The sequence below is a fragment of the Notechis scutatus genome, chromosome 3, assembly GCF_049901735.1.
Source record: "Notechis scutatus isolate UNSWTSFEM ecotype Mainland chromosome 3, rNotScu1.2, whole genome shotgun sequence".
In the NCBI taxonomy this organism is placed as follows: domain Eukaryota; kingdom Metazoa; phylum Chordata; class Lepidosauria; order Squamata; family Elapidae; genus Notechis; species Notechis scutatus.
In genome coordinates this window covers 120,480,751-120,624,929 of record NC_142011.1, presented here as the reverse complement: position 1 = coordinate 120,624,929, position 144,179 = coordinate 120,480,751, and the positions used below count along the sequence as shown (strand labels likewise).

Sequence of the window (144,179 nt, the reverse complement as noted above, 5' to 3'; positions counted from 1 at the left end):
AAAAGAGGAGATGGAGTTGCACTGTATGTAAAGGACCACTATATTGCTACAGAAATGCATGAAACCAAAGATGAAAACCAATGCAACTAGAATGCATATGGGTCAATATAAAAGAAAAAAAGAATGACATGGCCATAGGCGTATATTATAGGCCACCCAATCAAGCAGAAAAAATAGATGTCCTTTTTGCCAGCCAACTAACAAACATATGCAGGAAACACACAACAATAGTAATGGGAGACTTCAATTATCCTGATATCAATTGGAAAACTAATTCTGTACCAAGTGAGAAATCAAATAAGTTCCTAACCAACCTAGCTGACAACTTTGTTGTCCAAAAGGTAGAGGGTGAAACTAGAGGGACAGCCATACTGGACTTAATTCTTACAAACAGAAAAGAAGTGATAGAGGGAATTGAAACTGCAGGAATCTTGGGTGAGAGTGACCATGTCATACTAGAATTCAACATAACACAAACACAAGCAACAGAACATAATGACACCAGAGTCTTGGATTTTAAAAGAGCTGATTTCAATAAACTCAGAGAGAGCTTGGGAAAGATTCCATGGATGAAAATCCTAAAGGGGAAAACAACTCAAGAATCTTGGGAAACTCTAAAAAGTATGATCACAGAAGCCCAGACCAGCACAATATCACTGAGGAAGAAAAACAAGAAATCCAAGAAGAAACCAGCATGGCTACACAAAGATCTCTCTGGCAAATTGAAAGAAGAAAAGGACAAGAACAAAAAATGGAAAGAAGGACATACAACTAAGGCAGAATATCAGCAGATAGCCAGAATCTGCAAAGATGAAGTCAGGATAGCAAAGGCTCAGAACGAACAAAGACTTGCAACAAAAGTCAAAGATAATTTTAAAAAGTTTCTTCCAACATATAAATAACAAGAAAAAAATCAAGGAAACAGTCGGTCCACTAAAGAGAGAAGATGGCAAGGAAGTAACAGGCAACAGAGAGAAAGCAGAACTGCTTAACTCATTCTTTGCATCTGTCTTCACACAAAAATAAACTATAGCTCAACCCACCAAAAACATAACTGTAAAAGACAGACCAGAAATAAAAGTTAAAATAAGCAAAAAAAATAGTAAGAGAACACCTGTCTGATCTTGATGAAAACAAATCACCGGGGCCTGATAGATTACATCCCAGAGTTTTAAAGGAGCTGGCAGAGGTCATCTCAGAACCACTGCACCATATCTTTCAAAAATCCTGGAGCACCGGGGAACTACCAGAGGACTGGAAAAGAGCAGATGTGATTCCCATCTTCAAAAAAGGAAAAAAAATAGACCCAGGAAACTATAGACCAATCAGCCTAACCGGGAAGATACTGGAAAAGATAATAAAAAAACAGATCTGCCAACATCTAGAAACAAGTAAAGTAATAACTAGCAGTCAGCATGGGTTTGTTAAAAACAGATCATGGCAAACCAATCTTATTTCATTCTTCAACACAGTGACTAAATTAGTAGACCAGCAAAATACTGTGGACATAATATATTTAGATTTCAGCAAGGCATTCGATAAAGTAGACCACAACCTACTTCTTAGTAAGCTAGAAAAAAGTGGGATAGCACCACCACAAGATGGATTCGCAACTGGCTGGCAAACCGTACTCAACGAGTAGTCCTTAATGGGTCTAAGTCTACATGGAGGGAAGTAAGCAGTGGGGTGCCACAAGGTTCCGTCTTAGGCCCATTACTCTTCAATATCTTCATTAACGACTTAGATGAGGGAATAGAAGGGGAACTTACCAAATTTGCAGATGATACTAAGTTGGCAGGAATAGCTAACACCCAAGAAGATAGGCTCAAGATCCAAAAGGATCTTGACAGACTAAAACATTGGGCCATATCTAACAAAATGAAATTCAATATAGAGAAAAGTAAAGTCCTACACTTAGGCAAGAAAAACCAAAAGTACACATATAGACTGGGTGAAACCAGGCTCAATAGCAGTAACTGTGAGAGGGATCTTGGAGTCTTAGTGGACAACCAGCTAAATATGAGCCAGCAGTGTGCACCAGCCGCCAAAAAAGCTAATGCAATCCTAAATTGTATTAACAGAGGGATAAAATCAAGATCAAGGGAAGTACTAATACCACACTATAAAGCCTTAGTAAGACCACACCTAGAGTACTGCATCCAGTTTTGTTCACCACATTATAAAAAAGATGTTGAGACTCTAGAAATAGTACAGAGAAGAGCAACCAGGATGATTAGGGGACTGGAGGCTAAAACATACAACGAACAGTTGCAGGAATTGGGCTTGGCTAGTCTAGTAAAGAGAAGGACCAAGGGAAACATGATAACAATCTTCCAATATCTGAGGGGCTGCCACAGGGAGGAGGGGGTCAAGCTATTTTCTAAAACTCCTATAGGCCAGACAAGGAATAATGGATGGAAACTGAACAAGGAGAGATTTAACCTGGAAACAAGGAGAAACTTTCTGACAGTGAGAACAATCAACCAATGGAACAGCTTGCCCTCAGAAATTGTGGGAGCGCCATCAGTTGAGACTTTCAAGAAGAGATTGGACTGCCACTTGTCAGAAATGGTGTAGGGTCTCCCGCTTGGGCAGGGGGTTGGACTAGATGACCTACAAGGTCCCTTCCAACTCTGATTATCTGTAAATCTATGTGTAAGTGTGATTGAACACACAAGGAATTTGTCTTTGGGGCAAATACTCTCTGTATACATAAAAGAAAAGATACGTTCATCAAGAGTAAAGAACCATAAGGTACAACACTTAATGATAGTCATAGGGTACAATAAGCAATCAAATCATACTAGGGAACAGCCAATATAAATCGTAAGGATACAAGCAACAAAGTCACAGTCACAAGTGGGAGGGGATGGGTGATAAGGAGTGATGAGAAGATTAACAGTAATAGTAGTGCAGTCTTCTTTTATAATAAGTCTTCTTTTACAGCACCATAAATTATCACTGAACTAGGCAGTCATTAACTGAGGACTACCTGTAGTAGTAATTTCCAGTGTAGCTTTCGGCTTGAATAATCCCAGTCAACCCTTGTATGCAGTTTGCTTCCATTCCATAACTCATATAGGGTTTTAACTTCACTTTTTGTTGATAAACAGCATTGCAGATAAGTGGCTATGTTAAATTCTTCTCCCCAAAAATATTCTGAGGACTTTGAATCAAGCAGAAGATACCTATACAGATACCACGACTTCTTCATGACTGGTTTTCATTGTTGTCTTCTGAGACGAGGCTTCAAATAACTAGATTCTGTAACAGCTTTGTTCCATTTATCGCGATCTTGTTAACTCTCAAGACTCTTTTTTTCTGCTATGCATTCAAAATAGATTGTGTTAATATACATTTTAGTGTCATTATTATATAACTTGGCATTTTGGTGTTGCTGCTGTTATTATATTATCACTGTTATCCTTGGGATGATCCAGTGGATGATGTTCCTTCTTTCAAGGGCAGGGCATTGGGATTTCATTTTAATGTGTGCCTTTGCATATACAAGTAAATTATAGTAAAGGTTATCTTATCTACCTCTGATTTTTTTTCAACCCTTTTTTATCATAGTTCTAACAATAGTTTACACATTTATGACATTATTGATCAGATATTTTTCAAATTACCAATTGCATTATTCTCACCTGTTATCTGATCTTAATTTCATTTCTTCAACACTTGTTATCTACATAAGTAGGGTACACATTTAATTTCTTAAAATAATTTGCTCTTAATGGTTACAAGATAAGGAGAAATTTATTTGAGTAACAGTCTATAAATGTTAGAAAATAGTCTTTCCTGCCTTTCATTTGGATTGTCATGGGATCACAAAGTCTGAAAAAATAAATATCAACTGGTGATTGGTTTGCTGGATTCAGTCCCAGGAAACTTATTTCCTTTTGCTTTCCAACAACAATCACATTTTTATTCCCTTTCTTTCTTGCAAGAGGAAATAGTCAATTCAATTCATCCTTTATTTTCTTAATAACAACATCATCTCTGTGACCAAATGTTTCATGCCATTTTGTAGGATTATAATCATGCATGCATCCTGCTACTCTGTTTGCTTCAGGATGAAAAAAGCTCCAACAAATTAGCTGCATTGTGTTTTCCTTTCAATATTACATAATAGTCTCCCGTAGCAATGCAAACTTCATTTTAAGCACAGTCGTACAACCATATCACATAAGACAGAATAAACATATGTAATTTGCTTCCAATTCAGGCAAATAACACATTTTTTTAAACACTCCTGGCTGGTATTCCAGTTTAATCCTATCCTTTCCACATATTTTTATCTCCATTCCATTAGCTAAATTATATTTGTCCTTGGTAAGAGTCATCAGGGCTTATGAATGCATTTTTATTGCAGATATAATTTGCTTTGATTCACCATCATCCAAACAAAGATGTTTCTCTGTCCAAAATCAAATTCATGTCCAATTTCAAATATGCATTTCTTTGCTAAGATAAACATTGTTTGTATGCATTTTGTTACATGTGCAGTCCTATGGAGTCTTGATTTCTGTTTAAAATATATGATCTCTTTAGTTCTCTGTGTTAGATGGGTCTTGGCATCGTAAATTCTCTTTTAATGCATCCCCTTCTGTTACAATAATGACAGAGTATATTTTTCCCTTTTATCTTATTTAGAGAATTCCTTTAGCTGCATCATTCAAATCATGCTGGCATAACTCCAGTCTGGCAATTACATTCTCACATAAACTCTTCAATTTGATTAACTCTGATATATTTATAGTTTTGTGGTAGCAAACTTAATGACAATTCCTTGATTAAATCATCAAAAAGGTTCACACCAGGTTGGTTTAGTGTCTTTTGAATAGAAAGATATTCTGATACATATTCCACTAAACTTCCATTCCCTTATAATTTCAGAGTCATGAATTTAATTCTTTCCCATCTTCGAGTATTCCCATTCCAAAAACAGTACACTTTCTCTAAAATTTTATACAGGCACTATAGACATGAAAATAACTGCTCCTCAATTAGGATGTTTTAAGTCCTAATGGGTAACCACAATGTGCAGACTGAGTTCAGCTGCATGCTTGACCAAGCACGTGGAAATAAATTGAATGTTTTTAACTAGGTGAACTGTATTTAGTTCTGACTCCCTGCTGAGCCTATGACACTTTTCTTGAAAAATTGCTGTTTAGTTTGCACCCAGCAAACTCCCAAGTCTCTAGATCCAAGTCACACATGCTACTCAACACAACATGCTAGTTATTGATATTTATTTATTAAACATCAGAAAATATCAAAAATGTTAACTAATCAAGAAGGATAAAAAGCAGGCAAAAGCAGGGAGAGAAACATGAACAAAAGGCAAAAGTTTGATAACAATAATTATATTTTCTATATTAATATCAGCAGCAGAATAGAAATAGAAAACAGGACACCAAGTGATCCTTCCTCTATTCTATTTTATTTATTTATTTTATTTATTTGGTTTGTCAATTGCTTACAAGATAATAGGTATAAGTAAAAAACATAGTTATGAATACATGGATACATATAAGAAAAATAAAAGAAATAAAAGAAACAAGAGGACAGGGATGGTAGGCACATTGATGTGCTTATGCACGCCCCCTACAGACCTCTTAGGAAGGGATGAGGTCAATAGGAGACAGTCTAAGGTTAAAGTTTTTGGGGTTTGGGGAAGAAACCACAGAGTCAGGTAGAGTATTCCAGACATTGACCACTCTGTTGCTGAAGTTGTATTTCCTGCAATCAAGTTTGATGCGATTAACCTTGAGTTTGTATCTATTGTTTGCTCTTGTATTGTTATGGTTAAAGCTGAAGTATTCATTGACAGGTAGGACATTGCAATGTATGATTTTATATACTATACTTAGATCAGACTGAAGGCGGCGTAGTTCTAGGTTTTCTAGGTCTAGAATTTCAAGTCTGGTGGCATAAAATATTCTGCAACAAGTAGTGGAGAACTCTTCTTGTGAAATATTTCTGGACTTTCTCAACTGTGTTAATATCAGATACGTAATGTGGGTTCCAGACTGATGAGCTGTATTCAAGTATTGGTCTAGCAAATGTTTTGTATGCTATAGTTAGTAGTGTAATATTACCAGAGAAAAAGCTACATAAGATTAGGTTAACAACTCTTAACGCCTTTTTGGCTATGTAATTACAGTGGACTCTACCACTTAGATCATTAGAGATGAGTACTCCACGATCCTTGACAGAGTTTGGATCATCAACAAGGTCTTGACTATTCAGCCTGTATTTTATTTTCTGATTTATTTATTTTTTGTCAATATGTAGGACAGAGCATTTATTTGTTGAGATTTGAAGTTGCCATTTGTTTGACCATTCTGATACATAGTCAAGGTCTTTTTGAAGGATAGCAGTATTGTCTGTGGTGTTGAATAGCTTTACATCATCAGTGAAGAGAACGCAGTTGCTCTTAATATGATCACAGAGGTCATTTATGTAGAGTATGAAAAGAGTTGGTCCTAGAACACTGCCTTGGGGGACACCACTGTTGACAGGTACAGAATTTGATAGGATGCTCCCAATTTTGACCATTTGTTGTCTGTTTGACAGGAATGCTTCTATCCAGTTATGCAGGTGTCCAGAGATACCATAAGATTTTAGTTTTAGGAGTAGTTTGTCGTGTAACACTGAATCAAAGGCTTTACAAAAGTCTACGTAGATTGCGTCTATTGCTTTGCCCTGATCGAGTTGTGTAGTCCATATGTTTTTGCAGTGTAAGAGTTGCAGATTACAGGATAGTTTTTTTCTGAAACCAAATTGTTTATTAGAGAGTAGGTTGTTTGTCTCTAAGTGGAGGATGATGGATTGGTTAATAATTGATTCCATGACTTTACAGGTGACGCAGCATAAAGAGATTGGTCTGTAATTTTCAACTAGGCTGCGGTCTCCCTTTTTGAAGATGGGGATGACCATGGCTTGTGACCATAGTTTTGGCAAGGAGCTGGTCCTGAAAGATTTTTCAAAGATTATGCTTAGAGGTTCGGCTATGGCAGTGGATAGCTTTTTTAAGAAGTAGGCACATATTCCATCCAGTCCAATAGATAGAGATGGTTTTAGATTGCATAGTGCTTTTTCAACATTGTCTTCTGTAAAATTGATATGTATTAGATCATTGTAGTTGTCTGTGGTTCGACTAGAAAATACTGGGCATGATCCATTGCTGTTTACAAATACTGAGCCAAAGAATGTATTAAAGAGGTTGGCTTTAATGGTGTCATCGTTGCAGTCTTCACCATTAGGTCCTATCAGGGGTGGGATGGACCTTGAGTCTTTTAGTTTGTTGTTTACAAAATTGTAGAAAGCGTGGGTGGAATTGGTGCATAGAAGGTTTTTTTCTTGTTTAATGTGATAATTGGTGCATTCAGTTTTTATCTGGTGGCATAAATTTTTGTATCAGCTTTTGAAGTTGGCAACATGACCAGATTTGTTTTTCCGCCTAAGTGATTTCTTTTTGGATTGAAGCTTCCTTATTGTTATGGGTAATTTGTTTTTTCTGGTTTTGGGAGTTGTTATTGGTACATATAGTTTGATGACTCTTTTGACTTCAAGTAAAAATAAGTTGTACTGGTCTTCTACAGTATTGCATCCAGTGAATAGAAATTGCCAATCAAGGGATGAGAGATCGTTGTCTATAAGATCATAGTTGCCTTTTTTGAAGTTATAATTGGGGATTCTGTCGTTGTGATTATTTTTGTGTGGACGTATGTTAAGACAAAAACATGTTAAGACATGTTGTGGTCACTGTTGGAAAAGGGTTCTTTAATTTGTATTCTGTAAATTGAATTCAAACTATTGCAGAAGATGAGATCGAGGCAGTTGTTAAGGCTAGTGTTGTTGGTTACTAGTTGTTCTAGTCCCAGATTTTTTTACTGCATTGTAGAAGGTTGCATGCGTGGGTTTAGTTGTACATTCGTTAAGGGTCCAGTTAATATGAGGTAGATTGAAGTCACCAAGAAAGATAAAAGTGTGTGGGCAGGATGCTGCCCATGTTAGTAGTGTATTTAGCTTGTTTGCATGTTCAATGTCGTAATCAGGGGCTCTGTAACATAGTAAGAACTGAAATGTGATATTTAAGGACAGTTCACAGATGATGGTCTCAGGAATAGCAAGCTCCTAGGTAACTTGGATGTTTTTTAGATGTAGGGACTTTTTATATAAGATAGCAACACCATCTCCTCTGCGGATTTCACGATCTGATTGATAAACATGATAGTCCATTACTGTGGTAATAGAGTCAGGGAGAGATGCGTTGAGCCATGTTTCACAGACAAATATAATGTCGAATTTAGCCATATTTAGTAAAAGGAGAAATTCAGGTATTTTATTTACAAGGCTTCTTGCATTGAGTAGCTTGCATTTAAGGCCAGTTGTGGTGGAATAGAGGTAGTTAGGGGCGTGTGTGCCTAGTTTTGAGTGATGTTGGATTGGATGGGGTAGGGTTGGATGCGGAGTTGTGGGTTGTGTGACTTTCTTTTTGCACTCTAAGGAAAACAATTTGGTAGATGGAGTGATTTATCCAACAAAACAGAGGCAATTAATTAGGCAGAGTTGCAGCATTCTGTCGGTACTGATGTGTATGTTGAATAGAAAAGTCTGGTATATATTTTATTATTAAACTATTGCATTTACGATTTTCTGTGCATATCTGTTTTAGTTTCAACAGACTAAAGAACTTCAAAAAGAATACTAATAAAAGCTATCAGATCTGAAATTGGTCAAGAACACTTGATTGGTCTGATGGCAACTGAAAGGGGCAGATTAGATTATTATTATTATTATTAGTATTAGTATTAGTAGTATTAGTATTAGTATTATTATTAAAAATGACAGTATACACAGCAGACGAGATAACCCTGCTGGGTTTCATATCACAAATCACTAGACAAACACTTCCCAAGTGTTTAAGACTGCGTGATGTATCAGCAGATTATGCGAGCAGATCCCAGTAAGGTGGCCTTCTGCAGCTGACCAATCGTGATCTTGTCAGCACCAATTGTTTTTAAGTGCTTGCCTAGGTCTTTAAGCACAGCACCCAGTGTGCCGAGTACCACTGGAACCACCTGCACTGGTTTATGCCAGAGTCTCTGCAGTTCGATGCTCAAGTCCTGATATCTGGTGACTTTTTCAAGTTGTTTCTCGTCGATTCTGCTGTCACCAGGTATGGCAATGTCAACGATCCACACTTTTTTCTTCTCCACAATCATGATATCCGGGGCATTGTATTCCAGAACTTTGTCAGTCTGTATTATTATTATTATTATTATTATTATTATTATTATTATTATTATTATTATTATTATTATTATTATTATTATTATTATTATTATTATTATTATTATTATTATTATTTTCATTAAACATGAAACTCAGTCAACTGAACATTTAAAAATGTATCACAAATACCAGTGACTGGTGCTAATGGTTGATACGGGTTGCTGCCAGTATCCTAAGTATCAACAAGTATGTTCTTAAAATGTACGATGTTCCAAGTAGCACAGTTTTTTGCAGTTCCGCTGGTGTTATTGCAGGAAGCTGCAATTTTTTGATGTGTTTTGTAAAATTCTTGGACATGGTACCAAGTGACCCAATGACAATGGGTATCACTGTTACATGTTTCATCCATAACAGTGTAGTTTCGATGGCCAGGTCGCAATATTTCATGATTTTTTTCTAGTTCTTTTTCTTCGACTCTGGCATCTCCTGGTACAGCAATATCAATAAATTGTATGCTTCGGCCCTCAATAACCATAATATCTGCCGTGTTGTGTTCCAAATGGTGATCCATCTGTATTCAAAAGTCTCACAAGATCTTCACCATCTCATTTTTGACAAATTTTTCCACTTTATGTTCCCATGATTTTCGGATACAGCTAGGGTGCATTTTTTACATAATGACCAGTAGATTAATTTAGCAACTCAATCATTTCTGGCTTTGTAGTCCGTTTGCATGATTTTGCTGCACGCACATATTAAGTGTGAAACAGTTTCAACTTTTGCAAAGTTGCAAAGACTCATTGCAAAGTCGGCAGTTTGGATTGTCAGTGGATTTTTGTATCTCCGCTTACACGGCATTAGTTTGTAGTGCTTGTTCTTGAGCAGCAAGTATTAAACCTTCCATTTCTTTCTTGATTATTCCTCTCTTAAGCCATGCCCATGTGAAGTTGTTATCACATTTTCTTTCAATGTTTTTCAAGTGCTGTCCATGCAAAGCTTTGGTTTTCCATCTATTTAATCTGTCATCTAGCTGTTTTGTCCTTATAGTCTGCCTTTGTTTCTGTTGTTTTTATAATCTTCTCCATTTTCACAGCCTGCACCATTTTTCTGTACTTTGGTTCACATAATCTGTACTTTGATTCACATAATCATTCAAACTTCATTTTTCTTCTTCTAGTTTGATGGATTTGCAATAGCCCTCTGCCCCCTATTCTTCTTGGCAGGTATAACCTGTCAATGTCACTTCATGGATGCAAAGCGGTACATATTCAAAATATGTGGTACATATTCAAACGTGTGTGTGTTTTCTGGTCCAGAAAAAATATTAGTATTAGTATTATTAGTATTTACCAAGAATAAAAAGAAGTGTGAGATACAACAGTAAGTAAAAAGCTAAGTAGAATCCTGATAGGCAATGCTTGTCATAAAGTAGTGCCACTATAGAGCTACTCCTTCTTACCAGGACAGATGGGAGATTGTGAGTTCAAGTCCCCCTTAGCTTTGGACCAGTCAGTCTCTCTCAGCCCGACTCACCTCACAGGGTTGTTATTGTGGGGAAATAGGAAGAGAAAGTTGTATTGGATACGTTAGTTGCCTCGAGTTATTTGTAGAAGTAATAAATGCCAAAAACAGATAGATAGATAGATAGATAGATAGATAGATAGATAGATAGATAGATAGATAGAGACAGCAATAGCAATGGCACTTAGACTTATATACCACTTTACAGCCCTCTCTAAGTGGTTTACAGAGTCAGCATATTGCCCCCAACAATCTGGGTCCTCACATTACCCACCCATCACCAAAGGATGGAAGGCTGAGTCAACCCTGAGCCTGTTGGAATTTGAACTGCCAAATTGTAGACAGCAAATTGTAGATAGTCAGCAGAAGTGGCCTACAATACAGCACTCTAACCACTGTGCCACTTATTATAGATAATGATAGATAGATGATAGATAGAAAGATAAACAAATACTGAATGTTGTTTTTCCAATATGGGGAAGGGGGGGGATTGTGGTTATTTCTATTGTTTACATTTCTGCCCTAACCTGCTCTGCAACATACCTGGACACTTGCTAGATAGCATACGTGAGGGGGAAAGAGTGACAAGAGAACTGAGGAGAAACAGGACTTTTAAATAATTAAACAGAAGAGAAATATCTCGATCAGGTTTCTCATCTTTGGCAACTTTAAGATATATGGACCCAGAATTATGGGAGTTGATGTCTGCTCTTCTTAAAGTTGCCAGGGTTGAGGCAAATGTATCTAGATTAATAGATGCCAACCTACCATATCCTTAAGCAAAACAATCTCCTGCTCACTTCTTATCAACCAATTAAAATAAACACAAGTCTTTCTCCCCAGTTCAAACTAGCCCTTTTATCTGGGTCTTTTCCAATTTATAGTAGTGTAGTCAATAAACTGGATGTATTATTTCCAGATGATTTTGATTCCTCAGCGGCTATAATTCATTTTAATGAATAACCCAATCTAAAGCCAAAGAGAGTGTATGCATAATAAGTCAGCAAAATAATTTGCTTATGCATTCCCATTATTTTATAAAGGATTATTAAAATTTAGTTAATGCTGCTATTTGATGTATGGTTAGAAGCAAAGCACATGTAAGACTTCAAAATGGCAGTAAACCTCCCAAGAGTAATATTTATGGATGTAGCTCTTTTGAACTGTAGGATTATTAACTGAATAGATGTTATAGCTAAATTACAAAAAATCAATGACACCTTTGTCATCTAAGGTTCCATCAGATAAGAATGTTTCTTCAGTACACTCAGCACTTTTTTAATATTGCAGCTGTGAAAGTCACTGAAGATGTTTCATTATTAGTTTAGTTCAGGGGTGTCAAACTCACGTTGTCACAACGGTGCCACGTGACGTGTTGCAACTTTTTTCTCCTTTGCTAAACCAGGCATGGGCGTGGCCAGTGCATGATGTGTCCAGCCCTGTGGGCCATGACTTTGACAGCCTTGGTTTAGTTTGTTCTAATTCCTTTTGCATGTCTTCAATTGTATTTTTTTTTTTACTCTATTGTCTTTACAGACCAAGAAATTAGGTATGGTCCTTCTGAAATGCTTGCCGTGCCCACGTTACTTTTGTAAGTTAAACTGCCTCAATTACCCAATCATTCCCACGGTTGTGGGTTTTTCCCTTGCCTCCCAAAATCATTGCCACATATGTAACACGTCTAGGAACAGGAGAGCGCTGGATAATACTTTGGAGGAAACTATAAAAAACAGGGGAAATGTTGCCTAGATTCTATCATCTCTTGATTGGCACATTCTGTTCTCTAGCTGTAATATTACAGAAGACCATTATAATGCATTCTTGTATGAACTTGAAAGAATCATTAAACTACATGTACCATTAGTAACCCCCCCACCAAAAAAAAAATTACCAATAACAATAAGGAAAGTTCAATCAAAAAAAAGATTGCTGTGGCATAAAAACAAAACTAGCTACGTAGCAAACTTTAAAAACCAATACAACACCTTATCCTGACAGATAAAGGTAGAATGCACAAATTACTACTGCAAGCAAGAGGAAAACCTCCTATGTACAAAATCCACCAGTGCCTTCTACAATTTTGTAAACACCAAACTTAAAGACTCAAGAACTATCCCACCCCTAAAAGGACCAAATGGGAAAGACTGCAATGATGAATCAATTAAGGCCAATCTCTTCAACACATTCTTCAGTTCAGTCTTTGTAAACAGCAATGGTTCATGCCCCACATTTCCTAGTCATACCACAACTAACTATAATGACCTACTATATATTGACTTTACAGAAGATAATGTAGAAAAGGCACTATGTAACCTAAAGCCATCCCTATCTATTGGCCCCGATGGATTATGTGCATACTTCTTAAAAAGCTCTCCTCTGCCATAGTGGAACCTCTAAGCATTTTATATAAGATATCATTCAGAACCAACTCCTTACCAAACCTATGGTCCTTTGCTACAGTCATCCCTATCTTCAAAAAAGGTGACCCCAGCCTGGTTGAAAACTACAGACCAATCTCACTGTGTTGTGTCATGTGCAAAGTCATGGAATCAATCATTAACCAATTCATCACCCTCCACTTACAGTCAAACAACCTACTCTCCAAAAAAACAATTTGGTCTCAGGAAAAAATTGTCCTGCAATCTTCAACTCCTACACTGCAAAAACATATGGACTACTCTACTTGACCAGGGTAAAGCTATAGATGCAATTTACATAGACTTCTGCAAAGCCTTTGATTCAGTGGTACATGATAAACTACTGTTAAAACTAAATGTTTACGGCATTTCCAGATCCCTTCATAAGTGGATTACTGAGTTCCTGTCAAACAGGCAACAAATAGTAAAAATAGGGAGAGCTATATCAAATCCTGCTCCAGTTAACAGCAGTGTCCCCCAAGGCAGTGTTCTAGGACCCACACTCTTTATACACTATATAAATGACCTTTGTGATCACCTTATAAGCAACTGCGTCCTCTTTGCAGATGACGTAAAACTATTCAACACCACCAACAATGCTACTGTCCTTCAAAGTGACCTTGATTATGTGTCTGAATGGTCAACCATTGGCAACTCCAAATCTCAACAAATAAATGCTCTGTCTTACATATTGACAAAACATAATCAGAAAATAAAATACAAGCTGAATAGTCAAGACCTTGTTGATGATCCAAACTCTGTCAAGGACCTTGGAGTTCTCATATCAAATGACCTAAGCGCCAGAGCTCACTGCAACAGCATTGCCAAAAAGGCTCTAAGAGTTGTAAATCTAATCTTACAAAGTTTCTCCTCCAGAAATATCAAATTGCTAACTAGAGCATATAAAACTTTTGCTGGACCAATATTGGAATACAACTCATCAGTCTTGAATCCACACTGTATATCGGACATTAATACAATTGAGCGAGTCCAGAAGTATTTCATGAGAAGAGTACTACACTCCTCTGCTCGCAACAGAATACCCTATCACCAGGCTTGAGATTTTGGGCTTGGACAACCTGGAACCATGCCAGACTTAGACTTAAGCATAGACTTAGACTTAAGCATAGATTAGACTTAAGCGTAGCACACAAAATTATTGCTACAATGTCCTACCAGTCAATGACTACTTCAGCTTCAACCACAACAATACAAGAGCACACAACAGATACAAACTCAACATAAACCACTTCAAACTCGATTGCAGAAAGTACGACTTCAGCAACAGAGTGGTCAATGCCTGGAATGCACTACCTGACACTGTTGTTACATCCTCTAACCCCCATTCTTTTAACCTCAAACTATACACTATTGACCTCACCACATTCCTAAGAAGTCTGTAAGGGGTATGCATAAGTGCACCATCGTGCCTACTGTCCCTGTCCTATTGTCCCCATTTATTCGTACCTATTTCCTGTATTCTTACTCATGTTTACACTTATACCTATTATCTTGTAAGCGGTTGACAAATTAAATAAATAAATAAATAAATAAAATTTTTAGTAACTAACATAAGAGTAAATAGTATAGTGCATAAGTATTTAGCTTTTCTCATTTGGATGATCTACTGGAACATTTGTTGGACCCTTGCAAGTGCTGGATTTTCAGAATGGTACCACTTCTGGCTGGAAGATTACAACTTTAATACAACTAAGAATGTTTGAGGCAAATACAGTGGTACCCAGTGGTGGGAATCAAATTTTTTTACTACCGGTTCTGTGGGCGTGGTTTAGTGAGCATGACAGGGGAAAGATGCTGTAAAATCTCCAGTCAGAGGTGTTATTTGCCGGTTCTCAAAACTACTCAAAATTTCCGCTGCCGGTTCTCCAGAACTGGTCAGAACCTGCTGAATACCCCCTCTGGTGCTACCTTGGTATTCAACTGCTTTGAAACTCATCAGATTTGGTATTCGGTGCATTTTGACACAAAAATTTTGTCCAAAATTTATTTGGTAGTCAACACACAAGCTAGAACTAGTCAATATCAACTGCCTTGTGACTCACTACATGATTTCTTATGGTTTGGTACTCCTTGTTTTGGTACTCATTGGGTCTCCTGGAACCAATTAATGATGAGTACAGAAGTACCACTGTAATATGAAAACATAAATGAAACTTTTGCAATCTGAATACCTCCAGACCATCTCAGTTATATGTTAAAACATCTGGAAGGACCCAGGCTGGACAAGTGGATTTTGCAGGCTTATAGGGAAAGCATCATTCTAAATAAATCCATCTGTCACTTAGCAACCAGTTTGGTTATGTGTATGCAGTTATAAATGTTTCTTCTTGTTGTATTTTATGACAGCAATTGTGCACACTAGATATTTCCCAGTGCATTATCAAAACAAAACACTTCCTACACATTTCAGTGTTTTAAATGAAATACTATAATTCTTTACCTATTTTAATACAAAGTAGTGGTTAAAAGGCTGAGCTGTGAGTTCTTAGGTCAGTCCCGTCTTTAATAATGAATTTGGTGGGCAGCTTAAGACAAAACACTGACTTGCTTCACTTTGTCTCCTGTTACAATGCGACATTAATACAATTCTGTTAAGTCACCACAACAGTGTGAACTCTGCTGAATATTCTAAAGCATTTTATACATGCTCTGCATTACGAATGATTTCACAACACACTTCTTGCCCGCCGTTTTGGCTGTGGTTGCTGCTTTTGATTACTTGTGGATTCAAGAAAATTTGGAATACAACCATTGCCAACTGTAGAATAGTTAAAGCATCTGTCATTTATACTATAATGAGAAGGCCAACTCTTGAATTTTCATTTAGACAAAGACTTAATTAGATTATCTTAATTTGTTGCATAAATTTTCTTTGGTACTGTGCTTTGAAATTGAAAACACAATATGTATCTGCATAATACAAAGTACAGCTTCCTGGCTTTTCCTTCTTATAAATTAAACTGGGAAGCACTTTTTTTAAAATGCTTCAAAATTAAAATTTTCCACTGGAAGGATATAACCCTATACACTGAATAATGAGAAGATAAACTTTACATTTTACTATAATGCTTCATTTCAATTCAGAAGGTTCTGCTTATACAAACAAAATAAAGCTTTGACTTTGAAATGAAAAATACAGTAGTAATTTAACAGTATTTGTTAAATCTTGAGTTTTTGTAAATTTGAACTTATTATTTTCTATCCTGGAAACTTGTCTTAAACACAAATAAAAGTGGCAGTCAATTGGTTTTAAAAAAGGACTTTGGGTACCTACCAAATATGAACTTGATAATTTCTCTCAGGACAATAAAGAAAATAATTTTCTTACCTTTATTTCATCCTTACTCAGAGTGCTGACTTTCAGGTGCCTCAATCTTAAACTTTTGTCTATGCTGCCTAGAAATAATGGGAATCAAGTCCAAAATATCTGATTTGAGAGAATCTGCTCCAAGCATTTTTATGGAAGCTCACCCAGCCTAAGAGCATACAAGGTAATGAAAACATATTTAAAAAAAATATTTATAAACTTCCAAGTGTTTATAGTATACACTTCTAAGTCTAATTGAAGCATTTACCTTACAGTGATTCCATTTCATTTTTAAACTGAAAAATATATTTTCATAGGCTAAGGGTATATGGACAATTCAGTAACTGGAGAAATTATTTCGCCAGTAAATTCCATTTGAATCTATAGTATGAGATTTATTTCTAAGTAAATATATTTATGCAACATGAGTATGTTGAAGGCTGAATTTCTATTAGCCATTTCATTATGAATAATAAAGATCATTATTTCACTTTGAAAGTATTCATGCTGTGGCCAAGTATTCATGGAGTCAAATGAACAAGTGTGATCCTGCCTGTGATATACATAATCTACCAGGAAGAACATTGCCACAAACCACATTGAAGTGAATCAAAGTTCACTTATTAGTCATACATTAGAGCAGAAGAGCAAACTTGCACTCTTCTTTGTGTTTATAGGGCTAGTATGGAAAACATCTGGGATGTTCTTTCTCATAATAGTCAGAGTGGTGTGAATTTTAGACCTAAACAGATTTCCTCAAGAGAAATATAATTAAATTTAATTATAATAAGTAATGCAATTAACACATTTTTGTCACTTACCGGTAGTTGTAGATTTCCTCAAAGAGTTTAACGTTTAACTTTAATTACAAACCTGTCTTTAGCCTTCTGAAGAATGATGATAAATAAATATCAAACAGATCAGGTTGATTATTTTCAACTAAACCTGAAGATCATTTTTAAATTTTTTCCTGCTGTCTTGTTTTTTCCAGAACATTATTTTTTCTGATATAATTTTCTACAATTGAACAGAATATTTAGTTATCCAAATAGTCTCCCCATTTGTTATTATCAGCAATATCTCCACACTGTACCTCCAATCATATATTACAATAAGCTAAAAGCAAACAACATTATTGTAATTTAGTCTGTTTTGGGGGAAAAATACTCTTTTCCAGAAATAGGCATCAAAGTTGCAAGGCAGTTTCAAATATGATTTCAAATATTTTTTTTTAAATAATTTTTATTGCTTTTAAAGTAATAACAAAGAAACAGAAAAAAAAACCCATAAAAATAAAAATTCTGATGGAATTTTTGTCCTACTACATCAGTTGATACTCCAATACTTTAAGGGAAAGTCCAAAAATGACAGGAAATCTGGGAAATGTGCATGTAGACAACCAAAAACAGTCACCTTATTGACTGCATGGGAAAAGAAAACGTAGGTGCTACCCAAAAGCAATTATTGTGAAATGTTTTTTTTCTTTCACTGAGAACAGCTCTGTGGAGAAGGATGACAAGTTTTTCCAGTATTCAGTTAGATATGTCTCCAGTAAACTATGCAAATGCTGAACATTTTGCAGAGGCCATTGAAAAATGTCTCCCTGATTAAGGAAGAAAATTGTACAGCATAGTCTATTTACTCAGCCAAGGCCCTTGTATGACTGACAAGTACAAATGGGGTGCTGAAACTTTTACAGAAGAAAGGAAACCACAAGCAAATGTATTGTGTCTGCTATATATGACTTTGGGCATGTCTATCAGGAAAATATACCATAAAGTTTCTGTCTCTTGACTCGTGCGATTATTTTGGTGGAGCCTGTTGAAAAAAAGCACCAAAATAAAAGAAGGTTCTCAAGGTTCTTTTGATCTTATTATGAAACAATTAGAAAGATCCTCAAACATGTTGGAGTTTTGATGGCTCAACATGACTATTTTTATATATGAAATTATCTTTCTTAAATATTTGGAGTTCCTGTGTATCAAAGTTGCTATGTGGATTAAGTAAAATTAAATAATTTTTAGTAGGAAGTATATACATTTTTTCATTCAGTATCCCACTCTGTAAAGCTTTCTTCAGTCAAATTTTAAGCAAATTAAAATCTTATCGTTTAAGCTGAAATCGCCCCACAGAATTCAACAGGTATATATTTCAGCCAAAGCACATACAAAATATACTGATATTAGAAACAATCTCTGGGTGACCATGACATCCAAAATCAAGAAATAACCAATGATCACCAGCAATTGATTTAATCTAAAGTAAAACCTGTAGCATACAGAAACTCTCAAGCAAAAAAAGCAAGTTAGGAAGGTTGCACTGGTCAGTGACAAGTTCTGTTTTGGCCCCAGGTAATTCTCCTTTTTATCTGATTGGATTTAAAGGACTGGATTTAAGGCAAACTGCTTTCACAGTCCAAACACAGCTTTAGGGCCAATTACTAATGCTTTGTTCTGTTGAAGCTATTCTTTTATGATAGCAAAACACATGGGGTAGGTGTAAGGAGATAAAAGGATGCAAAAATATTTCACGTACTGTGCTATGCACAGCATGTTACAGTAGATTTATTTATTTGTTTTTTTGTTTGTTTATTTTTAGATCATTTGTCATTTAATATCTGGGTTGCAAACAAAATAGCAAACTCTAACAAATTATGTAAAAAACTGTAAAATCTATTAAAACAGATTTAAGAAATAATTTTGGCAAGGAGGTTTTAAAAAGTTAATTAGCAATTAAATATTGTGAATCATTGGAAAGAAGTGTTTTTTAAAAGCACTTGAAGTCAGTGTGGATGGCTGTCCATACATTGTGCCCCATAGACGAACAAGGCCCACTCCAGAAGATAACCAGGGGGCCTTCCAAGCTGATCTTTGATGTGTGGTGTGTGGTGGAAATTTTGCAGAAGTTGATATTTCAGCTTTCCTGGGTATAATTTTTTTAGGATTTTAAAAATAATAACTAACTCTATGTCCCTATTCTTTGTTACTATTCTGTGTTCCTATTCTGTTGAAGTGTTTAAGCATTGTAATTGTATTTCAACCCACTCTGAGAATTTCATTGTAAAAAGTGGAGATATAAACCTGAATCCCAAGCATTTCTCTATCACTTTCTCTTTCAGAATACTAAGAAATTGTTGGTTAATTGCATCTAAATATGTAAATTTTATGTAACCTGATAATCACTGAGAGCCTTAACATCCAGAATGTATGTAATAACTTTTTAACTCAATTTCAATCAGTTGTTCCTTCTTGCAGCAGAAAAGTCCATATTAATCACACCTTATAAATAATTTTGTCAGCTCTAAATCTATCATTTGCCTTTTATTTTTAGAGTATTGGCCAATATTATATTTCTCTGATTCTTATAATTTTAAAAAATAAAAGCAGTATTGCTACATACATAGACTCTCCAATTCCTGCACATAATCTTTGCATCAACCTCAGTTAAATTCTGTATTTGAATTTTAGAACAATCCATAATAAAATATTTCCCACTATTACTACATATAAAACACACATTAAAATGTGGATCCACAAAACATAAATTTCACTGTGGATACCTGAAAATGGTTTAAATAGAAAAAAGCCGAAACCACTTGGTGTGAGGAACTGCAGCCTGAACCTTGGCCCAGCATCTGCTGTTGCCACGACAACAGCATCCAGAAGTTGCTGACATGGCATAAAAACTCATATGTGGGGTATATAGAAGGTCTCCAATACTTTCATAAAGAAGCGTTCTGGTTGGTTCAAAATTAGAGCATATAACCAGCAGCTTGTGCCACACCACTTGCAGATCAGGAAGGCTAGGCTACAAGATTTTTTTTTACTCTGACATTTATTTTTTTAATACACAAGATTAAAAAGAGACAGAAATAATTGTGTTTTTCTGTTAGTCTTCATAAATGAAATGAGGTAATATAAAAAGAATAATGAATCTGATGGTGAGGAAGAAGGGCGGGGAACCCACCAAATTAGAATGATATGTAATATTAAGAGCTATAAACTCAGACATACAAGATTCACATTTTGCTTCTGCTACAGAGACAATAATGCAGCATCATGCAATCTCTAATTCTCCATCTGTAATTTGGTGATAAATACCAATCTACCATTCAGAGATGTATTACAGAGATATGTTATTAAGCACTCAAACACTCAATATGAGTGTTTCAAGAGTTAGGTGTGATTATGACTGTGCTGGTAGTAGCAAAAATGAGTAGAAAGATTTGAACCTAAAAACAGCCCTAGGACAGAAACAATCCAGTATTCTGTTTCAAGAGAAGAAAAGCAGAAACTTAGAAGTAAGACATGAACATTCACATTTTCCAATTATAAGAACTGAAAGACATTACAGATAGTCCTCAATTTATGACAGTGGAGACCAGTGCTAAGCAAGGTCATTGTTAAATACATTGTACCCAATGTTATGATCAGATAACAGATAACAGATAATCAGAATTGGAAGGGACCTTATAGGTCATCTAGGCCAAACCCCACTCCCCCAAGCGGGAGACCCTACATCATTTCTGACAAATGGCAGTCCAATCTCTTCTTGAAAGTCTCAAATGATGGCGCTCCCACAACTTCTGAGGGCAAGCTGTTCCATTGGTTGATTGTTCTCACTATCAGAAAGTTTCTCCTTATTTCCAGGTTAAATCTCTCCTTGTCCAGTTTCCATCCACTATTCCTTGTCTGGCCTTCAGGTGCTTTAGAAAATAGCTTGAATCCTTCCTTTCTGTGGCAGCCTCTCAAATATTGGAAGACCGCTATCATGTCTCCCCTGGTCCTTCTCTTCACCAGACTAGCCAAGCCCAGTTCCTGCAACCGTTCTTCATTTGCCTTAGTCTCCAGTCCCCTAATCATCCTGGTTGCTCTTCTCTGCACTTTTTCTCAACAACTTTTTATAATGTGGTGACCAAAACTGGATGCAGTACTCTAGGTGTGGTCTTACTAAGGCTTTATAGAGTGGTATTAGTACCTCACGTGATCTTGATTGTATCCCTCTGTTAATTCAACTTAGGATTGCATTGGCTTTTTGGGCTGCTGCTGCACTATTTTGATCTATTATGCCACAGTTGTTAACCAAATCACTGCTGTTGTTAAGTGAATCAGGCAGTTGCTAAGTGAATCTGGCTCTCTCCTATTAACTTTACTCACCAGAAGATAGTTGGAAGATCATAAATGGCAATCATGTGACTTCAGGATGCTGCAGCTGTCATAAATACAAGCCGGTTGCCAAGTACCCAAATTTTGATCATGTGAATGTAGGATGTTGCAATGGTTGTAAGAGTGAAGACCAACTGTAAGTCACTTTTTTCAGTGCCATCATAAGTTCAAACAGACTAAATAAATGATTGTAAGTCAAGGACTACCCATATATTTTTGATAGTCACTGAATCCTTACCAACCATAGAATTGATGGTTTTTGCTGCCTTGTTTTTTTGTGCCTTCAAGTCAGTCTTGACTCCTGAAAACTGCCTGGACTAATCCTTGGCAAGGTTTTTTAGCAGCGTTTTGCCATTGCCTCCTAGGGTTGAAAGAGTGACTTTGTGCTTAAAGTGGGACTAGAACCCACAATCTCATGGTTTTCGGCCTGATGCCTTAACCCCTGGACCAAATTGCTATCACTAGAGTTGTTTAATCATCCTTTAAAATAATCAAACCTGGCAGCTATCATTTCAACTTATAGCATAATTAATGTGTATGAAAACTTTCTCCTGTTTGTATTAGCACTTCATTACATAACTTCTACTACAAACAGGGAGAAATGACATCTTCTTGTCCATTTATTCCACTTCATGCATCTTATATACCCCTACACGTAAGACACATCCATGTGTCCATCTCTTCCTAAGTTACAAAGCTCCATATATATACTGTATATATACTGTAAATACAGTATATATAGTGTGTGTGTGTGTGTGTGTGTGTGTGTGTGTGTGTATATATATATATATATATATATATATATATATATATATATATATATATATATATATATATATATATATTCTTAAGTTTTCATGGTACTTACATGTATGGTATTCGGCTTGGTTCGGTATTTTCCCACGCATTGTAGTTGTTCTTTTAAAGTTGTAGCAACGTTTCAGCAGAATCTCATCTGCCATCATCAGGCTTCTGTATTGTGTCCGTCTGTGGGTCAGACTTTTACAGTGGTTTCAGATTTAAATTTGGGGCAGCCTATTGCTGTGCCAGAATGTTTTTTCTTCATCCTGATTGGTTGGGAGTCTTGGTCTGTGTTTATTGGTCTCGGAGTTTGCTGTGTTCTGCTTGATTGGTGTCTCTAATATCTTCTGTCTGTTTTTTGGCTCTTTTTGTACCTTGATTGGCTGGCAGCATTGTGTTACTTTATTGGAGGCCTTTAGTGCAGCTTGGCTTCGGGTAAATGGACGGCTATCATTAGTTAGGAAGCTGGGTTTCATCTGGGTGCCTGGTTGGGGTGTGTTTGAGCTGGAGGTATCAGGGGATCTGTTTGTGCCCAGGTGTTTGCCTGGCTTGTGGTGTGGAGATTTTTTTGTTTGTGAGTGCAGGCTTCCAAATGATTGACAGCCTGGTGGAATCATCTCTTCTATTCATGCTTTCTAGGTGGAATCATCTCTTCTATTCATGCTTTCTGGTCTTTTTCAATCTCTATGGCTTCTGATGACTCTGTGGCTAGGGTTTTCCATAGTGGCCAGGGTTTTGGTGCCATTGAACACATATACTGTGTGTACACACACACACACGTTGGTGTACAAAATTATGAAGACTTATAGGTATGAAGTGGATAATATATCTTTGTGTACCATGACTGATAGTTGGTGTCATCCAATTTGCAAACCAACCAACCCATTATTGAAAACAACTATTGGAATATCTAGAAACAATCAAAATACTGCACAAAGACAAAGTTTGGGAATAGGCATTTAATGTCATATATGTTCAGTTGAACGAAGGGGGTATAAATGGATGATACCAAAAGACTCCCGGAAATAGCTTCGGCAAAGAGAAAGAAGATACAACAACCACAAGGAAAAGTCCTTGGGGAAAAAATAGAGAAAGATGGACGTTGCCATGGGAACTAGAAAGGATGTGTTCCAAGAGGGGAAAAAACTGTAGGCAAATATGAAATGGTAGGCTCTAACAAGGAATGAGAAATGAAAAGTAGAGCGAAGTATGTAACAGCAGCTTTGACTAAATGGCATCAAGTATTGTTTGTTCTTTTCTGAACTTAAATTGTAGAAGGCACTGGTCCCATTTTCCTGCAGTGGCTTCCTTTTCCTTTCATCTAGAGAATACATTCAGAAAGTATTTCTCCCATGCCCTGTGGAACCTATTGCTATTGCCTCCTTTGATTCCTGCTGCCGTTTGATTGATATGAACAAGAGGTTTTTGTCATTTCTCTTGACTCTGTAGGTCATAAGCTTCTCTAGTTCAAATGTGGTTCCAATTGCCTTAGCATAGTCATATAAATATACTATCAATGCACATGACCTTGAGAGGACAGTAGAAGCAAAACTCATATCCGTGTCCTAGGGAAGATGCATTCAAGATGTAAGAAGAGGAAAAATAGGATGGGAGAATCAGAAAAAAGGTGAAAGTCAACTGCAGTCATTCCAACTTAATGCTTTCCAGTTGTAGCCATTATTTCCAGCCAGGAATTGTTAAATGAAATGGTCAGAAAAAAAGCAAGCAAAAACCTGAACTACAGAAAATTAAAAGGTGGGCAGAATCATGCCACATATGGGAAGCTAGAAGATTGTCCAAGGAAGGATCTTCTTAGCAGCATTGAAAAACCCTGCTTTCAAGATAGAAGTAGAATTCTTTATTGGCCAAGTGTGATTGGACACACAAGGAATGTGTCTTGGTGCAAGTACTCTCTGCATACATAAAAGAAAAGATACATTCATCAAGAGTCAAGAATCATGAGGTACAACACTTAATGACAGTCATAGGGCACAATAAGCAATTAAATCATACTAGGAAACAGTCAATATAAATCGTAAGGCTACAAGCGACAAAGTTACAGTCATACAGTCACAAGTGGGAGGGGATGGATGATAAGGAGTGATAAGAAGATTAACAGTAATAGTAGTGCAGACTTTGTAAATAGTTGAACAGTGTTGAGAAAATTATTTGTTTAGCAGATTGATGGCTTTCAGGAAAAACTGTTTTTGTGATCTAATTGTTCTGGTGTGCAGTGCTCTATAGCGTCATTTTGAGGGAAGGAGTTGAAACAGTTTATGTCCGGGATGTGAGGGGTCTGTAAATATTTTCACAGCCCTCTTTTTGACTCATGCAGTATACACGTCCTCCATTGAAGGTAGGTTGGTAGTAATTGTTTTTTCTGCAGTCCTAATTTCTCTCTGAAGTCTGTGTCTGTCCTGTTGGGTTGCAGAACCAAACCAGACAGTTATAGAGGTGCAGATGATAAACTCAATAATTCCTCTGTAGATCTGTATGAGCAGCTCCTTGGGCAGTTTGAGCTTTCTGAGTTGAGGCAGAAAGAACATTCTTTGTTGTGTTTTGATGACGTTTTTGATGTTAGGTGTCCATTTTAGGTCATGTGATATAGTAGAACCTAGACATTTTAAGGTCTCTACTGTTGATACTGTGTTGTTTAGTATTGTAAGAGGTGGTAGTATGGGAGGGTTTCTTCTAAAGTCTACACCATTTCTACAGTTTTGAGTGTGTTCAGTTCCAGATTGTTCCAGTTACACCACAAGGCAAGTTGTACAACCTCCTGTCTGTATGTGGATTCATCGTCTCGAAAGAGATGATGTGATAGAACATTGTATGAGACAGTCTGGTACAGATGGTATAATGCTCAAGGTACTAGGCCAGAAAGCGGGAGACTGTGAGTTCTAGTCCTACTTTACCTATGAAAGTGAACTAAATGGCCTTGAGCCAATCACTCTCTTTAACCCCGATCCACCTCACAGCATTGTTGGGAAAATTGGAGGAGGAGGGTATGTTGGATGTTGTTCACTGCCCTGACTTATTTGTAAAATAAAGGCAGGATACAAATAAATATGTGAAGCATTTATAAGACCTTGTAAGACACACTCGGACTACTGCATCCAGTTTTGGTCACCACAATATAAAAAAGATGTTGAGACTCTGGAAAGAATACAGAGAAGAGCAACAAAGATGATTAGGGGACTAGAGGCTAAAATATATGAAGAATGGTTTCCGGCATTGGGTATATTTAGTCTAGTGAAAAGAAGGCTAAGGATGACATGATAACAGTGATCCAATATCTCAGGGGCTGCCTCAAAGAAGGGGAAAGGGGTCAACCTATTTGCCAAAGCACCAGAAGGTAAGAAGCAATGGTTGGAAACTAACCAAGGACAGAAACAACCTAGAACTAAGGAGAAATTTCCTGACAGTGAGAACAATAAACCAGTGGAATGGCTTGCCTTCAGAAGTAGTAGGTGCTCCATCACTGGAGCTTTTAAAAAGAGATTGGACAACCATTTGTCTGAAATGGTATAGGGTCTCTGCTTGAGTAAGGGTTTGGACTAGAAGACTTCCAATGTCTCTTCCAACTCTGTTATCCTGTTATCCTGTATATTTGATTGAATGAGTAGTTCCTTTTATAAATAAAGACCATGCAGGCATCATACTTCTTTTGAAATTGTTGTGATGTGCTTTCTTCTGACTTTTTCTGACATTAGGAAATCTGATTCCCGGATTGTAATAACTTTCAAGTGACTCAAGTTAAGCTGAAGTGATAGGAAAGTAATTATAAGACATAGCTTATGTGCAACCCATCTCAAATAGCAGAATGAAAAAAAAATTAAAAATGCTTTTTAAAAAAGTGAAGTATTAATTAAAATTATTTTGCAATATAAAAAAGAGGGGAATTATTGACTTCAGAAGCAAACACCGCAAATGAAACATAACATTACATATTATACAGAATTTAATAAATCAGGGACTATTAAGACAAAATTATTTCATATCCCATATGATTGTGATATGCAGAACTCATATTACATGATATAATTCCATTCCACTCCACTCCAGTGCTGTTCTCTATTCTATTCTATTCCATTCCATTCTATAGAATTTATATGATTCATACATTGTTATTGAAGATGCATGTACTGTAAGATAAGTCAGGAAGAATTTGCAACTGAATATTTATCATTCCAAAGAACGCAAAAGGCATCTATCAGCATTGGACTTTCCTAGAAGAGGGAAAACAAAACTTCCACTGCTTGTAGTTTACTCAAGCAGGAGAAAACTAAAACCTCTAGCACTAGAATTATCTTCATCCCTGCCTACCACTAACTGAAATTAATCCACATGAAAAGAAAAGCAAGCTTAATTTTTCAGGCAGGCAAATGATTCTTGAAACCCAGTTGGAAAAATATTGGGGTCTTGCTTCGGTATGCAAGAGGGTCAACAACGGAGTTTTTCCCCTTGACCCCAGAAAATGGAATAGTGGCTCCATCTAATCATCAGCTGAGTGCAAAACTTTTGAAGTGTTCTTGATTAGTACTACTGTTTAGATACAGAGAGAAGACTAAATAAAGTTTAATTTTTAATTAGATCCAAATTTGGCAGAAAGTGGAATAGTGGCTCCATCTAATCATCAGCTGAATGCAAAACTTTGAAGTGTTCTTGATTAGTACTACTGTTTAGATACAAAGACAAATTTGGCAATACAAGACAGGTGGATTAGAAAATATCTAATTATAAACCAGTGTGTTTTAATTGTGTATTTGGAAAGCTTGCTTAATAAGTGGATGACAATATGAAAAATGTGATTTAAGTCTATCATTAAAGTGATTGTTTATATATACCAGTATTTGTACCTTAGGACAGAAACATCTGCCACTATCTAGGATTGAATTTTCAACCTTCCTAGTGGGGAGGCTAGCATTTTCACCACTAGGCCACCATACCACCCTCTTCAAAAATATGTATTTTAGAGAATATTGTAGATAAATGAACTCAAGTCTTTAAATTGTTATGGGACCTAAGGGGCTATTATTCAAACATATAATCATACACACTAAATATAAGGGATTCCATCACGTTAGACAGCCTGCCAACTATATAGGTACCAGATCTCTTCCTCATCCACCACAGCTGTTTCTCACACATGGATTTCTTTGGGGAAAGAAAAAAAATATTTAAAGAAAACTGTACATTTCTATTATCTTGGCATCCCAGACGCTCCCTTTTTTGTTCCCTTTCTTGTTTACCAATAAATATAACCAACCCTCGTTTGAAAGCATGGCCACAGTAGTTAAGTTAGTGTAATTTTTAGAAGCCCCAAAAGGCCGACAGCCTGCCATTTGCTGGTGATTGTGGAAGGGGGTGAAGAAAGTGGGCCGGGGGTGGGGGGAATCGACGCTTTGAGGCAAAGAGAAAAGAATCACGCATCGCTCCCGCATCCGTCGCTCACAACATAACCCCCACTCGCTCCCACTTCACTCCAGCCAGGGAGAGCCCGGCCTGCTCCCACGTGAGCTTTTTTGCCTAGGCCGTCCTCTTCGTGAGCATACAGAGTAGCGGGGTGGAGTTTAGCCCGGTTTTTCTCCTCCCCGACGCCAGTAATGTCAGATCCGCTGCAGAAGCGCGGCACACTCTGCAAGGGAGGAGGAGGACCCGTCGCGCGACTGACTCGGGTTCCCCCCACTTCTCTTGTCGAAGGGGTGAGCTAAAGGGCAGAACGCCAGGCTCGTTCAAGAGGGTCGCCCTCTTTTGCGCCAAGAAGAAGGCAACTTTCCAACCCTTCCCACAGCTCCAAAAACGGTCCCGGCTGCCGGCTTCCAAGCGGGAGAAGCCCGAAGGTGAACAAAGGAGAGGAAAACAAACCCCAGTGCCGCTTGCCACAAGCGCGGTTGAAGAAGGAGCGCCGCTTGACAGCGAGGACATTTTCCAGCAGACCGACATTGTCGACCGGCGGAGCGGGGCGGAAGGCGGGGGAAACTGCCTTGGGATCCCTCCTCCTCTCCCCTCGCTGTGCTCTGCGCCGGTGGGTGGGTGGTTTTTCATTCGCGCAAAAAGAAAGGGGAGGGTGTGCGTGTGGATATGCGTGGATGATTCTTGGATAGGATCCCGTTTTTATTTTCGGTCAATAAGACCCGAAGGTTATTGTGAAAGCGAGGGGCCTCCTGCGGTACGAGCGGCGTGCCTGCGCGAGTGGGCGGAGGTAAAGGGGGCTGCTGGGGGGTGCTTTCCCCTCCTTTTCAACGGGGGAATTCAATGGCCACGGCCGCGGAGCGTTGGTGATTTCGGGAGAGGCGCTTCGAATGCTGCAATGCTGCCGGCGGCGCTGCTGAAAGGAGGGATCTGAGCGGCGAGGAAAGAGGCTGGAGGAGCAACCCGGCCAGAAGTACCATCCAGACCGCATCCCCCCCCCCCTTCCTTTCTCCGTCCTTCCGACTTCCTCTGCTTCGATCGGCTTTGGGACTCCGGGGGATTCGGGGTCGCCGGTTTAATTAGCTCGGACAGGTGGCCGATCTGAGGTCCGTCTTCCCCCTGCTGTTTTGCCTAGCCCCGCTTCGCCCTGCCGCTTCGGCGACCCCCGCAAGGCCGTTGGAGAATGGCTACCCTCCTCCGGAAAATCGGGCTGATTCGCCTTCACAATAGGGACACGGAGGACCCCAAGCACCACCATCACCGGCGCGGCAGCCTCCAGCAGGGCTCCTCGTTGCGAGGCAAAAGCAACCATAAGAATAAGCAGCAGCTGCAAGCCACGCCGGCTAGCGGCTGCGGCAGCCCCAGCAGAGAGAGCTGCAGCAGCCCAGGCGGTAGCCCCGCTCGCAACAAGCCCAAGAAGGTCCTGGAGCTGGCGAAGCAGCAGCCGGCGGCCCACAACGGCGGGAAAGAAAAAGCGCAGCAACCCGGAGGCGGCAAGGAGGCGGGCTCCGGGAAGGAGCAACCTTCAGGAGGAGGCAGCGGCGTTAACCGCTCCGGCTCGGCCTTGGTTTCCACGGCTTTGGTGCCGGCCAGCCGGCAGGCGCACTGCACACAAGTGCGCACCCGACGGCTAATGAAGGAGCTGCAGGACATCGCCCGCCTGAGCGACCGCTTCATCTCGGTGGAGCTTGTGGACGAGAGCCTCTTCGACTGGAACGTGAAGCTGCACCAGGTGGACAAGGACTCGGTGCTGTGGCAGGACATGAAGGAGACCAACACTGAATACATCCTTCTCAACCTCACCTTCCCAGACAACTTCCCCTTCGCGCCGCCTTTCATGCGGGTGCTCAGCCCGCGCTTGGAGAACGGCTATGTCCTCGATGGCGGAGCCATCTGCATGGAGCTGCTCACTCCCCGAGGATGGTCAAGCGCCTACACCGTCGAGGCTGTCATGCGCCAGTTTGCCGCTAGCCTTGTGAAAGGCCAGGTATTTATTTATTTATTTTTATTTGTCAATTGCTTACAAGATAATAGGTATAAGTAAAAACATAGTTTTGAATACATAAGAAAAATAAAATAAAATATATATATAAAAAGTTTCTCCTCGCAGCTGAGGAAGGACTCTAGGTAGGAGAGAGAGAGAGAGAGAGAGAGGCAGCCCTGATGGAATTGGAATCTGGTTGGGGGCCTTTTCTGATGGTCCCTAACAGTAACGCAAACATATTCTGGCAACTTGATTCTGTCTGCGCACAGTAGTAAGGGAGATTTGCTCACAAATGACCTGGATTGGGAATGGCTTGATGATGAGTTTTAGCTAAGTGCTTGGGTTGGATTATCTAAGATGCTGGAGCTACCATCTCCAGATGTGGCTCAGCTTGCTTTACTGCAGCATTGTAGAGGATTCTGACCACTTCATTAGTAGATATATTAATATTGCTGGACTACAGATAAGCCTGCTGGTGACCTTATATAAGACATTGAATTAGGGGCTGACTTCATAGAGTGCGCTAAACCATCATGTAACTGGTTTGGCTTTGACTTTGGCTTAGTGTTTTGTGTAAGCCCGACCCTTCAATTTTTATACCAGAGTTTATGAAGTAGTAAATAGCATGTACCCAACAGGTGGAGTCCATAGTCCATAAACTATGCTTGAGGTTGGTCAGGTCAAAAATCGGGCACTATGAGGAGGACAGAAATGGTACTTCATTGTTATAGAATATGAGAAAAGATTCTTGAAAGCCTAATAAAGTTTCCCTTCTGTCTCCTGTTATACCGAGCAGAATCCAGGCAGAGTTGTTCTAAGTTTCTTTCTCATGTTGTCTACTTCCCCAAGACTAAATTGTCATTGAGCCTCTCTTAATGGTTCCCTATCTTCTTCAAGATTATTTTCATACACCTCTACATTCTGGCTTACTTCATGCTTGCTAGCCTTTGGAATTATGGAAGAGGGAAGAAATGTCTGTTGAGATCCACCACTTTTTGTGAAAGGGCAGGTGGATGACCTGTGTTATTTATTTTCTTTTATACAATGCTTCGAGGATTTTTCCTTTGGTTTAATAAAAGGTAATTTGTGGCATACAGAAAGAACAAAAATATTACAGATATAATTAATCTGACACGCGTGAATAAAAACTAGGTGTATACTTACCTCCTTTTACTTTCACTGTGTCTCAAAGCACAAGGATTTAGCAAATAAAGTCATGATTGATGGACTATAGATGTAGAAAAATAATTTATACAAATTCTTTACCACAAGGTCACTACTACTGTGGTGGCTAAAAATGGGGGGGGAGAACCACATTCATGTGTACACTTGTGGACATAAGAACCAGAATCTTGAAATAAGGTGGACTAATAAGTGATTATTTTCATGAAGTAAAGTAGGCATTTAATTGGTTTCTTTTTGAAGGATAGAGCCACAACACCTTTGCTTTAAATTTGGAATCTGCAAATGTTTTCCCTAAAGAGCTAGATCTTCTCCCTCTTCCACTCTGTGGACATGGTTAGCTGGCCAAGGGGCACAGAAGCCACTGAACAGTGCTAGCTCACCAGCAAGGAAGGCAAGGATAGGCCTCTGCCTAGAATGCCCCAGCCTTCAACCTGGGAGCTTGGTTGAGGCTCAGATCTGTAGAACTGCCTCTTTATCCATTGAAGTACTACATTAAAAAAAAACAAAAAACAGTGGGCTAGATTTGGCCTGTGGACTATAGTTTTCTGATTGCTAGCCTAAATAAGCCAAGTGATTCCATTTTAACAAAATTCTAACGAGGAGTTTTCCACATGGTAGTGCTAAAGTATGTAGAATTAGGTTGTTATGATGCCAGCTATTTATATAATCTGTAAGAGTTCAAACTCTTGCTGAGATAAATGAGTGGGAAGCCATAAGAAACTTTCACCAGATTACCTTTTCCCCATGTTTAAATTATCTTCCTGTTTCAAATTCAACCTGATACAAAATCCAAGTGCAAAGTCCATGCACTGCTTAACTGTAAAATCCTATCCAGAGAATTGCATCATGATCTTTAATAAAGTTTATGCTCATTTCTTTCTAGAAATGTATCTCTGATTACACAGCAAAGCAAATTTTTAAATTCAGCTTGGCACATACTAACCATTGCAGCCCCTATTTTCAAGTGGTTGCTTTAAACATTGATATACACACACCGGCAACTTGAAGATTTTTCTTAATATTTCTCTGCTTTTCTATGGCAGTATAAAGCAGTGGGCGATAATTAATATAACATAAATAAGTTTGTGAATATAGGGATTTTAATGTAATATACGTTCAGTTAAACCAAGGGAGTTCAATGGGCAATGAATGATATCAGAAGAATCCTAGTATAATGAATACTTCAGCTTTAATTCCATTGAAATGGAGAAAATGTTAATGTCTTGGTACAGTCTTCTGATTTTTTTTCTGTTAGCTTGTGCCCTTTGTTTTTTAGATATTGATTTATTAGATTTATATACCTCTTCAATTCAAGAGTTTACAGTATTTGAATACATAGTGCTTCTTCCTATTCTCTAGAACAATCACCCTGTAGGTTGGGCTGAGAGGGACTGACTCAGATTCCCCCAATGAATTTCTAAGGCTGAGAGTGGACCACAAATTCAATTTTCCCCTGTGCCAGTCCAATATCTCAATGCTAGACATTTAGCATAAGGCTTGGAAAGATTACTGCTTAGTTTTAACCTCTAAAAACTTTCATCAGCTTATAAAATGAATATAAACAGGTGACTAGTTTTAAATCATTTTTTAAAATTCTAATATGTTAAATTAGAGACTTGTATTTTATTACATCTACTGTGAACTGACCAGACCAGAGTCCGAGTGGATTGAGGCAATGTATGAATTTTATAAATTAAAATAAAATACAATTAATATTTAAATTTAAATACACTAAAAATTAAACTGCATTAATGCACATTAACCCTGTAAATCCCTTAAGACTAAATCAGTGATGACTCTTTATTAATCTATTAAATGAAAGGATAGAATCTTAAAATTGCATTGAAATGCAGCTCTGGCTGCTATGGATGCAGTCTTGTATTATACTCTATACCACCTTGCAAGGGAGGAGGTCATTCTTTTTGTCTTCACTACGGCAATGTATCCGAAAAGTCCACAAATTCTCTGAAACATCTTTGGAAGCTTTTGTGAGAAGGCTGATTTTTTTTGGTCAGCAATGTCTGTTCTGATGGCAGACAGAGTCACACTACTAATACTAGCGGCCCAATATATAATATAAAAACATATGTTTATCTCATTAATGTCTGCCCTCTGCCAAAGTTACCCTTTTTAATACACTGGAGTTAAGGTTTTCATGTTAACTGGTAAGAACAGGATACCAAATACTTTTTCCCATTCAGTTATTCCTGGTTATTTACAGATATTCATTAGCATCAATCAATTAAACAGTTTCCTCCCCCCACACTATGACACCTAATACTTTTTCCACTTGCCCCTCACGTCCCCACATAATAAAATAAAGCATGCTGTGATTTGCTGAAAGCATCTCAGGATAATGCTGATGCCTTGTTCATGGTCATTGCTTATATTTGATGCGTTTGATCATATTTTATATTTATTGCAAATTGATGTTTTACACTGAGCAGGATGTTTTACATAATAGTAAATAGTAATAGTCAATAGTAATAATAGTAAATATTTAGCTAAAAAATGCCTGAAACTATCTACAGTATATAAGTCCCAGAGTGGACTTAGTCAAGGTTGACTCAGCCTTCCATCCTTCTGAGGTGGGTAAAATGAGGGCCCAAATTGTTGGGGGTAATATGCTGACTCTGTAAACCTCATAGAGAGGGCTGTAAAGCACTGTAAAGCGGTATATAAGTCTAAGTGCTATTGCTATCTGTGATTTTTTTTCCTTTTTATCTACCTTGAATGACCTCTTTCATTTATGTTAATTTCCAAATGGAGAATTTAGATGGTTGTTAAACATCTACATAGTATTTAACACTTTAAGTTCTGTATTCTTATGTCTCCAACCAGCCAATTGGCCAAGAACTTGGCAATTAATATGTTGGGAGTTCTGAAGATAGTACCAAATAGTACTGTCATGGATTCCTATATGTAGCCAAAAATCGTGCCAGATAATTAAATTTGTACAATAACTCTCAAATTCTTTGTAATATAATTGTTGTAGTCCACATAAAGGAAAAACCCACTGTATCTTATTACAGGCAGTCCTTGGGTTATAATGGCAACTGAAACTGGAATTTCCATTGTTAATCAGTACAGTCATAAAGCATGATATCATGTGATTGTATTGCTCAGTAATAGCATTTTCAGCAGTCCTGGTTGCCATTTTTAAGTGAGAGCCGCAAAGATCATTAAAGGTGGATCACATGTGATCACGACTTCCAACTTCCTGCCAACTTTCCACTGACTTTGCTTGTGAGAAGCTGGTAGGGAACATTGGAAATTGTAATCCTATGACTGCGAGAATACTGCAACAGATGGAACCCCAAGGACTGGTCATAAGTATCATTCATTTAAGACCATCATAACTTTGAACAGTTGCTGAACAAATGGTTGTAACCTGAGGATTACCTGTGTATCAAAATATCTCCAAGTTGGACAGCATTACAATGTAAGCTCACTTATGCCAGTCCCTTTTATGGCACAGAGAAAGGCAGCAAATTCCCTGTGGTTGTTGAGAACTATAAAGATCAGGTCAGTCCTCCACTTGTAATAATGTTCTTCCATTGAGGGACAATGTCCAAGGGTTATTGGTTGCCTTCAGCTCTTTAGTAGGAGAGTTATTTAGAATTAAATCCAACTAGAATTAGTCTGTTAAAAGTAAAATATTTTAGAAAATAACCTAAACATTGAAAGTAACTAAGCTACCAGGTGAACCATACTGCATGATAAATTACTAAGTTAACACCCTGAATATGTTGTTACTGCACCAATAAACAACAATCCATTAAATAGTTGACTATGCACTATTTTCTAAAATGAGTAAAAGTATCAATTCAATCACCAAGATAATTTGTGTATTGATTTAAATCAAGTTTCTATTAAATTATAACTCTTCTGAAACAACTATATGTATTGCTTTAATTGAAATTGTACCTCTTCCATCCTTAAAAGTATGAATACATTTATCTAGTTTTTTCTGCCAAAACACAATGAAATTATATTCCATTAGTGAGAAAATGCTTTTTTTTGCCTGGTGAGCAATAAACAATATGAGTTTCTCATATTTCAGAGTGATTGATACTTCATTTATCAAGGACAAAAATGAACCAGTGTGGGGTTTTTTGCCTCCCTTTATGAGAAAACCCTTAGAGTCATAGATTTCCAAGTTTTAGAAAATATTCTACATTTGGTTTATAATATTCCATTCCAGCAATCCTTGATCCTCATCCAAGATTATGATAGAAGAGTTTTGTTGATGCAAGCAATCCAGGCTCATTTTTACATGAACAGTATGACATTGAATACAACCCTATTCCTCCATTTCCCAAATTCTTCAGTAAAGAACTGTGGATTTTGTTTCCCTGATGTAAATATTGTAAATATTTATTCATTTCGGGGAGAAATGTTTGTATATTTAATTAAACAAATGTATTGTGTCATATTTCATTACTTACTTGACTAAATTCATATCCTTTATACGTAATGTAAATTGGTTGTGCTTTGAGTTTTTTATAGCCTGGCAAATAGGGTAGAAAATAGGTTTCTACTTAATTGCTTTTTGTGACTCAACCATTACTCTTCCAAAAACAGATAATGACTCTTGTGATACCTTAAAGATAAATTAACTTTATCTCTTTAATCTTAGCTTCACTTCATGACTTTTATGCTTCTTATTTTAATGAGGTTATGCTTTGCTCTGTATTGCCCAAAGAGATCAGATTCCATTGAATCCCTGAGATCAAATAACTAGCTATCATTGAAAAAAGAGAATTCACAATTCATTAACAATGTAGTGGCTTACTCTTTTGTTCTAGCTTTACTCTATCTTTTAATGGAAGGTTATCTTTCACAAATACATAAATAAAAAAATGAGCATTTTAAAATTAGAAATTGAACTGGATGATGACTTAAATATGCATTTTTAAAATAAGCTTTCAATACTTCTTTAATCACGTGGGAGAAGGGAATCAGAAATACTGTAAAGTTTATATGTTGTAACTGAAAAATACTTTCTTTAGATTAAAAATATTACAAACTAAAAACTCCTTCAAGTTGATCTCAACTGCTGACTGTTTTCATGGCAACAGTAGATAATTGGTTGGCCCTTGCCTTCCTGAGATAGTTTTTTAAGCATTCCTGTGTAGACTACAGCTCTGGCCTTTTTTAAGGTCTCCTAAATAGCACAAACTGCTTAGATTTTCAAGATGAGGCAAAGTCTAATCAGTAGAAGGCTTTTAAAGTTTATATGCTAAAGACATTTACTAATAAGAAAGACTGCTTTAAATAACAGCTCTTCCTTCCGAACAGACCAGAATGGCACATTCAGCTTCTGTTAGTGTTATTCACCCTGCAATATTTCATTAGAGTTCAATCACTGGTTTTTATTTCCTATATTTTTAATAGAAAAAATGAGTACCTGTTTTTATACAGTATTATTAAACAGCGAAGGAAGACAAATGAAATACATTACTGCAAACAGGTACAAAATATTTTATTCTTACTAAAAATGGCATTAGTATTAAAAGTACAGAGTGGTCAATGATTTCATGATAATCTGAATAACTGCTGCCACTCTGCGTTATATAACGGAGATCATTCTGTTGCTAGGACAGGCTGTATGTACCGAAGGTCTGATCGGTGTGAGAAACACTGATTCTGTTAAAACTCTCTTTTCTCATCTGCCAGGAAACGTTGAAATGTAGAGTATTGTAGTCATGTTTGTGTTATCTTTGTAAGTTGGCATCTTGTATCCCTTTATAATATCTTTAGAATGATTTGGCATCTTAATTAGGTAATGCTGATAGGGTATTTTTTAATACATAAGACAAAAGGATCATTTATCCCAACTAGATACCTTTCTGAGTTTTGTGTTTCATCTCTTAAAGACTTCCCAGCCAGCACCATCATGTTGGCTGAGAATTCTGGGTGGGAACTGACATCCAGGTCATCTAGATCAGGGGTCCCCAACCACCGGTACCGGTCCGCGGAACAAGTCCTACCGGGCCGCTGGTTGCTGGGCGCCACCATCTTTTTGATGAAAAAGTGCTTCCGGTGAGCTTTTCCGGTAGAAAGCTCACCGGAAACACTTTTCATCAAAAAGATGGCGGCATAGCAAGCTTCGTGAGCTTTTCCAGGTAGAAAGCCATTTCTACCAGGAAAAGCTCACCAGAGCTGGCGCCGCCATCTTTTGATGAAAAAGTGCTTCCGGTGAGGTCACCGGAAGCACTTTTCATAAAAAAGATGGCGGCGCCCAGTTGATGCCGGTGACCGGCCGCGGCGCCCAGCTGATGCCGGTACCGGCGCGCGCATAAAAAGGTTGGGGATCACTGATCTAGATTATAGATTGGGGAGCTCAACATGCCCATCCAAAAAGTGCCAGTTGAAACTGAACAAGCTTATTACTAAGGCTCAAAACAACCTACTGATCTGCAGAAGTTCCCATCAGCTCTAGTCATCATGTCCAATGGAAGGAGATTACCATAGAAGGATAGTAATCCAGAACATTTGCAGAATATTATATAATGTATGATTGTCTGTTCCATGGAGTGTTCTCTTTGTTTAACACTCAGTGCTATATTGTCTTGGAATATTAAAGTGTCATTTAGTTATCGTGATTAAACTTGGCCATGATCAACAAGCTAATTCCCATGGAATTATCTTGACAGCAGAAGGGTACAATGCATGTATATTCAGAATTTCTGTTTAAGTCTATGCTATTTCTGAACAAATGTTTTAAATAAGGAGTAAAATTTGGCAAGAAGTTCTCTGGTGCAGGCAGCACTAAAATGAATGGAAATTACGTAAAATTTGGTATCTGGTGTAATACTCCAGAGACCTCCCATAATACTTGCCAAGTTTCAGACTCCATTAGATTTTGCTTTAGATTTTCTAAAAGAAAAATATAATGGGAAGTTATAACACATGCCAAGGCAAAGTGCCAACTTCAAGAATAATCTTTATTTCCAGAATGCTTTTGGGTACTACAAATATCCTGATGCCTTTCTTTAAGAAATAAAAAAGATATAAGCCTGCTGCCCATTCTTTCACAAGGTATTATTTCAAATCTAACTTTAGGATCAAGTCATGATTCGGTAAAAATGAGATATGGGTATGTGGTTCATGTAGTGTCTCAAAGACCAAGTTTGTAATAGAAATAGCACTTAGCCTTATATACCACTTCATACTGCACTCTCTGAGCAGTTTATAAAAGTCATGATATTGCCCCCCAACAATCTGGATCCTGATTTTACCAACCTCAGAAGGATGGAAGGCTGAGTCAACCCTGAGCCTGTCAGGATCAAACTCCAAGCTGTGGGGTGAGCAAAGTTAGCCCGCAATACTGCATTCTAACCATTGCACCACCAGGGCTCCTGTAGTGTTATTTTCTGCCTAAAAGGACTGTGTCATACTTATTTTATAAAACAGAATACAGAATCGAGGGGAGTAGAATCATTCTTCCTCTACACAGAACAAGAAAAGGAATGTAGATAATGGTGTTTCAAGAAAGAACTTCATGGCTCAAGGGAGGGAGCTATTTTGTTTCTGTTTTTTTCTGAATAAAGCTCCAAAAAGAAGTAAAAATTCTGTAGTAAGAAGGGTTGCAATGAACATAGAAAATTCATAAATTCAGGAACATTTGGATATTGAAACTATCATTATTACTCTTGGTTGATAATAGCAGGATTTGTACACAACTGATAATAGACAGGATTTATTGGAATGATAGGTACTTGAGCTCCTGAAAGAACATTGTGTGTGTGTGTGTGTTTGAATATACATGCACATACACAAACATATACATATACACAAACACCAATAAATTCTTTTTACTTTCCTCATACAACACCATCTTCTAGTAAATAATGAATGTAAGCAAACGTTCTTTAATAATTCACATTTTAGTATTCTCATCTTTTGTTGTTTAGCTATGATGTAAAGTGAGTTTCAGAACAAGATAATTTGGAGGGGGTGGGATTTGGAACTACTTGCAGAATCAATCAAACCAGCCAATATATTTTTAGGCAAATTGTTGAAAGCTCATTGGATATGTGTATTGCTGAATCTAGCAAAGTTTCAGCAGTTTAAAAAAAATGTAAACAGTTTTGTAATCCAGCAAATGCCACACGAACAGAATTTGGGAGTTGTCTGATCTCAAGCTTTTAGCTTCGGAAGGTGGGTTTCTGAATAACATGAGTGTGATCCAAGAGTCTTTCCTGCATAGAGTTTCTGGTCAGGGGAATGTTGTATCTTTCCTGTTGTACTTTAGATCAGGGGTCTCCAACCCACTGGGGCTGGGGCCCACTACTGGGCTGCGGACTATTTGCAACAGGGCCGCACACGTAGCAGGAGAGCACCCATGCATAGCTCCATTCACATGAGCAGAGGGAAGGAAACACACGTGCATGTAACTCCACTTGTGCACAAGGGGATGAGCACTTGTATTTGCGCATGAATCTCCGTGCATGAGTTGTGGGCACTTGCGCTCATGTGCAAGTCCCACTCCTGCGAGTAGCAGGCACTTGCAGGTGAATGGTGATTTGTGCAGGCACGGGCACCTGCCACTCGCACAAATGAAGCTGTGCGCATGTGTGCACGTACCTACAACTTGCATAAAGTAATCCCCTTTCCCCCCCCCGCCCTGCGCTGGGCCACCAGGTCAGAAAAGTTGGAGACTGCCGCTTTAGATTTACCCTTTGCTTTTCATGTTTTTGTTAAATACCTACTTTTCTAACCCTGGTTTCTGAATGGATAGCTCAGATTGTTGCAAACAATGGTTTCAATCTCATTTTATCTGTTATCATTTTTTTAGTGATACTCTGTCGGCCCTTGTTTATATATGCCTTACCCTATTTTGAACATGTTCAGGTAATGGGGGTGGGGTGGGGAAATCAAGTCAATGCTGAAATCAAGTCAGAAATCACCATAGAATGTAAGATTCCCAATTTACTTTAAATATCAGGGGACTCAAAGTCTGACAGGACTAAATAAGCAATTCTGGTTTTATGGAACTCTCCTTTTCAGGTAACTTTTAAATAATTAACATACTGGAAGTTTTAATGTTTATTCTTTTTTAATTTAATTATGCATTCAACAGTACTTAAATGTGAATATTTAGCTGTTGTCACCTATCCCGGAAAATTGCAGGTGGTTTGCTTAATGCATGGGCCTTGATACAATAACACTGGGAGTTACTACAACTCACAACATCCTAGGAATAACCTCCTGAGGGAAGGGAAGTGAGGGGAGAGCAAAGACAAGAACACTTCCACCTTATTATTGCAAATTGGATGCAATGGGACCATTTCTGCAGGAACTGCCTTGCTATGTGAGTTCTAGGAATAGATTCATAAGGGAGAAGCACTTGTGAGAGTGAACCAGAGAAATTGCTCCCAGTGAACGCTATAGAAGATATCCTATGGCCTGGAATTTGAGTTCATGAGCAGAATTGCCAAGAGAGTTGCATATTCAAACTAATGAAATTACAGAAATTAAAAACCAAGATAATAAATGAAGCCAGCTTTCTGGTTCCAGTATATATCTAAGTGTATATGTGTGAGCTGCTCAAGATGTATCAAGAAGGGACTTTTTCTGAGCAATATGGTCCTTTATTTTCAAGGATTAAATACTGAAGCCCAGGTCTTTTCTTATCCACATTGTGTTTTGTTATCAAAATCTTACTGCTTCATTATGCCTAAACAGAAATCTAAAAAAAAAAAAAATTCTTCAGCAGAGAGCAGGGAATTTATAAGTTATAAGGTAAAGTTTTCCCCGTCCAGTTGTGCCCAACTCTAGGGGGCAGTGTTCGTCTCTGTTTCTTAGCCAAGGGAGCCAGCATTGTCCAAAGATCCTTTCCGTAGTCATGTGGCCAGCATGATAAGGAACAGTGCACAGAATGCTGTTACTTTCCCATATTTATCTATTCGCAGTTGCATGCTTTCGAACTGCTTGATGGGCAGGATATAAAGCCATACAGAAAAGCCAACACTTGTCTTTTGTGAAACAAGCACTTTTCATGAAGAACTTTATGATACTAAGGCCATATAAGCAGTAAAGTCAGTATATTTAAAATTCTCCTGAGCACTGGTGAACTCTTCCTCCAATCAGCATGCTTTTCATTGCAGATTAACTCGCAGTTTGGTGAGAAAGATACTTTCACAAAGCCAGAATATTTCCAGCCAATCAAATAGCTCATAAGAACACAGATCAGTTACTCCAGCCACTGCTTTGAAAAACAAAGCCAACTGCAGGTGCCATGAACAAGCAATTATAATAAAGTGATTATTTTCCCCCCACTGAGTATAAATGGCAATTTCAAGAAGGATGACAAGTTCTTTGAAGCATTTGTCACTTTTGATGAGGTTTGTTTGATTTTGGCCTAGTATGAAGTTGGAATTGGATCATTGAGTATTGCTGGTAAAACACAGTGTTTTTAGTCTAGGATTATGTATGGCCTGGCATGGTTAAAGCAAGTCATTTCTGTATGGTAAACAATTTTAGGAAGTTCGTAGCATTTGTTTATGGGGCAGCCAATTTCTCTCTGAAGGTCCCCAAAGATAAGAGAATGTGAAAGCAGTTTTCCATAGTACCATTCCTTTTCTCTCAGATCCCTTCTATATCTAATCAATTCAGTCCAATTCTACATCCAAGCCATTGTTTGCTTCCTTATTGAGTCTCTCTCTTTTCACCTAGGAGAGGAGATAGGTAGAAGAGGTGTTAACATTCAAACACCAGTCCTCATTCATTTCATTGCACATTCTGAGTCACTCTTGGGCCGTGTCCCCACTTCCATCTACCCACAACACAGACGCTCCTTGACAACAGGAATTTTCACCCACATTTCCATGATGTCATCTCCAGCCCTTTAGGGAAACAGCCTTAGTTTATCATAAAATGAACTGTGACTAAACTAGTATTTTCCCCCTTATTCCAAACCTGTCCCAACCCCTTAAGCACAACCTTAACTGTATATCTATGAGGCTTCATTTCCCGATGAAGGTGGCAGTGCTGGGGGAATGTGACTGGGAAGAAACGATACAGATTCACAATGAGGAACAGCAATGTCATGCCTTCTGCCAATTGAAGTATGTGTGGATAATAATTTAATAGTTGGAAAAGATCCATAGAGATCCTAGGATACAGAGAAGCAAACAGAAACAAAGTGGTTTCATAAGTTCAGACTTTCTACAGGCTTCTGTTAAACTAAAACTACAGTGCTGGGGAAGGTCAATTTTGAGTTTGATGGGATTGAGCAGAGGTGAACTGGGTTTGACCCTGGTCATAGCCCAAAAGATGGAGCTGAGAGGAGCAGTCTCCATTTCGTTTGTTCGATTTATTTTCTCCACTATACTTCCTGTAGGTTCTTGCCTCATACAGATAGTACTTTAGTGTGCATGTGTATGTGACATTTCCAATTTGCTGGTTGAATAAACTGGCTGTCAACTTTGTCGTACACTCTTTATTTCTTTGTTTGTTTACTTGTCCCTTCTCTTTGCCTCCTAATTCTGTCCTTTCTGAAATTCATGTCCCTGAACATCTCTCCTTTGTAATAGATATACTAGCCATGACTGCACCTTAGACCTAAGGATAATATTTTCTAGGGGAATTCTGGATACTGTAGTCCTCTGATGCCAGAGGTCATTATAAAATCCTTGCATTCTAGCAAACAGCAGTTTGAGGTTTCTTTTGAAGTGGCATAAAACCAAAGTAGCATACATATATTAAATAAAGTTTGCTTTATATAAGGCTTGACTCCTTGACTTCATGGACATGCCCAAGAAGCACTTTTCCATTGCCTTTGTCCAGGATGATTGTTTAACTTCTCAGTCTACAACTTTTATATTCTCTGGAAATCTTCCACCCAAATATTAAAAAGGCCCTACTGCTGTTTCAGAACCCAAACAAGGTTAGCCAGGTGCTGTTTCCTGCTATGACCTATTTAAAATTGTATAGAAAAACAAAATAAGACTTTACAACGGTATAGTTATCATACTATAATCAATGTTGTTGGGATTTGCTGAGTTCAGTCTAGTGTTTTTAAGATACTCCTCTCTACAGAAAAAAAAGGTGTGTATTCTGCATCTCATATTTGGGTGTTCTTAATCTTTATATTCAAGTGTCTTAATGTTTCGGTTGATGAACCAAATGGTGGCATCTGTCTGACTTTAGCTGATCAAAAATGTTAAACAGGTTGGCTTTCATTAGTAGTAGAATAAACCCCATCTGGAAGGTCCAAGAACATTTTAAAAATCCTGAAAAAAGGAGGTTGCAAGCCATTGCCATATCATATGAAGAAAACATAAATAAAGTTGACCAAGCTTCAGTAAAATAGATTTCTTCCTTCACACTGCAAAAAATGATTCTTTGCACTGCCCACTTTATTTATTTAAAGGAAGAACATTCCAAACTCACAGAAGAGCTCTGCTTCTACTTCCTAAGTTACACACACACACCCCACCCCCCAAAAAAAGTTTTTTAGCCTAGCTTAGAAATTTAGCTATGGCTTACAAAGCTATCAAGGGATGAAGAAAGTGCAAAGAATAAAGATTGTCTTTTTGACGGTGTTATCATTTCAACTGTGGGTCTTTTGCATAGAAATCTTCCATTTCCAAGATAAAACTGTCTGACACTGACCTTTAAAAATGGCCAACATTTTAAGAAGCCAACATTACAGTTTAAGAAATCTTCACACACGTTGCCAGCATTTGCACACAGAATTAGAAGATAGTGTATTTTAAAGACCTGTTCCTTTTCCAAATACAATTTTGAAGGAGAAAGAAGGGGATAATGCTTTTATTACCCCCTGTTCTTGCTTTTCAAGGGAGGAATAATGTTGAGTGGGTTACTAGCAGATGTAACATGGGTGTTAGGTGGGCAGAAAATAGTGACATTGAAGCAAAGGCCTGGAGATGACTGTTGTGGGTGTGACATCTTCTTTTCTCTAAAGTCTTTCAGGACAGATGGTAGAGCTATGAATTAATGCCTTTTTTAGAAATATGGGTGAAATGCTTTTTAAAGTTCCAAATTACTGTGTTGTTTGCTTCGGATTCTTTCCACATAGTATTTGACAATTGTGCAGTAACAACACAAAGCAGTCTACAAAAGGATAGGCAACAGAGTGCATTTCCACTCAATTTCATGTATTTGGATTTCAAAATATGCAAATAAGAAACTGGCATAATACAAAGTAAAATAACAGCCTCTAGCATTCTTTTCTATTTATAATAATAGCTTTCTGGAACACTTAGAAAGTAAACGTGTTAAATAGTTGTACTCCTATGCATTTTCTGACAGTTTCTCCAGGAACGAAAAAAAGCAGAAGTGAGCCAGAATCATAGAAAATAAGGGGTGGAACAGCTAGAGGAATTTGTGGCAAAAATAATACATAAATGCAATTTCTGGTAAAGAGAAGTTTTGTAAATGAAAAGCCCCAATAACTAATACATTGTGAAATTATTGCCAATATCTCTGGAATACCAGATTCCTAATTTTCTTCTCTTGGTTATTTTCTTTCATTCAGGGACGCATCTGCAGAAAAGCTGGAAAATCTAAAAAGTCCTTTAGTCGTAAGGAAGCTGAAGCAACTTTTAAGAGCTTGGTGAAGACCCATGAAAAATATGGATGGGTCACTCCTCCCGTGTCTGACGGCTGATACAACTTGCAACCCACTCATCAGACGCTAAACAACACAACTCAACCACAAAAACGAAGTACTTTTTGACATTTTCTCGATGCTGTATACCACATCCATCCTTTTCTACTTCAGCTTCTGTTAAGTATCATGAATGTCATGGAGACATCCAAATTATTTATGAGCAGATCTGTTTACAAAGGAAAGGAAGGGAAATGTTGTAGAAGATTATATTTTGAAACTGGTGAATGATCGATGGATCATCTTACGTCACTTTAGTGCAGATGCTGAGATCACTTGCCCCTGTCAACCATGTTCCCCTTCTTCCATCTGAGCCACATTGTCACCTGCTTTTTCCCATGGCACAGCAGCAACAACTGGTGGTAGTGGAAATTCCATCCATTGATGCTTAATTCATTTAAATGTGAAATGAAGCCGTTAATATTTAATTAGGGAAACAGTGCATTGAAGATCCATGTTTGCTGTGCTGTTTTTAATCTCTTTTTTCAAGCAGGTCAACTTACCTTGAAGATGTGTTTTCTGTGGAGCTGTGGTCTGCTGTGGCTGAATTTTAGACCTCATTTGTGCTCTGTAACATGACCTTATGTTCATTTTTAAGAAAAGTCAGGATCCTAGCAAAGACACACAGACTAGTATTTAAAACAAAAAGCACTCCGTTGGTCAAAGTGTGCTAGCTATGTGATATGTGGAGTGCAATTGTTCACCAGTTAAAATCGGTCTGATTTCATGAAGGTCAGGTAGAAATTAGAGGAGCCCATAAGTGGGAGATTGCAAGGAACTGGTGGCCAAACAATTCTCATCTTCCCAGTAGGGTGAGCATATTTTCCTGTTCACTTCTGCAATGGCCAAAAGTAGATTGCGGAAGGCTTAACCTTAAATGCATGGTATTCAGCTTGAAATGATAGACCTGTTACAAAAGCTAAGTCAGATTTTTTTTTTAATGAGGCATCTTTAGGATTATTTGCATGCCTGAATTTCCTTTTGACAAAATAAAAATCAAGTACATTTGAGTCCCGTGTCAGAAACGTATATAAATGTCCAGCAGGTACTAAGGATTCACATTCCTTCTTATATTAAACTGATTTTTAAAACTTCCTATAGTGTTCTGAGGAATACAAAGGGTGAATCTGAAATGTGGAACCCAAATGGAAAATTGCATTGGACCCATTCTAAATAAAATCAGTTGAACCATTTGATTGTCTTGATATTTAAATCATTCTACTTTAAATCATTACACTACGGTGTAACATTGGAAATGTTACAGCTATAATATTCCTTAATGAATAAATTTCAGGCTGAGGCTTTGGTCTGGAAAAAAAACTGTTCATGTTACACAGATTTTAGTAATAGTATGTAAAAAAAAGAAAACTTATGGCTTAACAAGTATGGTGTGGCTTATGGTATGGCTTAATACCATGCTGCTGTTGATGATACTAACATGAATATTATTTTTTTCTGCTTGAACACCTGATATATTTTTTTACTGGGAAGAGGCCTATAGCAAAGAAATTTAATTTTTTTTCACTACTGTAAAAGATACGGAAAGTAATTTGCTGCCTGAAGGGGAATTGTATCCTCTTGGCTGGTAGCCAGAAATCAAGACTTAACAAATAAAGCGGGGCAGGGAAACATCTGAAGAAATACTACCTCTCATCGAGCATGGAAATAAACAGCATTGTGTGGTTGTGGAAGCTGGGTGGCATACATACAAAAACCACTGCACATTACGGCATTTAAATTATACACTTTGGTGTGAGCAACTTCAAAAGAAAAGAACAGAGTCTGTACATTATTGCACTACTTTATATATCAGGATGGGCAACCTATAGCCTTCTCACAATGGTCCTCTCCAAATCCCTTAAGATTACTCTACCAATATTTGACTTTAATTTGAGGGGGGTATGTTTTTTTATCTGTTTGTGGGATGGCATTATGTTTTGGGATAGGAATCAGATCATGAAACATCTGTGAAATATAACACTCTTAATCTCTACTCTTAAATTCTCGCCGTATCTCCAGACAAAGCAAACAATTACTCTGGAAATGTTCAGCCTCACTTCTTCAAATGATATTCCTGTATTGCATCACCAGAAAATTGTTTCCAGTGATACAATGCATCCCCTGAAAATCCTTAGGTTGCCACCAGACGAAAATCTATTTTGTGGCCTCCAACCCAGAATAATCTGCCACCTCCAAACGTGAATATCTAAAATAGGCAAAATCTTTTCTATTTATTATATATAGAAAATTAGGTATACAAAAACACACAGTATCAACTGTATTCCTCCACCGCACATTAGCCTTTTCATCAGCACCACATTGAAGACTGGGTTTGGATTAAATTCTATGGTTTTGGCTTGGTTCCAGCCTTGGATTTTGAGCTGTGAGGAAGCCTTTCAAGTTCTTCTGAATACATTCCTGACTTAGGAAGAGAGAAGAAGAGGAAAATGTATTGCTTCCTCCCCAGCTGATCCACTTCAGCTGCCCACAACCTCCTCTTGGTGCAGAAGATGAGGAAGGAAGGGAACAGCCTGGTAAGCAGCAGAGTTGCACTGCTAGGATGTGCTTGTTTAACAGGCAGCGCCGCCATCAGTAAGAAGAGCTATGCCAGATATTTGTCCATTAACTCAGGGGTCCCCAACCACCGGGCCCCAGACCGGTACTGGTCCGTGGAACATTTTCTACCGGGCCGCCGGTTTGCTGGGTGCCGCCATCTTGTTTTGATGAGAAAGTGCTTCTGGTGAGCTTTTCCGGTTGGAAAGCGGCGTTTGGGTCCTGAAGGAATCCTCGCGCCTTAGTTTCATCGAAGGGGGGGGCGGCTTCAAACCAAACTAAGGCGCAAGGATTCTTTCAGCACCCAAGGCAAGGCGAGCCGAGCGACCGTCCCAAGCCCATCGACAAAGGTACAAAGGAGGAGTTGAAGGTGGCGGGAGAAGCGGGGACGGCTGGCTGGCTGGTCGCTCGGCTCGCCTTGCCATGCGTGCTGATGCCGGTACTGGGCCGCGGATCATTTTGTGATGCCGGTACCGGGCCGTGGCACAAAAAAGGTTGGGGGCCACTGCATTAACTCATCTATCTCAGGCCAGCTGCTGCCAGGCAGAGTTACAAAGCAGAAGCCGAATGTCGAAAAACCAGCATTTGCCTAACTATATATGAAAAGACCGGGGTGGGGGGCATCAGCATAACCAGTCTACAGGTGGAAGGTGGAAGAGCCACAGTGGGTTGAACCATGTATGGGGCAAGAGAACTATGTGCATAGATAGAGGTCAATATAGATTGTATAAAGTTGGACTGGGGTAAGGTTTACGGATATTGATTGATTGATTAAAGCAGTACCATTCCATCTAGTGTCTCTGGACAGGTTTGTAAAGATGCATTTGCATACAGTGAATAAATAATAAACACTGGAATAAACTTAAGCACACATGGACAAGATCAGGATGGCAAGCTTCTGTATAAAATTTATAAAATTTACAGAAAAGGGGCTATTATGAACACAGCCTCTGGCTGTATATGATTGAACTTTTTAATTGTGAGCTTCCTGGAGTCAGGCAGCCTTGAAATGTGATAAATAAATTTGCGTTTCATTCAGTTATATTAGAAATCCCACCATGTATAGATATAGAATAAATGCAAAACATAAATATAGGCAAGGTATGTAACTAAGAACTAATATGTGAAGCTTTGTGTCCTACAAAAAAAAATGTACAGAAAGCAGGGTTTTTTCCCATCCATCCATCCATTCTTCAGTTATGTGCTTGTCTTCATTAGGCAACTTGTACAGCAAGACATAGGAACAACACCCCTCCTGAAGAGGTCTACATCAATTCAGTGGGCAGAGATGTGGCAAGCTAGTAGGTCCTTGCACGTTTCACTTCACTGTGTGACCAGACGGATTCACAGAACTAGTGTAACTCATTTGTCATATGCTCCAGTTGGCTCTCTATTCCACTGCATTAGCAATAGCTTGAATTGTTAAAGGCACTGGCACTCACCATGATTTTAGTTCTTTATCCTAAGTTACTTGAAGTCAAATCCTACTATAAAAAGCAGTGACTAATCTTGCTTCTGACCCACGGGCATAGAAGTTTGTAAACAACAAACTTAAAGATTCAAGAGCCATCCCACCCCTAAAAGGACGTAATGATGAAACCATAAAAGCCAACCTCTTTAACACATTCTTTGGTTCAATCTTTAAACAGCAATGGTTCATGCCCAATATTTCATAGTCGAACCGCAGGCAATTACAACGATCTAATACCTATCAATTTTACAGAAGATAATGTCAAAAAAGCACTACACAATCTAAAACCATCTCTATCTATTGGACCCCATGGACTATGTGCCTACTTCTTTAAAAAGCTTTCCACTGCCATAGTAGAACCTCTAAGCATAATCTTCAAAAAAATATTTCAGGACAAGCTCCTTGCCTAACCTATGGTCACTAGCTACGGTCATCCCCAACTTCAAAAAGGGAGACCCCAGCCTAGTTGAAAATTACAGACCAATCTCTTTATGTTGTGTTACCTGCAAAGTCATGGAATTAATTATTAACCAATCCATTATTCTCCACTTAGAAACAAATAACCTACTCTCTAACAAACAATTTGGTTTCAGAAAAAAAGTATCCTGTAATCTGCAACTCCTACATTAAAAAAACATGGACCACACAATTCGATGAGGGCAAAGCAATAGACGCAATTTACATAAACGTCTGTAAAGCCTTTGATTCAGTTGTACATGACAAACTACTTCTAAAACTAAAATCTTATGGCATTTCTGGACCCCTGCATAATTGGATCCTGTCAAATAGGCAACAAGTGGTCAAATCCTTACATGTTAACTGCGAAGTCCCCCAAGGCAGCGTTTTAGGACCAACATTCTTTATACTTTACATAAATGACCTTTGTGATCATATTAAAAGCAACTGCATTCTCTTCGCTGATGATGTAAAACTATTCAACACCACCGACAACACTGCTACACTTCAAAAAGACCTTGACTATGTGTCAGAATGGTCAAACAATTGGCAACTTCAAATCTCAACAAACAAATGCTCTGTCTTACATATTGGCAAAAAAACCAGAAAATAAAATACAAACTAAATGGACATGACCTTATAGAAGACCCCCACTCTGTCAAGGACCCTGGAGTACTCATCTCTAATGATCTAAGTGCTAGAGCCCATTGTAACAACACAGCTAAAAAGGCATTAAGAGTTGTAAACCTAGTCCTGCGTAACATTTTCTCTGGTAATATTGTACTATTAACTAGAGCATCCAAACATTTGCTAGACCAATTCTCGAATACAGCTCATCTGTCTGAAATCTGCATTGCATATCGGACATTAATACAATCGAGAGAGTCCAGAGATATTGCACGAGAAGAGTTCTCCACTCCGCTATTCGCAACAGAATACCTTATGCCACCAGAGTTGAAATTTTAAGCTTAGACAACTTAGAACTATGCCGCCTTTGGTCTGACCTAAGTGTAGTACATAAAATTATCCATTGCAATGTCCTACCCATCAATGACTACTTCAGCTTCAACCACAACAATACAAGAGTACACAATAGATAAAACTCAAGGAAAAACTGCACCAAACTTGACTGCAGGAAATACGAATTCAGCAACATAGTGGTCAATGCCTGGAATACTCTACCTGACTCTGTGGTTTCATCCCCAAATCCCAAAAAATTTAACCTCAGACTGTCTACTGTTGACCTTACCCCATTCCTAAGAGGGCATGCATAAGTGCACCAACATGCCCTGTCTTAATGATCCCTTTTATTTGTATCCATTTCATGTATTAATAATCATGTTTATATGTATAATTATTATCTAATACATGCTTGACAAAATAAATAAATAAAATAAATAAACAAGTGACCAATTCAGCGTTGGGCCAGGAACAAGAAACTGGCCTTCCTCTCCCCTCTCCCCTGCAGTACTTAGATTTGGGGAAAAACCTTTACCTTGGAGCCAATGGGGAATTTTTTTCATCATTTCTAATTATTGTTGAAGCTGATGGGGAGTCACAGCTGGAGAGGGAGGTGCTCAGCCTGCCAGTTTGCATACTGGCAAAGCTAATTTTGAACTGTTGATTATAAGTGTTGAGCTAAACGTTTTCAGCAAATCTCAGTGGGCTGGAACAGAGAATAAAGGCCACAATCTCTTTAATAATCAGGAGTAAAATGTAAACCATTTGAGCCCAGATGATGGAATTAGTTTTTAAATGGTTTGTTAAAAGCTTTTCTCTATATTAGGTACAAGATAGATGACTTTGGAGACAAGCCTTTTTTGCGGCTCTTTTTTATTCCTCGTGGAACTGCATCTACACTATTTGTCCTTTTAAGTATTTTATTTCAAATCAACCCACTGTACCAGCCATCCTAGCTGGCAAAGCAATTGAGATGTTCTTTGATTTCTATATATTGGCTCTGCCCAATTTCTAATCCCCTTGTTTCTCTCTTCAGTGAGCATTGTGTGCAGGTATTTCTACAGTTCTCTGCTCATCCACTATCTCATGCCCATTATAATATTGTTGTTCTGTATCTTACAACAGTAAAAAAAGAATTTGACATGATATTTTATCACCAAGAATCCATAAGGACATGTGGGTCAGGTCCAAAGTTAATATGCTTGAAATGAGAGAATAGTGCCTCTCCTTTCTTTCTTCACCATCACCATACCAGCATAGAATAATATTTTTTTTTTCTGAAATAGATAAATGTAGATGCATTTTTTCAATGCCTCAAGGAATGCATCTATACCTTTGCACTAAAGAGTTCTATTTCAGTGGATTAGTCCCATTTAGAACAAAAATAGAAACAGAAATTAAACAAGGGATGATGACATTTGGATCTATCCCCTCCAGTCAAAATTAGTGGCATTGTAGAAACAAAAAGGCAAAAAACCTCTTGTTCTACTCCAGTATTTCTCAATGTAGGTGGCTTCCAGATGTGTGGGCTCTCAGAATTCTTCGTAGTGGCTGTGCTTGCTGAAGAATTCTGGGAGTTGAACTCCGCAGATCTGGGAATTGTCAAGGTTGAGGAATCCTGTTATAATTCTACTGTACTACAATGAAGAACACTCCTTGGAATCATGGCATTTGCCTATTTCCTGACCCTGCCTAGCTTGAAGGGCTCTCATCCATTTTGATAGCCTCTTTATGCATTTCTCTGCCTCATACTAAAGAAAATCAGGAATTATTTTGAGTTTCTTTTCCATACCTTACTCTTTCTCAAAACTGAGTAATTTTTTCTTAAGATTTCCTCTGAACAGTTCATTTGTTCCTTCTCTAGTCTCAAGGTTAATGCACATTTTTTCACACCAGGACAAAACACACGAAGTTTAAGCAATAGCAGGCAGGTGCTACAATTGCTTCTTGAACCAAGGCCCTTGGTCCCCTTGAAATCTGAAGCATTATCAGTTACAAACTTTATTATCATTAAATATCAAAGAGCTTGCAATTATCTCAACTGTAATACATAAGATCTGAAGGTTGTAAAAAGATTAAGTTATATATTTATATATTTGATTTTTAATCATTTTCCACTTTGGAGAACAAGTTCTAAGTCAGCTCTTAAATAAAAATACAAACAAATAATATCAGCTAAATCAATTATTCATCAGATTTAATTACCTTTTTATATTTGTCTTTTCCGCAACAATTTAAATGGAACTGGTACCATTCAGCAGCAACTAATTCACATTTAAAGCCAAATAATGGTTTCTTACATAAAATGCTTTGCTTGCTTCACTGGAAATCATTTCTTGTAACAATAGCAGAGAAAGCATGTTGGATAGAAAAGATATTTTAAGTCCCTGTTTTCTGTTTTGTTTAAGATCCACAGGGTTGTTGTAGCTAAATCAAAGTTAGTCATTAATCCACCTACATTTTAGGATTTTAAGAGAAGAAAGCTGGGGGGATAAAAAACAATGGAAGCAAAAGAAAGGCACAAATGAGTATTAATCCTAGGTTTAACACCGTTTCTCCAATCTGCTGTGATTATTTCAGCTTGATCTGCTCCCTCACCTCTGCTTCCAAGTGATGGATTCTGATGCTGTGTTCAGATAAAGGGCAAATGGAATAAATGGATTAGCCATTTAAAACTGCAATTCTTCACATCAGTTCTGCAGATCTGAAGCTTTTAAATTAATAAGCTCCAATCCAGCCATTTTCTGTAGGGCAATTTTCAGATATATACATAGGAACCTCTGAATACAACCTCTTGTCTTCATTCACTGTATGGCTCCACACATGTATTTGTTCTGCTGCTTTTATCCATGCGCAGGGAGGCTGTAGGTGAGAGAAAGAATGCACATGTACACAAAATGTAGAATGATTAGTCAAGAAAGCAAGTAGCACTGCCAAATAAATACCTTTGCGGTAAACAACAGGGAAAGCTTTGAATCTCAGTTGATTTTGTCATCTGCCCTAGTACAATTCTATACTAACATTACAATACATTTTATAATATGATATTCCCTCTCTCCCAAGTCTAAAAGGGTGTAATTGTTGGAGGTTTTAAATTGTTCTTCATTTATTGCCACTAGTTATTTATTTCTTGTACGATTTAACCCGTGATGAGTCTTAAATTCAGAATGAGTGTGATAATTTCATTCTTGTTGCCCACATGACAGTGTATAGCTGATTAATTCATTTTTAAAATGTAGATAGATATGTATGCATTGCAAATACAAAATATTCTAAATGTCTTTGTAAAAATTATGAAAGAAATTGTACAAGTCCATTCAAAATGATAAGGTTCAATACTTAATTTAGCTACTACAATGGTACAGCAGTACAAAAGGCAGAGTGTATGGCCTTAATTCCTTATGCCCTTGAATTAAAACCACCTATCCTCGTACTGAAAATTGGATGCCTACTGGTTAATTGATGACAACTTTGGCTGATTAATGTGTTAATTTAATCAGGCAGCTAAGCTCAATTAACTGTTGTATCTTAGCAGCATTAGAATCTGAAAGAATAGAATGCTGAGGGATGCTTTCATATTTAGCTCTGGATGTCTTGGGATGAGTTTGTCTCCCTGTGTGTGCATCCAGGCATATGCACAACTCTTATTCAATAATACCTTTTACTGCTTGAAAGGAAGGGCAGGTTTACTTCCTTTTCCACAGTGGCACAAGATTTGATAAGTGAAATCTTATCTCAAAGACAGAGGAAAACATAATTTCCTCCAAAACTCCCGAGATCACCAAGTCCAGGGTACAGGGTAGGAAACAGATACATGGAAAATAGAACTGAAATAAAGACATCACAAAGCTTTACGTTTAGAAAGCTGTCCTTTATTTTAAAGGAGTTCAATTAGTATAGAACACAGTTGATTAGTCTTTATTAGTCAGTCCTAAGGGTTATCATATCAGAGTTGCAAAAACCCAGGATGCAATTTCCATCTTCCTTTGCTGTTCCTTAGGGTTTGCAGGATTACTGCAGCCCCGATATGCAGCCTAGACAATCCTCTCAGTAATTTTCTATTAGCAGTTTTAAAATCCATCTTTATCCCATCTCCAATTTTTGGTTTGCTGCATTTTTTCCCTCCACAATAACCTATCTTGCACTAATAAGATCACATAGGGGTGGATGAATGGGTGCTGCTTTTTAATTTACAGAATAATTAGAAAACACCATTGCTCATAACAATTGCTCATCAGCAGCACCGGAATTTGATTAGTATGAATTTCAGGATCTTTTGAAATAAGGTTCATGAACAAAACCCAAGTCTGCACCCAAATGGATGGAATCAGTGAAAGCACAGCCATTTTATTTACCTATTCTTTTTATTTTTTATTTTTATAAGTTTTCATTGATAAACATTTTTGAATAACAGTGCATCGACAGAGCATTATTTACAAATAGAACATTCTGACTCTTTCTAAGCGCTATTTTTTCTTGATTTCTTTTACTTCAAAGGAAAAGTTTAAGAACACAAGTAGTGCACTTTCAGAGATAAATGAAACTAGGGCTTATGAAAGGTGTAGTAAGTACATTGCTGGCTATATTTTAAGAGTACTTGTAATTCTAGAAATGGTATGGGTGCAGGTCAGATATGTACCCTTAAAAATAACAATAAAGACATCTAAGTCTATGTATATCCTACCAGAACCAGCTACATTCCGTTAACCTAAACTTATATTCTTTCAGGACATTTAAGAAATCTTCCAAATACTATGTGAAGATATGGGAGATGGAAAGAGAGCACAATTTGAAGGGAAGGTCCTCCTCTGAAGTAGTCCTTCTGCAGCCTAAGAACTGGGGAGACACCCAATGAGAAAATGTAGGATTATAAGATGGTGACATCAGGTGATCTATGTCCGAAGTACAAGTTTGGATTTTATTTTTATTTTTTTGGTCTGACTGAATAGTAGCCAAAGAAGAGAATGAAATAAAAGCCCATCAAAGATTAATTTATTTTCACTAGCAATAGTAATTCATCAGAGGAACCAATAATAACCTAGTGAGATGGAGAGCTTCCCTGTGTGGCATCTGTGCAAGCAAAGTTTAAACAGTCAATTCTTGGAGATACACTTATTTGAATTATGTATATTGAAGGTAAGGACTGGATTTGATGGACCATTCCAATTCCATGACATTATAAGCAAATGTTTAAAAATATGCCATACATTTTATGTTGAAGGCAATCTCTAAAACAAACAGTGGATACTAATAGGATCTCAGCCCCCTGTGCATACTTAAGCCTTTTGTTCTTTTTTTACTTATATAGAGCCATGTTCAGAGATTGCCCTTGTGCTATTTCATTATACGGTACAAAAATATTAATCCGCTGCCAAGGGAGTGAATTTTTGAGAGGAAGAACTTCCACAACAGCCAAGTGATGATTTATTTAGCAATGTATATTTTGCTTTACTTCTCCAAGGGCTTCTGCTATTTTTCCTTTGCTCTGCCATGATTAGCAATTTAATTTCAGTTTAGCCCCATGGAACGTTTATGTGATCTTTGCAATAAAACATGTCACTAACATAAATTGCTGAAGCCCTACAAAAAAAGATTAGAATGAGGTGATTATTAGTTGAGGGACTCAAGAAGCTTTTAATGAATTTTTCCTGACCATTCACTCTTACTCATTTGCTTACATATTATGCAGATTTATATGGATTCTAGGTGGCTAACAATGTGTAAAACAGAAACCCACAGTATGTATCAAAATTATAGAAATAAGACTTCTTGGAATGTCACTTTTACATCTGTAACCTCACCAATATTCCCTGGGTATGCTTCTGAAGCTCAAGGTCATTTGTTAGCAGGTTCTGGACAACTTTTTCTTTGGTACATCCTGTGATGAAACACCAAAGCAATTATTTTCTTGATCCAAAGCCTAAAAATAGAGATTGTGGTTGCTGGAACTGGGGGTGAAATGGTTAGATTCTTGCAGGACACCAGACCAGAGCATTTTTCCATGCATAGCCATTAGATAAAGAGCATTAGAGAGAAAGCATGGATGTGGTTACACTTTGCTCAACTACAAAGCCTTAAGTCATGAAGAATAAAATACAAGTCAGCCTCTTTAATTTGAAAGTGAATCTATCATAGCGGGATATATAAAATGTGTCACTGTGTTGGGGCACATGAATTCATAGGATTAGGTGGATTGGGGCCTGCAGACTCCCATTACAAGTCTCTAATCCTGTTACTTATTTTGACCTCTCTTCTTTTATCATGTACATTGTTTCCTCTATGTTCCTTAAGAAAATTGCATCAAGACCCCTAGTTTCCAAATATGATCTAGGAATTATCTCCAATTTCTTAGGGATGTGGCAAAGGATATTTTGTCTGTTAGTAGTTTGTATCTGACAACAGATAAATTCAAATGGTTACATGAATATTAATCAACAACTCAGTTACATAAATATTGCCCAGATACACTGTACAGAGCGCATTTGAAGATATCCTTTTTGATTACATAATTAACTGGCAGGCAAAAAGGAACAAGAATTCAAACCAGATCCCATTCAAATTCCTGCATCCTGTAGTGTTCATTGTATGCTGTTGAAGTGAAAGAGACAAAGGAAAGAAACATAAAAGCAAACACTTTCCTTGTAACCAGTACACTATCAACACTTTTTGTCCTTCAAATTACTCCCTAGGCTAAAACTTTTTATCTGCAGTGATTTTGGAACATAATTCCTTGGCACAGATAGTAGGGAAATAGAAGCACTAGCAGTTTATTAATTGTTCAAGCTAGTTGGGCCCTAATTTGTACAGAGGAGGCAGGATCGGATAAAAATATTGAAGAATTTTGTTAGATATTCAGTAAGCATGAATTGGCTTGAAAGTCCCAAAATTAGAGATGGCTATGGGCTAAAAACACCATAATAAACCTTCAATTTTACACCAAATGGCCCCTGGTTCATTAAGATGCCATCACAACTTCAGGCCAAGTTTTCCTTATGTCCCACAATTGCATTCATTTAATTACCATTTATAAATAGAATTTTTGTCAATGCAAGAGGAAAAATAATTAAAGACTGTGCTATAATATTTCATGCCAAGATAGATTAGATAGACAGACAGACAATAGACTCTCCCCCAAAGAAGATTAAGAAGGATGATCTGTTGGGATGGTTTCTTTCCATATTTGTAAAAAAAACCTTGCATAATATTACGTTGGAATACAGGTATTTCATTAATCATACACTGGCCATATCTGGACAATGAAAATTCCAATTACTGCTAGATGTCAGGAAACAGAACCTTCATTGGTGCCATCTTATGAGGCCTAGATTTTTGTACCCCTGATATTAGGTTCATATTACATATTATTAAACATAGATATGATCTTGCCAAAAGACATTAACAGGAACCATCTTTGCATAAACAGCCACCAACTAACATACATTTTACTTTGCATTAATTTCATTTGTAGAATGTATTGCAGTTATGCATAACCAACTATCCAATAAAGCCAGAGAGGCTTTATATCAGTACAGTACAGTATATGCTTCAAATGCAAGAGTTCCCAGTTTAAGCCTACCCTGGTATTTTCAGGTAAAAATCTTTCAGGCTTGTCAGAGATTTAGAAAATCTCAGTGGATTCACTAGCTAGATGTCTAAAGTGTGATTTGTCATTTCTATGCTTCCATCACACTTAGTTTACTAATCAACATCTTGTATGTCATGGATTAATGATCTTAAGTTATAAGAAGGCTCATTCTAGTTGAATGACTCATTTGGTTAGTTTCTGATTCATTTCCAAATAGTGTAATAACAATGTAGGAAGATGATGAGCTTCAGGAAAAGATTGTAGTTTGGACGATCATTGTTACAGATACTTTCATGTGATTTTCAATCCTGTATGAAGCAACAAGAGGGCAGAGTACCCTGCAAAATCCCCTCCCTCTGGGATTCTACAAAGAACACAATTCTTTAAACTGAATACCATTTTCTCAGCCAAAATATTTAATAGCAAGATCAAAGCACATTAGGCAAACTTTATGTTCTTGTTAATTACAACTTTCATCCCCAGGTTATGATCTGAGTGTTTCTCTCAATTCAGAGTAGCAGCTATATACTGTACTTCACAATTTTGTGTGTGTGTGTGTGTGTGTGTGTGTGTGTGTTATATATATATATATATATATATATATATATATATATATATATATATATATATATATATATATATATATATGGATCTTTGGTTATTCGGTTTTCTCCCGCGTAAGATTGGAAGTATCTAGGCAACGTTTCGATGAAGTCTCATTCATCATCTTCAGGCTTCTGTCTTCAGCTCTGTGCTTCTCAGAGTGATGTGAGCTTGCAGCTGCTTCTTCCTTTTAACTGCTAGTGGGGGTGTGACTTGATTGGGTGGGGGCTTGGCTGTGTTCTGATTGGGTGGGGGTGTGTTCTCATTGGTTGGGGGTTTGGCTGTGTTCTGATTGGTTGGGGGTTGGCCATGTTCTAATTGGCTGGAGGTGTGTTCTGTTCAGGTGGGGGCTTGGTTGTGCTCAGGTTGGTCTTAGTTACTGGGGGATTTGAGCTGGTGAGCTGTGATCTTGCTGTTTGGCTTCGAGTTCGTGGTCGTGCTGCATCTTCATGGTGGGGGTCAGTTTGCTTCATGTATGGCTCAGAGGGGTTTGAAGTGGGTAGTGATGCAGCTGCAGTGCGGCTTCTGGTCTGTGGTCGTGTCTCATCTTCTGTGTGGATGTGAGTCTGCTTTTTACATGGAAGTGTGGTGGTGGCATCTTGTGTGGCCCTTGTGGGTGTGGGTCTGGTGTCATTCATCATGTTAGGCACTCGTCTGTTCATGAGGGCGGGTAAGCGGGAGGTGTCATCTCTTTTATTCATGCTGTGTGGGCGTTTTTCTATCTCTATGGCTTCTCTGATTATTCTGTTGTTGAAGTGTTCGGTTTTGGCGATAGTTCTGGTATTTTTAAGGTCAATCTCATGTCCTGTGGCTTTGAGGTGTTGGACCAGGGAAGAGGTTGGTTCTTCTTTTTTGATTGAGTTCTTATGTTCCTCAACGCGTGCACTTATTCTTCTGTTAGTTTGTCCAATGTATGTGGTGGGGCAGGCGGTGCAAGGGATTTTGTATACTCCTTGGTTTTCTAACTCGATTTTGTCTTTAGGGTTTCTTAGGATGGTGGATATTTTTCTGTTTGTGCAGAATGCTGTTTTAATGTTGTGTTTTTGGAGGATCTTGCTGATTTTGTCTGTAGTGCCTTTTATATATGGGAGGAGGGCTTTGCCGTTCTCTTGTTCTCTGTCTTGGATTTTGGTTGGGGTTTCTTTTTGGATTAGGTGGGTAATCTTCTTTCTTTGGAATCCATTGGCTGTTAGTACGTTGGTGAGAGTGTTTAGTTCGGTTTTTAGGTGTTGTTCATCAGCTAAGCATTTTGTTCTGGAGATGAGTGTCTCAGCTACGGAATTGATCTGTGCTGGGTGGTGGTGTGAGAGTGGATGTAGATAGCGGTTTGTATGTGTTTTCTTCTGGTAGATGGTGTGTCCTAGGGAGCCATTGGGTTTTTTGTATACCAAGACATCTAGGAAGGAAAGTTGATTGTTAGCTTCTGTTTCCATGGTGAATTGTATTTTGGGGTGTAGGCTGTTGAGGTGTGTGAGGAAGTTGTTCAGTTTTTCTTTCCCGTGTGGCCAGATTATGAAGGTGTCATCTCACGTATCTGAGCCAGAGTTTGGGTTTGTGATCATATTTTTCTAGAGCTTGTGTTTCAAAGTGTTCCATGTAGAGGTTTGCGATGACAGGTGAGAGGGGTGATCCCATGGGTGCTCCTTCTATTTGTTTGTATTTTTGTCCATTGTAGGTGAAGTATGTATTGATAGACAGTGGTTGGTCAGATCTAGGATGTGCTGGGGGTTGTATTTGTTTTGGATGGCTGTCAAGGCTTCTTTTATTGGCACTTGGGTGAAGAGGATATGACATCGAAGCTCACTAGTAGGTCGCTGGGTTGTAAGTTTTGTTTCTTTATGATCTCGATGAACTGGAATGAGTTTCTTACATGTGAGTTGATGGATTTTGCATAGGGCTGTAGTTGTTTGGCGAGAAATTTGGCTAGGTTTTGTAGAGGTGAGCCTATGGAGCTGACTATTGGTCTAAGTGGAGTTCCTTCTTTGTGTATCTTGGGGAGACCATAAAGCTTAGGGCATCTGGATGATTTCTCTCTGGGTATGATTCTTTGCTGGATTTCTTCACTGATGGGGGAGGCTTTTATTTTGGATCTGGTGGTTTTTTCTAGGTAGGTGGTGGGGTCTGTCTTTAGGGGTTTGTATGTGGGGTCTAGGAGTAGGTTGGTTAACTTGGTTTGGTAGTCAGATGTGTTCATAACCACTGTCGCGTTGCCCTTGTCTGCTGGTAGGATTATTATGCTGGTGTCTTCTTTCAGGTTACGTAGTGCAGTTTGTTCTTCTTTGGATAAGTTGCTTTTGGGTGGTTTGCTAGTGCAGAGGATGTTGGTGATTTCGAGTCTGATTCTATTAACATCATCAGGGTTGGTTTTGGTCAGGCTGGTTTCAACTCTGCATATGATGGTTTCTGTGGGGATGTGTTTGGGAGCAACAGCAAAGTTGAATCCTTTTGAAAGGACCTTGGTTTCGGCTTCGGTGAGGATCTTGTCTGAGATGTTGTGCACTGTTTGTTTCATGTGTGGCTGTGAGGGGGGAGGAGTTGGTTTCCGGTGTTGTAGTTTTCTGAGTTTGTTGGTGTGTGTGTAGTGACTGATATAGATATAGATATATAGATGTATGGTATTCAGCTTTGTTCGGGTATTTTCCCACGTCATTATAGTTGTGCTTTTAAAGTTGTAGCAACGTGTTCGTCGAACACAATACAGAAGCCTGATGATGGCAGATGAGATTCTGCCGAAACGTTGCTACAACTTTAAAAGCACAACTACAATGACGTGGGAAAATACCTGAGCAAAGCTGAATACCATACATGTAAATACCCGCGAAAATTTAAGAATAGATAGATAGATAGATAGATAGATAGATAGATAGATAGATATAGATAGATATAGATAGATAGATTTATATATATATATATATATATCTTGTGTTGTGCTGCCCTCTGCTGTTCTAATATATACTTGAAATCAAGAATGGTTTAAAAAAACAAAAATCCCTAAAGTTGTTTGTATAGATGAAACATCTTTCTGAAAAATCCCACATTTTATTTCCAAGAGAAGACTAGCTAGAAATAGAATTTGTAATCATGCTAAGGCTTTCCAATTATTAGTTCTTAGAGTAGTCCTAGATTACAAAAACTCTTTTAATTTGTAAACTGAATTTACAAGAATACTGGCTTGTCATTTTTAAATTATATCCAGATCTCTGATTCATCTATTCACTGTTGGGCAGATTAGCAATAGACGATATAAATTACGTTTTCATTATTTTACCCTACCTTCTTTTTATGCAAAACATGAAATCGTGTGCTACAAGTGGGCTGTCGGCCAAAAAAAATCTGTCATAATAAAAATTCCAGTCTTAGATTTTATTTTATATTTACTTTTGTTTGCTTTGCTATAGCAAATTAGTTTGGTTTTCCCTTTTTGTAAATAAAAATCAACAGAAAGAAAGCAGTTTTATGAAAAATATTATATATCTTTTTGTTGATGCAAAAGTGTTAAATTACTCTACCAATTTAAACAAGTTAGTATAAATATTGATGGGTTTTATCAGAATACTGGATTTTACTTACTAGAGTAGGGTTGTCAAACTCGTGGCCTGCGGGCTGGATGTGTCATGCACTGACCACGTCCATACCATTTAGTGAAGGGGAAATCACAATACGTCATGTCATGCCACTGTGACAATGCGAGTTTGACACCCCTGCACTACAGAATCATAACGACTTCTCTGATGTCTCCATTTTTCTCATGGCTAATTTCTGCCCGAGTCTCCCCATTCCTCCTCATGAAAGAATAAACAATGAATTAATTAAGGCGTTGACAGTCTCTTGATGTTTGGGGCATTCTGGGATGGATAGCCGCAAAAACCTTGGGGCAGTGTTATACATGGTCCCAGGCAGTGGTGGGATTCACATTTTTCTACTACTGGTTCTGTGGAAGTGGCCTGGTGGGCATGGCAAGGGAAGGATACTATAAAATCTCCAGTCAGAGGTGGAATTTGCTGGTTCTCCAAACTATTCAACATTTCCACTACTGGTTCTCCAGAACTGGTTAGAACCTGCTGAATACCACCCCTGGTCCCAGGTTTGGCTTATGGTCTCTCACTCACAGCCCTGGTCAATAGTCACACTGAAATCATTTTCCACCAAACATTGAGGCACAACCAGTTCTTTGGAATACATGGAGACCCAGTAAATTTAAAATAACAGCAAAACTTTACTGGTTCATTTGCTCTTTCTCTCACACACACAAATGCATACACACAACACACACCTATCCACATTCATTCAACTGTGAAGTCCTCATAATGAGCTACAGAATACCTCAAAAATAACATGGCCTGACCCCAAATAATCACCAACATTTCATTTGTAGTATTATTTTTTTACCAAACCACTTTTGTGTTTGATTCATCTACATTCCCACAAAAGCTTAGCACCAGTTATAGAAACAATTTGATGCAGTGTAAATAGCACTTATTTATAATAATTTACTGACAATTTTGTTGTGGTTGAGGATAAATGTGTAAATAGTTCTCCACTCAAATGAAGACACACAAAGAATTGATGACAGTCATCAATTAAAACCTAAATGTCTAGAACATCAATGTTAAGTTACATAATTATTTGGAATGTACTTTAAACAGCTACTTCCATTAGCAATATTCGAGAAGTCCAATCTGGAAGGAATGGATTTAGAAAATGTGTCTGGTAATGTTGTTTCATTTAATGAACAAAATTGTTCAAGAAATGATATAATTCAAGTTCTGGAGGGGTTGAGGGGGAAGGAACCCTTAAATCTCAGAAATCACAAGAACATGAAAAATAAGATAGTACAGCTGTACTAATATAAAAAGGGATAAAAATACTATCAGATTGATCATTATTGTGGCTAAAACAGAAGTATTTGCCTGTATGAGCTAAAACCTGTGTTTGATGGGGCAATGCAATACTAAACTCTGGCTCAGGTTTTGGGTGAATACAGCAAGATTGATAGTTTTAAGTATATCCTCTGAACCGAGACATTTAATTGTGGTGGTACAAAATCCAGGCAATCATAGCATGAAGTGATACAAAACCAAGTAGAAAAACCTTAGCATGAATTTGAGTAAACAGAAACATGTAATTTTAATATAAGCTGTATAACCTATCCTGGCAACCCAAAGTTAGTGGAACAAATCATAAAAAAAATTGGCACAAAATTTGGAAGAATGTAGATGTTTCTCCAAATCCCAATCTAAAATCAATTGTCAGGTGTAAAATCCAGATTTGTGGAAAAGAAAATGATATAAAACTAATACATAAATTTTGAATGGAAACTGAATTTTAGGAGTTATAATTATATAGCTTGAATCTAGGCTACTGTATACTGACAACATAGTTCATTTTTATTGCATGAATTCAGAGGAACAATAATAATTACTAAGAGTGTATGAAAGATAAAATTCTCTCCCAAAGAAATATATTACAAATTACAGAAGAAAATCATAATCATATTTATAAATTATATTAATGTATCAATAAATCTAAAATGACAAATATCATTTTAGTGATTCAAAATCCACTGATAGAAACAAATTAACTGAAATGATTGCAATTATGTTGTTCATTTGGTTAAAACTATTTATATTAAAAAGATTGGGAAAAAACTTATAAAATAATTGTGTACCATATTTCTCAACAACTGAAATATTTTCTTTATTAAAATTATTTTTAGATGCTTTGCAGTACATAATTATAAAAAATGCACATTAGTCAATGCAAACTGACTGACTTTTAGTCTTTTTTTTCCATAATGTCAACATTACTTTTGCTTTGCATATTTTTGGTATTTTCATCTTTGTCAGTAGAAGAAAGGTTTTCTACTGTGCCAGCTTCCAATATTTTTTCATGCTGTCCATTCAATTCATCTTCTATTATTGTTGGTAATTGATTGATGTTTTTGGTTTTACATTCAAATTCCATTTCTTCTAGCACTTGCCCTGAAGTATCTAAAGATGCTGCTTCCAACTGACCTTCTAAATTTTCTTCTTTCCTTTTTGCTTTGAATACCTCAAGCCCCATCATTCTCAGGTAATGCAATCGCTCATTCTTGGGCACGAAGGCACGAAGGGATGTCTTGCCAAGCCAACCACACAGCAAAACAGAGCACTGATGGGTATCTTGTTTGCTACAAATAGACAAATGCATACTCTGTTGATACTTCAGTTTTACTTTCTTCAAATGATTCATCAGTAATTTTAAACAATACTAATGACTTGTTTGTTCTAGGATCCTAGAAATTAGGGTTTCTAGAAAGCATTCAATTAATCCTTTTATGATTTCTGTTCAGTTTCTATTCAAAAGGATCTGTACATCCACACACAAATTTGCATAAATGGAACACAGAGGTCACTTACCTTTGGTCTGGTTCATATTTCAAGACAATGCTCCCCATAGCTGAAACAAAGAGAGTGTAATGTTTTAAAGCAACAGATTACTGTAATACAAATTACATTAACCCATAGCGATCCAACCTATGATCCACAGTTATTCTCCATACAGTCTGCTGAACACTACCATCAAAGCAGATGTTAGGAAATTATGAATATTCTTGAGCTGGTATTAAAAATGTTGGGATAGTGATCTTCATCAGATAGAGGAATCTCTAAATTTCACAAGCTCTCATTTACACAATGAACTTGATTACTGGGTTATCTTTAGTCCCAAAAGTAAGTTGGGGCCCAACATCAGTCTCTGAGGCATTCTTAGAAAATAAAAATAATGGATGGCTACAAGCTACAAGTCATTTTGGCCAAGTGAAAACACGAAAAGTAAAGTTAGCAAAAAGGATACCAGAGAGGTTTAAGAGTTACCATCTGATGAATGGGCATCAGCATTCACTATTAATATAAAAAGGTAACCAGCTACAAATCAACTTCTCTAAAACTAAATAAACAACGTAAACCAAATTTTGAATCTCAAATAACTTCTGGTACTAGTTAGCAAGAATGCTCACTTACCCATTCCATTCAGTTGACTGCGTGATTCATTACTGAACCTACTTAAGAATGGATTTTCTTCAGTTAACAAAATTTTAATATCTTCTATGCCAGCCTTAATAGTTCTGGCACTGATGAAAGGGTGCAATGTATATATGCCCTGGAAATGAAAGACTTAGTTTTTAAAATGCAGCCATTTCTTTCAAAATTCAAAACAGAAATCTATTTTTAAGGAAAGATTTTCAGCAACTGAATGGAATATAATAATAAGAGACTGGAACTTTCAACACTTTCTGGCTGTGTAATACAATAGTATGAAACAAAATATACAGTCAATTAATAGACTACATCAACAGTACAGTCTTCTAACCCTACAGAGTGAATTAAAACATCCTCAAACTTGTATTACTTTCATGTTAAACATATACATACATACATACATACCCACATACATACATACATAATATATGCGTGCATGTATGCGTACATTTGCCTGTCCCAGCAGTTTCCTGTCAAGGTTTTTTTTCAGGAGTGGTTTGGCACTGCTTTTTTCCTAGGGCTGAAAGACAGTGATGGCCTAATGTCACCCAGTTAGCTTCACACCTAAGTTGGGACAATTCACACTCTCCTGGTTTCTAGCCCAATAGCAATAGCACATACTGTTTTAGAGTGCTTTACAGCCCTCTCTAAGTGGTTTACAGAGTCAGCATATTTCCCCCAACAATTTGGCTCCTCATTTTACCCACCTCAGAAGGATGGAAGGCTGAGTCAACCTTGAGCCTGGTAGGATTTGAACTGCCAAATTGTAGGCAGCTGGCTGCAGAAGTAGCTTGCAGTACTGCACTCTAACCACTGCGCCACAGCAGCTCCTAATGCCATAAACACTGAGGATACTTTAAAAAAAAATCTAACATAGAAACTTCAAGAGATTGCCATTCTATTCCAACAATCCTACTACCCCAATAAAAATATACCGCAATTTAGGTAGACATGGTATTCCCAATTAAAATTGAAAATTAAACAGCTTAGCAACTGACTCATATTTATGACTGTTGCAATGTCCCAGGGTCATGTGACCACCTTTTGCAATCTTTCACAAGTAACGTCAATAGGGAAGCCAAATTCAATTAACTACCATGTTATTAACTTAACTACTGCAGTGATTCACTTAACAACTATGGCAAGAAAGGTCATAAAATGATGCAAATTCATTTAACCCAAAATCTTGCAGAGCAACAGAAATTTCGGACTCAATTGTGATTGTAAACCAATTACAATTTCTTTGTGATGAAAGAAGCAATATTCTCCAGTGCCACTTAAACTTCAGTCCTGGTCTAAACAGAGCACTTCCAAACAATATTTCCATATGCACGGATGGACCTAAGCATTGTTAACAGAGATATTCAACTCTACTACAAATCTATGCAAATTTTACACCACTGTATAGCACAAAACTGTTAATGCTGAAATAAATTCCCTAAATGAAATAAAAGAACAGGAAATCTTATTATGAAGTTCTCTTCTATTTATTTCAAGGTACTGTTCCAGGGAAGTGAAATATTCTTTTGATGGTTTCTAACGTAGTATGGTGTAGTGGTTAAGGAAATGAACTAGCATTGTAGTGACAATATTTTAGGTCCATCCATATGAGCTCACTGAGGAACTTTCAGCCAGTCATTTTTTCCTCTGCCTAACTTACCCCACAGGATTGTTGTTTTATATCCTTGACACAAAAGATATAATAATAAATTAAAAGAATGAATGAATGAACACTGCCATTTTTAAATCTTTAGGTCTTAAGCCTATTCCATTTTGGTTTATAGATAAGTACTTTTGTCTCAACTATTAATTTATTACAATGTAACTTCAAAAAAAAAAAAAAACCTAGCAGTTTGAAGCTGCTAAATAAAACTTCATCAGTAAGCATGATAATAGGTCTCCTATTTGTGACACTGTGAATGATTATTATACCTACCTTGAATACTTTTAAGTTTTACTTTAAATTGTTAAACTCCAAGGCTCTTTCATATGTGAGAAAAAGAAAGATATCTGCCAACTATCATGTGTTATGTTGCCCTAGGTTTCTTCAAAAGGGTGAAGTACCAATAAAGTGAGTAATAGTAAAAACAAACATAATGTAATGAAGTGAATATAAAAGCATATGCAGTAATAACACAGGACAAATCTAAATATTGCAAGTTGTTGTTGTTGTTTCCAGGAGGATTATAGAAAAATAAAATGTAATAATAATGTGATTCATTCTTACCTCTTGTGCTAATCTGAAGGCACAACCATCTCCATCATTATTGCGGCACCACACTTTAATTCCTGTGTTAATAACCTACATGAGGTTTTAAAAAGTAGGATATTTCAGCGTACTTAAGCATTACAATACCAATTAGTAATTTGAAGCAGTTTGGCAGAACTCAGCACCAACAATGGTGGAACAATATACCAATATATATTGATAGTGAGATATGAGGTAGAACAGGCATTTAATAGAGTTCCATGAATCACATAAGGATTATTTTCAATATGTATTCAATATTATATTCAATATATATTGAACATAATAAATATTGAAATAAACAGAGAAAGGTATAATGCCTCAAAATAAAACCTCAAGGCAGACAAAGTTTTGGGATAAAAAGAAGATTGAGTGATCATCTGTGCATTCATATAAGGAATCACAATTACAGATAAATTACACTTTTTTTTTGGTAATCTCTATAAATCACATATAGAGATGATTTGTAAACTGTACTCATCAGAGGTGGAGCGAATATGTCACTGTAGTACACAAGAAGGGACGTCTTCTTCAAAAACAGCATCCAACGTAGTACTAGTCTTACTGAATAATTTTGAATATTGCGGCCTTTGGGATCAAACGGTCTATCAACAAATATCAAGGAGTGATATACTGCTGCTGGTATTACATCTGCCCTTAAGAAATCATCCCACAATATGCTGCATGGAAAACTTGGGCTTTGTTAGTTGACTGGTATCTATAATCCAACTTGTTATTTTTTGTGGACAGGCAATTAAATCTCCCTTAAACATAAGTTTTTCTTTGTCAATTCATATAAAATGGCAGTTGCAACATCTGCCTGAAAGACTGCCCCAAAATAAAATAAAAAAGCCAAGATTTGCCAAACAGTTCAAAAATTCAAGGATGGTTCCACTAGAACGGTTTGAAAAGAAAAATAATTGAGCAAATGAATTAAAGTACTGTATGCCAGATTCAATGCTGCAGTAGTTGCATGAATTCAAGGTCAAGAATGATTACAACAGTTACTGTCAAGAATTAAAGACTATGAGATGCAGATTTAAATAGTGTAATAATGGGGAATCTCCCCTGAGCCAAATACTCTTACTGACCTAAGATTTTGCAGAAATTTTAATCCTGTAAGAGCTCTATCCCAGACATAGAGATAACTGTCTCCTGTACCTTCAAATATTTCTGATTTATTTTAGGAGGGGCAAGCAGTGCCTTGCAGAGTTATCTTCATGAGAAGAATGGTGGACTGAAGATGGCTCTGGGAAAAGCAGAACCAATGTCTGCAGTTAAGAACAGGGAGCCAACAAGCAGATTGACTCCTTCTATCCTCTCTGGAGAAAGAGAGGATGCAAGATCCCCCAAACTATGTGCCATGAATTTGCTTCTCATTAGGAGGCTGAAAAATAGTGGTCTCCAGGGCGTAGAACAGGGGTGGGCAAACTTTTTGGCTCGGGGGCGCATTGACTTTTAAAATTTGACAGACGGGCCAGGTCAGCACAAGATTTTGGGAATCGCCCCCCACCCTTCACCCCCTCTTCTCCTCCTTCCCCTCCACTCGGAGGCCCCTGAGTCAGGAGTTGCTACCGCCGGCGCGGCTCCGCGCTCCAGTCCCGCGTTGCCTTGGGAAGGGAAGGGCAAAAAGGAAGAGCCGCGGCGGTGCTTTGCAACGGGAGCAGCGGCACTGGAGGCTCAGGCTCAGTGGCTCCTGGTTTTGCCTTTTCCTTCCCAAGGCAACGGGACTGGAGCCGCACGAGCTGCGCCGGCGGTAGCAACTCCTGACAGCCCCAGCCGGACACCTGAGCGGAGCCCGGGCGAAACTGCCTGTTGCTGCTGCCGGAGCACCGCGGGTCACCTCCTCCAAGCAGCTTGCCCGTCCGCCAGGCTTCCCCTCTGCTGTGCGGCTCGGGGCCAGGCGCAGCGCCCACAAGTTAAAGGAAGCCGAAAGTTGCTGGGAAGTTGCTCGGGTGCTGGGAGCAGGCTTTTAAAGTGCCACCTGAGCAAAGTTTAAGCAGCCGCCCGCCCGCCCGCCGGGCGGAACCTTCCTGCTCCTCGGTGGAAGATGCTCCAGCCTGCAAACTTTGCCTTTGCAAAGTTTAAGCCTGAAGCCCCGGAAAAAAGGGGATCGGCGGGGACTCACCTTCGGAGAGGTCGCACTCAAGGTGATTTCGAACTCCACACGAGGCCTTTGCAAATTTTCTTTCCTACCCCTAGATCGCTCCGCACTGTTTTGCAGCTTTGGGGGCCACGCGGCACAGGGCAATACGCCACGCCCAGCGATTTTTTTTCAGGGGCGGGCCGGATTGGACAGACCAATGGCAGCAATTTTTTTCAGGGCGGGCCGCATTGGACAGACCAACGGGCCGGATGTGGCCCGCGGGCCGTAGTTTGCCCACCCTGGCGGGAAGAACTAGGAGCCAAGGAAAATTCCTGTATTTGCTCCAGCTCCAATACAAAACCTTCCAAAAGACATCAAGTTTGCACTTCCCTTCCTAAGCGCTTTGGAAAATGCTCCATTATGCTTTAAAGAAGTTCACCACCTTCAAAATGACAAGACTGAAAGCAATGGGTGAGTATCTTAAATCATTAACATGAGAAAAAGAAGAAGTATCTCTATAACTTTTAAAAATTGAAAATAAACAGCAGAAAGCAAGACAAACTTTTGGCTTTAAAATTTTAAATGAATTAAGAGCTCTGAAAACATTGGAATATTGCATTTGGAATAAAGTCTTTGAAATTAATTTAAAAAAATAAATGCATTTTGGGGAATGTAAGAAAACTGTTTTTGATATTGGAGACATAACAAGACAAGCAACTTATAATGGCATTCAGAAACATTTTTGAGGAATTTCATCAGGACTTTGAATCAATAATATCATCAGTGCCGTGTTTTCCTGGGAATAGTCTATTCCCAGAAGATATTAAAGAAAAAAATATGCAACGAAGTCTTTCTGACAAGAATTTAAAGAAGAATTTGTCATTAGACATAAAAAACTTGAATCAGTCTTTAAAAAATTAGCAAATAGAAATGATAGTCCCAAAGAACAACTGGAATAATTGTACACTAAACAATCAAAATCCAGAGAAATGGCATATTGCTAGGATCAAAAAGATGACTTGTGGTAATCCTGATGAGAACAGTTTCTTTACCAGATGCTAATTATTTCTTCCTCGGTAACTCTGCTCATTGGCCAGTCCTGTCTGGAAGTGAATTGCTGGGAGCAAGCAGCATCTTCTTAAAGGGCCAATTACAACTTGAAATGAGTAAAGAGAAGACTGATTTAGCAAGGTGGCAAAAAGCTGTAATGGCAGCCCTGTTGGTTCTTTCATTCATATACAGGATAACATTTTCTTCCTTTATATAATGTGATACTATACCTCTTTATGTAGAATCTATCTGGGACTATTAGCAGTAGAGTGGATGAAAAATCAAAATTGTTGGTAACAGTGCAACCGATGGCACTGATTAATCCAAATTTTGAGACAAACCTTTCTACACAACTGCACTAAAATTAATAGCGAAAGTGCACCATTTGAATCAAGTTGTAACAAAAGACATCAATTTTCAAGAGAAGATTCTCAACTTCTCTTAATAGCATTTTGAATAAGGATTTTTACTGAAAACATAAATACAAATCAAACCTTTAGCTTTTCACTGTTGTTTAACAGTACATCCCGTATCTCCTTGGAAACCATATACACCTGTCTTTTCTTTCCTTCTTGAGTACGAGTTAACAAATTCATTTTAGGGAATGAAGGATCCAGTGCGTAAAAGTTCCTGAAAATAATTTACAAGTATTAAATACAATCATCCTATTGCAATTTTACACAACACAGACAATTCTGTAGGGTGTTTTTTTTTTCCTCAGAAAATATTTTACTGGAACTTACTCAACTGTACTTAAATGAGTAAATGCAGTATATTTAGAATAAGCTCTAAAATACATTCTATTTTATTGGAACTCATTTTCTTTGTTCTCAAAATCATATTATTTGGATTCAGTGAACATGAAGTATAGCATCCTATTATATGAAACACGGTACCACAAAAACTGGAGATGAGGTGAGGTTACAATACAGTGTAAAAATATGGGGACCAAATCATAATGAAAGCTGCGTAACAGATGTTGCAGTCTTACATACATGGAATGCACTAGAGAAAGGGTACTTTTGCTGGCTAGAGAAATCTAACAACAGATTTGTCCAAGTAGAAGCTCTTATCTGATACATATTCTCCATGCCTTTTCTTAGAATAAACGATGCTTTTTTATTAGCAGAAAGGCATCTCTGGATACAGAGCTATGATTTTTTTTAAAAAATCCTTTCAGAAATATTGACTTAGATGTTTTAAATTTTGTATCATCACTTAGGATTTTAAAAGCACAAATTATATATTTTAAAAATATGGGTTTATGGCATTTCATTTGTATGTTTGTCCTTTATTATGGTTTTTTTAAACTTTCAATGTTTTATATGTTTGTCCTTTATTATGGTTTTTAAACTTTCAATGTTTTATTGATGTTTCTGTTGTTTTTTTTTAAAAAAAATCCTCCTAGGAGTCAAAAGGCTGGATCTTCTATGAAATAATTAAAAACAGTAGGACTATTGAGAGATTTTGATTTAAGATATATTAAGACAATCAAGCCAACTTTAGATGTCAACCATATCCCCTCACCATGTATCTTTAGAATTTACTTTCAGTTTCCAACAGACATCTATCTACTTATTTATTAGATTTCTATCTGCCTTTCATTCAAGGAGTTCAAGAAGTCATATACAGTACTCCTTCCTATTTTTTTCCAACAACCATCTTGTGAGGTAGGTTTGACTGGCCCAACATCACCCAATTAAGACACTTCATATACAAATATTTTATGTTCCATTCCACTTTATTTTCTTCAATATGTTAAAAGCTATTCATAAGCTCTTAGTAAGCAAACTATTATACAAAAAATAAAAAAACAATACATCTTACTGAATAGGAGGAAACAAAGGATCTTCTTCGGGAAGAAAAACAAATGGATCTTCTTTGTATCCAAAAAGCTTCATTTTTTTAGATGGTGGAGGTCTGCAAGAAAAACAGAAATGTCCATAGCTTACCATTGTTCTGGTATTGTTAAATAACTTTCTTCCCTCTTCTCTGCAATTTCCAAATTCCATCATTATGGAGTATACAGGCCATCAAGAGGATGGCCTGTATACTCCATAATAAACATATATGGAAAAGCCTTAGTATATTGAAGTTGCTTGATTCAGCAGATCTAGTTGTAACATTTTTATTGTTGTTATTCAGAGTGGTAATTGCCAATAATATATAGTTTCAACAAGGTAACTATATCTTTTTTCATGGTCAGCAGTCTATTACCATGGAATTTCCTAGGAAATGCAGAACAAAACAGCTTTTTAACATTGAGATTAGTTAGTATTGCTAAAGATTTTTCTATTATAACATGGCTTTCACATAACACTTGAGTATTTAAATACATTACACAAGATCGGTTTATTCAATTTTTGTGAGTCACTTCATCCAAAGTCCTTTGAAATATATGTCAACTATGTCTTTTCCAAGAATACGATATAACAGATTACTTGCAGAAATCGAAGGATACGTATTTTAGTCTCATAAACATCCTTTTAGTAGAAGGCAGTAAAGGTAGTCCTTGCCTAACAATTACTTGTTCAGTTACCCCTCAAAGTTACAATGGCACCAAACAGAGACTTATGGATGGTTCTTTTAGTTGCAGCATTCCTACAGTCACATGATCGGAGTTTGGAAGCTTGACAACCTACCTGCAATTTCAACAAATGCATCCTGCAGTCACATGACAGCCATTTATTTGTTTCTGACATGCAAAGTAAATAGGGAAGCCAGTAGGTTGTTGAAAATGGCAACCACATAACATCATACCTACCAACTGTGTGAGATTTGCTTAACAACAGTAACTGGAACTGCTGTTGTAAGTTACTGCAGTCACATGCCATCACATTTTACAACTGATTCTACCAGCAATGGAGTTGCCAATCCTAACTAGCAATAGCAACAGCACTTAGATTTATATACCGTTTTACAATGCTTTTCAGTTTTACAATGCTTTAAGCGTTTTGCAGAGTCAGCCTCTTTCCCCCAACAATCTGGGTCCTCATTTTACCCACCTCAGAAGGATGGAAGGCTGAGTCAACCTTGAACCTGGTGAGACCAGAACTGCCGAACTGCTGGCAGCTGGTAGAAGTAGCCTGCAGTACTACATTCTAACTGCTGTGCCACCATAGCTCTTTAACAATTACCATTGTTAAGCATGGACTACCTGTACTGAAATGTTCTGAGGGTTCTATTTTAGACAGTGGCCATATTCATATATAAGTAATCCTCATTTAATGACTATCTTGGAAGTTTCTAGTTATAACAGTGATAAAAGAGTAACTCTGTGACCAACATACATATTTACAACCATCACAGCTTAACTGAAACTCCAGAAACTTTCTTTCAATGGCATGTTCACTACTACAATCTGTTATATTTATTGTTCTGTGCCTGACCCATTTTTACACAGGGTGTATGTTTACTAGGGTAGCATGTATATTACTGATACTATAAATTTATATAATACTATAATTATTGATTATAAATTATAAATATAAGCAAACTGTTGACTTGTTTGGTATATGGTTTAATGTTTGGAGATTCAGAAAGCTTCACCTTTACCTTATGCTATGGAGTAGTTGGTGATGGAAAGAAAATAATTGCCAGGGTAACTGAAGAGGAGGGTTTTAGACTGAAGAATGGCAATTTTTTTTAATTCCTCTTGTTCTGCATTCTTTTGGAATGGGCAAGAGACTAACAAATAAGAAATCAGCCAGAATCCAGGTAAACAAATAGACATCCAGGTAAACAAATAATTCCAATTATTATGGTATGTGTTTTGTACACAGTTCTTGCTGTTTTAATGCCATTATTCTCAGACATATAGCATATATTGCACCATCAAGTGAATTTAAAATATGCTTCATTTTCTTAGCAGAAAACCACATTCTTTTCAAAAGGCTAGACATTAAGAACAGATCAATAATTCTATGAAATCTATTGTGATTTCAGAGTTTTCCTTAGATGTCTCAGATATCCAACAATTTTCCTACCCCAAAGGGTTAGAGTATAGATCAGCACACTTCTGTTAATAACAACAGCTTTAGTTTTCATTTTCTTACCCACAAACTCCATCCTTTTTGTTCTCCACACTCTTGGTTACTGATGTCTCTCCATCTTTTGCATCTTGCATTATAGGACCTTCACTTTCTAAAGGATGCTGTTCTGCATCTACAGGCATTAAATCTCCAGTCTTCTGAGGCAACTTATTCTGAACCTGTTCCAAAACAGAACAATATTTCAATTCCAGAAAAATCATCTCTGTTTGCTATCTCCAAAATACATTGGAAAATTGATACAACCTTAGAGGGGGTAAAAAAAATTGGACTTCTTTATTTTTTTATTTTGTTTTATTTCTTTTTCACTTTATTACTTTTCCCTATTCTTACTTTCAGTTTAAAATCTATATTGTTTTTCAGTCTATTGAAAACTTTTTAAATAAACAAGACAAAAACCATTTGAAAATTGACAGCAACTGTAACATTTGTAAAATTTAAAAACATTTCAACATTGATAAATATTTACCTGCCCATTTAAGCATGAAATAATTTTAATAAAATGCTAAGAACATCATTCAAGTAGGAATAATAACAACTTGAAAAGTATCACACCGGTGCTATATTCTAGGGTTTTGTTTGCTAATCTATTCAATCATCTATTCTTAGTGAAAACAGTCTATTCTCCAGTGTAAATACTAGAATACAGTTTGTTAAAAATCTCAGTGGCTTAAAGAATTACTATAGGAATAGCTTTCATAGATTACATTCCACTTCACTGAATGCATTGTGCTTTTTATTTGCAACATGGCATAAAAGATGCATCTGAAAATGCTGCAAGTTTCTTGTAGTTACTTGATGCCGCCCGTTTTATTGGATCTTTCATTATCAGGCAACTTTTGCTAGATGATAACCAATCTCCAATTTCATCTTCTTGAACTATACTGCTAAAGTGCTTGGCAAATGAGTAAATATAGACCAGTCAGACATTTCAACCAAAAACCATGCAGCTCATTTTCAGCTGATGCTGACCAGTTCTTGATCTTTCTTGCCCCCTTTTTAGCCAGGCTGCATTCTACTTGTATTTCTTTGGATTGCCCCATTAGTGTTCCCAAAGATGCACTGTTTCTTCTTTGTCATGGGTTTGACTGGTTCACTGCAGTCTCTCCACTGATGGGTTGCTTGAAACAGTTCTGATTAGACTGAAATTGGAGATTCTGCCTATAATATGCAATTTGACCTTTTTATCTGTTGATCTTCTTGGATATAGCTGTTATTTGCCATTCTACTATTATTTGTAATTTAACATTAATACAAAATACTATAGCTGCCTACACCCATTGATTCTGGCATGACTTCTGCTGCTTGATTTGGTTTCTTTTCTATGTATTTATCAAATTTAGAAACTTCCAATCTCACTCTTCCTAAGGAAAGGTGAATAAACATTCTTATTCATTTATTAATTAATGAAATGTATATATCAATTTATATTTATATATCCTCCCATTTCACTGAAAAGAACTCTTGAGCCGCATGCTCAAAGGGTAAAACTGCATATAAAAAACACAAATATAAGAGATATAAAAATCACATTAACAGTAAAGAGGGGATAAATCTAGCCAGCTCATCAATGGAGCTATCTAAGCATGTCTCCAGTTCCCTGGGAACCCAAGACCAGATAACATAACTACGTTTTGAGGCCCCTCTGAAATATCGAGAGATGGAGCTAATCTAATTTTGAGGCGGAAGAATGCTTCATGCAGCAGATGTCATAGCAGAGAAGGCATATCTCGTGGGAGTCAGCAAATGTATGTCCATAGCTGATGGCACCTGCAGCTTTTTTTTCTTTTTCTTTTGCCAGATCTAATTGGGTGGGCTGATGCAACCAGGGAGAGGCAGTCCCTCAGACAGCTCAATCCTATGCCATGTAAGACTTAATAGATCAAACCAGCATCTTCAATTGGACTTGGAAGCAAACTGGTAACCAATGCAGCTTACAGATGGGGAATGTGTGCTGTTCTAGGCGTGCACATTACTGTCCATGCTGCTGTACTCTGTACCAGCCGAAGCTTCCAGATACTTTTCAAGGGCTGCTTCACATAGAGCGCACTGCAATAGTCCAATCTGAAGGAAACTAAGGCATGAGTGATTGTAATCAGGACCTGCCGATCCAGGAACGGGGCCACATTCTTGCATTGTTGTTTCTTATGCCCAAAGCAATTTGAGTGGAGCAAAGATTTAGTGAACACATCAAAGACAGTGGTAAAGATTGACTTTTTCTACGTGTGAGCTAAAGACAAATTATTCATACGTCTATTCTCAATATACAATAGGCCACAAATATTTGCAACAGGTCTTTACATTTGCTTCCTTTTTCTATTGTACACATATCAAGGGCACCTCTCCCAGCTGCTGTCAGGAAGAGTGCTAATTTCTGTTTGGTACCCTCTTTATGGCATCCAGTTGCTCTGAAGCACAGAAGAAATGCTTTGTTGAAAGGCCTGCCTTTGGCCTTCCACAGTGCCAGAATGCTTCTGTTCTGAGGGAAGCTTCAAAGCAGCTTTTCTTTCTCTGCAGCTGTCACCAGTCAGCTACCACCAAAGGGGGCATATTCTCCAAGGGTGGCTCAGTACTACAATTGACTTGTGGTTTGACTGTGCGGTAACACTCAGATGTACTTCTTTTAATAAGCTAACAGGAGAGTTTTGTTTTGTTGGGCCAAAACTGGGTCTCCAGCATGTCACGATTACTGCACAGAAATTCAGATTCACTTCTAAAACTATGTGTTATTCATTTATGGAGAGCCAGTATCAGAAGAGAAATCCTGATTGTAGTTATTAAGATCAGTTTAAACTCAACTCTGACCTGGAGCAAAAAAGTATTTTGCATAGAGCTTTTGCAGTATTTTCAAAGAGCGGACCATTTCTCCCCATAACATAGGTGAGGTTCCACTTTTGATATACAGGTGAAACTCGAAAAATTAGAATATTGTGCAAAAGTTCATTTATTTTAGTAATGCAGCTTAAAAGGTGGAACTAATATATGAGATAGACTCATTACATGCAAAGCAAGATAGTTCAAGCCGTGATGTGTCATAATTGTGATGATTATGGCTTACAGCTCAGGAAAACTCCAAATCCACAATCTCAGAAAATTAGAATATTACACGCAATCAATAAAAACAATGATTGTACATAGAACAATATCTGACCTCTGAAAAGTATAAGCATGCATATGTACTCAATACTTGATTTGGGCCCCTTTTGCAGTAATTACTGCCTCAATGCGGCGTGGCATGGAAGCTATCAGCCTGTGGCACTGCTGAGGTGTTTCAGGATGCTTCAATAGCGGCCTTCAGCTCTTCTGCATTGTTCAGTCTCATGTCTCTCATCTTTCTCTTGGTAATGCCCCATAGATTCTCTATGGGGTTCATTCTTCCTCCAGACTCTGGGTCCTTGGTTTCCAAATGAGATACAAAAGTTGTTCTCATCAGAAAAGAGGACTTTGGACCACGGAGCAACAGATCAGGTCTGTTTTTCTTTAGCCCAGATAAGACACTTCTGACGTTGTTTGCTGTTCAGGAGCGGCTTAACAAGAGGAATATGACATTTGAAGCCCATGTCCAGGATCCGTCTGTGTGGTGGCTCTTGATGCACTGACTCCAGCCTCAGTCCACTCCTTGTGGAAGTCCCCAACACTTTTGAATGGCCTTTTCCTGACAACCCTCTCCAGGTTGTGGGCATCCCTGCTGCTTGTGCACCATTTTCTTCCACACTTTTCCCTTCCACATAACTTTCTATTAATGTGCTTTGATACAGCACTTTGAGAATATCCAACTTCTTTTGCAATTACCTTTTGAAGCTTTCCCTCCTTATGGAGGGTATCAATGGTTTTCTGCACATCTGTCAGGTCAGCAGTCTTTCCCATGATTGTGATTCCTGCTGAACCAGCCTGAGAGACCATTTAAAAGCCCAGGAACCCTTTGCAGCTGTTATGGCTTAATTAGCTGATTAGAGTGGGACACTTTGAGCCTAGAATATTGAACCTTTTCACAATATTCTAATTTTCTGAGATTGTGGATTTGGGGTTTTCATGAGCTGTAAGCCATAATCATCTCAATTATGACACATCACGGCTTGAACTATCTTGCTTTGCATGTAATGAGTCTATCTCATATATTAGGTTCATCTTTTAAGTTGCATTACTGAAATAAATGAACTTTTGCACGATATTCTAATTTTTTGAGTTTTACCTATATAGTAATATCTTCATAGTAAACAATGAATTATGGTGAAATGTATGCAAAACTAGTACAAGAAATCCTTCCAAACAATACAGTAATGATTGTTGATAAGACTATAATCAGCACTGCTAATGTGAAGATATATTCTGCACACATTTACGCTCTCAATTGTCTGGGTATTGTTTTTTCAAACTTAAGACCATTTCCATTTCCTTGTTATTTTACTGCTTACATTGCAACTTCAACTTTTCCCTGAAGCCCATTTTTTTTTTTCTGAAACTGACAACTATGTGATGAAATGAACTCAGACCTGCAAAAGTCTAGGTCATAATTAACCTCTTAGCCTATAAGATGCCATGGATTCCTTTGCTCTTTTGCTGCAAGCAAAAAACAACAACCCAACAACTCTTTAACAAATTATTGTTTAGAAATAGCACTTCCAGATAAAACATCACATGTATATTACAATAAAGGGAAAGAGAAAGTATGAATCAAGGATGCCCTCCATGAGGAAAAATACTCTACATAGTGCAATGTTTTTTTTCTGCATGAAGAAGAAAAATAATATGAAGTACTAGTTTCTTTTATGGAAACATAATCGTTTTTTAAGCTCTATTCCTTGTATAAGGCTTAAAAATCTAACCTCACTAGACAAGGGTTCTGGATTAAATTTGTTTATTTTTGCTTAAATATATATCCAAGGGCTCAGAATGCCTAATTTGAGGTGAATTTTCCGTAGATAATTTCTCATCTCTCTCCATCACAAACTTCAATATTCAGCTGTGATCCAGTTTCCAAAGTAGTTTCCTGTGAAGCATGCTATTTGTAATTCACAATTATTTCATGGTATTTCTAAAACTCTTATCCTTTTAAAACATACAAGAAAATGTTTTTAATAATACCAAACATTACCTTGGGCTGACGCTTGTTCCATGGCATAGGTGATTTTTTAATTAATACAGCAATGAAGAAACCTCCAGTATTCTGGTGATGTGGTAAAATTCTAAAACTAGATAAGCAACATGGATGTTGTATCAATAGGCATATTATTGGGCTCTACTTAACTCTCCCATCAGAAAATGATTTTAAAAACTTTAAATTAAACATTATTATTTTTTGCATGATTTTGTACAACCAGTTTGCTTGCTTTAGTTATGTATCTTATCAAAGAGGACTCAGGATCTGAAATTTAGTAATTACAGCAGATCTATGGCCTCTTCCATCCCAGAACAGCTTCGTTCAGTAGGCATGGCACCTGTATTTCCTTGGAATAGCACAACCGAGATTTCAAGGGTACTGTGAGTGCTGATCAAAAATTAAACATCTCTATCTACCCCAAACTCAGGAAGGACCTTTGGGTATGGCATAATGAATTACCATCAATTCTACTGAGGAGATACCTCAACATTCCCTGATCTGAATGAGTTTGCCCTTATGGTTCAGAGGAGACAAAAACTGATGATGTACAACTGTACAGTATTCTCATATTTTGCTTCCGTCAAGAGTATCCAAGATACCAAATTGCTATTATATCAGCCTCCTATTAACCAATTTTAACATTATTCCTACTACTGCTAAATTCTGTATTGCCAAGGCTATAATATGCTATCAAGTATTGTACTTTTGATTATCGGTTGTTAAGCAGTTTAATGTGGGAAATTGTTTGCAGTACTAATAAAAGAATTTGGAAATTGCTGGAGAAAAATAGCATATAAAATATTGCACCCTACTGCACCCAACTTGTAAAAAATGTTTTCTGGTGTTTTGCTTTTTTTTTTTTGCTGAAATATCTCAGTGTGTATCTTTGAAGGAGGATGGGAAGTAGGTGTTCCTGATACTGCTGGAACTTTATCAAACCCTTAAAATGTATCTCTACATCTTAATTTTTTTAACTGTATATGTCTCCCAGTTGGACAAATACTTGGCAACATTAACTTGAATTCAACACCATCTTACAGATATGACAACTTTACATACCAGCGCTCCAAATGTAACGCTTTAAGTTTTTGTTCATCTTTTAAAGGGAACATTGTGGGTCGAATCTGTGTATGCCTGCTAGGAGGTACTTCTTTCCAGTCTTCAAACCAATTACCATCTTTGGTCATTACCTAGGTGGGAAAATACAACGTCTTTCAAATCTTACTATTAATCTGCTCATCAAAGCAGCACAGCTCCCCTTTCTCTCATGAAATTTAATGCTGAAATGTAACAAGGGCCAAGTGACTACCCTATCATCAATAAATTATATGGAAATTGGTTGCCTTGTAATATGGTTAAACTGGTCTGGGAAAAGATACCTTGAGAAAATATACCCTCTTGATGGTATTATTGCTAAAAGATCTCCAGCCAAGAGGTGCTTCCCACTCCCTTCTCTCACCACAGTGTTTATATAAATGACCAGAGGTGTTCACCTGTCCCCATTCCATTTTTGGGGCAGTTCACAATTTTTTTTAAATTTGGTTCCCATCTGTATAATTTTTACAAATATCTCAAGGCAGCCAACACATCTTCCTTCTCTTATTTTCTTTACATCAATCTTGTGAGGTAAATTGGGCTGAGAAGAAGTGATTGGCTCAAAGTCACCCAGTTGGCTTTCATGACTAGGCAGGACTTGAACTCATGGTCTCCTTTTTAGCCTGTTGCCTTAACCACTAGACCAAACTGGCTCTCCTAAGCAGAAGCATAAAATGCATCACTGTTTATATAGCATGCTTCAGCAATGAAGAAACCTCAGTGAGACTTGAAAAGGGCAATTCAGATGAATGATTTCATTCTGAATAAATAATGAACCCATTTACTTTTGGAAAATTAGTTTGTTCGCGTCTGATATAAATCCCTAAATGCAATACATATTTCTATAAAATTACCTTCCATTTTGTAATGCCTGGCAACCTTTTCAAACCTGGCAACTCAGAAGAGACATCAGCAAGTTCTAAGGCACCTTCAAAAAAACAAATCAAGATTATAAGCATTTGACTGGAAAAGTCATTTGACTGGAATAATGGCTAACCAAGCCGTGCAAGTTATTTTTTCAATATCAAGAATAACTTCATACCTTAAAAGTAAATCTGATACGAATTTAATTTGTATTGTAAATAATTTCTAGTTTAATACATGGATTGAGGTTAGGATTAGCCATAATCCTACCAGCTGGTCAACTCAAGAAAGAGCTGCTTATAAAAGCACCCAAAGGCATATTTTGTCACTGTTAAATTTGCAAGTAAGTTTGAAAATAACTATGCCCCAGCAGCCATTATATTACTTAAAGTTCTGATCATGGTTATGATATTCCACAATGATGTTCTATTAAGAGCTTAGACGTCATTCAGTCAAAAATTTAAAAAATAATAACACTTGTCCATCATTCAAATTTTTATGCTTTAATCTAGTTACAATCAGGATGCATCCCTTTTGGGGCTCAATTAAGATTCTGTTGACCCAATTCTGCCAGAAACGAATCTTTTGGGAAATGTCCATTCTCCACCTCACCTTGCTAAACTGGCATGGTTCTTTCCTAAAGAGATAAATTAACAATGACTTAACATACTGAGGCCTTTCCTCAATGCCATTTTCTCCCTTGTTTAGATAAACTGACTGAACTGAAACAGAGAATTGGGATTTAAATATTCAAGCTGAGAGAATCAGGACTTCTAATGATTTCTATAGCGTAATTGCCCCCCCAAAAAACCAATCCACTGGTAGCTATTCATTTTATATCTACATGCTCCTTGTAAGAGGCTCTTTATTCTGACACAAATGGGAACTACCTAATAGGAGAACAACTAGCAGAAGCACTAACATTCCTTAAAAGCCAAACTTTCCTGTGCAAAGATGAAGGATGACTCTGTACCAATGTGCTGTTAAAATGCCCATTAAATACTGAATGATCAACATTCATAGCTATAATTGTAATTTTAATTGCTCCTGTGAGTATGGGATTATTGCTCTTCTTTTATGTGATCAATTCTCAGGTGAGGCTGCAAAATTTCCATCAATAGCTATGGCTTTTAGAAGCCATTGGTGCTGCCTTTATTGTATCAGACTTTTCTGCTTTTTTTCTATTTTATTCACCATATTTGCTGATCACCCATGGATTGTGCCACGTACAATATTTGTAATGCTTATGCTTAGACTCAATTTTACAGAATTTTAAAATCAGAATCTACCTTTAGTAATATGGATAGAATTTACTATGGCTCATAATTTCAGTGTTTCATACTGTTTTGATCCTGGTTGCTGCAATGCATATTTAATCTAGATTTTATAGTGATTTTTCATTTTTTTAAATGATATAATACATTCAGTTAGAGTTAATTAATGATACATTGGAAAATTAAACCTCCATGGAATCTCTTAGTTATTTGAGCTTTATTCTTTTATCCCTTCTTGCCTGATGATTGTTCATACGTTCTGTTCAAATCTTTAGTATGCCTTTAGTTAAACACTCCTGACCAACCTTTAAAACTCTGGCCCATTGTCAAGAAAGAGAATATTTTGAAATTGTAAGGTTCCTTCAACACACCCATAAAGCAAACAAGCACTGTGGACTAGCAACTATCTTTGATACATATGTTATCTCAACAAATATAGGGTGAGGCAGAAAGTGAACATGATTTGAGGTTTTCACACCAAATCTATATGCCTTCTTTAATAAAATATTTGAATATCATCCAAACAGTGAAGACCAGCTACAAACTATGATAGGTTATAGTCTGACATTTAAAAGCATCTGGGATGAAAAAAAAACCAAGTACCAGTAAATCATTTCCTGCAGAGGCAGCATGGTTCATTTGTGACTAGAATCAGAAAAGAAACATCATGCCACCTGTATTTACTCAGCTATAATTTCTAGAAAGATGACCTAGCAGCAGCTAGATTAAAATTAGAATTCCAGCATAACAAATATTAAACTAACCCAGATTTTCAATCAAGACCCTGCCCTGCAAGTTCAGGCAAAAGAGCAAGCTTTACCTTCTTTTTGACCTAACTAAAATACCATTTTCCCTTTAAACTATACACACCTTCACTTTTTTCCAGCAGAGAACTAATGACAGCTTCATTTTCAATAGGATTCAATGAACAGGTAGAGTACACCATTCTACCTCCTTCTGCTAGCTGTTCGGCTCCACGAGTTGCAATCCTTAGCTGCAGTCTGCATAGAAAATATTGTTCAATACTTAATTATCAGGGCATGAAATCTGAAATTAAAAATTAATTATATTGTTTGTGTCCTTGGAGCTACAGATATCCTGTTAATTTTCAGGTAAGAACTGAACCAACTTGTTCACTCTAAAATCAATGCATGGAAAGATTCTAGAGCCGATCAAAAAAAAAAACCAATCAGGCTGTAAGTACATTGAACACACTGTCTTAACTACAAAAAAAAAAAAAAAAAAGAATTATCAGGAAACTAAAATGATCTCATTTTTAACATGTAGGTAGCTTCTCTAGTAAATATAAATATAATTGTGTGTGTTGATTCCAATAAACCATTTCACAAAATAAAATTATGAAATTGTAATCAAGTAAACAACTGCTGTTGAATACCATGAACATTTAAATACACACTAGTTATATTCAAAGAATGCTCATAAAACAGTTCCTTAACGAAGAGAGAGCAGATGCTACAAGGTTTAGTTCTAGCCCTGTTCTTTCCAGTGTGGAATGTTAATGATCTTAACAGAATATCTACCAAATCTGAAAGTGACATGCAATTGTGTAGGAGAGCTAATACCACCACAGAAGACAGAAATAATCTTACTAGATTACAGCATAGTTAACAAATGATTGAGTGGTTAGAGCCCACAACTTTGTCCTCCTGACCTTTTGGAGTTTCAGGAATCTATATGGCTTGATTTTTCTATCTTTTTATGTGAATTGAAAGGGTGGGAATAGAAAAAGGAGGTTTCCTGGACAGAAGCCACATTCATTCCACTCATGACTCCAAATCACACCACTATAATTAAATCAATTTGTTAAACTGTTGCTGAAATTAAACCACTGTTCTGCAACATAATATAAGGGTCACATACAACCATTCAGAATATCCATCCCTCACTTAGACAAAGGGGTTAGAATATCAAAATTAAAAATATGAAATATAATGGGCGCATAAAATTATGCACTTAGGAAACAGAAATCAAAGAGGATAATATCTGTAAAGCATATTAAAAAATCTTGGAACAACGTATTGCAAACTGAATCTAAGTGTAATATGGCTACAGAATAAGACAAAAGTAGTTTTAGACTGTATCAACAGAGGCAGTTATAAATAATCAGAAGTAAAATGTTCCACTTTGTGTTGGTCAGTAATCTTTCCAGTTGCTGGCACCATGCTAAGAAGAGTTCAGCCAAAGTGGAAGAAACAAAAGAATGACGGCCAAGAAACAGCTCTCTAAACGAAGACTGAAGGAGGCTGGCATTTTTAGTCTTGAGCAAAAAAACTAAGGAATGATAGCACTCTTTAAATACCTAAAAGTATGTATGTCATGCAGAAAATGGTCATGAGTATGGGACATTGTACACTGGATATAAATGTTAAAAAACCAAAACTTCTAGCAATAAGGGAAGTTAGTTAGGGGTACAACTAATTAACTAGAGGTTAATTAACTGAGCGGTTTACAGAGTCAGCATATTGCCCCCAATAATCTGGGTCCTCATTTTACCCACCTCAGAAGGATGGAAGGCTGAGTCAACCTTGAGCCGGTGAGACTCAAACTGCCAAACTGCAGCCAGCGGTCAGCAGAAGTAGCCTGCAGTAGTGCATTCTAACCGCTGCGCAACCATAGCTCAATAGAAGTGGCAGCCTTCCTTTAGCTGGATTGCCAAAAATGCAAATAGGCTCTAATTTGGATTGCTGCACTGACCAGCAAATTGGATTCAATAGCTTAAATGGCCACCTCCCACATTAAAAATATTAGAATAAACTTGTCTGGCTTTTGGGGTGGAATGGGGAATCAGAAAAATAAAAATAAATTGAAATCTATCCAAAATATATACCTTGGAATATTTTTTTTTAAAAAAGGTCTGGCAAATGATGCAAATGAGGCATATTTTTATGCCAATTTACTTATGGAGATCCTCACATTAAAACTTTCTATACATGGGGAGAACTGGGCACAATGCAGTCCATAGGCTGCAAACAGAATAGAGTGGTAATATCAAAAATCCAAGTTTTTATTTTTGCATATAAAAAAAAGTCAAGAGATTAATCAAATTCTTAATTTCATTTCAAAAGTTGAAAGAAATATATAATATTTTCCTACCCGTGTAGTTGCAAGCTATTATGTGTACTCCACTTTTTCCATATATCAATATTTTTTCTCAAGGTTCCATCTCCACTAAAAGAGATATTTCTACATTAATGTCAAGACTGTGAAAGTTATGTGTTCTGAGCAAGTTGCAATATAACATTTTTATACAAATAGATTGAAATTACAGTAGTGCGTTTTTAAACAGTTGGCATTTTTCAAAGTTAATATTTTATTAGTGTAAAACACAAGTGATTTTGCGTGCAATAGTATTTATACAGCAATGATTAGAGGCTATGCAAACTCTGATGATAGATAACTTAAACCTTTAAAGATAAAGAGAGAAAAATTCATGTAAATATTAACTATAATTTCTAAAATGTTTAGAATACCATTCTCCATGATGTAAAAGTTAAGCAACCTTATGCTTATCAAGATTTCTAACTTTCTCCTTCTTCATTCCTCAGCTTGCGGTGTTTATAAGTATTTAGGCTTTCTTAGAAAGATTAGTGCATTTTAATTGACACAAAATAAATGAAATAGAACAATTAGCTCCAGTGTTGATTAACCAACTTGTTTATAACTTGGATTTCAATGGCCAGCGCTCTAGGCAATTCTGGGTGGCTTACAAGAGTTAAAAACAGTGATATAAGAAAGCTGTCTTGAAGGCAAGCAGGCTCAGGGAAAAATATTACTGAGAAAACAAATCTTCTAATCCAACAAGATAACATTGTTAACAGAGGAGGTGCAAAGCATTCCAACCCTGTGACAATCTTACCATATGGGCAAAGGAGAAAGGGATTCCTACAAATATTTATGAATGACAACTAGCATGTTGAATTTATCGATTAAAAAACTCAAAAGACTCAGTCATTATTTGGTGCAGCTGTAGTTTGGACTAATTATAGCTTCCAAAAACTCTTCAAGGAACCTTGTCCTCCAGCTCCACCATAGACGCGGGACAAGCCTTCCACCCCACAATGGCCCCGGCAAGTTGTGTGTTGCAATAGACATACTAAATGTACCTGTCTGGATGATGAACTTAACTGGGGCTTATTTTTGTGGTAGGGCTTATATTACGAGTATCCTGAAAAATCATGCTAGGTCTTATTTTCTGGTTGTCTTATTTTGGGGAAAGCACGATAGAAATTTCAGTTCTAATTACCTCATTAAGCTGTGACTACCTGTAGAAACCGAGCTGCTGGTACTAATAAGGGTTGTTAAATGAGGATTGCCTGTACAGTTTGTAGAATAGGGGTGTCAAACTCGAATCGTCACATGACATATCACGACTGTTTTCCCCTTTGCTAAACTGGGTGTGGGCATGGCCAGCGCATAACACATCCGGCCCGCAGGCCGTGAATTTGATAGCCCTGCTGTAGAACATTTTGTACCAATTTTCTTTTAAGTTATAACTTGATGTAAATTTTATATATTTATTCTATAATTCTTCCTATTGTTGTGTTGCAACAGCTTCTTTATAATTTTTACACCCATATTTGTTTATATTTGATGTCTTAATAATTAGTATTAGAAAAGTATGCCACAAACAACATACTGGCTTAAAATTTAACATAGTTTAACTTACCTGCAAGGAACATCACATAATATTCTGTCATAGAAGAGGATCTCTTTTTTACCATTTTTATTGAGCTGTATATTAGGGATACTTGAGGCATCATGATTTATAACCATAATACAAGGACTGTTCAACCGCTTTGCCTGATGAACTAGCAGATAACAACGTTTGTTATCTACATCATTTGCAATTACAAATCCCTCTAGGAAAAAAAAATAGAAAACCTTCTGGTTAAAAGAGAATCATCACTTGGGAGGTGGGAGAATTACTTTTTTCAATTACTATTAGTCCAAATAAGATCAAAATATTAACTACATGGAATCAAGAAAATGTAATTATTTTATACAGTTACCTTTAATTTATAACATTTTATATTATCTTTTCAGAGGACCTAGGATACAAAATAATTAGCACAGAACAAAATTTGGCAACCTCAGTTATAAAACAAATTTAAAGCACAACTAATACTCATCCAATATTCAAAATTAAATGTGAAATACCAGTTTAAAAAGTATAGCTTCTAATGTTTTTTCTGAAAGCCAGCCTAGTTAAGGCCAAACACAAGGTATCTCACAGAATAAAGACTTCTGGCTATATCCAAACATTTAGGACCATTTTATTCCATAGGATATATGAGTGGTAGCAGTGATATAGCTGCCATTTTACCGTTGTTCTGTAAATTGCCTTCAGTCCAATTAGTCAGTATACAAATGGTAAAATGTGAGAGCATCAATATAGTAATATGGATAGAAAAAATGGATTGGAGCAGAAAATCATAAAAGGAATTCTCACAATTTACTGAAAAAAATGTATGCACAGAAAATGGTGACAAGTTGGAGAAAACCAAAAATTTATGAACAAGAATTCTAATTCTTGTCCTTTCATGTGGACAAACAATCCATACAAAAAGATACTCTCTCAAATGACAAATTAAATCTAGCACAAACAAGTACTGAAAACAATAAACACATTCACACATGCTCTTATATTATTAAAATGTATAGGACAGGATGCCCAATATGATAGGCATGAATAGCAGGTAAATTCCATGGATAAATAGCAACTGGATGGTGGTCTCGTAAGTAAGTCTTTTATTTCAGAAAAAGACAGCCACAACATTTATCATCTAACATTATGTGGTTTTAAAGTCTCCCTTTACGTCACCCTAACACAAACCTGGCTTTAATAATGTGAATAAACATTATTAAAATGTTGTTTACTCACATTAGTAGTGAGTAAATCACCTACTCACATAGTGATAAGTTAACTGGGGGACCAAAAGCTACAGTGCAAGATCAATGCTGAAATACGAAGGGATTTTAAGATGAAGTCAATAATCAATTCAGTAAGCCTAACTGCATTTCTCAAAACACCATAATTAAAATGTATTTATTACAGCTACTTTTATAGGCTGCTTCAATCTGGATTACTGAATTAAAATTTCCCTTCATTTACCTGGAAAAGGAATACTCATGTCTGCATGAAGCATCTCAATAAGTTGGGCAGTCTTGGACCCAGGTGCAGCACACATATCTAGAATCTGTCAAGATTGAGATGTTTAACAGAGAAAGAGATTGATATTATTTAACAAACTTAAAGCATATATGTTTATATATAACAGTATTTGTACAGAGATTTGGGAAGAAAACTTATAGAATTAAGGGTCTTGCATCCAGCAAGTCAGTATTAAATTCTTCAAGACATTATTATTTTTCAGTTACAGTTCAGGCATTCTAATTCTGATGTAGTCATTATAGCTGAAAATAACTATCTTGCAAGAAAAAAAAAATCACAGAAATTCAAGTATGTTTTAAAAGGCACCTACTGTACTTACATGTTTGCAGAATCCACAATTATATATTTTCAAGTTTAAAATGAATAAAATACTGTGCGACCACCCAATAATTTGACCGAATGGAAGAGTCTGAATCTCCTGATTTAAAAACTGTATGGAACACTGCTTTTTTTCCTTCTATGATCTCATCTTAACCCTAACCCAGAAAAAGCCAACAATAAAAAAGAATGTGAGATGTGGGGGGCCAAGTCTGGGGCACACTTTCCCCCCATCTTTTGGAACATAAAGCAAAACAGGAAGGTACCAACAGGTGGACTGGAAAATTCCAGCCGCCTAAGGCATTATATTTTTTAAAAAAAATTGAATGTGAAATCATACTTTACATTAAATGTTGGAGAAAAGACAGGTGGAAATTGTTTCAACGCATGGATAATACAAACATAAAAATGAAATATATCAATGAACTGTTAAATCAGAGAAAAGATAAGGCAAGTGTAAAATTTTATTTTTAGATATTTAAAGCACAGAGAAGGCTACATTGCATTCTATTCTTTTACAATGAATTTTGATTAACCAAATTAGAAAAGATATTCAATACTAATGTGTAGTATTAAGCATCAATGTGCATGTTTCTTTATGCTTTTTCTGCAAAACAATTTCAGAAATTATAATATAAGAATACCTTATGATGAGGCTGAATATTAAGAAGCAATGGAGGGATCATACTGACAGCTTCCTGACGACTAATATTTCCCTAAAATAAAATAAATACAGTGTACAATTTCACTTTCATCTTATATTTATATACATGGAAGAAAACATAAACCATATCTACACAAAAGACATCTTTATTTACTTCATTATCTTAAATTTAGATAATCCCCTGAATGAGGAACTTCCAGAAAATTCCAAAGCTACAAACTAGATTTGTCAATTTAAAAGAAAATCTCTAAGAAGATAAAACTTCCATATACTTCAAAAAAAAAACCTATATAAATGGTCTACAAAATGACAAAGAGATGAGCTCAACTTGTAGAGATGATAAAATAAAAATGAGCAGAAATGAAGTCTTATGCAATATTTTAGATACAATATGATCTTTTTTCATTGTGATATCCATACATATCAACCTTTATAAACAATTAATTTATAAGTCACAACTATCAGGTCTTCAATTCACTGAGTAACTGTTGCCATTAATTTGTATTTTCAATGTTGAAGGGCTAGTATTTGAATAATAGGAAAGGTGTGGAAAATTCATTTCCAATGCCTCAATTTGCATGTAGTATATGTTTGTTCATTTCTTATTTATTTATATTCCACTTTTATTATTTTTACAAACAATTCATGAACATTTCCAACACACCTTCCTCCTATTTTTCTCAAAACATCCTGTGAGTGAATTGGGCTGAGACAGAGTGACTAGCCCAAGGTCACCCAGCTGGCTTTCATGGTTAAGGTGGGACTTGAAGTCATGCTCTCCAACTTTCTAGTCTGGTGCCTTTACCACTAGACTAAACTGGCTCTATACCAGTGGTGGAATTCAAATTTTTTTACTACCAGTTCTGTGGGCGTGGCTTGGTGGGCGTGGCAGGGGAAGGATACTGTAAAATCTCCAGTCAGATGTGGTATTTGCCAGTTCTCTGAACTACTCAAAATTTCTGCTACCGGTTCTCCAGAACTGGTCAGAACCTGCTGAATACCTCTGCTCTACACAGTATACAGTTCAAAAGACTATGCATGTTCCCATTATTAAACCCTATCTCAAAATCAAATTATTATAATTACTTCTCAAAACAAAATTTTGACATCTCAAAAATGAAATTTAATAAAGCATTATTTACAACAAGGCTATCTCCTATTATGAACTAGCTATATTACTATATATTCTGGTAGTCAGAAATGTAAGATATTGAAGTACTAATATGAACAAAATCTTTTTTTTTTCAAAATTGAATCACAATTCACAGGGTTAGGATTTAAAAATAATATGCAGGCGATTTTACTATTTCAAAAGAAATGATATTTCAATAGTGTTCCTATTCCAAACATATTAGAAATATGAAAGGCAGCTTGCCCACAAACTCTGAATAAAAAGTTTCTTGAATGCAAGAAATCATATGAAGCCCATAATGAAAAGTAAAAACAGCAAGTTAGGTAATACTTACACATTCAGTTTCACTAACAAGAAAATGATGAAATTTTTCTAACTGTGGAGATTTCCGCAAGATTTTCCGATTTAGGTTTGTATGCCATGCCAATTCCTCAGGATACCTAATAAAATAAAGCATCTTAAATAAAGTATCCACAGAATCTCTGTACTGGCATAAGAGATTGCAACTGCATTTTAATATTTATTTATTTATATATATTATATATATTTATGTTAATATGTTAAAAGAAAAAAAATTATGGGGGGGGGAATTAATTGTTTAATTTTCCCTACAGATGGGAAAATGAAAAAAAACTAAGGCAAGCAAATGCTTGCAGCAAAGTAGAAAGTAAAGTAGAAGATTGCTGCAAGGAATCAATGTTTTTTAAAAATGGTAATTTTACCCACTCACGAGAAGCATAAAAGTAAGTTGAATAAAGTCAGAACAAGTTACCTAAAAGTGTCCATGGTACATCACCCATGTTCTTCCCCACCCCAAGTCCTGCTGTGCAGCCTAAGACGGCAGAAGGACGAGTGCAGGTGTGTATACATCCTCAGCAGGGTCACTCAAGGAGTTAAGGTCATACTAGTTGCCCAGGTAAAACAAGCAAGCAGCTAGCTATGTTTAGCAGCACCAATATAGTAAGATGCTGGAGGCAGATTATCACTTTAATGACAATTCACACAATAAATAATAATTTACACATTCACACAATAAATAATAATTTATTTAAAAGTGTAGGCTACCTGACTCCCAATAATAGCAATAATTTTTTTTACAATGGTGTATTTTTACCAAGAAAAACACATGTTTATAACATAATAAAATTCTTTTATGACCCTGTAATGTCTTTGTCGGGCTCCGGGGGCAGTGGCGCTTACCTCGGAGCCCATCAGTTCCCTGCCTAAAGAGTCCCTTCAGCAGCTCTCAGACGACAGGCCACCCCAGCTGCAGTTGAAGTTGTGCTGCGTATGACGAAGCAGATGTGATGAGGCTCTGCGCTCCCGCAGACAGCTGAGGAGATGACGGCTGAGCTACTGAAGGAGCGGAGCTCCTACAGGAGTCGCGTTGGAACTTGGGACTCGGCTGAGGGACATATGGGCATGGGGGAATGGATTGCAGAACCAGGTGGATGGCGAAGGGTGCACGAGGTGGGGATCTCTAGAAAGACGCGGTCTACAATAGGAAGTATCAATGATAGGGTGGCAGCAAATGGGACAATAGACTAGGTGGGTCAGGAGCGCAGCTGCATGTAGGTGAGGTGTGCGTGTTACACTGATAAAATGGAATGGAGAACAAATGCTCTCAGTGCTAATCTTGCCTGGCTTTGAGCCATTCTTGCCAGAGGAGAGTGTTTGCTGTTTGCTTATCATTGGTCTACACAGAAGCTGGTGTCTTTATTCATTTTAGTGAGGCAAATCTTCAAGACTGGAGGACCGTCTGAGAGTCTTAATTCGGGGTAGAGTTGGGGCAACTAGATGGAGCTGAGCATTAACTGGTTGGATGCCCATGCTGATACCATGCAAAGTTCACATATTTTTTTCTTTGCATCCAGACAGAGAAGTATCTGCCGCTAAGATTGAACTCTCAACCTCCCAAGTGGGAGGTGAGCATCTTCACCACTAGACCACCATGCCATTCTATGTATATAACATAATATACAATGATTAACAATATTGTTACCAGATGATGGACTCAATTGGATGGCACTTAATATAAAACTGAGGAAAATGTGAGGATTTTTCAGAGTATTTTCTGGGAAAGCTCTCAGTAAAGATTGCAGATTATGACCACACAATCATGGAGTGCTTGGCGACTGGTCATAAGTGCAAATGTTTTGTCAAGCATCAGATTGTGATCACGTGACTGTGGGGGCACTGTAACAATAACTTCAGTGACCAGTCATAAGTTGCTTCACTCATCCTCATCGAACTTTGAACAGCTATTGAGCAAATGGTGGTAAGTACCTGTATTGCCAAAGACATGGTTATTAATTACAGCATTAAAGACATGGCTAAGTGCTAACTGGAGTATGAACAAATTCTAAGTTAAGCTAACTAAGAAAAAGAAAGCCAATCAGTTTCCATGATCTGATCTTGAACATACACTATTATCAAGGAGAACATTAGGTTTTTCACTTTAAAGTCCTGAACCTCATTAATAGAGAACCACAAGAACTTTGCAATGAACTTAAGAAGATACTAAGTATGATTGTGAAAAGAAACTGCCAAAGATGAAGAAACAGAAAAACACAAACTAGATATCAGAACAAACTGTGAAAATTGTCAAGCAGACAAGAGATGCTAAAATTAAAAAAGATAAAAATTTCAAGTACGAACTTAGCAAAGCTTTTCAGAGAGCTTTTAGAAGACACAAGAAAAGCAGTATTGCATTTGCAAACACTATGATGGAAACAGCACAGAAAATCAATTGAAGTTTTTCAAAATATTTCTAAATTCAGGAAAAGGTCACCAATGGACAAATAACTGAATCAAAAGAGATCAAATAACGATAAATGGAGTACATTGAACTACAGTACATCTAAGAGTCCAATATCTTAGAAGATATCCCTTAGTTACCAGAGCTTCTAGAACTAGAAAATGAAGTTGGATCACTATTCCAGTCATTATCAAATTAGAAGGCTACAGGACCCACAAAAATACGGCAACAGAAGCAAAATCAGCAAAAGTTCTAATCAAGAATGCCAGCAAATTTGAAGAACATAGTGGCCATCATTTGAATACCAACGAAGGAGATTTAACAAAATGTGCAAGCAATTGCACAATATCCTTAATTGTATATGCTACTGAAATAAGGTGTAGGATTATCCAATACGGATTAGAGCCCTACATGGAAAAAGATTTCAGATGTTCAAGCTGGCTTTAGAAAAGGCTGTTAGGGATAACATTGTTTACCCTAACTGGTTTGGGTAAAAATAATAAATAAGGTATCATGGTTTGTTAGTTAGTGTGTGTAACTTTAACAGCAAGAATGTAATTAAGGGTGTGGTTGTAAAAGCACTATATAAGAAGCAAGGCAATTCCAGCTCTCTCTCTCTGGCTTACTGATCCCTAATTAATGGATTGATTGATGACTACGTTCTTGCTAAAACGGGGAGAGAAGGAGGAGTGTTGATATTTCTCAACGGAGAGAAGATAAAGATTTAGACTGATTTATTGTAAGTGAACTGACATTGGCTATTCAACACAGACTTTGCAAATAGAGTATCCCCGACAAGACTTGACTGAAATTGATATATGACTAATGGACCGTTTATTTTGACTATGCTATAATTCTTAAATGGAATAAACAATATTTTTGATAGCACAAGCGTATCTGTATTTTTACTGCGTGTTAACTAGAAAACTTATCTCACACATTTACCTGTCTTCCTATCTGACTTCGCTGCACATTCTGTTTAGTTTGTTTTCCTTAACACCCGTTGGGGAATCCAGGCTTAACACTGGTTATGGGCCCAGAGAGACTGCAAAGTCAGTTTAACTAGGATAAAAACAGGTTTATGTAAAAAGTGAGATTTTGTGTTGTTACACGTTACAGTAAACAGACAGCTGTGTTTTATCAATTATACTTTTATATCCATATAGTGAAATATGGCACAAGACAGTCTACAAAGTTTGTCCCTTATATCCAAGCTGGATGGAACAAACTATGTTTCATGGTCTATGAAATGTAGTCTACTTCTACGAAGAGAAGGTCTGTGGAACATAATTGAAAATCCACCAAACGTAGAAGAATGGGATTCTGAAGATGAGGAAGATAGTCAAAAGATAGAAGACTTTAAACAGAAAAATGAACAAGCACTTTGCATTATAGGACTAACATTAACTGATCAGCAACTTGTTCATATACGAGGAGAGCAAACAGCTGTTGGGTGTTGGCAAAAACTAAGGAGGATTTATGTCCGAGATAACGTTGGTGCTCACATAAATCTAACACGGAAGCTTTTCCGCACGTATCTCCAAAAGAATGGTGATATGCTGAGTCATTTGAATACTATGAAAAGCATTTTTCAAGAACTGCATGAGAAGGAGTTAATTTTCTCTGAGCTACATCAGGTCTACATAATTCTATCTTCATTAGACGAAAGTTTTGATGACTACGTAACTTCCCTTGAAATATTGCCTAAAGAAAGCCTAACTTTAACTGATATCACTGGCAGATTGATTGAAGAGGCCAGAAGAAGGCTTGAAAGAAATCAGTTAAGGAGGGAGCAACCTCAAAAGGAAAATAATGAATCTCCTACTGCATTCGCAATTAAAAAGTGCTTTAATTGTGGAGGGACATTTTGCAAGATTTTGTAAGAAATCAAAGCGCCAGAATGCAAGCCAGAATGCTGGAAGTCATCAAAGAAGAAATAAGAATTTTGAGTTAGCAATGTATAGTAATGGAGTTGTAAAAAATAATTTATGGGTGGTTGACAGTGGTGCGTCCCACTGTATTACAAATGATAACAAAAAGTTTGTAAAAATGTCCATGAGTTCACAACATATCTCATTAGCAAACGGATGGAAAATGAAGGCAAAAGGTGAAGGTATAGCTCATTGTTCTAGTATAAAGGAGAACATAAAAATGTTATATGTACCTCAACTTAAATTTAATTTGCTTTCAGTTAGAATGTTGGTTAGATTAGGATACATAGTTACCTTTAGGGGAGATAATTGTTTAATTGAAAAAGAAGGTAAGAAAATTACTGCATCTTTAAGAGGTGACTTATATGTGTTAAATGATAATGGTTTAGAGGTGGCTAACACGGTTTATGAAAATAAGAAACCTCATAATGAATGTATTCACTTGTTACACCGACGGCTAGGTCATTTAAATTTTAAAATGATTAAGAGAACTGTTCAACTATCTAAAGGAATAAGTTTGAAACCTTGTAATAAGTATTTGCAATGTTCTGCTTGTAATCAAAACAAAAGCAAGGTTATACCGGCAAATAGAGTTGATGGATTTACTACCAAAGAGCCTTTAGAGGTAGTATTTGCCGATATAATAGGTCCTAAAAAGCCAAGTGTAGGTGGTGCTAGATACATATTAAGCATAATGGACCACTATTCTAGGTATGGTTTCTGTTTTCTAATGAAGAGAAAAACTGAAACGTATACAAATTTCTTTAATTGGTTAAAATTTGCAGAGAGGAAAACTAAAAAGAAATTAGTAACTCTTATAACAGATAATGGTATGGAATTTACAAATAATAAATTCCAGAAGAGACTTAGAATGGCAGGTATTCAACATAAAAAGTCTGCACCATATAGGCCTCAACATAATGCATTTATAGAGAGAAGAGGCCAAACACTGCAATCAATGGGAAGGACAATGTTATCTGATTCTGGATTACCTGACAATTTGTGGGGAGAAGCTATGATGTGTGGTAATCACATATTAAACAATGTTGTTAATTCAACAACAGGTGAATTACCATTCACTCTGTGGCATGGTAGGAAACCTGATTTGAGTTATATTCACACATTTGGTGCACCAGCATGGGTGCATATCCCTACACAACTCAGGCACAAAGGACAACATAGAGCTAAAAGATTAATTTTTGTTGGATATCAAGCAAACCATAGATCTTATAGATTCTGGGAACCAGGTACATCTAGAGTATACTGCAGTGCTAGTGCACAATTCCTAGAACATATAGGATGGAATAAATTAGAGCAGGATTCAGATAATGATATTATTATAGAACCTTACAAGAGGCAGAAAGAAAAGACTAGTTATAAGAAAAGTCCAATTAAAGAAGAAGTCCATGAAGAGCAAATAGAATCAGATCAAGAGGAGATAATTGATCAAGAAGAGATAGATAGTCAAGAACAGGAAATAAAGGAAAGTCCACCTGTAAGTCCTGTTATACCTAGACGCACAACGCGTATAACTAAACCACCTGAAAGATATCAGGCAAGTATTGTTTGCCAAGTAAATAAAGTTCCTACTAGCATAGATGAACTTAAGATGTATCCTGCTAAGGATCAGGAGAATTGGCAAAAGGCAATGGAAAAAGAGTTAAATTCATTAAAGGAAATGAAGGTTTATGAAGAAACCAAATTACCTCCAGGAGAAAAATCCATTGGGTGCAAATGGATATTCAAAGTAAAGACTGGAAATAATGGGAAAGTAATTTATAAGGCTAGGTTAGTAGCACAAGGATTTAACCAAAATACATATGATTATGATGAGGTATTTGCACCAAATCTTAAGGCTACAACTTTAAGAGCCGCTTTAGTATGGGCAGCTAAGAAGAATTATATAGTTAACCATTTAGACGTAGAAAATGCATATCTGCATGCACCATTGCAGCATACAATATATTTGAAAAAACCAGTTGGTATAAATGATAATAAAGTAAATAGCAATGATTGTTGGAAACTCAAGAAGAGTTTATATGGATTGAAACAATCTGGCTATGAATGGAACCAATATATTGTGAAAGAATTAAACAATATAGGGTTTAAATCTGGTTTAGCAGATCCATGTATGTTTAAAGAGAATATAATGGACGTGTCATTATTGTTATTATTTACAGATGATATTGCTTTGATAACTAAGACCAATAATGAAGCTACTGAGATTATTTCATTATTAGCCAAAAGGATAAAATTAAAGCATTTAGGTGAAATTAAAAAGTATCTAGGATTGACAATTAACAAAACCACAAAAGGATTTAAGATATCTCAAGAGGATAAAATTTGCCAATTAATTAAATTGTATAAAATGGAACTTTGTAAGCCTGCAAAGACTCCAATGAGTCAGGAAATTTGCAAAATTGATAAGACCATATATCAATCTTTGATTGGTAGCTTATCATATATAAGCAATTGGTCAAGGCCAGATATAGCTTATAGTATTAATCAGCTGGCACAATTTAATAATGATCCACATCAATGTCATTGGCAAGCACTAAATAAAATTTTAAGATATCTTAAAGGAACAATGCATCATGCATTGTATCTAGAGCCAAAAGGTGATTTGAATCTTAGTGCTTATGCAGATGCAAGTTTTGCAACTGACATAAATACTAGAAAATCAACATCTGGGATGGCTATATTACTTGGTAAGACTTTAATAGGGTGGAGATCAATCAGACAACAGCATATTAGCTTGTCAACGATGGAAGCAGAATTTTCATGTCTGTCATTACTATGCACTGACTTAATTCTGTACAAACAGTTATTATTAGACATGGGTATAACTGTTAAAGATTCTATTATTGTATACGAGGACAACCAGGCAGCTATACAATTAGCTACTAATATTGCTTTAAAGACTAGATCAAAGCATACTGATTTAAGATACTTAAATGTTAGAGAATCTGTGAAAAATGGTCTAATTAAACTTGAGTACTGCATGACGGAAGAAAATATTGCAAACCAGTTTACAAAAGCTCAAGGTGTTGTAAAATTTAAAGAGAGTTGTGACAATTATGATTTAAAGGTGTAAATAGTTATATTATTGTAATATTATTATTATTACCCAAAAGGGGAGAATGTTAGGGATAACATTGTTTACCCTAACTGGTTTGGGTAAAAATAATAAATAAGGTATCATGGTTTGTTAGTTAAAGTGTGTGTAACTTTAACAGCAAGAATGTAATTAAGGGTGTGGTTGTAAAAGCACTATATAAGAAGCGAGGCAATTCCAGCTCTCTCTCTCTGGCTTACTGATCCCTAATTAATGGATTGATTGATGACTACGTTCTTGCTGAAACGGGGAGAGAAGGAGGAGTGTTGATATTTCTCAAGGGAGAGAAGATAAAGATTTAGACTGATTTATTGTAAGTGAACTGACATTGGCTATTCAACACGGACTTTGCAAATAGAGTATCCCCGACAAGACTTGACTGAAATTGATATATGACTAATGGACCGTTTATTTTGACTATGCTATAATTCTTAAATGGAATAAACAATATTTTTGATAGCACAAGCGTATCTGTATTTTTACTGCGTGTTAACTAGAAAACTTATCTCACACATTTACCTGTCTTCCTATCTGACTTCGCTGCACATTCTGTTTAGTTTGTTTTCCTTAACACCCGTTGGGGAATCCAGGCTTAACAAAGGCCAAGGAACATGAGACAGTATTGATGATACTTGCTGTGAATCGAAAAATCAAAGAATACCAAAAAGAAGCCACTATGTGCTTGTAAGGAGATGAGAGCAAGGATGGTTTGCAAGGTTACAAAGTACAGTAAACAATATCAACTAGATCTAGTTAGATTTCCTGTCTTTTTTTCTTAATTGTCTTTAATGCATTTTGTTTATTCCTTAATTCTTTTCCTGATCTTTATATGATCTTTTCTAACGTGATGTGAATAATTACAAGTAGTATACATACAAGTATATTAAAGCCAATTTTTTTTCTAGCATAGAATGGGAATTGGCATTGTACTTGTCATTAGTTAATGATTGATTTTTCATGTAATTTGGTTTTGATTGTAACAATAACTGACTAAATTTGGGACACTGTTCATCTTGTGAACAATTGTAGGTACATTCTTTCTTTTCTTTGTTAATATTCCTATAAAACTTACATCTATCCACAAAATTTAAAAAACGTTAAGAAAATGATAGAAATATGGACATTTTAGAAATATTTCATTACTCATTAGTTAAGCAGATAAACCAGTAAGCATAAACCAGCATTTTGTCCATGAGCAATTGGCCAAAAATGTCTTTATTTTTAACATATTGCTACTTCCAAATATGTACAATCTATACAAAGCTAATACTCAGACCATATTACTAATAATTATTATGCCAGTCATAATTATATACACAAACTTACCAGCTTAATGGCTGTGGCATTTCAATCTTCTGACCATCTACCACCAAATTCTCTATTTCCTTGAAATACTTCTCTTTTAAACAACGGAGAATTTCGTTGGCATGGCTGCACAATGAAAAGAAACCCAATCAGAGCAAGGTGAATCACAATCTAACCAAATTACTTTTCAATTTTACCAAATTCTTAATCTTATCTAGTTTCAGCTAAAATATTATGAAAAGCACACCATGCATTTCAGTGGCTGTCCAAAATCCAACTTGAATTCTAAATTACCACAACACGTAATAATCAAATTTCTCCAACCTTGGCCGCTTTTGTTACAATTCTCTGCTACTGATCTCTGAATTTGAGATCCTTTCCCTGCGTATACAATAGGCTGCATCCTGTTTCCTGCGATGATCACAATCTCGTAAAATTGTCAAGTGCAGTTTGCTTCAGCTAAATTTAAACCCTTAAATAATAAGTTCCCTTTTATATTTTTCAAAACAACTGTGTTTTGACACACACACACCCAAAAAAACCCAAACAGATCTGACTTTGTAAAGTCATGTTTTTATTTACTTTTCAATTTCAAAACACACAAATGTAATTTTTAAAAATACCTGTGTTATGTCTCCCCTTTAATTGCAGGCGAGCAAAACAAAAAACAGCCATTTCAGAATTAATTCAAATCAAAAACAAACCCCCACAAGAAAACGTCTGGAGTAAATTTCAATACACAGCAATAAATCCACACTCTGTCTGGCAATCCTGTCGTGGCAGTAAATCACAAGCCTCAGAGATCTTGCTGCATGTCTTCACTCCCAATTAGTCACTTTGCTTCTGGCGAATTCCACCAGCCCAGCTGTGTCCTTTTATTCACTTATGAAGCGTGCTAATTTCCCTAATTATTGACTAGCTCTACGCTTTCTTTCTAACTGGGTTTGTCTTCTCAGCCTCCTTCTGTTTCTGACATCTAACCATAAGTTTTCCAAATTCTCATCTCCGCTGGAAAACTCTCTCATGCCTTCCCTGTCAGCCATTCCCGGCTGCTGATCAGATAAAGAACCAGAGGTCGAAGGTCCTGACAACTCTATTAATTCAGGTCTGTCTTCCCTTGTTACATCCATCTCCTCATCCTGGTTACTATCCCAATCACTAAGCAATGCCGGCTCATATTTTGCTGCCATGTCCTCATCACTTGAACTCATATCTGCCACAGGAGCAGAATACAAACCCGGAGCCACAACACCTGTACATACAACAGTCTGGCTGAAAAAGTTTCTTCTGCCTTTGAATCTACATACTGCATAGAGAGATATAAACTAACAAACTACACTTTTTAGATGAAAAGTCAAGTTACAGTCTGGAAAAAAAATAAATCACACCCTTTAGCATTCCCTTTAAGTGTCCTAACTAAAAAGCATACACAGGCACACAAAAACATACATGGCATCCCTCCAAATCTGCAAGGAGGTAATCTCATTCCAGTTGAACTGAAATAAGTATTTCATTTTTAGCGCCAGCCATCTCACCTGAACCCTCCCTCCCCTCCCAAAAATGTTAGGAAAGGCATTTGCCACTGGTTTCTTCAGAGGACTTTCTACTTTCTATTCTGGAAACTCGTACAGCCTGAATATGTCCCAGTGGTGCCCCGGCTAGATGCCCACCCGATCTCGCCCATCAACCGAGATGAACTTATAGTACCGACTCTTTACTGGTAAGAGACGGCAAGGAAAGGCTGCTCACCTCTTATAGCCTGTGATCCGCAGGGTGGCTGGCAGAGGCTCCCGCAGCGTGGCCAGGAAGCTCTCCCATTCCTCCTGAGGCACGATGCCCAGCTGCCCATAGTAGTGTTCAAACGACGCGTTCTCCTTCACGATGTCCGGATAGCCAGCGTCGGACCAACCCTGGGTGGGGGGGAAAGCAAGCGAGGAGGGAAGCCTCAATCCGAGTCCCATTCTCACGATCGGGATTCCTCATCGGCTCAGAGCGATGATCTCACAGCGGTGTCGGCCCCGCAGAAGCGGAGGAAACAAGGGAGGGCCGGATGCTCAGTTAGCCTCTCTCGGCCAAGACCATCAGAGCAGGGGTCTCCAACCTTGGCCGCTTTAAGCCTGGTGGACTTCAACTCCCAGAATTCCCCAGCCAGCTGGCAGGGGAATTCTGGGAGTTGAAGTCCACCAGGCTTAAAGCGGCCAAGGTTGGAGACCCCTGCATCAGAACTCTGCGAAAAAACTGCACTTTTACCCGCCAGGAAGGGCCGAAGGGCCCCAACTCACCTGGGAGCCTCCCTCGCGGCTCTGCTGCTGTCTTCGGCGTTGCCTGCGGCCCATCACAAGCCCCAGACGCTGCTGCCACAAGGCTTGAAGGGGCCGAAACAGACCCAAGCCCGAAGTCAGAATTCCCACCGCTCCTCCAATGGGCCGAAACCGTTGCTTCAGCAAACTCCCCATCCACTGATAGGTCTCGCGCGGTACATCCCGCGCAGGCGCTTCGCAAGCTTCCTTTTCCTCAAACTACTTGTAGACATATGCACAATCTCCAACGACCTCCAGATTCCGAGTTTCCTTTCAGAAATTGACCTTTTCATCCTAAATCGAACCAATCCAAATGCGGTTTTGCGTGTATCGGTAAGTTAATGTCTGTGCAGATTCTCTCAAGCCTTCAGGTCATGGTTGTCCCCAAAAGGTGCTTTTCCAAAAGGTTCATTTCTTTCTTCCTTAAAAAAAAAAAAAAAAAACCTTTGTCATCCAAGAACTTTCTTCAGTTCTGACTGACTGGTAGGCAAAGGGAGGCATCGGTAGGTTACTTTTCCTTGCTCGACATTGTGCATTTTCTATATAAGTTTGCAGCGTGAAGATCGCGGTGGCGGAATTGAAGTGCTGATTTTTGAGGTGGAAGTGATAAATGTTGTTTAACAATCCTGATATTTGTTTTACGGTTCGGGTTTTTATGTTAATGTCGGTGTATTTTATGTATTATAGGTCCATAGGATATAGGATGTTCACATCGTTTGTCCTGCATGACGAGATTGAATTAATAATGTCCTACTGTTATAGACCAAGCGAACCGCGGGCTTTGTGAAGGAATACAAATTAAAACATCCTCAATGTAATGAATATATTCCTTCGGAGTAATATATTCCATTGCCACATTTTTGTTAGAAGGGTTTTTGCTATACTTTTAGGGGTATTTTTAGGTGTCTTGTAACTTAAAAACATGGTTTTGTTTCCTGAACTTTGGGATGATACAAAACTTTCTTTAGCATGACATCCTTCAATTTATCTGAAGCAGTGGTGGGATTCAAAAAAATTTCCTATTTACTAGTTTACTCCGTGGGTGTGGCAGGGGAAGGATACTGTAAAATCTCCATTACTAACCTGCTTTCCCTCCGTTCTGTGCAGGGCAACAAAAGAAGACCCAGCCCATCAGCTGGGACTCGGGAGGCTTGCCGGCTCTCTGAACTACTCAAAATTTCCGCTACCAGTTCTCTAGAACTGGTCACAACCTTCTGAATACCACCTCTGATCTGAAGGATGTAGAAGACACAAAGAATAAATACGTGAATGAGATTGTAATAATTATGAAACATTTTTCATCATTATTTGCCAAAATATGGCATGGATTTAATGTATTGAAATGATATTACATAATAGAGGCACTATTATTAATCAGTATGCTTGATACATGTCAGCATACAAAAATTAAATATACAATTAAGACTAGTTCTATTGCTTATGCATTATATTTCTTTTAGGAACATTGCTACTGGAATGACTAGGAAATGGAATGTACCATCATATGAAAAGGTTGTTTGTAGTTTGTAGTTTATACCAACAACAGAACTTCAATTAAAGAGCCTGCAATAAAGTACTAGAGATGATCCAGTTTTGAAGTAAGTTTCTTTAGATGTGGGAAAGAAATGTAATTAATGTAAAACTTCCAGGTATTTATCCCTCAAATTTATTACTCAGATATTTGGGTTTGATATACTAGAAGTCTGATGAACAAGCAGATCAAACAATTTATAGCACATTTCCCATAGTTACAGTTGCTTCAGCATAGTAATGCCAAATAACTAAATTTTCATTCTTGACATTTCCAATACACTTTGCATAAAAAGCTGCAGATATTTAACAGAAACAGATAACAGATAATCAGAGTTGGAAGGGACCTTATAGATCATCTAGGCCAACCCCCCGCACAAGCGGGAGACCCTACACCATTTCTTACAAATGGCAGTCCAACCTCTTCTTAAACGTCTCAAGTGATGGTGCTCCCACAACTTCTGAGGGCAAGCTGTTCCATTGATTGATTGTTCTCACTGTCAGAAAGTTTGTCCTTATTTCCAGGTTAAATCTCTCCTTGTTCAGTTTCCATCCATTATTTCTTGTCTGGCCTTTGGGTGCTTTAGAAAATAGCTTGAATCCTTCCTCTCTGTGGCAGCCCCTCAAATATTGAAAGACTGCTATCATGTCTCCCCTGGTCCTTCTCTTTACTAGACTAACCAAGCCCAGTTCCTGCAACCGTTCTTCATTTCTAAGATAAATTTAGTAGTCATTTATTCCAAATTTCTAGAAATCCAGTACTTGGAAGATAAATCTTCTGCCATGATTATTGCTAAGGTAAAATATTTAAACAATCAGATTTGATAGTTGGGATGGGGTAGTCTGTATCATACTTTGGCATGGCCTTTATGGGAGTCCATGTAACATTAGAAAATGTTTTTCTGTTCTGAAAAGATTTACATTATACTCTATTTTGTGAAGTTTTAATGCTTCTCATATGTAGTTGCTCTTTCTTCTTTACTTTTGGACTAAGGAAGAAGTCCCTTTATCTTATTTGCTCTCCTTAATTCTTCTGAAAGAGAATACAGAATACAACTTCTGGGCAGTGAACTAAGGGCAACTCTAAATAGTCTTCCATTCTCCTTCCATCTGTTGGTCAAGCCAATTTCTAAAATTCCAGGCTGGCTTGTAGTAGGTTGGCAACGAATCATACTATTGTTTAGCCTTAACTATTTTAACTATGGTCATGACAAGACCTGGTTGGTCATTCCCTTGCTTCTCAATTTTTCCATTCATGTAGGGAAAGCAAGCCTTGCTGGTTGTCTGCAGTGTTTGCCTTTATCTGTCAGGGATTGTTCCCTGTTCGCTCTTCTTTCTGCCTTTCTTTGCTTTCCCAGATTTTTACACACAGGGATACATTCAGACACCCCTCCTATCTTGTGATGGGGGCAAGTGTGGTTCAAGGTACATCCATTATGAAAGCCTAAGTCCAAGTGTTGTATTCATTGAAAGTGGGCTTTTATAGGTTAATAACACAACGTGCTATGAAGCGTAGACCCAGTTTGGCATCAGGCTAGCAACCATGAGCTCTGTACTTGCCTTAAAGACAAAGCAAGTGGGGTGATTTCAGGCTTTGAGTCACTCTTGCTCAGCCCTATGAAAGAGGCAAAGGCAACCCACTTCCAAAAACATTGCCAGGAATACTGCAGGGATTTCTCCTGGCAGTTACTCAAGAGTCAAACATTTTCCAGCTCAGGTTGGAAAGCAACAGTTTTGAATCAAAGCTGGAAAACATGGTTGTTGAAGGAAGACAAGTCAGTGGTCCATTACATACTGGCGATGAGCCAAACAGAAAGTACAAAACTGCTGTCTCTCTTGCACAAGAGAAATGGTGAAATGGTGAAACCACAGCAAGCTAATTTGTCTACTCCTCTTGTTATTTTGTTCTTCATGCAATATTAAGCGAGGGAGGAGTACAAAGGATGCCAGGTTTAAGCATTTTCTTTCTTTCTGCAAGACTATTGGCTCCCTCATCCTCTTCCTTTGGGCAATGCAAGCACAGAGGAACCAGATTCAAAGGGATCCCCTTTCCCTAAGATTCTCCCTCGATGGATCCTACTCACACTACTTTCCTACTACAGGCAGAAACGAGATAAGAGCGGGTTCAGTGAGCGATCGCACAACTGAACCGGAATCTTAAGCCAAACGAGAGAACCGTTCCAAGTTTGCTTCTCGGTAGCCCCAGAGGCTCAATCTTCCCTCCTTATAGAGCAGGGCTCTTCAAACTTGATGGCTTCACGGCTTGTAGACTTCAACTCCCAGAACTTCCCTTGTTATAGAACCTGAGCAGCAACAGCGAGTTGGGGAAGGATGCCAGGTGTTGGCGTCTTGCTTTCCCGTGGATCGGGTAGAACTCGAAGCAATTCCTCGACCGTGAAAGGGGAGCGAAGGGAAGCGATGCGAAACCAAAAACTCCCACGGGCTGAGCTGACCCTTCCTCGGGTTGTTACCTTCGTCTCGCTCCGCCCCTTGCGCCAGACTTTTCCGTGACGCTCCCACTCCACACCACCCCAGGCGGATCGCCCCAGAGCCTAATGTTTTCTGACTGTCTTGTGAGCCCAGCCTGGAAAGAGAGGGGTGCAGACGGCCGATCTTGTCTTCCAGAATGGCCGGGGTGCTGAACTCGGACGGCGTTAGCGCTTTCTCTCCTCCCTTCGCTTCCTTTCACGGGGTGATGGAGTCGGCGGCGACGGCCGCGTGTACCTTGCTGTGTCCCGGAGCTTTCTGGCAACGCGTCTCCGGCCCGCAGGAGGAGAGGTTGCTGAAACAGATGAGCTACGCCATGGTGGGCTTTATATCTGTGACGGTAGTGTTCGTCCTCCGCCGGGCCGGGGCACCATACGGCCGCTACGCTTCAGCCTCTTACGGCTACCCTGTTCCTGCCACCCTGGCCTGGATGGTGCAAGAAGCGCCTGCCTTTCTTTTCCCTGGAATGCTCGGGCTGTGTAGCGGCGGTAACCGTCTCAGCTTTTGGCCCAACCGGTTTCTGCTAGGACTCTTCCTCGTCCACTACTTTTACAGGTTGGCGGGACTTTTATTTTGTCTTAAGTCTTTCTTTTTTATTTATTTATTTATTAATTTTGTGGCGCGCAGTGGAAAAATCTATTTTCAAAGGAATTTCTTGCTTGCTTTTTTTTTTTTTTTTTAATGGAGATGGTCTTTGACTGAGGTTTAACCAGAAACGGGACTGCTTAATTAGGTGCTATATAGAGACCAGTTTTATATAAAAAGATCAGCCAATATAACCCTAAACCATGAGGCTCTGGCCAATTATTTATAGGCAGAAACTCAAAAAGCGCCTTTGACAGAGAACATAGATGACAAAATCTATCAGAGATGGATTTGGTTAGGTCTGAAACTATCAAGCCAAACATCTGAAGTTAAATGCTGGCTTTATTTAAATCTTTTTTGATTGGAGTAGGATCATGCCTTTTTTTCTTGATTAGATTATTGTCCATGTATCTTTTCTTCATCCTTGTTACTTTATTCTTCAAAATGATAAAAATACAGTTCAGAAAAGAGCTCAGTCGTCAACAGTTGTGTATAAAAACACATTTTGAGAGGGGGGAAACTGACAAAAGAAACTCTGGATGGGTCTTGCACTAATTCATTGGGGCTTATTTATGGATGGCTTTCTATGGAGTCTCACAGATGGTTTAAAATTTCAAGGCATAATATTATAAGTGCCATTTGTAGTTTATGAGAAGTTACAGCCACCATATATTTGGCCGTCTGATAAAATTTTAAAATTCAGTTCATTCTTAGTATTGTGCATAGAAGATTGATAACTCCATATTATATGTTTGTTTGATTGACTGATTTCTATAGCCACCCTTCTCAGCAAATGCAGCTAAAAATTTAAAAACATATTACAATTAAAAACTTAAAACAATAAAAACAGTAAGAACCATTAAAACAATAAAAGACATTGCTTTAAGCATTAAAATGTTCTTAATTATAAAATCGCTTGTTTATTCATTTTTTATTTACTTCATCCTATTAAACATATATATGAATAATTATTGTGTTGGAAGCATAGATTGTTGTAATCTGTTTTGCACAATTATGCCCAGAGTTAATATACAGTTCTGCCTCTCCTACAGAGGCATGGCCGTTTGTGTTGCAAATTGGGGCACGTCAAATTTTTCAGCTTTCAATTTCCAAATATTGGGGGTGCTCAAAAGTTCTGACATGCTTTGAGGATTGTAAAGATATTTGTTACTTTAATGTAATTTAGATGTGCTTGGTAAATTACAACTTTTTAACATTTTGTTTAAACTTGTATCATGAGTATATTAGAGTGAGTAATGATACAACCCAAACATAAGATACCTAGATTTTGCAACTATACTAATTAAATATGTTATTAATAATTTTCACTATTGATGCATATAAACAATTGCTCATATGTAAGGCTCTTCTTCAAGGTATGGTGGATTTCTCAGATGTCAGGACTTGGGTGAACTTTCCACAGGTCCAAATTTCTTTACTAATGTTGCTCCACTTAGCTTCCCTGTCCAGTTTCCTGTTATGCTGCCTTTTTTGGGGGGGGGGGGGTCACTTGAGCAAATTCTTTAGATTATAGGGAACAAACAATGCCCTTTGAGTAATTATACTCAACAATGCCCTCAAGTAATTATATTATCTCCTTGTTTTGGCAGCCAAAAATGTTTGTTTTGCCTCCCAGCTGACCTATTTCCTCTATATGTAATTTTATGACATTTATTCTTCTGTTTCTAAATTTTCCCATGCTCCTCTGTTAGTGTTCTAAAATGTAAATAAATCTCTTTTATTTAAATTTCCACTCTGATTGCTTTTATGTGTACTATCTATTAAATAAGCAAGATAAATGTATTTCTCCAAAAGAAGCAAAATGTTGCTGTACTACGCATAAGCTTCACCCACAACTGGTTACTAATACTTCTTCTTGTTAGGAGATAGCTTTGTGTTGTTCATTTTATTGATTGTATTTTTATCGGTCAATGATTGAAATAGTTCTGTAAGTCTAGTCTAGCTGTATCAACATTTTGTCAGTATTACTACTGTTGTAGTTACTGCTGACAAGTTATTAAGCATCTTGACAATTGAAGCATTGGTTCACCCAAATGTTCTTGATATAGAAAATATTGTTATATACAAAGATATTGAATGAGAAGGGGGAACTTAAAAATAAACAAGAACTGAGCGATCAAGGGATTGATTTGACACAGTATTCACAACTGCAGATACATTCTAGATATGAGAAAGGTGCAAAACTATATGGACAGAATTAACAGAATTATAAATGAACAGGGATAGAAGAAAAACTGATTTGAAATGTATAGTTATTTACTACACATCAAACTGGAAGAGGAACAAGTAAAGGAAACAATGATAGTATGGGCAAAAAAAATTGGTTACATAATTGAACTAGATAAATGGCAAAAATTAGGAATTACAAATTAACAATGTCAACTGCATATAAAGAAAATTTATAGAAGTTGTTTCATAGCTGGCACTTTGCACCAGCGCTTCTGGCAAGGATGTTTAAAGATAAATCAGCTAAATGTTGAAAGTGCCACCAGATACCTGGGTCATAATATCATATGTGGTGGACCTGTTCAAAAGCAAAAAAAATATTGGACTGAAATACATACATGGTTTGAAAAAATGATAAAACAACATATTGATTTAAAACCAGAAATATTTTTACTGGGGATCCTACCCGAAGAATATAGTAAGGAAAATGCATATTTAGTTATTCACATATTGACTGCTGCCAGAATTGTATTTGCACAAAATTGGAAGAGTGAAGAGATACCTACAGATGAGAATCTCATTAGGAAAATACTAGAATGTGTGGAAATGAATAAATTAACATTGGCAATTAAGGAGAAAGAGCAAACTGAATATTACATGGTATGGGGTTTATTCTATCATTGGTTAAATAATAAAAATGGAAGTTAGAAATAGGGAAACAAAGTAAAGATGAGATGTGAAAAGAGATAAGTTAATATAATGGTTAACATGTGGAATACTATTATGTTAATATTGTATAATATAAGGTAAATAAAAAATCAGAAATAAAAGAACTGTATGAAACCAGAGACTAAATTTGGAATAATCTACAGAATTGGGCACTAAGTAGGCATTGGATAAAATGCTGGATTTACTTGGAATGGACAAAATTTAATGCTAAAACAACGGAAAAGAGAATAAAAAAAGAACTTTATAAAGTGGAAGTGATATAAAGCACCATCTAATGGTTAAAGTTATTTCCTCTTTTATGTTTTCCTGGAAAAATACTGGTCGTATAAATATGTGAAACAGAAAAGAAATGAAATGAAAGATTACTAGCATAACAAAAACCCCACAAAAAGTGAGGATTGCAGAAAAGTATAAATGAATGTAATATTTTGGGACTGTTTGGTATTGATTGTGACAAGAAAACAGAAGAAAGAGAAATTGAGATAAACAGAGATTTTTGGCAAGGGACATAACAGAAAAACTTGACTTTTAATAAAATAAAGAATAATTCAAGAAATGGAAGAAATAAGCAAAGAATTTAAATCGGAACTGCAAACTGTAGAGGAATGTTAAAAGAAAGAATGAGATTATTGAATATATTTGTTGGCAAAGTAATGGTGTTGCAGCTAGTAGAAGAACAAAGGAAGCCCAGAGAGGAGGAGTTAAAGGAGAAGGAAAGCAGCCCAGACGAATATGGAGAACAAGATCCATTGTCAAAAGACATAAAAGGACTTAAAGTAGAGATATTGATGACAGAGGCAACAAATAAAAGAGAAAACACTCCCAAGACTAAGCAGAAGAAGAAGGAAGTCTACAAGAAGAAGCCCCCAAAAAGAGAACAGAGAAGGGCGGGGGGAAACATGGCTGATAGACAGAGGGAAATAAAAAATAATATCAGAAGGAAAAAAGAAGAAAGACCAAGGAAATCTAGAAAAGGGAAAGCTGGCTAAAATTAAAAGGAAAGACAAGGCTGTGAGATTGAGAGATAAGGGTTAGGGATAGTATAGGGGGGATAACACATGGGAATGTATATTGGTATTTTTCCCTTCTTTTTACTAGAAATAATAGATAGGGGAAATTTGAAGTTTAAAACTTGTTGGGAAATATTTTAAGATTATATAACTATATATATATAATTGTATATGAATTTTACTGTTATGAATCCTTTCCTTTTTATATATACATATCCTAAAATATGTAATTGACTATTTAAATGATATTAGAAAAACAGAGAATATGATAAATTTGGGGAAAGTCAAAATGTGAAGTATAGGCTATGGAAACCAAAAGGGAAATTTAGCTTTCTGGTTTTTTTTTCTTTGTTGGGACAGATGAAATAGAAAATGTAATTGATTATATAAAGGATATGAGAAAATAGAAAATATGATAAACTAGAAGGGATCATATGGAAATACAAAGTATTTTTGATGTTTAAAAACAGGGGAATGGAAACTTATTAAAATATATAGATAAACTTTGGCTAAGTGGTATATAGACTGAGGGGAGATACCATGTGGATCCTAAATATATTAGTTTTATTTTATTTTTACTCTAAAAAGATTGTTCATTATATATCAGCCTAGAGAAAATTAAGGATGATAATGATGTATAACGTAAAATAAAATAGGTGGTAAGCTGAAAATGGAAATAATAGGGGATAAAGAATTGAAAATATATGTGTGGATGAAATGATATTGATATTGAATTAATGAATTGAAATATGAAATGAGAATTTATTTAAAGATAAATGACATGGATAATGACATGAGGTGATACTATATAAGATAGATGGAAATGTAAGTATGATTATGTATAAATGTTGTAATCTGGAACTACGTTGTTCACGTGAAGAGATATGTAAAAAATAAAAAAAACTTTTTGGAAAAAAATATTGTATACTCATTGTAGTATAATTATTAGGTGGACATTACTATGTAGAATTACATTACATTACATTGTAGAATTAATATGTAATGAAGGATGTTGTAATTTTGATTATTGTTTAACAAAGATGTTTGTACCCAGAAAACACACTGTTCAGTTGAAATGGAATGATTGTATTAAAAATTAAAAAAATATTTTAAAAAAGAATATATTCAGTCATGAGAATGTAAATTGTGGGTGCTCCATCACTGGAGGTTCTCCACTCCTCTACTCATTGCAGAATACCTTATGCCACCAGACTTGAAATTCTAGACCTAGAAAATCTAGAGCTATAATGCCTTCGGTCCGATCTAAATATACTACAGTATATAAAATTATATATTGCAATGTCCTACCTGTCAATGAATACTTCATCTTCAACCATAACAATACAAAAGCACACAATAGATACAAACTCAAGGTAAACCACACCAAACTTGATTGCAGGAAATACGACTTCAGCAACAGAGTGGTCAATGTCTGGAATACTCTACCTGACTCTGTGGTTTCTTCCCCAAACCCCAAAAACTTTAACCTTATACTGTCTGCTATTGATCTCATCCCTTTCCTAAGAGGTCTGTAGGGGGCGTGCATTAGCTCACCAACGTGCCTACCGTCCCTGTCCTATTGTTTCTTTTTATTTTTCTTATATGTATCCATTTCATGTATTCATAACTATGTTTATACTTATACCTGTTATCTTATAATCGCTTGATAAAATAAAATAAATAAAATAAAATAAATAAATTTAAAATAAACTTTATTAAAGATTAAAAAGAAAAATATATACAATGTATAAGATACAATGTATAAGATGCAAATGAAACCAATATCCAAATACAAATATAAACATAAAACATATACTTCTAATCAGCTAAGATGGTGTGATCATTTATTGAAAACAATTTTACTAATATTCATTTTCTATTTTTGGTAAATGCTCTTAATCTAACCACTTCATTTTTCAAATCCTTATCTTTTAATTTCCTGTTTTTTCTTCTTAATCTAATTATACCATTTTTCCCAAGCTGTACTATATTTTGAGTCTACCTTATCCCTAAGTTTTTGTGTAAATAGGTCCATTTCAGCTCAGTCAATAACTTTCTGAATTATCAAATTATTTGTTGGCATTTGGTCATCCTTCCAGCATTGTGCCAACGCAATTCTTGCTGCCATGATTTTATGGAGAATTAAATATTCCGTTTCTTTTGCATAGTCCCCTTTTAACATTCCCAACAAAAATATTTCTGCCTTAAATTCTAGTTGTATATTTGTAATTTCTTTTATCCAAATTCTAATTTTTTTCCAATACTTTTTACTTTTTGGGCAAAGCCACCAAGCATGAAAGAAGGTACCCCTCATTTGCTTACATTTCCAACAAGTCCGATTTAAGTTTGGGTACATATTCGCTAACCTTGAAGGCGCTAGATACCACTGGTAACACATTTTGTATTGGTTTTCTTTATAAACAACCGATTTTGTTATTTTATAATTTTGTTTCCAGACTTTTTTCCAATCTTCCAGATTAATGTTGTGCCCTACATTCCTTGCCCATGCAATCATTGGACTTTTAACTATTTCTTCTGCCATTTCAAATTCTAATAGATAATTGTACATTTTAGAAATTAATTTTTCATCTGTTCCCTCTAATATTTTATCTAATTGGTTCAGTTTTACCTCAATTCCAAATTCTTCTATACCTTTTTTATATCTCATCTTAAATTATAAATACGGCCACCACTCTATTTTCATCCCTTGTTCTCTAAGTTCTTGGTTCGTCTTTAATCCTCGGGAATTTAGGACATCATAATATCTCATCTTTCTTCCAGTTTCTAAAGCACTGGGGTGGAACAGTGCCTCCGTGACTGATACCCACCCTGGAATCTTCATATAATGTTTATGTTTAATCTCTTTGCACACTTTCAATAATGAGCTTCGAATTACATGTCTATTAAAGTGTGTATATCTCTTATTTCCAGGGTTCCACATGAAGGCATGCCACTCCGCCTCGAGGTCGTGCCCTTCTAAGGTTAAGATTCTTTTATTTCTCAGATTGGCCCATTCTTTAATCCATGTTAAGACCACTGCTTTATAGTATATTTCCCAGGCGGGGAGTCCAAATCCACCTCTGCATCTATTATCTTGTAGTGAGCTTAATTTTATTCTCGCTTTTTTTCCTGACCAAATAAATTTCATGGTAATTTTGTTTAATTCATTAAAGAATTTTTAATCTAATTTAATTGGAATGGTTTGAAAGAGAAATAGTATTCTTGGCAAGATGTTCATTTTGATCGTCCCTAACATTGATAATTGTAGTCTCCCCCATTTTTCCAAATCCTTTTTTATTTCTAATACCAATTTTACATAATTACCTTCTTTTATTATTGAACATTTTGCTGTGAGCTAAATTCCTAGATAATTTTTTTAACAATTTATATACCCATTGCTTCTACTAATTTCTTTTTTTGTTTCTCTGTTAAACTTTTTGTTATCACTTTGGTTTTGTCCTTATTGATTATTAAACCTGCCACTTCTCCGTATCTCTCTATCTCTTTAATTAAATTTGGTCCAGATTTAATTGGTTCTTCTATGAAGAATACAAGGTCATCTGCAAATGCTTGGCCCTTGTATTCTTGTTTAATTTTTAGTCCTTTTATTTCCAAATTCTGTCTAACTCTCCTCAACAAAATTTCTAGTGTCATGATAAAGAGCAGAGGTGAAAGTGGACATCCCTGCCTGATTCCTTTTCCTATTTCAAATGAATTTGTCGTTTCTCCATTAATTATTATCCGGTCTTTTTGGCTTGAATATATTGACTCTATTTTTTTCAAATTTATCCCTGAATTTCATCTCCTTTACTTGTTGTCTCATAAATTGCCAATTTACTTTATCAAAAGCTTTTTAGGCATTCAGAAAAACTGGTGCAGCCTGTTTTTTCTGGATGCACCTTGTAATACCCAAGCCTAGTTGAAAATTACAGGCCAATCTCCTTATGCTGCGTCACCTGTAAAGTCATGGAATCAATTATTAACCAATCCATCATCCTTCACTTAGAGACAAATAACCTACTCTCCAATAAACAATTTGGTTTCAGAAAAAAACTATCCTGTAATCTGCAACTCTTACACTGCAAAAACATATGGACGACACAACTCGACCAGGGCAAAACAATAGACGCAATCTACATAGACTTCTGTAAAGCCTTTGATTCAGTGGTACACGACAAACTACTCCTAAAAATAAAATCCTATGGTATCTCTGGACAACTGAATAACTGGATAGAAGCATTCCTGTCAAACAGACAACAAATGGTCAAAATCGGGAGCGTCCTATCAAATCCAGTACCTGTCAATAGTGGTGTTCCCCAAGGCAGTGTTCTAGGACCAACTCTCTTCATACTCTACATAAACGACCTCTGTGATCATATTAAGAGCAATTGCGTTCTCTTCGCTGATGATGTAAAGCTGTTCAATACCACAGACAATACTGCTACCCTACAAAAAGATCTTGACTATGTATCAGAATGGTCAAACAAATGGCAACTTCAAATCTCAACAAATAAATGCTCTGTCTTACATATTGGCAAAAAAAATCAGAAAATAAAATACAAGCTGAATAGTCAAGATCTTGTTGATGACCCAAGCTCTGTAAAGGACCTTGGAATACTCACCTCTAATGATCTAAGTGCTAGAGCACACTGCAACTACATAGCCAAAAAGGCATTAAGAGTTGTTAACCTAATCCTACGTAGCTTTTTCTCTGGTAATATCACACTACTAACCAGAGCATACAAAACATTTGCTAGACCAATACTCGAATACAGTTCATCAGTCTGGAACCCTCATTACGTATCTGATATTAGCACAATTGAGAAAGTCCAGAAATATTTCACAAGAAGAGTTCTCCACTCCTCTACTCGCTGTAGAATACCTTATGCCACCAGACTTGAAATTCTAGAACTAGAAAACCTTGAATTACGCCGTCTTCGGTCTGACTTAAGCATGGTATACAAAATCATACATTGCAATGTCCTACCTGTCAAAGAATACTTCAGCTTCAACCATAACAACACAAGAGCACACAATAGATACAAACTCAAAGTAAACCGCACCAAACTTGATTGCAGGAAATACGACTTCAGCAATAGAGTGGTCAATGTCTGGAATACTCTATCCGACTCTGTAGTTTCTTCCCCAAACCCCAAAAACTTTAACCTTAGACTGTCTACTATTGACCTCACCCCTTTCCTAAGAGGTCTGTAGGGGGCGTGCATAAGCGCACCAACGTGCCTACCGTCCCTGTCCTATTGTTTCTCTTATTCTTTTATTTTTCTTATATGTAACCATTTCATGTATTCACAACTATGTATACATTTATACTTATTATCTTGTAAACAATTGGCAAATCAAATAAATAAAATAAATAAATAAATAAAATATCTAGTACTGTCCTTGTTATTTTTTAGTTGTCTTGTTGGAAGAAAACCATTTTGATCTGTGTGTATATATCTACTTAATATTTTTTTCAATCTATCAACCATTATATTCATAAATATTTTGTAATCGGCGTTCAATAAAGAAATTGGTCTATAATTTTTTATGTGGGTGGTATCTGCGCTCTCCTTCAGTATTAATGTAATATATGCTTCTCTCCACAACATTGGTGGCTTTGCCTCTGTAAGTACTTCATTATAAATTTCTAAAAGGATTGGATCAAATATTTTACCTAAGTTTTTATATAATTCTGCAGGTAATCCATCTGTTCTGGGGGTTTTGTTGTTTTTTTGTTTACTAATTGCCTCTTTAAGTTCCTCCTTAGTGATCTCTTCATTTAATCTTTCCCTTTCTTCTTCTGTTAGTATTGGAATATTTTCTTCCTCTATATCCTGTTTGATTTTCTCTTTACTTATATCTTCTTGTTTATAGAGTTTACTAAAATATTCCAGTATTTCTTTTTTCTTTTCCATATTGTTTTGTATCTTTCCCTCCTTATCTTGTAATTGTTGAATTCATCTCTTTTCTTTTTCCTTCCTTAACTTATATGCCAGCCACCTTCCCGGTTTATTGGCATTTTCAAAGTAGTTTTGCTTTACTAATTTCAATGCTCTTAAGTTTCTTTCCTGTTCTAATATGTTCAGTTTATGTTTAGCTAAATAATATTTATTTATGATTTGCTCGTTCTCTGGTGTTAATTGCGCTTGTCTTTCCAATTTTCCAATCTCATTCTGTAACTCATTACTTTCTTTTTTTTTTTTCTTCCTGGCATTGTATGCAATTGTTAATCCTCTTAAATAGGCTTTTGTTGTGTCCCACAAATTCTGCAGAGAGGTGTGTTCTTTTGTATTTACTTCAAAAAACATTTCTAATTCTCTTTTTAATTTTGCTAAATATTCTTTATCTCTCAGAATTTGTGGGTTCAACCTCCATCTCCCTCTTTGTTTTAATTGGCCTTTCCATGTTACTGTTAGGGGATTATGATCTGCCCATATATTTGGTACTATTTCTATTTGCACTATGTCTTTCATTAGAGTTTTGCTTATCTATGCCATATCAATTCTGGACCATGATTTATGGGGAATGGAATAAAAGGTGAACTGTTTTTCTTTTAGGCTATATATTCTCCATATATCTATTAAATTTTGTTCTTCTGCCATATTAAAAAATGTTTTTGGAAGAGTGATCTTTTTTTTCTTTTTTTTACTCGTGCTTTGATAGTCTTTTTTTTATGTCCGTGACTGTGTTAAAATCTCCTATCATACAAATATTTTCTTTACCTAATTCTAAATTTTTTTCATTTATTTTTTTATAGTAAGTATCTTGTTTATTAGGGGCATAGATTGCAATGAGTAAGAATTTTCTCTGTTCCCATACAACTTCTAACATTAATGTTCTCCCCACTGAATCTGCATATGGTACTTCTGTCTCTATTCCTTATCTAACATAAATTGCTACCCCTCTTTTTTTTCTTGTGCTAGTGCTGTATAAAGTTTTCCTAATTTATTATATTGTAAATATTTTTATCCTGAGTTCTAATGTGTACCTTCTGTAGGCGGTACACATTTTTTGTTTTGCCAATTTCTTAAAAGTTTGGTTCTGTTTCGATGGAAAATTAAGTCCTTTTATATTTATTGACAGTATTTTCAAATTGTTTTCCATTTTCCTTCTTTGCTGCTATTAACTAGTTCCTGTTGTTCCTGTTTGTGCCCTTGTTCTTACTCTGTTCTCTTCTTGTGGTCTTTCTTCTTTTTTCTTTTCCTCTTCTTCCTGCTCTTTTCCATTCTTTTCCAATTGTTGGTCAGCTTGGCTGGCCGATTCCAGTTCTTCTCTGTTACTACCGAGTTCTTCTGTGCCTATCAGTTGGGTGTAGAAGTGTTGTGCTTTCTCCAAAGTATCTGTCTTAATCTTCTTCCCTTGCCATGACACCAACATTCAGGAGATTTTCAAGAAGAAACTGGACAGCCATTTGTCTGGAATAGTATAGGGTCTTCTGCTTGTACAATATGCATCACATACTTCAGAAACTTAAATATTAGTGGTGTGTGTGTGTGTGTGTGTGCATGCGCATGTATATGTATGTATGTATGAGTATTTACTATTAATGTTTCATCTTTTGAGTTTTTTGAAATGGAAAGTGACCTAATGATAGAGTTTTGCTTTTGAAAATATGCCTGTGCAAATGTGTGTGTGTGAATTACTGTATATTTCTGCAATGTTCAAAATTATAATTAAATAAAAAATTTATTTTTCATATTCCAGATCATTCATCTTTCCTTTCATAATCCGTGGAGGAAAATCAACACCATTTTTTGTATTTGTGTCAGCATTTATATTCTGTTTATATAATGGGTATTTGCAAGGCCGAAGTTTAACTAATTATGCAGAATATTCATCCAACTGGCTAACAGAACCACGTTTCATTCTTGGTGAGCCAATTCAAGTAATACGTGTATGTCAGACTCAACAATTAATCTTTGTTTCTTATACTGAATGGCTTAAGCTATGCTTTTTTTCTTTTGCTCAAACTGAAATAGTACCTTCTTGAGAAATGAATTCCCACTTATTACTGTATTGAAGCAGAAGTCTTGGAGAAAGAAGTGATTCATTATTTTTTTAGCTATTTAAGTAAACAGAACATGTAGTCGCAACATATTTTCCCCAGTGTTATTTCTTTTTGTGTTTCTGACCCACTCAAAATGACTTACATGGTGGCACTGTATCTTAATTTTATCTCTAAAACAACCGCTGAGGTAGGCTTTGTTGAACGAGAACAACTAATCTAAGAAATCCAGTGAGCAAAGAGATGGTAAGAGTGGGCAAGCAGTTGTATCTCTTAGCTACTATCTAGTGGAAGTTAGCATTGTTTATGAAGAGGCAACAAGTAGATCAGTGCTGCTGAAATGTTGAGAATAGAGGTGGTATTCATCAGGTTCTGACCAATTCTGGAGAACCGGTAGCGGAAATTGTGAGTAGTTCGGAAAACCAGTAAATACCACCTCTGACTGGAGATTTTACAGTATCCTTCCCCTGCCACGCCCACCAAGCCACGCCCACAGAACTGGTAGTAAAAAAAAATGAATCCTACCACTGGTTAAGAAGTGCATTTAGTTGGGCAAATCAGTATGGCAATTCTAATCTACAGGGAGTCCTTGCTTAAGGACCACAGACAGTTAGAACCAACAACTCTGTGGCTAAGTGATATGGTCGTTAAGAGGGACATCACATGAGCGTGACTTGCAATTTTACTGTAGGCTACTTTTAATCTGCTTGTTGGAAGCTGGCTTGTTAGAACTGCGCAAATGGTGATCACGTGAATGCGGGATGCTACAATGATTGCAAACACCTGCTGGTTGCCAAGTACCTGAATTTCAATCATGCGACTGCAGGGATATTGTGAAATGAAAGATGAAAGGACTGATCATAAAAGTTTTTTTCCAGTGTCATAATAACTTTGATCATTGCAAATCTGGGCCGCCATTCAGAGATAGAAGTATTTATTGGCCAAGGGTGATTGGACACATAATGAATTTGTGTCCAGTGCATAAGCTCTCAGTGTAAATACAAAGAACAAAATGATAAGTCATAGATCAGAGGTCTCCAAACTTGACAGCTGTAAGACTTTTGGATTTCAATTCCCAGAATTCCTCCTCCAGTCATGTTAGCTCAGGAATTTTGGGAGTTGAAGTCCGCAAGTCTAGGGGTCCCTATCATAGATCATAAATCATAAGAATGAAGGTAAATATATGTGTCTCAGGATAATGTTGCAGGATCCAATATGTGCTGTCAAAAATCATACACTAGGCTAGAACAACAACTGTTAAATCATAATGTACTAGTAGGAGAAGGCAATAGGAAAGATAAGAGATAAGAGAAGTGAGATCATAAGAAGGAGGATCATGAGAAGGGAGGATTACCGGTATTGAAAATATAATGTGAATGGAGAAAACAAGGAATCAAAGTTTTCCTGGAAGCAACAATCATTGGGACCTCTTGCCAAGCATGTAGTATTACAATTCAGAGACAACTCCTCTCAATTATATATATTACACAAGTCTGGGCAAGTGTCAGTTTCAGGACTTTGCTTTAAGTTGCTCAGTGAACCAGCCCAGTATAAAAAAGGGGAGGAAACGGCTGCAGAAGCTAAAGTTTCCATCTCCAGATTGTAGTACATACCTAAAGCAAAGCTTTAGATGGCAATTTGCACTGTTTTCTGTGCATGTTATGTGCTTGTTATGAAAAAGAACCTCACTACAGAAATCTGCCTTTTTTATGTCTCTGCCAAACTGCATGGGAAAACAAGCAAATGGCTCCAGTCTCATCAATATCTGGCAGGATTGGATGAAATTTTCATATCATCAATGCTGAGTTACTCATAATCAGTTTTGATTATTAATTGAACCAGAATTTAGAACTGCATAGGAACATTGTATACAGAACTGTCCTCAGCCTGGGTCTTCAATCAGATTGAATAGAGCCAATACAACCATTCATTTAGTGACAACCATTGCAGCATCTTCATGATGACATCATCAAAATTCAGATGCTTGGTAACTGGCTCATATTTATGATGGCTACAGTGTCCCTGGGTCATGTGATCCCCTTTGTGACCTGACAAGTAAAGTCAATGGGGAAGCCAAATTCACTTAACAACCATGTCACTCACTTAACAACTGCAGTGTTTCTCTTAACAACTGTGGCAAGCAACATCATAAAATGGGGCAAAACTCACCAACAACTGTTTATCAATGGAAATTTTGGGCTCAATTCATTGAACCATTTTCTCTAGCATATATACAACTTGACTACTTACATTATTATTTTTTTAAATAAATCCTACATTTCAGTTCATTGCTTTAATATGTTTATTCCAGGGATTGCAGCCTGGCTCAGTGGTCTCCTGATTAACATGCACTCTGATTATATTTTGAGAAACTTAAGAAAACCAGGGGAGACTGAATATAAAATCCCAAGAGGTATGGGTTGCAAATGTTTAATTAAAATTTAAATATGCTGCATTTAAATATTCTAATTATTATTTATTTAATGATTATTCTAATTATTGCTTGTCAAACTTAAATACCAATGTCCCTGTTAATTGCGATTGCTACATAAGTTAATTAAATAATCAGAAAGTATTATGCTTGCGAAGCAGAATCACCTTTGAGTTAATCTCCGTCCCTTATGACCTAGAGAGATACATCCATGTTGTTTTCCATGATATGAAAATGGTTTGCCATTGCTGTCTCATAGCATGATATTATAATTTTCTTATTTCTGGCTACCTTGTCCCATAGGGTAGTGAGTTCACAATATAACCCTGAAAAAAAAGAGTTGAAAACTCTGTTCATTGTAATCGCACCAGTATTTTCAGTTTAATGTAAAGATAGTCCTCTGTACACTTAGTGCCTATTCAAAGTTAAATGAACAAGACCCCACACGAAAAGCATTTATAATCTGGGTTCAAAGTCACTCCAGTTTCTTCCAAAATGTATGAGTAAGTTTATTTGGATTCTTCTTAAAGAGATGGGATCTCAAGATGTATATGTATGTTCAGCTGGATTCATGCATAACACTACAATGATTTGTTCATTAAATAACAATCTACTAGATCCACATAATTTGTTATAAACCATAGCATACAAAACACAGTGTTTGGGTTGGTTAGATCAGGGTCACCAACCTTTTGGACCTCAGGAACCACCAAACTCATACTTCTAAATCCTGAGGATCACTAATACATTTTTTTTTTTAAGGAAAGCCAGCCAGGCTTCTCCTTCCCTCCTACCCTTCCCCCTGCTCCCTTCCCCCAATGCAATCCTACTTTGGGACAAAGGAGAGTGCACTGGAAACGTGTGTTGGCATTTCCAAAACGCATTTCTCCGGCACTCACCCGCAATTCTTTGCGTTCTTCCAGGCCTGGCTTGCTGAGGGGGGAGACCAGCCCTGACATCTCTGCTGCCCCCCCCCCCAATGGCCCAGTGGTTGTGTTGACTAATTTTCTTGATTTATTTCATATTCACTATAGATGTGGTTGAAAAATATTCAAGACAATTCCAGTTTGCATTTGTTGAAGTATATAAAGCTTTATTTGCCAAGTCAATAATTCAACTGTATTTTTCTGTAGGAGGAATGTTTGAATATGTAAGTGGAGCTAACTTCTTTGGGGAGATTATTGAATGGTGTGGATTTGCTCTTGCATGCAACACAGTAGAAAGTACAGCTTTTGCCATCACTACATTACTGCTATTAGGAAGCCGAGCATATCGGCATCACCAGTGAGTTTCCAAAAATCATAATTTCTTTTAAATGTTCATTTGAGTTTATGTGATGATTGTTGCAGATACTTGCTGCCTATCTATCCTGAACTTATGTTTCTGGTAGAAATTAGTGGTACATTTATTCTTTAGTTTTTAAAGGAAAAAATAGTTAATGTAAACACTGGGTTCATCTAAGAATGTTGGTTGGTTTTTGAAAATTGTATTTTTTAATTAAAAGTACTTCTCAATAAAGATCAGTCATATAAAACCAGAATAAATCATCATATAAAACCTGAAACATCACTAGAAGCCAAAATAACAAGACTGATTTACTTTGTTCATGTCATGCATGCAAATTCACTGGAGAAGTCATTGTTGCTAGGAATTGTTAGTGGATCAAGGCAAAGGAGCAAGCAAAGAATACTCTGGGTTGATACCATCAAAGCTGTTACAAAGATGAACCTCCAACTCTGAAAGAAGCTGTGCTTGGCAGGGTAGCATGGAAAGCACTTGCCTATAAAGTCATCAAGAGTTGGACACAACCGAAAGGTTAAAACTACTACTAATTACCTTAAAAACACTATGTAATTTAGATAGCTCATTTGCAAGAACGTTCTTGTTAATATTCCAAAGTGAACCTGCCTGATTGAACACTTGAATAAAACTTTGAGATACATTGCAAAAAGGCCCACAAGATACCTCTGAGAACAGTGGAACATAGATGATATCCTGCCCCTTCCATGGGTATTATATGAGGGAAAACCAGTAAACTGTTATCTAGAGAAGGTCCCTAGAAATGATGTTTTATTGATGGATTTGTGTGGCCATACTTTCAAGTAAACAAGCTTGCCAAACAACCAGACTTTTGGTTTTGCTATACATATTTTTAAAATAATTAATATACAGCCATTAACTTCCCTGGTGAATTTGTTAGGTTCTATGCATTTAATGTGGAGGGAATGGAGTTATATAGAAACAAATGAAAGAAATGTGAACCAGATTTATAATCTTTTCTGAAAATTTAAAATTTCATAAATATCTATTTTAAATTGATGTTCCAACTTTCTATGTTGGATTATATCCTATAATTTCAGATCTGAGAACTGAGCAAACATTTCCTGATTAACATTAAAAATACTTTTGCAAATCTTTGCAAACATTATTATCAAGTGGTGGGATTCATTTTTTTTTAACTACTGGTTCTGTGGGCGTGGCTTGGTGGGTGTGGCAGGGAAAGGATACTGTAAAATCTGCAGTCAGAGGTGGTATTTGCCGGTTCTCTGAACTATTCAAAATTTCTGCTATCTGTTCTCCAGAACTGGTCAGAACCTGTTGATATACCAGTTATACCATATTTTAAATCAGCTATTACAGTTGCCTGTATTATTTTTCTTCTATTTGATGATTTTAACTGTTTTCATTTATACCTTCTATCTCTTTCCTTTGGTTATAATAGGGATTTATTCATTCACCTTTATTTTTTTGATGTTTGAACTTTTGAGACCTCTTATAATATTTTCCTGATACAAAATAAGCTTTTTAAATAACACTGGAAAGGTTTTATAAACTTCATAAATAAATCGGAAGAAATACTTTGGATCTTGGCTAAACTAATATCTTTCTGCTGTTCTTTGAAACTGTTATGCTGCTTTTTAGCTTTTCATAAGAACTGGAAAAATATGCCCTTGCTTTTAAGAGTTTGATTGATGCTGTGCTTCTTTAAAGCTTCCACTCATTAAACCAGCCACATCCTTTTTTCCAAAAGTCAAAAAGTCAGACTTCTTAAAAAAGGATCCTTTTGGTGATTTATACTGGTTTTTATTTGACTGTTAGCTCTTTTAATGCCATATGGGCCAAAAGGAAAGATATAAACAGAAAATCATAATAGTTTGTATTTAAAAAATAACTCATTTTTGTGATTGATAAGAAACATTCTATCATAATGTTACACACATTAATGTGAAAAAATACTTATTTACATTTCTTAAGAATTTGACATGTCTGAGTCAAACCATGTGTTCATTTACTTTTTTTTTCTTTTTCTTCAGATGGTATCTCAACAAGTTTGAAGACTATCCACGTTCCAGAAAAATTCTAATTGCATTTGTGTTCTGAATTCTGTCAGACTCTGTGCTTTGATTGTGTATAATGCACTACAATTGCAGGGGGCAGGGGATGTTAGCTAAAACAGGTTTTTTTTTAGATATTCCTAGGTAAATTCTTCACAATGCTAACATGCTATTGAGTGATGTGATGATTAATTTTCTTTTTTAATTGTCAGGGTAATCATGATTTAATAGCTGAACAGCTGCTGTAATACTGTAATGATGTACCGTATTTATCGGCGTATAACACGCACTTTTTTCCCCCTGAAAATAGGGGGCAAATGATGTATGCGTGTTATACGCCGATATAATGTTAAGAAGCCTTCGGTGAATGCTGCTGGGATCGGGGATCAAGGACACAAATGAAAGAAGGGGAGGGAGGAAGCAACCGAAGCCTGTCCTTCTCTCTGGGTCAGCTCTCTCAGTCGCTCTCTCGCTCCTCCACCAGCACAGGAAGAAACTGCTTCAAAGAAGCGGGGCGGGGGGGCTTTTCCTGTTGCCGCAGCTTCCCTGAAGCGCCCGTTTCTCCCCCACCCCCACCCCGTCCGCCCGCCCGCCCGCCCGCAGTGCTCCGTTCTGCCTGCCTGCCTGCCTTCGTTAATGGTTGAATCGGAACAGCTTCGGCTGAGTAAAAGAGGCGAATAGTTATTATTCTCAGCCGAAGCTGCTCCCAAACAACCAGAAACTAAGGCAGGCAGGCAGGCAGGCAGAATGGGACACTGTGGATTGAAGCGCGCGCGCGGGGTGGGAGTGGGGGTGAAACGGGCGCTTCGGAATAGCTGCGGCGACAGGAAAAGCCCCCGCTTCTTTGAAGCAGTTTCTTCCTTGGATGGTGGAGCAGCGAGAGAGCGAAGCCTCCTTCTCTTCTCTTCCCCCGGTCCTTGCAAAATTTTCTGCTTGAAACCGGTCCCTGGTACAAAAAGGTTGGGGACCACTGATTTACCTTATAAGTGGTAATAATATTAATAAAAAAAAAGTTCTGAGCTACCCTTATTTTGCTTCAAAGTTTTTATTTAGAAATTTAATTTTTTTTCCTGAAATTTCCCTCTTAAAATGAAGATGCGTGTTATACGCCTGTGCGTGTTATACGCCGATAAATACGGTAATTCTGGAATGAGGTTTCCTGTCTTAAGGAATGGCTCTGTTGAGGCATATTTCTTTCTCTGCCTCCATACTATAAATGCTATTTGCCTGTTTGTTCAAGGTCTGACTGAAAGTACTTGTATGTATGTATGTTTTTGTGGATAAAACCATTATATTTAAATACAAACCTATTTATTGCATTTGCTCCTGGGTTGTCTCATCTAGTCACATTGTGCACACTCTGACAATATTAAAATATAAAGCCAGCAGAAAACTCTGCTATTGATTATTAGTAGTTTGTTCCTGAATTTTGATAAGGAGAGGGAGCTCATGTTGTTATAAACATGAATTAGAAAGCCATTTCTGATATTAGAACATAGATTTTAAGATGGGGAGTTAAGATTGGAGTGGATATTAATATTAAATCTAAATAAAAAATAATACCTTGCAAACAGTTAATAAAGCATGTGTATAATACTATGCTTCTTGAGTTTGGTAGCCCACATGGAAAATTCAGCAACACAACCCAGCTTTTACATTTAGCAACATGTAAGCAAAAGATCATAGCGCAATATTAACTGTAGCAGTCTCTACAATACATATTTTTGCGTTTAGCAAAAAAAACAACAACCTGCGTGTTCACTCTAAGTGAATTAATATATCTAATCACTTTTACTATTCCATTGGTAAAATGCTATCAAACCAAGTATCACAAAGGGTAACAGTTTGGTTCAGAGATGATACCATGTTCATGTTTAAGGTCAAATTGTTGGAATCAGGTAAAGCTGCAATTATAGGATGAAGATGTTAGAGGAGCATTTCTATAAATGCTTATTGGGCAAATTGATCATGTATTGATCATAACATCTGAATTTTATAACAGCTCTTCTCTAGCCATGACAATATATTCTACATTCATTATTATATATTTATGACCAGTGTCCCAAAGATGCTTTTTCCAAAAGGCACCTGGACTTTCTTGGAATTCCAAGAAAGTCCAGCTCCTTTTTGGCAAAAGCACCTTTGAGACAACCATGGTGTATGATTGAAAATCTCCATAGACTTTTATGACCAATATTACAAAAATTTGTCATCCGGGGTCAAAACTAAATCACTTGAAATCACTTTGGTAAACCTAGCAGGTTTACCAAAATAGGAGACAGGTGGAAACGGAGCCTTCCAGCCAGAAGAGAAGAGCATCTAGCCAACTGCATTACTTGGGAGGGGAACAGAGGCACAAACATAAATTTGAATTCAATATGAGTGTGGCTCACATTTAATACAAATCTATCACTGAGATTATTTTATAATGGTGTTACCACTTTTCTACAATAAACCTAGTCATCTGAATTTTTATGTCCTTTGAAATCTATTCCTAATTTTTGAGAAGACAGCTGATGCCTAAAAGAACTTTGAGCGCCAGTTTGGTGTAGTAGTTAAGGCACCAGGCTAGAAAGCTGTAGATGTGAGTTGTACTCCTGTTTTACGCATAAAGCCAGCTGGGTGACCTTGTGCAAGTCAGTTTTTTTTCAGCCCTGGATGATGACAATGGCAAAGTGTTCAGGGTTTTGCAATGTTAATTCAGCGCCAGAAAAATAAACACAGATGGCTGATGCTTCATTTAACATCTTTATAAACATAAGTAGATTTTACAAATCAGTAGTAGATTTCTCCAACTGTGATGACCCAGAGTATATCAAAAATATAACAAAATCCAAAACTTAACTAAAAGTCCTTTAATACCTTCAACTTGGCTTCACTGTTTAATTGTTCACAGTGGAGGAGTAAACTATTTTCAGAATAACATTTCAAAGGCAAGAAACACAGTTCAAATTCAAAGAGCCGATAATGAACCAAAAAACAAAAGCAAACCGCATTGAATAAAGTTCCTCAACAGACCAGGATAGATAATTGCCAACTTCAGGAAGATAACCAGGGGCAGTCCGTTGGAAGAACGCCAACCAAGATAAACCTTCTTTAGAAATAAACACTAATTTGTCTCCAGCATCTGTTAGCACGCATGTCCAACCTTTTATGCAGATCTCACACTTGCAACCCATGAAGAGGATCATGGCCCTCTCCTCCTGAGTAGACCATGTTTTACCCTGATCCTCTCCTCCCTGCATGCCCTAGGATGGATAGGGGATGGGCCTGGGTCCTCCTCTGACTGCTCAGCCAGGCTCTGCCCTTCCCCAGCCTCCTCCACCATCTCTGGAGCCACACTTCCACTCCCTGTTGGCTGTTCTTCCTCTTCCTCAGAGTCAGTCTCCACCAGGGGCATGACACCAACATGGAGCAAAAATGTCATTAATCACTGTATTCGGTCATTCGTAACGTTGGGATGTCCAAAAATTCTCAAAACAGATAATGGTCCTGCTTATGTCAGTTCTCCCTTTGCTGAGTTTTGTCATAAGTGGGCCATCACACATAAGTTTGGCTTGCCCTTCAACAGCCAAGGTCAAGCGATTGTGGAGAGATCGCACCTAACTTTGAAACAAGCCCTTGATCGGCATTTGGGGAAAAAGGCTCAGGCCCCGAACCTCCCAACGTTGCAAAATATCTTAAATGTTTGTCTGTACACTCTTAACTTTCTCAATCTTACTGGCTCTCCTCCCTCCACAGCGGCTTCTCGCCACTTCACTAAGCCAGTAGTTCCCTCTTCCCGTCCTCTTGTTTATTTCAGACAGCTTCCAGATCCTGCGTGGAAAGGTCCTGCACAGCTCATCACCTGGGGAAAAGGTTACGCTGCTGTTCAACTTCCTGATCGAGTGCTTTGGGTTCCTGCTCGCTGTGTCAGACCTTACCATGGCAAACCTGACTCTAACCCTAATCTTTCTTCTGATATCAATACTTCCTGTCTTTTCTCAATTTAGGGCATCTCCTGATGCTATTTTTGCTTTCCTTGCTGACACTGTTACCTTTATTTTTAAAGATAATCTTCTTTCTGCATGTAATTATGTTTTCCAACACAATGGTAGTTTTCTTTCTCCTACTTCTGACATAACTATTTACTATTACTATTCTCCTTGTTTAATATTTTTAATTATACATGTTACTCCACTTACTATAGGTTCTTATTCTTGCTTAGGATTTTTCACAATCACACTTATTTCAATCACACTGTTCTATTGCTCTCCACTTCTTCAGTGGCATCTACTCCACTATCTTCTGTTTTACTTACATTGCCATCTCAAGCTAATTCTGAGACAACTTTTTCTGGAGATAAACTACGCTGGCATCTTCGTTGCTGCTTTCCACCCTGTGATGTCACCAAATGCATATTGCATCATTCATCTTCCTGGGTTCCTGATCGCTACAAACCACCTGTCGTGCGAAGACGTCACCTCATCCCTGATGACATCCATCGCAAGACTACAGCTCTCATTCGAGCTCGCCATCTTGGGTATCCTGCCTTCATTGCTGACAACTCCATCTCTAAGCAGTCTGCATCTCATGCTGTTCCAAGATTTGGCTATCATCGCATTCCTCGAAGTATACAATCATCTTCTACAAATGAACATCAACCTCAAATTTATACCTGGACTATCCTTGATTTTCAAGGAAAAATTTTAAACACCACCACTAATTATACTCGATGGCCATAGTTTCCTCAGCTTTTCATGGATTTTGCTGAAATGGGGACAGGAGTAGAAAAATTTGCAGACAAAAAACTACAAGCTGATACATGGGACAAGCAAGGCTCCTGTTCTCCAGCACCTGCTGACAACTTTAGATTATATTTTTGTCCTGCTCATAGTACTGGTACTTCTCGTTCTGCCTGCGGTGGGGTAATTGACAGATATTGTAAAAAATGGAGTTGTGTATCCACAGGTCATATCTGGTGGGAAGCACCTACCAAAAATGACTATATTCATATTACCCGTGCTCAAGCACATCTTCCCTGCTCTCAATGGCCTTGTTGTGGACAGAGAATAAATCCACTCAGAATCACCTTTACTGCACAAGGAAAGACACTTGCAAGAAAACAATGGATGGTTGGGTTTACTTGGGGAGGACGTCAGTGGGATGGTCAAGGAGATGAAGGGAATATTTTTACAATTCGTCTTTCTATATCTATGTCTCATTATGATGTTGGTCCCAATCCTAATTTGAAATCAACCTTTCTACAAAAACACAATATTCAGGTGAATCCATTAGTACAGTTGGTCAATTCTTCTTACACATTGCTAGCAACTACACTTAATGATTCATCTAAAACTGATAGTTTGAAAACACTTGACAATGAAGTTAACAATACTCAAAAAACAGTTAGCTTTCTCACATCTGTAATTGAATCAAAAGACCTTGTCAAAAAACCTTTGCTGGAATGGTACTCTGACCAAGAGTCAGAGGAAGAAATAGACACTAATAACTCCTTTACTCCCAAAGAAGTTTTGTTAACTATGCCAAGTCATGATTTGGGGGATGAGGACTTTTCCTCGTATGAGTTGGTTCTGCAAGGCACCAACAAACTGAAGGGTTTGTTGCCACCTTGTGGGACTACTCGGGAGGAGAAAGGACTCTACCTAGAATCATGAGCACAAAAAAATAAAGAAAAGGAGGAATTGTGGCTATTCTGTCTCAGTATTTTTCCATAAGAGAAATCCTGCTCAGCACGTATACCTCTCAGAGCAAAGTTCACTAAACTGACAGGAAAATAACTGACAGGAAGAAGCTGAAGTTGATAAGATTAACACTGAGGTCTGTGTCAGATAAAAGATGTGTATTCGGTAAAATATGTTTATCAGCCAGAAAGTTCGTTACTTGTAGCCTGGACTCAAAGATAAAGTTTGTAACTTCTTTGTCTTTCTGTAATCTCTCACCCCCTTCTTTGATTCAGCACAATAAAGAGCACAGCGTAGAGCAAGCTGGCAGCCTGAACAATCCCATCTGTCTTAGGCTCAACTGGGACAATTCAATCTGCCCCAGGCAATGCGCTGTCTCACCTAAAGAAATCTTCGTCTTGTGTTCTTTTTCTTTTAGCTTTGCAATCACTTTTAAACTCACCCTGGATAGGGTCCTGCTTTTGCCAAACTTCGCCCTTGCGAGGGCTTCTCTGTATCTCACCCTTGCGAGGGTCCCGTTCTGAGAGGAATTCAGCAATCAACCAGAAGATCGAAACAACAGACCGGTCGCTCAACGCGACACCCTACCTAAAAACACTGTGATGAAATCTGTTGATGAGCACCTGCATCTGTGGGAGTGGGGCAGAAACGGCATGAAATGTACATCATGCCACAAATGACATCCTCACATGCTTTCACTAGATGTCACAATTCAGGTATTCATTTAAGTCCTTTGTGTAATGTCATGATGCCCACAACGTTGTCTTGATATCATTATGGCTTGCTACAGATTCCACTGTTTATGACTCAAGAACAGTATGTTCTCCAAGCAGTGGTAATGTTACATAATGCGATTATTATCCAGCTCACATTTAATTACTTTGCTTATCAAATACCATTTGCTGAGAATTTTTCTACAGTGTTCCCACAAATCACAATGCTAATAAATCAACTAAAAAAGAAAAGAGAATTACTCTAAAGGGATTTAATACTGACAATCCCATCCTTATTGTAGATTAATCATGGGATTTATTATGTGTATTTATCTGCATCCAAATTTTGTTATAGTACAGAAACCAAGATAATATTTTTTTATTCAGTCAGCATTTTGGATATCCCTTTTGTTTTAAATCAAGGGATATGCAACTTTCCCCCCTTCTGTTAAGGACCATATTCCCATAGGAATAGCATATGAGAGATTGCAGATGTATTGGATTACCCAAATATGAATGGGATTAGATACATTTTCTTTTCCAACATCCTCTTTCTCTCTCAACATTAGAGGAAACTAGTAAAGACCGTAAAATACTTTTTTAAGAGGTCTGAATTGCTTGCAAAAGCAATAAGGCTAAGGACAGCATGAAATTAACTCAAGAGCTACATGCTAATAACACGGATGCATATTTTTTACTGGAATATTTATGATACAGGTAGTCCTCGGCTTACAACTTTTTGTTTAGTGACCAACCATTGTTTAGTGACCAAGTTACAATGGCACTGAAAACAGTGACTTTTGACCAGTTTTCACACCACCATTGTAGCATCCCCATGGTCACATGATCAAAATTTGGATGTTTGGCAACTGGTTCATATTTATGATGAATGCAGTGTCCTGGGATCATGTGATCACTTTTTGCAACCTTTTGACAAGCGAAGTCAGTGGGGAACCCAGATTTATTTTATAACAGTGTTACTAACTTAACAATTTCACTGATTCACTTAACAACTGTGGCAAGAAAGGTCATAAAATGGGGGCAAAGCTCACTTGACAACTGTTTTGCTTAGGAATAGAAATTTTGGCTCAATTGTGATTGAAAATGGAGGACTACTTGTTGTAATGGAATGTTTATTTATTTATTTTTATTTATTTATTTGATTTGCCAATTGTTTACAAGATAATAAGTATAAGTGTATACATGGTTGTGAATACATGAAATGGGTACATATAAGAAAAAATAAAAGAATAAGAGAAACAATAGGACAGGGACGGTAGGCACGTTGGTGCGCTTATGCACGCCCCCTACAGACCTCTTAGGAAAGGGGTGAGGTCAATAGTAGACAGTCTAAGGTTAAAGTTTTTGGGGTTTGGGGATAATGTGTGGATAACATGGGGAAAGAAGGGAAGAGATGCTGCCTAGGAAACATCAGGCAAGAGAATTTCTTTAAAAACCCCTCTGCCTTCTAGAAGATGCCTGTGAGTTACTCCATAGTATATCAAGCTAGACCTATAAGACACAATGTTTCCTTCCTTCGAAAGAAAGATTATAAAAGTCAGGCCTTTAAAAATGGATGAATTTAGTAATTTTTATTGTTTTTTCCTTTTTTTTACTCTATTTGACTGTCAGCTCTTTTGAATGCCATATAGGTAGAAAGGAAAGATGCAAACTGAAAATCATAATAATTTGTATTTAAAAAACAATTATGTGCTAAGTGTTTGATGCTGATTTTAGTTTTTGGTAAGAAACGTTCTGTGATAATGTTATATGAACAAGATGGAAAAAATAGAGTTGTTTACTTTTTTAAAGAATTTGACATGTCTGAGTTAAATTTCACTTACTTTTTTTCTTCTTCTTCAGAAGGTATCTCAACAAGTTTGAAGAATATTCACATTCCAAGAAGATTCTAATTCCATTTGTGTTCTGAACTCTACACCAAACCCTGTCCTTTGATTCTATATCAAAGTCATACAATCGGATAGGAGGAAGGTTGTGGGTTTTTTCCCCCCCCTAGCTAATACTAAAGAAATTCATTTCTGCGCTAAATGGTATTGAATGATATGACAATGGTAGTAAAATCCAAAACCAGCAGAAAGGTTTGCTGTTGATTATTAATACAGGTAGTCCTCAATATAGGACCACAATTGAGCCCAAAATTTAGGTTGCTAACTGAGAAATTTGTTAAATGAGTTTTGCTCCATTTTGCAACTTTTCTTGCCGCATTGATTAAGTGAGTCACTGCTGTTGTTAAATTGATAACATGGCTGTAAAGTGAATCTGCTTTCCCCATTGACTTTGCTTGTCAGAAGGTTGCAAAAAGTGATCACATGACCCAGGAATACTGCCATCATCAGAAATGAGAGTTAGTAGCCAAGCATCTGAATTTTGATCATGTGTCCATGGAGATGCTGCAATGGTCCTAAGTGTGAAAAACGGTCATAAACCACTTTTTTCAGTGTCATTGTATCTTTGAATGGTCATTAAGTGAACTCTTGTAATTCAAGGACTACCTGTAGTTTGTTACTGATTTTTGATAAGAGAGTTCATGTTGTTATAAACATGAATTAGAAAGCCATATCTGATACCAAAACATAGATCTGAAGGTGGAATGTTCATTGGAATAAATATTTATATTAAATCCAGATGAAGTGGGTGGATCCAGGCAGTGATTAATATATCACTAGAGAAGGGGTTATTTCTCCATGCTTTTAAGCAAGTCCTGGTTCGCCCCCTCCTTAAAAAACCATCACTGGATCCCACCTGCCTAGACAATTTTCATTCAGTTTCCAATCTCCCGTTCTTAGGGAAGGCCATGGAAATGTGGTGGTCTGGCAGCTGCAGAGGGTCTTGGATGAAATCAGGGGTGGGATTCTACCAGTTTGCACCTATTTGGTAGAACCGGTTGTTAACATTCTAAGCAGTTCGGGGAACTGGTTGTTAGAAGAAATTACTGGCCTAATCCTGTAAGGAAGTCAGGAAGGAAACATTCTGGTGTTGCTTACAGAAACTTCCTCTCCATTAACCCCTATTACATTCTTGGCAAGACTAGACTTCCTATCTCAAGAACTTCTCTGGAGTTTTTTTCCCCTCCTTTGCTGGTACTTTGCTTGTGTGGAGTGACCATTCAAAGTTACAATGGCACTGAAAAAAAGTGACTTATGACCATTTTTCACACTTACGATTGTTGCAGCATCCCCACAGTTATGAAAGGCCAGGCGAGGAGATGCGTGCCTCGATGTGAGTGATATTGAGTTGGCCACGCCCACAACCTAAGCCACACCCACAGAACTGGTTTTAAAAATTTTGAATCCCACTCCTGGATGAAATGTATTATCTGGACCTCTTTCAGTCAGAATTTAGGCCTGGTTATGGGATGGAAATGGCATTGGTTGCACTTGCGGATGATCTCTGGTGAAAGCAAGATGAGAGTAGTGCAACCATCCTCTCAGCAGCTTTTAATACATCGATCATAGTATCCTTTTGAGCTGGCTGTGGGGTATGGGGCTGAGCAGCACAGTTCTGTGCTGGTTCATCTCCTTTCTCCATGGCAGATCCCAGCTGGTATTGACAGGGAGTGAGAGATCAAGCCTTTGGCCTCTCCTTGGTAGTGTACTGCAGGGCTCGGTACTTTCTCCACTCCTTTTCAACATCTATATGAAACTGTTGGGTGAGACCATCTGTCACCATGGGTTGAGATATATACTGTATGCTGATGACACCCGACTCTATATTTCCACTCTTGGTGACCCAAGTGATGCTGTGGCCACCCTTTTGCAGTGCCTGGAGGCTGTGAGAGCCTGGACACACTTCGACTGAATCCTGGGAAGACCTTTGGGTATGCTCTAGGACAGGGGTAGGGAAACTTGGCTCTTTTATCACTTATGAACTTCAACTCCCAGAATTCCTGAGTGAGCCATAAAAGGTTCCCCATCCCTGGCCTACTGGTTTTTCAGTTGTGGGGGAAATCAATTTTTGACTGGAATGGGACTGTTTAATATACAAATGTAGGATATATTCTTTTTGAATATATAAAGAATATGTCCTACATTTGTATATTAAACAGTCCCATTCAAGTCAAAAATTGATTTCCACCACAACTGAAACTCAGGAGGTTACACCACAAAACCTCAGGATGTTACAACATAGCCAATGACCCAGGAGATTACAGGACAACACCTAGCATGTCACAACAATATAACTCAGAAGGTCATCACACAGCCCATTACCCAGGTCATTACAACCCAGGAGATTACAGCACAAAACCCAGGATGTCAAAATAATAGAACTAAAAAGGTCATCACACAGCCCATTACCCAGGTCGTTACAACACAGGAGGCTGATAGACCCACAGCCAATACCTCAGCCACACATGTTGTTACGAAAAAGCCAGCCAATCTGCAAACATCAACTCCATCAACCAATCAAGAAATGACAACACAGCCAACCTCCCCACCAGTATTTATAGAGAGACAGCAGCTCCAATCACACTTTGCTCGCACAAGCATGAAGCCGAAAGCACCAGCCTGAAGATGGCGAGTGGGACCTCATTGAATCGTCGCCAAGATACTCTCAATCTTACACGGGAAAAGACCCGAACATGCCAAGACCTGCATATATATATGTGTGTGTGTGTGTGTTTATTATATGTTGGTCTTGAGTTAATTAATGAAGATAATAATGTATAAGGCAAAATAAAATAAGTGGTAAGCTGAAAATGGAAATAATAGGGGATAAAGAATTGGAAATGTATGGAGGAAATGACTTTGATATTGAATTAATGAATTGAAATATGAAATGAAAATTTATTTAAAGATTAGTGGAGTAGATAATAATTTGATGTGATATTAAATAAGAAAGTTGGAAATGTAAGTATGACCATGTATAAATGTTGTAATCTGGAATCACGTTGCTCATGTGAAGAGATGTGTAAAATATAAAAATACAAAACTTTTTAATTAAAAAAAAAAAAAAAGAAATAATATCACATTGATGTTTAAAGTCAAGTTGTTGGAATCAGGTAAAGCTGCAATTATAGTGATGAAGATGTTAGAGCAGCATTTCTATAAATGCTTAGAATATAAGCGTTGGGCACACTAGTAGACCATGTATTGATCATAGCACCTGAATCTGATAATAGCTCTTCTCTGTCCAAGGCAATCTATTCTGCATTATTAATGGTAGGTTTATGATCAGTGTCCCAAAGGTGCTTTTTCCAAAAGGCACCAGGATTTTCTTGGAATTCAAAGAAAACAAACAAGGAAGTCCAACTGCCTTTTGGAAAAAGCACCTTTGAGATAACTATGGTGTAGATGATTGAGAATCTCATAGATGTTTATGACAAGTATTACAAAAATTTGTTCTCCAGGGACAGAATTAAACCATCTAATAGCAGGCTTACCAAAATAGGGGACAGGTGGAAACAGCGCCTTCCAGCCAAAAGAGAAGAACATCTAGCCAACTGCATCACTTGGGAGGGGAACAAAGACACAAACATTAAATCTGAATTCAATATGAATGGGGCTCACATTTAATACAAATCTATCACTGAGATTATTTTATAATGGTGTTACCACTTTTCTACAATAAACCTAGTCATCTGAATTTTTATGTCCTTTGAAATCTATTCCTGAGGGGATTTTTTGCATTGACAACTTATGAAAGCCTGAGAAGTATATTGAAAAGTTAAATGATATTCCAAAAACATCATGTTTTCATAGATTAAATGACATGTTTTTTTTTTTCTGCTGCCTCAGGTGTCTGGTGTTTGTTGCTTCAGTAACACAAATCTCTTCCGTTGTACAATATTTTTAAAAGAATCTATAAAAGTATGAAAGCAGTGCTATTTAAAGAACGATGAATAATAATTTGACACAGAAGTGTTGAATATTGTTCAACTATCTAAATGGAATATTACAATATAATATGAATGATTTTGCTACATTCATTTAAATAATCATGCATGGTTAGTATGTTTGGAGTTTAAATATTTCTTGTAAACCATCACATGGCTACCTTGGGGGTGTGGCCAATTACAATCCACCTGTTTCCAGAATGCAAACTAAGACTAAAAGGCAAATGAACTAAGAACCTGTCTGTAAGATAGAGGTACAAACCTCAAAATAGAAACACACAACTTTTTCTTTCAGAATATTTTCTTGTTTATGAGAGCACAGACAACTGTATATACAAGCAAAAACATCTTTCTTATTTGTATGCTCATGAAATTCACCCCTAACATCATGTCCCTTTGCAACCTCCTTCACATCTCCTGTTGCTCTCAAAATCTCCTCTACTTCCCTTTTTTTAAGACTCTGGTTTTCACCACAGTATGTTGTGCTTCTCTAACTTGGATGTCTTATTTTTTCCACTAACATTGAACAAGCTTCAATTCTTTTCTGATGTATTTCCAACACCTTTCCTGCTATTGTCTCCTTGCAGGAAGAGCATTGGAATTACTCACTGCTCTTTCTAGTGGGGTAAGTGGGATGTTGACTTATTCCAGTCCAATATCTTTATCTCTTAACAAAGTTTAAAATTCACATAAAACACAAAGTAATTCTGTGAATAAAGTCAGCAATATCCGAAGGATTTGAAGTAGAATTATTCAGAACCAAATTCTGCATGATTTTATAACCAATTATAGTGTTTAAGGCACCAGGCTAGTGACCATGAGTTTTGATCTTGCCTCAGGCCAAAACCAAACTGGTTGGCCTTGGGCAAGTCCCTTTCTCTTAAACTTAGGAAGGAGACAATGGCAAACCACTTCTAAAATCTTGCCAAGAAAATTGCAGGGGTTCATCCAGTCGGTCACCAGGAGTTAAAAACTGACTCAAAGGTGCATGCAAGGATATGCATGCACACTTACACACATACACGCACCAGGCTAGAAACCAGTAGATGTGAATAGTACTCCTGTTTTAGGCATAAAAGCAGCTGGGTTACCCTGCGCCAGTCAGTCTATTTCAGCCCTCGGAAGAAGACAATGGCAAACAATTTCCAGCCCCCCCACCCCCCACCCCAAAAACCCTTGTCAGGAAAACAGCACTGGCTAGTCAAGGAGTCAAAAACTGATTCAAAGAAACAACTTAGGAAAGTGTCAAATTGTTACTGACTGTAAGTGTAGATTTTTTTCCCCATAGACACAGTATTTTTCCAGATAGATTCCATGTTACTCTATTGCAGTAAAAACATCAACAAGAGTAAAACAAGATTCTTCTGGGAATTTAGAAGCAAATGTTTATTAAGGCATTAGCTTTTATGCAACAGACTAGCCCTTAAATATTTTTGCCACAATAAATCTGTCAACCTTTTATTTAGGAACTTACATTTTGTTTCTAAATATTTATTGGATACTATTACATCAATTGTAAGAGAAATTTCTTTCAAAATTTCCCCTAGAGATTATTTAAATCAGAGACCAGCATACAAGTCCATTGAAGCATAGATTCTTTGTTACAGCAATGGAAGCAGCCAGCAAATTCTAAAAGGGACAGAGAGGAAAACTCTCTGTACTTATGCAAATTAGGATTATACCTGTAATTTGTATAGGAGAATAATTTATATATAGCAGTACGTAGATAATGGTGAGGTAAGGCTAGAGAGGTAATGAGGTTCATTGCAAAATAGTAATGAGGTTTTGTATTGCAAAAACCAATACTGAACTGGACAAAAGTCATATTCTTTGAATAAATGTTACCATTGGCTGTCTAGGTAGTTTCTCTAGGTATTTTATTTTAGTGGTCCAGTGATATTTCTATTCCTGATCAACATACCACAGCTCCTGTCTTGAAATTCTATTGTGTGGTTTGTGTTTTCCATTTCCTTGCAGATGGTTTCCTATATATATCACTCACATGGAATACCTAAGGGCAGGGGTTCTTAACCAGGGATGCTCACACCTCCTGGGGGTGCAAGATGATATTTCAGGGGGTGCAAAAACTTGGGTTTAGAAGTTCAAAATTATAATGTATATGTATAATTATTTATTTTTAAGGGGTGCTGCTGAGGTAATTCCCCGTTAGGAGAATGAGCGCCTACAGGGAGACGTATTTGAGAGAAGTGTTTGAATAATACAAACACAGCACACAGATACACTGTACAGTAAATGTAGGTTTTTCCTTCCAGAAAAGTTTAAGCAAAGTTCAAAATAAGCAGTCCAAAGTCATTCACAAGTTAAATCAGTCAGTTTTCAGTCCAGGGATAATCCAATAACAAAGTCCAGTGTCAGAAACAGTTCAGTAACAGATTTACATTAAATCCAGGAATATAAGTCAATTAGGAGGACGGCAATACTCTCCAACAGAAGGAAAAAGAGAGACTCACTAAGACACACTCTGAGACTAAGACTAAGATAACCTAGGTTTCTGGCTCCATCTTATGGCCATTTGAGAAACCACATCCAATTACACATTTATAATTCTTTTAAAGAGACAGTGTTAAAATGTCTATCCTGGTTTATATATTTCCAACCCAAATAGCTGTTAGGTGACTTATATTCCTAACAGGTGCAAGAATATATCAGAAGCGTTCTATGGGGGTATAGAAAAGGTTGGGAACCCCTGCCTAAGAATATACAGAATAATTCAAAGATTATTGCTACAAGCTCCTGCAGAATTATTTTTTTCCCCCAAATTAGAAAACAGGAATGTGAGCCAGTCCCAATCCCCAAATGCATTAGAAGTGGTGGTATATTCTTCCTGGAAAAAAAGTAATAGTAGTGTTTAGAATCAATGCATTTTGTTCTTGGTTTCAAGTTTTATCCACATAAATCTCCCTTGGATTACCATCATTAAATCCAGAGCTCTGTGATTTTGCAACATCATCATTAAAAAGATACCTCTGACACACTCCTATCAAGACTGACAGGTATTTGAACTGCCCAGATTTGGGGGGGGGGGATACTCTTCAATATTGAGTGAAACAGCAGCTCCCCCCTCAAGGTTGGTAGACATTCTGGAGGTCTTCCGGGACCTGTAGCTCCTGCTTGAAGAACAGGTGTCAGCTGTCACTAGGAAGGCCTTTGCAATTCCATGTGGTGTGCCAGTTGTGCCCCTTCTTAGATTGGGGGGGGCATTCAGAAGGAGAATCATACTCTAGTGATTTTGTGACTTGGCTACCACAGTGCTATCTCCATGGCACTATCCTTGAAGGCTTCACATGATCCAGAATGCAATAGTTTGAGCAGCAACGGACATGCCTCAGTATGCCCATGTAAAATCTCTGCTTCACAAACTGCTTTGGTTGCCAGTTTATTTCAGGGTACGATTTAAGGTGCTGATCATTACATATAAAGCTCTACATGTTATATAGGGCAGGGCCACTTCAGGGACTGCCTGTCTCCCATAACATCTGCTCAGCCAATTTGACCCTACAGGTTTGATGCATCTTGGGTTCCATCAGTTAAATAATGTCATCCATCAGGACCCCCAAAGCATGCCTTCTTTGGAAACGGTGCCTGTCCTCTGGAAAACAGTTCCTCCTGTGATCCAGATGGGCCCCACTCTGCTGTTGTTTAGAAGAGCCATAAAAACCTGGCTCTTCACCCAGGCCTTTTGAGAAAGGAAAGTAAGACATCTTGCTTCTTTCCATCTGGTCTGTTGTTCTTGCCGTCTTTTATTAGCTTTATTGCAATTGCTTGTTTGATTGCTGTGAACATCCAGAGTCATTGGGCATAGGGGGTGGGGAGCATACAATTTTAATAAATCATCCTTTTTTTGTACAGCTGGCTGACAATTTATTTCTCCTGGGAAAGCAGATTTAGGGAGGGGGTTATTGACTTGTCGTATCAAACGCTATTTTCTTTTTTCTTAAATAGAAAAGGTGAGACAGAGAGATGAAAACAGAGGTGGGGGGGGGGTACCATGTTCTTATGAAAACCTTTTCTGTTTTATTGGCTTGGAACATAGTCCCGAGCTATTAAGGCAGACGAAGAAGCACATGGATCGCTCTTTTTTGCTACATCTTCAGTAAACATTTTCTTTCTCTAATTAATTCAAAAACTATTCTCAGCTCACCTTCTGACTTGGTTTGTACATTATATTAAGAGATTTCCTGCATGAATAATATATAGCAGCTCTTAAGGGCTTCATCAAACTGGCTTTTCCATTGGCACTTCCTGAAGTAAAAGAAACAGGATTTTCCTAGAAAACCACACATCTATAGCATCAAAGTGTTCTGATCCAATCCTTGTTCAAATTAAACAAACACAAACTGTGTAAAAAGCAAACTTTTTTAATGCGGTGCTGGGAATTCTATATTCCCAGCCAAGAGTCAGTTAAAGCTAATTGTCCGATATCAAAAGCAAGCCAAGGCTGCCAAGAACAGAAGACTAATTACTAATTAAATATCCAATGACAGAAGTTTCAAAAATAAACCAGAGTAACCAGGGCTTCAATGAGAACGCTGAGTCTAAAGAACTTATTTGCTTCCTGCAAAGAACACATCCCCGAAGGCTGGTTTTTATCCCTTATGGGAGGAGCAATCACCTTCTAGCCTTACCCCCGAGTCGCCCTTGCTGCTTCAGCTGCCCTTTCCTTCGAGCAGCCCTGTGTGCGTGCGCACTGGGCATGGGCTCCCTGGGATCCTCTTCGTCACTGCTGCCAGATTTCACAAGCTCCGAAGACAGCACCCCACTCTCCGATAGTCCTGGCCCCATCCCTGCATCACACGCGGGCCCCTTGTTCTCGCTATCAGAGACCTCTGCCATCTGCACCTGATGTCGGTGAACCACAACACAAAGGCCCAGTAATTTAGAAGGCAGTATCTGGAGTCAGATATAATAAGATCAGGTTTAAAACACACCATAATTCCTTTCCTTTCTTTCTTTCCTTCCCTTTCCTTCCCCTCCAATGCTCTCCAAGAAATCTAAATTCTTCTCTCATTACACACACACACAAACTCACCTTCCTTTCCCTTTCAACCCCTTTCAGAGTTTAGTTGAGCCAAATGTCAAAGGCTGCTGTCCATTCTCACATCGAATTGCTGTACATGTTATCCTCGACTTACAACAGTTCATTTAGTAGACCCTTCAAAGTTACAAAGGCACTGAAGAATGTAACTTATGACCGTTTTTCACACTTAACAACAGTTGCAGCATCTCCATGGTCACATGATCAAAATTCAGACTCTTGGCAACTGCACTCATATTTATGACTGTTGCAATGTCCTGGGGTCACATGATCCCCTTTTGCCTCCTTCCAACAAGCCAAGTCAATGGGGAAGCCAGATTCACTTAACAACCAGATTACTAACTTATCCACTGCAGCAATTCACTTAACAACTGTGGCAAGAAAAGTCGTAACATGGGGCAAAACTCACTTAACAAATGTCTCAGTTAACAAATGTTGGGCTCAATTGTGGTTGAGGAGTACCTGTAATTATAACAGGATTGCAATTGCAGTAAACTGGGAATTTGGGTGAGGGAAAAACCAGTATTTTGTATTTCCTTTCTGTCGTGTAGCCACATACGCTTTCCTTGTTTTTCAAATCTTCATTTTTCTTTTTTGACAAACAACTAATTGTACAATTATACATTAACCACTTGGCTGGAATAGTAAGCCTGACTTGGGATGGAGGACAGATGTTTTCATGAACCGATCGGTTTTGGAACAATTAAGGTCTAAGCTTTGCTGGAATCTGCCCAATGATACAGACAAAATAGAGCAAGCCACGGCTTAGGATGTTTATAGTTGTACAGAGTGATCATTCCTAAAGGATGCCCGTTTTATTCTGCTTCATCAAGGGCTGGGTAGTGGTTGGACACTTGTGTGTAAGGACTAAGTCACTTTGGTAAAATTTAGCATACCGGCATAAACCAAACCAAAATGTAAGCTAGTTTTCAATGAGCATGGTTAACTCTTTTAACTTTTTATATTTTTGCATTAAAAAGTATTTTTTTTAGAGTTAAAATCAAACTGGGAAGCATTTAACAATGCAAAGTTAAAAAAAATGAAATGATCATATTCCTGTCTTTAATGAATAGAAAAAAAATAAAACTAATCCTATTGCGGGACTATTTCTAAAATTTGGAAAATTAAAAACAAATAAGCATCTCATCTACAGACTGAACTGTGAATCCAGTCACAAAGTTACTAATAGCAGTATCTTATCATTTCACAAATTATTTGCAGGTATATAACTTACAAAACATACTAGAATTGACCTTGCTAACTTCAGAAAACTTTTTTTATTCTCTCATTCCCATGTAACTCTAAATCGCATTTAATTTGACATTATGGAAATCTCTTCTAATATTATTGCCATTGATTTTCCTAAATTGTGAAACAAGACAATTTCTTAAAAATAATTTTACCAGAACTAGGACGTATCCTTTCAAAATTAAGAGTAGCAATAGGCCATGAAGATCTGGATGGGATAAACAAGCTCAGATTGAATTTTATCAGGATGGTTTGTCATCCATCGATACAAGGGCAATCTGCTAACATTGGGTCTGAAAGTTTCTCATGATAGGATTATACAGAATTGGTTTGTAACCTAGGATTCTCCTGGACTCTTAGGTCCTGTTTAAACAGCAAGGTAGCCTTACACAGTGTAACTGATGCACCAGTTGTTGCCCTACCTGGGCCAAGTTGTTCCAGTTGCAATAACACATACTTTGATCAACACTTAATCAATTCTGCACTATAAG

At 37.1% G+C, this 144,179-nt stretch overlaps 3 protein-coding genes across 3 annotated transcripts; 2 read left to right on the top strand and 1 right to left on the bottom strand.

Moving 5' to 3' along the window:
• Positions 1 to 28,109: 28,109 nt before the first annotated feature.
• On the top strand, positions 28,110 to 45,894 carry UBE2QL1 (ubiquitin conjugating enzyme E2 QL1). The gene is made up of 2 exons (XM_026672517.2): positions 28,110 to 29,877; positions 44,570 to 45,894. Exons 1-2 carry the CDS (start codon positions 29,074 to 29,076, stop codon positions 44,699 to 44,701), a joined length of 936 nt encoding a protein of 311 aa, XP_026528302.1. The 5' UTR covers positions 28,110 to 29,073; the 3' UTR covers positions 44,702 to 45,894.
• An 18,107-nt stretch (positions 45,895 to 64,001) lies between these two features.
• Positions 64,002 to 102,992, bottom strand: NSUN2 (NOP2/Sun RNA methyltransferase 2). The gene is made up of 19 exons (XM_026672518.2): positions 102,814 to 102,992; positions 102,281 to 102,441; positions 100,553 to 100,657; positions 91,757 to 91,862; positions 90,271 to 90,342; positions 89,249 to 89,333; positions 87,803 to 87,995; positions 86,230 to 86,304; positions 83,986 to 84,116; positions 81,832 to 81,905; positions 80,942 to 81,072; positions 79,877 to 79,973; positions 74,788 to 74,942; positions 72,560 to 72,652; positions 71,227 to 71,362; positions 67,576 to 67,650; positions 65,331 to 65,469; positions 64,728 to 64,767; positions 64,002 to 64,498 (listed from the first exon to the last, which is right to left on the bottom strand). The coding sequence occupies exons 1-19, from the start codon at positions 102,985 to 102,987 to the stop codon at positions 64,105 to 64,107; spliced, it is 2,436 nt and encodes an 811-aa protein (XP_026528303.2). The 5' UTR covers positions 102,988 to 102,992; the 3' UTR covers positions 64,002 to 64,104.
• A 1,494-nt stretch (positions 102,993 to 104,486) lies between these two features.
• SRD5A1 (steroid 5 alpha-reductase 1) lies at positions 104,487 to 125,410 on the top strand. The gene is made up of 5 exons (XM_026672520.2): positions 104,487 to 107,403; positions 119,067 to 119,233; positions 121,679 to 121,780; positions 122,932 to 123,082; positions 125,113 to 125,410. The coding sequence occupies exons 1-5, from the start codon at positions 106,988 to 106,990 to the stop codon at positions 125,177 to 125,179; spliced, it is 903 nt and encodes a 300-aa protein (XP_026528305.1). The 5' UTR covers positions 104,487 to 106,987; the 3' UTR covers positions 125,180 to 125,410.
• The last annotated feature ends 18,769 nt before the right edge of the window (positions 125,411 to 144,179 follow it).

Coding starts and splice junctions, on each gene's coding strand:
- UBE2QL1 (XM_026672517.2), top strand. CDS start 29,074: ATGGCTACCCTCCTCCGGAAAATCGGGCTGATTCGCCTTCACAATAGG. Junction 29,878..44,569: donor CTAGCCTTGTGAAAGGCCAG/GTATTTATTTAT, acceptor TCTTTCATTCAG/GGACGCATCTGCAGAAAAGC.
- NSUN2 (XM_026672518.2), bottom strand. CDS start 102,987: ATGGGGAGTTTGCTGAAGCAACGGTTTCGGCCCATTGGAGGAGCGGTG. Junction 74,943..79,876: donor GGAACAAGCGTCAGCCCAAG/GTAATGTTTGGT, acceptor GTTTTGGAACAG/GTTCAGAATAAGTTGCCTCA. Junction 65,470..67,575: donor CCTTCAGATTAGCACAAGAG/GTAAGAATGAAT, acceptor TTTCATTTCCAG/GGCATATATACATTGCACCC.
- SRD5A1 (XM_026672520.2), top strand. CDS start 106,988: ATGGCCGGGGTGCTGAACTCGGACGGCGTTAGCGCTTTCTCTCCTCCC. Junction 121,781..122,931: donor TGAATATAAAATCCCAAGAG/GTATGGGTTGCA, acceptor ATTTTTCTGTAG/GAGGAATGTTTGAATATGTA. Junction 123,083..125,112: donor CGAGCATATCGGCATCACCA/GTGAGTTTCCAA, acceptor CTTTTTCTTCAG/ATGGTATCTCAACAAGTTTG.